A 144,179-nucleotide genomic window follows, 5' to 3' on the forward strand; every position below is an offset into this window, starting at 1 on the left:
GCGGAGTGCCTGGATACAGCCTTTAGCCGTGGTATATTGGCCATATATCACAAACCCCCGAGGTGCCTTATTGCTAATATAACCTGGTTACCAACTTAATTAGAGCTGTAAAAATAAATGTTTTGTCATACCTGTGGTATACGGTCTGATATATCACAGCTGTCAGCGAATCAGCATTCAGGGTTCGAACCACCCAGTTTATAATAATGCTTAATCTTGGGTCACACACCAAATCAACATCCTTGATAACACATGATCTTCTTCCAGGATCGTATGCTCATATGGCACCAGCAGTCTAACCGCTTCAACACAGAGCTGCGGCACTTCAAGAAGCAGACTGCTGATTTTATAAATGGACTAAACCAGGACCATGGTACCTTGTGCCAACACCTGGAGGGGACAGGGGTCTGGGTGGACCATGTGGAGAAAGAAATGGACTTCGTCAAGACCCAGAATCCAGCTAGGGCCTGTGTGAACCAGGCAGACAGAATGGTGGAAGTGGACCAAGAGGTGAAGGAGAGGGTGAAAGAGAGGGTGAAAGAGAGGGTGAAGGACAGGGTGAAGGAGAGGGTGAAGGACAGGGTGAAGGAGGGGTGAAGGAGGGGTGAAGGAGAGGGTGAAAGACAGGGTGAAGGAGGGGCGAAGGAGAGGGTGAAGGACAGGGTGAAGGAGGGGTGAAGGAGGGGGTGAAGGAGAGGGTGAAAGACAGGGTGAAGGACAGGGTGAAGGAGAGGAAGAAAGGGGGAGATGAGAGGATGGGCACTCCAGAGTCTTGGGTGAGTAGAGAGAAGAGCAGTGGGAGGCAGTTGGGGGAGCTCTGACGTCTTGCACAGGATGATTGCCTTTGATCTAGAGCCTTTATTTTCCTGCCTGACAGAGACTTGGCTGAGAGAGACCTGTTGCCTTATGGAGCATGGTTACAGATTTTTTGCCTTACACTAAGCATTATACAGCTATTGACAGTTGGTGTCCTCCCCTGAAAATAGGCAACACACACACATTTATTTCAAGTATTTTATTTGCAGTTGGACCTACGTTTTGAATCAATGGGTAGCTACTAGTTAATTTTGGGCGGGTTGTACCAGTCTCCTATTTGTACCGCATGGACACTTGTCTTCTGTCTTTATTACCTACAACATGACTCACAGCAGGTTGGTACAAATAACGTTGTGATTCAAAGTCCTATTTCACAGACAGTAGGTTAATTTGGTCAACTGTATAACATTGAATGTAAAACACAGAGAAAAGAGTTTCAGCATCATAAAGAGTTTCAGCATCACTAGGAGTTTTAGCATCACTAAGAGTTTCAGCATCAATAAGAGTTTCAGCATCATAAAGAGTTTCAGCATCACTAAGAGTCAGCATCACAAAGAATTTCAGCATCACAACGAGTTTCAGCATCACTAAGTTTCAGCATCACAAAGTGTTTCAGCTTCACAAAGAGTTTCAGCATCACTAAGCGTTTCAGCATCACTAAGCTTTTCAGCATCTGCATGCCCTCCTGAGTGATCAGGGGGTTCGGTAGCACATCAACATTAAATAAAGGTTTATAAAAGGTTAAGAAGTAGTTTATAAACCAGGAATTATTAGTTTATACATTAGTTTATAATAAAAAACAGTTATAACATTAATGTAAAGCGTTTACCAGGGGTTCTTAAGGTGTCCGCAAACATAGGTGTCACGTCCTGACCAGTATAGGGGTTATTTGTTATTGTAGTTTGGTCAGGACGTGGCAGGGGGTATTTGGTTTATGTGGTTCGGGGTGTTGTGTGTCTATGTAGAAGGGTGTTTGATTTATGTATTCCGGGGTTTTTGGGCACTGTTCTATGTTAGTGTATGTCTATGTTCTGTCTAGTCTAGTCTATTTCTATGTTTAGTTTATTGGGGTTGGACCTTCAGTTGGAAGCAGCTGGTTATCGTTGCTTCTGATTGAAGGTCCTATAATTAGGAGTTTGTTTTCATGGGTTTTTTGTGGGAGATTGTGCTGTGTATAGCTTTGTGCCTTACCGACCTGTTATTCGTCGTTGTGTTCATCTGCTAAATATGTGTATGTGACCAATAAAATGTTTCTTGATTGGGTGACAGACAGTGCTGTGTTTCCAGTGGAGGTGGCGGACCATAGACCCGTTATATATATATATATATATATATATATATATAAAACAACAGATACAATTATAGTTTTTTGATCAGTTTATTACACATTGGACCTCATATTATGAGTCATAACGATTCAGGATTTAAAAGCAACCAAAAATAAAACCCCTTATCTGAACTAACAACATTTGGCTTCAATTACAAGAACAGTTGTCAAACAGTTATATTACAAGTACAAATCTTCAATAGAAAATTGGAAAGTCAGAGCTATCCATGAGGAATGGCAGGGATACGACATCATATTGAGGAACATAACGATAACAATAATAGCCAAAGCAATAAGGTCTTTAAAACAGTCCATAAACTGAGGCTAAATCGATTTAGTATGATAGCTACTATGGAAACAAACACACTAGGCTATATTATCAGAACATAAGATCATCATCATTATTAAACGCACGTTACTGAAACAGAGGAAGAACAAAATCTACAGTCAGTTATTTCAACAATTTTTGTCAAATAGAAACAAACTTGGGAGTCAGATATCGGTACAGAAATGTCATGAATCTAATCAGGAATATAACCAGCAAGTATATACCTAGAGACTGTATGTGAGAACAACTGAAGAATCACACTGAGCAGAAAAATAGAAGAAAAAAACCAGTAATGCAATGTGCAGGTGCCTCCTGTCTAAAGCCTCACTATTGTTATTTTACTGCTGCTCTTTAACTATTTCTTACTTTAGTTCATATTTTTTGGGGGTATTTTTCTTAAAACTGCATTGTTGGTTAAGGGCTTGTAAGTAAGCATTTCACTGTTGTATTCGGCGCATGTGAACATTTTAATTTGATTTGATTTTAGTGGTGTGAGGGAATCCAACAATCCAACAAACTGTAGTGAATCAGATATCAGGAGTCTGCCAGTAATGACAGGAGGAATCTTAGCAGGATTGTAACCATTACTGTAACTATACATACTATGTGAGGAAACCCAATTAATCACATTGTGCAGAAAGAAACAATACTGGTGTGAGGGAATCCAACAAGTGACACATTGAATTGTGTCTCACCAACTGCCAATTAGAGAAATGTCACTGACTCACTGCAAGACATCGGCCTTTCACTATCTATTGGCTAGTTTCCCCCACACTGTCTGTCTGTCTGTCTGTCTGTCTGTCTGTCTGTCTGTCTGTCTGTCTGTCTGTCTGTCTGTCTGTCTGTCTGTCTGTCTGTCTGTCTGTCTGTCTGTCTGTCTGTCTGTCTGTCTGTCTGTCTGTCTGTCTGTCTCTCTGTCTGTCTGTCTGTCTGTCTGTCTGTCTGTCTGTCTGTCTGTCTGTCTGTCTGTCTGTCTGTCTGTCTGTCTGTCTGTCTGTCTGTCTGTCTCTCTGTCTGTCTGTCTGTCTGTCTGTCTGTCTGTCTGTCTGTCTGTCTGTCTGTCTGTCTGTCTGTCTGTCTGTCTGTTAGACAGTGTAGACAAAGTAAACAAGGTTAACTCCTGCTCTCTCTAGGAGGAATAGCTAAAACAGTGATCTATTGTGTGTCTATTTAGTTCATTCACTTTAACCATTTTCCTTGTTCACTTTTCCCATGGTTCTTCCATATCCTCTCTGTTTGATTTATACCATCTTAAAACATGCTTCTGCTCTGCAGCTGTGGTCAGGCAGAAGCCACCTTGTCATGACCATTTTAGATTTTACTATCACTGAGTTACAATTACCTCTTTGATTCACAAACAACTACTACCATACGATCTGTGCCAAAGTTCTGTAGACAGAATGCATGGAAAACGGAGCTTCAGTTTAGAGCACTCAAGCGATAAACGTAGAGAAGAATGCTACTCAGAAATGCTCCTCATGTACTACAAACAACACCAATTTCCTGATACCCACATTATAGGCAGACCTGCTTTCAAACATGTGCTTGCCAATGTCAAATCAAAACACTGTCACGGTCAACATAAAACAACATTGATAAAGATTCCTGATTTGTATTACATCTTACTGGGATAAACAAGAATCCTTCTAATCAAATTGAAGATATTACTAAAATACCTCTCAAATGGTAGCCTACTTTCAGTTGCACATTTTATTATTAAAAAACATTTGTAATCCATGATGTATTTGTTCTAATAATTGAAACAATACATTCACTACATAGCACAGAAAATAATAAGTCTCACTGGAAAGAAAATATACATTTTGATGATTGACATTACTTTCCTTATTTTTGTCACAGAGCAAATTATAGTCTACCTTTGCTACAAGCACCAAAACACTATACACCAATTAGTTTGTTTTCTTTTGTCTGTTTAATACATATTTGGCTATTGAGAGGGTATCAAATATTAGGTTGTTCTGCACTCATCATAGTACCACAATGTAGAAAGAAATATAAATATTACATAACCATCATAATCAAACCAGGATTCCTTTAACCTTTTTAAATATTCATCCATTAGGTCCGATAGTACACATGTATGGCATACAATAGAAGTAGCTACATACATGACTGCCTACATGTAAAGGCCGACTAATTGGATTTTGTCGCAGCATTGGGAAAAGGGTTCAATAATGCAAATCATTTGTTTGGATTCAGATCAAGCTCCTCAACAATATCCAATAAACTGGTCCTTGTATGAAGGGCAGATTCAAAGTCAGCTCATTACAAACCACTAGTTTCCATGGTGCCTCATGATAGAAAATAAATATAAAATGAATAGTTGATTATTGGTCCCCCGGTGGGTGATGTTCTCCTCTTTTGGAGGAGAGTTCTGAACACTTAAGGATAAGGAAAACTCCCACAACACAACAATACTAGATTTACAGTGCCTTGCAGAAGTATTCATCCCCTTGGCATTTTTCCTATTTTGTTGCATTACAGTCTGTAATTTAAATGGATTTTTATTTGGATTTCATGTAATGGACATACACAAAATAGTCCAAATTGGTGAAGTGAAATGGAAAACATTACTTGTTTCAAAAAATTAAAAAAAATGTAAAACGGAAAAGTGGTGCGTGAATATGTATTCACCCCTTTGCTATGAAGCCCCTAAATAAGATCTGGTGCCACCAATTACCTTCAGAAGTCACAAAATTAGTTAAATAAAGTCCACCTTTGTGCAATCTAAGTGTCAAATGATCTGTCACATGATCTCAGTATATATACACCTGTTCTGAAAGGCCCCACAGTCTGCAACACCACTAAGCAAGGGGCACCACCAAGCAAGCGGCACCATGAAGACCAAGGACCTCTCCAAACAGGTCAGGGACAAAGTTGTGGAGAAGTACAGATCAGTGTTGGGTTATAAAAAAATATCCAAAACTTTGAACATCCCACGGAGCACCATTAAATCCATTATTAAAACATTGAAAGAATATGGCACCATAACAAACCTGCCAAGAGATGGCCGCCCACCAAAACTCACCGACCATGCAAGGAGGGCATTAATCAGAGAGGCAACAAAGAGACCAAAGATAATGACTTAAAGATTGCTCTACACCAGCGGAAAAATGGGAAGGAGCTGGAGCAGTTTTGCCTTGAAGAATGGCCAAAAATCTCAGTGGCTAGATGTGCCAAGCTTATAGAGACATACCCTAAGAGACTTGCAGCTGTAAGTGCTGCAAAAGGTGGCTCTACAAAGTATTTGGGGGGGGGGTGAATAGTTATGCACGCTCAATTGTTGTGTTTTTTTTGTCTTATTTCTTGTTTGTTTCACGATAAAAAATATTTTGCATCTTCAAAGTGGTTGGCATGTTGTGTAAATCAAACGATACAAACCGCCCAAAAATCAATTTTATTCCATGTTGTAAGGCAACAAAATAGGAAAAATGCCAAGGGGGGTGAATACTTTCGCAAGCCAATGTATATCTACTTTGTATTCTGGTGGGAAATACAAACTTTACATTAGCAGAAAGAGGACTGTGCTGTACAGTTCAAACCAACCCCAGGGACAGAATACAATAAGAAGGTGCTGAAGATGTGCAATATGTTCAGCTGAGAGGGAAAACTATGGGAGCAGGAGTAATGAGAATACACTCTGCGATGGAATAGGCAAGGGCACCAAGACTAACAAGGAAAAAAACAGGAGAGAGGTACGGGTGGTTCGGAGTCTGTGTGCTATTTAACCCTTTTTCGTTCCATAAAAGTCTCTCTCTCTCTCTCTCTCTCTCTCTCTCTCTCTCTCTCTCTCTCTCTCTCTCTCTCTCTCTCTCTCTCTCTCTCTCTCTCTCTCTCTCTCTCTCTCTCTCTCTCTCTCTCTCTCTCTCTCTCTCTCTCTCTCTCTCTCTCTCTCTCTCTCTCTCTCTCTCTCTCTCTCTCTCTAGTGTGTTGGACCAAGTCCCTGTGAGAGAACTGTGATCACATTCATTTGGACTCAACCCATAGATAGATACACTCGGAACCGGCAGTCTGTCGTTCCACTCAGACAACAAGCTCCCCCTTTGGGGACTCACTTGATGAGAGAAGCCCAGGATAAAACCAAACCAAAGCACCCCAATTACTGGGATTGACTCCAGATCAGTAAACCTAACTTCAACACTTCATGTTGATTCAAAAAAACCATTGTTACGTCACAAACAACTGACAGCGATGCTGATCCAGGATCAGTTCTTGGGAACGGGATCACTTTGCTGCTACACTTGAGGGAGAGTGAAGACTGAGAAAGGGACTGAGTGGGGTTATGTTTCTCCTCAGGCGCAGGCAGACAGACCAGACAGGATGTAGGATTAGTAGGAGAGAGAGGAGACCATTTCACTAGGGTCAAAGGTGCTTCTGCTCAGGGGCTAGAAGGAGGCCTGGGGGAGGGGCAAGAGCCCTGGCTGTCTAAACTGGCCGTCCGCGTTTTCCACTGCAGTACACAGACACACACACACACACACACACACACACACACACACACACACACACACACACACACACACACACTTCAGTTAGAAGATAGATATTACACTGTTACAATATCTGACATTGACTATTTATCCTACATGTGATCCTTGAAAAAAAGTCTATATTTTTTACTATATGCAATATTCATGCCTACGAATTCTTCACACAATGCAGCGTGCTGTATGAACTAACCTCTTTCTCTGATTTCTTGGCCTCCAGTAGGGGGTGCCAGTGTGCAATGGGCTTGCGTGGGTACGCCAGCATCTCGTTCCAGTGGCCCTTGCCAAGCCCCTCAGCACTGCACCCCACACGGTTCACACCAATGATCTCATTGTGACCTACCCTGCAGGGGCCAGACAACACACACAACGTCAACACAACAGTACAGCTAATCCTGCTCTTCAGAGACACTACATTACAAAATGCAGGATTGATTTCATAGCTGAATTTGTTTTACAAAATAGAATAAAAAAATACTCTGGGAACACACCAATGTAAGATCTTTGCACTCATATTAAAAAAGCTAATTTGGCAAAAATTATTTCACCCCATCTCCAACCCTTATAACAAGTATACATTTAGTTATCAGAGGATACGGCTGCAAGATGTAAAGTTAAAAGGGAGTGGTGATAATTAGCAGTTGCAGTTCATGTGAAGATAAAGTTATGGTTAAAAGGAGACATTTCCATATCTCTTGGAGAGATAATGTCTGAAATGTAAATGTGATGAAGAAACAACTACAAATGGTAATGGCACCAACAAAGTCCAGACCAGAAGGGATCTAAGTTCTTCCACATCATAATCCTGGATCTAATGGACGGACTGGTACAAAACAAGGATGACCTGGCTGATACCCTCAAATTAGAGTCAGTTCGAGAGTCGGCAGCTGCCACGTTAGTTGATAAAGACTACCCTCAGTGCTTCCATTCAACCAGTGAAGTGAATGTTCTGACTCCTGATCTATTCTTTCTATTTGTTGTGTTTATTTTTATTTTTTAAATAGACATCATACGCCGTGTTCTATTCTAGGGGGCGTATTGTGCAAACTACACAGATGCTGAATATTCTGATAGAACCATCTGAGTTGAATTTTTTGACAGTGCTTGACAGACTGTTACCAAGTTGCTGGCCAAGTGCATGCCAGATTTGTCTTATGGATGCCAAGATTAAATCAAAGTGTTATACGCACAAGTCATAGTCCATGACAGAGATGTGCAGGCTGACGTGGTCCATGCTGTCTGGGGGGATGTCGAAGATGATGGCCTCGTTGTACGTGGGGTTCAGAGTGTTCTTCTTGATGGTCGTCTTCTTCTTTTTCAAACGCCTCCCGTCACAGATGAGGGACACTTTGACGTAGGGATCTGAAGTGGAAAAGAGAAAAAGCTATAAGATATAAATCAGGATGTAAATTCTATATTCTATAGGCGCATTATCTTGAGATTAATCGTGGCGCCCAGAAATCTCCTTGTGTTTTCATCCTTGATTTGAAAAAGAGATTCTGTACATTTACCACCAGAACACTTGACATGCAGCATTATCAAGGACCCCACATGGAGCATGAGGTTTGATACCAACAGGCTCAGAGATAGTTTCTATCTACAAGCCATCAGACTACTGAACACTTGAACTGGACTGACCACCTGCACTGACTCTTTGCACCTTAGCACACATGCACTCGCTCACCTACGCATACACCCACACAGACATACACTCATCCACTGATCCACATACACAGACACATGCCACACACACACACGCACGAACACACACACAGATATACAGTGAGGGAAAAAAGTATTTGTTCCCCTGCTGATTTTGTATGTTTGCCCACTGACAAAGAAATGATCCGTTTATAATTTGAATGGTAGGTTTATTTGAACAGTGAGAGACAGAATAACAACAAAAAAATCCAGAAAAATGCATGTTAAAAATGTTCTAAATTGATTTGCATTTTAATGAGGGAAATAAATATTTGACCCCTCTGCAAAACATGACTTAGTACTTGGTGACAAAACCCTTGTTGGCAATCACAGAGGTCAGACGTTTCTTGTAGTTGGCCACCAGGTTTGCACACATCTCAGAAGGGATTTTGTCCCACTCCTCTTTGCAGATCTTCTGCAAGTCATTAAGGTTTCGAGGCTGACGTTTGGCCACTCGAACCTTCAGCTCCCTCCACAGATTTTCTATGGGACTAAGGTCTGGAGACTGGCTAGGCCACTCCAGGACCTCAATGTGCTTCTTCTTGAGCCACTCCTTTGTTGCCTTGGTCGTGTGTTTTGGGTCATTGTCATGCTGGAATACCCATCCACGACCCATTTTCAATGCCCTGGCTGAGGGAAGGAGGTTCTCACCCAAGATTTGACGGTACATGGCCCTGTCCATCGTCCCTTTGATGCGGTGAAGTTGTCCTGTCCCCTTAGCAGAAAAACACCTCCAAAGCATAATGTTTCCACCTCCATGTTTGACGGTGGGGATGGTGTTCTTGGGGTCATAAGCAGCATTCCTCCTCCTCCAAACATGGCGAGTTGAGTTGATGCCAAAGAGCTCCATTTTGGTCTCATCTGACCACAACACTTTCACCAGTTGTCCTCTGAATCATTCAGATGTTCATTGGCAAACTTCAGACTGGCATGTATATGTGCTTTCTTGAGCAGGGGGACCTTGCGGGCGCTGCAGGATTTCAGTCCTTCACGGCGTAGTGTGTTACCAATTGTTTTCTTGGTGACTATGGTCCCAGCTGCCTTGAGATCATTGACAAGATCCTCACGTGTAGTTCTGGGCTGATTCCTCACCGTTCTCATGATCATTGCAACTCCACGAGGTGAGATCTTACATGGAGCCCCAGGCTGAGGGAGATTGACAGTTCTTTTGTGTTTCTTCCATTTGCGAATAATCGCACCAACTGTTGTCACCTTCTCACCAAGCTGCTTGGCGATGGTCTTGTAGCCCATTCCAGCCTTGTGTAGGTCTACAATCTTGTCCCTGACATCCTTGGAGAGCTCTTTGGTCTTGGCCATGGTGGAGAGTTTGGAATCTGATTGATTGATTGCTTCTGTGGACAGGTGTCTTTTATACAGGTAACAAACTGAGATTAGGAGCACTCCCTTTAAGAGTGTGCTCCTAATCTCAGCTCGTTACCTGTATAAAAGACACCTGGGAGCCAGAAATCTTTCTGATTGAGAGGGGGTCAAATACTTATTTCCCTCATTAAAATGCAAAAGAATTTCTAACATTTTTGACATGCGTTTTTCTGTATAAAAGACACCTGGGAGCCAGAAATCTTTCTGATTGAGAAGGGGTCAAATACTTATTTCCCTCATTAAAATGCAAATCAATTTATAACATTTTTGACATGCGTTTTTCTGGATTTTTTTGTTGTTATTCTGTCTCTCACTGTTCAAATAAACCTGCCATTAAAGTTATCGACTGATCATTTCTTTGTCAGCGGGCAAACGTACAAAATCAGCAGGGGATCAAATACTTTTTTCCCTCACTGTACACCCATAAACACACACACACACACGCACAGACACACACATGGAAAGACACACGCACACACACACACACACACACACACACACACACACACACACACACACACACACACGTTTGTTTTACTATTCTTGTGGTGACCAAACAATTGATTCCCATTCAAAACCCTATTTCTCTAACCCCTAACCCTAAACCTAACCCTAACCCTAAACCCTAACCTCAAAACCCTAACTCCTAACCCTAAACATAAACTCTAACCCTAATTGTAACCCTAAACCTAACCCATAAACCTAGACTTTTTCCTTGTGGGGACTGGCAAAATGTCTGGTCCCCACAAGGGTACTAAAACCAAAAACACACAGAGACACACATTTATGCTAGACACACATCCCATCTGCTGATGCTAGACTCGTATTATTATTGCTAAATAATGCACAATTTAAACACTTGCCCCCCAATCCCCCCTTTGCAAAACACGTGTAAATATTGAACTATAAATTGTGCCTTCCTGCTAAAATGTTTATTCTATTCTAATGAGCCATTTACTTAATGTTCATATTCTTATCTTGTATTATTTATTATTGTTGTTGCATTGTCGAGAAGGAACCTGGAAATAAGCATTTCGTTGGATGATGTATACCATGTGTATACTGTACATACGACTAATAACACTTGAAACTTGAAGCATGCAGGTATTGTTTCAGTATGTGAGAACATAATGTTTTTCTTATTAAGCCTGCAGTGACCTCAACATAACTCAACACATACATTTTGATGCTGCAGCGATCAATTTCATTTCCCATAAAGTAAATTTCCCATGTGTATTATACTCCTACGCTACCTTAAACCTAAATATAACAATAACATCCTTGGAAAGGTCCGGAAAAAATCTCTGTACATTTGAAATTGATGAGTAAACACCTCATGTATTGAAAGCGGAGGAAGCGAAAGCTGCTGAAATAGTGTTTTAATGGAATAAAGGGAAACATATTGGCGTGGTGAATACTGATTTCAATCTTCATCCGTCAACTCCTATAATCCATTATGCCAGTAAACTAGTCAGATGTAAACTGCCTTAGATCCATAAACAACAATACAAAGAGTGCTTGCTTTGCAACCAAATATGCTTCAGGGTACAATTTACTAGCCATGGTTTACTGCACACAGATCCAATTCAATCCAGCAACAATTGGTAGACATTTAAATCCTCAACTGAGAAGGGATGTTAAACTTGTAAAATGTTGTTAACAATGAGCGGAAAAATAATAACAAATAATAAAATAATTGTTTGAAATACATACTACAAGATTCACGACATTTAACACACAGGGAATGTCACTTCAATTCGCAAGCAAACATATTTCCTCAAATTAAATTTGGTTTTTGATAATATAAACTGAATATGGAACAGCAGATTGTTATCCTACATCCCAAATGGCACCCTATTTCCTACATAGTGCACTACTTTTAGCCCTTTGTAGTGCACTATATGGGAATGGGTACCACCTGGGACACACCTAGATTAGAATAAAAACATTGACTGAAACCTCAGAGAAATGAGTAGTTGTAGGTGACATCTTCATATTGCCAGTGGTGAATATGAAAAGATTCTCACAGAAACAGAGCTCAGCGCTAGAGAGGACTTCCCTTCGTTTGCTCTTTTTATTCAACATTTGATAACATCTATAATTTGATATGTTACAGCCGGGGTTTATTTTCACTTTGACTTATGAAAAACAATGAGCGCACCATCACAATGCACGAGTGCCCACACACACACACACACACACACACACACACACACACACACACACACACACACACACACACACACACACACACACACACACACACACACACACACACACACACACACACACACACACACACACACACATAAAGCTTGCCTACCTGAGTATCCAGTGATATCCATGGCCTTGAGGTTCCTGCACTTGATGACGGTGAGAGTGAGTCGTCCTGCGGTTGGCAGGTAGCATAGTGAGAACATGATCTCTCCCAAGTCTACACTCTCCTGTGGGAACAAACAGAGAAACAAACTGATGTGACACACATCACTGGAAGGATGCCTTCAAGCCCTACTGGCGCAAGGGCAATAACATTACGATGGAAATGGATTGTGAAGCCAATGCTATTCCAAAATCCCTCAAGAGATATTGGTGTGAAGCCTGTCATCACAAACAGGACTGAGTATCAGGCTCACACTGAGGAAGTTGTAGAGACAAATCTGCAGAACAGTGAAAAATGTCTACTTTATGGCCACCTGTGGAGTGTTAAGCATTTCAAATGAAATGTTAGTATTTAATGTGGAGTGTTAAGCATTTAAACTGTAGTGTTAGTATTTAATGTGGAGTGTTAAGCATTTAAACTGTAGTGTTAGTATTTAATGTGGAGTGTTAAGCATTTAAACTGTAGTGTTAGTATTTCATGTGGAGTGTTAAGCATTTAAACTGTAGTGTTAGTATTTCATGTGGAGTGTTAAAAGTTTTAAATGTAATGTTAGTATTTAATGTGGAGTGTTAAGCATTTAAACTGTAGTGTTAGTATTTAATGTGGAGTGTTAAGCATTTAAACTGTAGTGTTAGTATTTCATGTGGAGTGTTAAGCATTTAAACTGTAGTGTTAGTATTTCATGTGGAGTGTTAAGCATTTAAACTGTAGTGTTAGTATTTCATGTGGAGTGTTAAAAGTTTTAAATGTAATGTTAGTATTTCATGTGGAGTGAAAGTTTCGCTCTCAGTCTGTCCCGGGGTGTTCTGACTAAGCTTCATCCCATGAACATGCATCAAGGTTGGTGAGGTTCTAATCACTTTAAATGGGCTATGGTGAGACCCCCCTGACTGAGAATCCCATGACTTGGGATGGGATGTGGACTTAATGTCTCAAGCACTTAAAGCTGATTTAGCTAAAGCACTCCAATGGGAGAGGGATGGGAGAGGGAAAGCTAAAGCACTCCAATGGGAGAGGGAATTTGGTTGACGAAGACAAAGTTGGATTCTGTGCAGTAATATGAGCGCACAGCAAATGTGTCATAAAATACTTTCTAGTCCAGAGCATCTTAGAAGTCTAATGTGGTACGTGAACTGTATGCAATATTGACATTTACAGTTATGAAATGGAGCTAATGAATCATTGTGAAGACTTCAGCAATGTCAGAACAGTTAGCTTACGCACTGCTCCCTTGTCCTCTCTGTCTAGAGACAGTATTACCTGTTATTAATGCCTCCTCTTTGTAAAACAGTATTGCTTTTCACGGCACCAGTGCAGGTTTTCAGTAGTCAAAGGGCCAGGATTAAAACTGGGGTGTGGTGCGAAGGCAAGGGATGCAAGTGTCAGTGTTATGAGGGAAAATGCTACATTTAGGGTTTGAGCCAGGATTAGAGTTTAGATTTAAGCTGATTCTCAAGCAATACGGCCCCAACCATTCACTTCCTCTGAGTTTGTGATCAGCCACTATCATTTATCACTTTATCACCACAGGATGAAACAGTGGATACAGTAGGCCTACCTATAGATGTAGAAATCAGGCTTACCTAAACATTTATGCATCATGCGGCCCATGATTAGTGAGAAACCCCTCTCAAAATAGTTCTTATGTATCATGCTCTAAGACACTGCCTGAAGTCAATAAGTCTTCCACCCTGCCCTCCCCCCAGCCCTCGGCCCCCTCTACACTCTTGATGTTCCTGATGCCAGTGGGTTGGTGTTATTGATGCATCCCACATTTGTAAACAGTACTTTCATTCAGTCCAAGGCTCATATAAAAGGTAGGCCTAGTACATGCACCTCAACCCCTTTATGCCTGCTATTACATCCTCAAAGCAACAATCACATTTAGAACCGTCCTGGTCGGTCTACTATATACATTACTTTATATAAGATGGTGGTTGAGGGAGTTTTGGCTGGGAGTCCTTGTTCAATAATATGTGTTTGTGAAGCAACGAGCCAACTGCTTTCTGCCACTTTAGCAATAACTGCTGGATTATTGAACTGCCCTCCAAAAGCAGCTGAAGTCCAACAATACAGGCCAAATAAAATAATCTGACAGAGGTACCCCTCAGACCAGAGAGCTGCCAGAGTGATGCCAGAATGATGCCAGAGTGATGTAGACTCCAATAGAATCCAAACTGATGCCAACAGCATAGTGCACTATTCATCAAGACATCCTCAGGACACCATCCAAATAGAATTACTGTCAAATATAATGACCACTTCAGTATCTCGTTGGAGGGCTCCATTTTTTTTGCCGAGACAGTTTTATGACCTTTGTGATGATTACAAGTACTTTTTATGCCTTTAGCTTATAATTACTGTAATTTCATATGACTTGAATAAATTCTTACTTCAACAAAAGATTTATGACATGCTGAACTCACATTTGTTCATAATTTTTTGTTCTGGTGGGAGGGGGGCATATGATTTGAATGAGATTATTATAACTGGTTTCAAATATAAGTAATGTTAACTCTAGGCTGGTCAGCACGAACAGATCTGGGATCAGGCTATGTCGACTCTGCTTTGACTCAAAGACAAACAGACAGACGTTCTTACAGTTGTGGCGTACTGAATGTCCCTCCAAATGTCTGTCTCCCTGGAGAGGTCTGACGTCTCAACAAGGTTATCCACCACCACCTCCCCGATCATATCATGTCTGGAGAACCTGTCAAAGTCAAACACACTCATGTGGAGCTTCCTAACAGCCAGCTCATCATAAGGCACGGGGAACTGGAAGGACTCGTCAAACGTGGGGTTGAGCGTCTTCCGGTGGACGCGCGTCTGGAACTTCTTGCGATCTGGGAGAAGATAGATTTTGACGTATGGGTCGGAACTGCCGCACAGGTCCTTGGCGGGCAGGTCGAAGGCCTTGAGGATGTTGACCAGGAGGGCCTCATTGTCATAGTCGTACTTCAGGGAGAAGTTGATCTTCCCACAGTTCTTGGCGTTGCTGTTCTTGGCAGACTCGTCTGTATCCAAGGTCTTCTGTCTGTAGAGTTCTGGTTTGATGCGTCCGATGCTGGTGGGCTGCTCGTCCTCATCCGCATAGTCGTTGCCCAGGTCCAGGCTGATGGACTGCATCTGCCTGGGCAGGTGCCTTTTGAATGAGCTGTGTCTGCAGAGACAGAAGAGAGGAGGGAGAAATATGAGAACCCCACTAAACCATTCAGCCTGTAGTAGCGACAGGCGGTGTGTAAAAAGGCAGAGAGAGAGGAGAAGAGGGAGAATATGAACAGCTTCATTGTGGCGTCTGGAAAGGTCAGTGTTTTGAAAAATTGCTTGAGTGCCCAGCAGGTGAATTCAATTCCAAGTGGTTTCTCAAATCTTAATAGTGTTTCTGCAACCAAGAACTACATGGTCCCCAATTCAATTTATCTTAGTCAGTAGTATAAATTGTCCTACTCTTAGGGGGCTGTTATTCAGGATGGGTATGGGTATTTCAAGACAACAGAGCACAGAGATTATGTTATTGAAAAATAATTTGAGGTACATCCAATAATTAGACCCCCCGTTATAGTTGTGGCCATGTGGAATAATGTCTGTGGGGTTGTTACTGGTGATTTTACGCTTTTAAGTGTATTGCATTACTCATCATGAAGTGGTCTGGAGATATTAACCTTATATTAAATGAACAGCACCAAATGGCTCACAGGCAAACAGTAATACAAGGGCTTGGGAGGACCGAAACAAATTGAAACATAATTGTCTTTTTCACTATGATAATCATGTAAAAAAGAAATGTTTAAACAGCTGTGGAATAACAAATTGAATTCAGATAAAAGTTCATTCCTAACTTTGTTAGTGTTGTTATTTGTGCCGTTATTTGTGAGGTCCCTATGAAGTTTCTTTATAACTGACTAAAGATATTTCTGCTGACTTCCTGACCCATTCAGTTTTTCTGACATGCCTCTGTGTATGTGTGTACTGTACTGTATGTGTGTGTGTGTGTGTGTGTGTGCGTGCGCGCGCGTGCGTGCGCATGTGTGTGTATGTGTATGCGTATGTGCGTGTGTGCATACGTGTGTGTTGTGTGCATGTGTATGTGTGTGTGGCAGTGGAATACTGAAGAGGATTCAGGTAGATTAAATGTTGGATTTTCTATCTTTGTTGCCATTATGTAGAGATGTGGCCTGTACTGTCCCTGTGTTCACGTCAGGTTCTTTAAACTTTAATGTTTTTATTATTACCAGAGCCATTCAATTTTTCTGACCATGCCTCTGTGTGTGTGTGTGTGTGTGTGTGTGTGTGTGTGTGTGTGTGTGTGTGTGTGTGTGTGTGTGTGTGTGTGTGTGTGTGTGTGTGTGTGTGTGTGTGTGTGTGTGTGTCTATGGCTGTGGGTGCTGACCTGGTGGAGGAAGCGGGCTCAGTGGCTTGCCGCTGCATGCGTTGCGTGCGCCTCAAAAAGTGCTCCCTCATTGAGAGCTGCACCTCGGCAGGGATGTCAGGCGATGTGTGGCTTATCTTCACAGCAGCCTCTAGGAATCCCATGGAACCCATCGGGTCTTTCACCTTATCCGTAGCCATGGTGACCGGTGACTTTTGCTGGTTGGGGCTGGGGAGGAATTTGTGCTGGTTGTGGTGGAGGGGGTGAGGAGGGTGGAGGTGGAGGTGGAAGGGAGGGCAGTCGTCTGGGGGACCACAGGCCGGAGTGAGGGCTGCAGAGTTGGAGGAGAGGGCCGCTGCCTCTTTATTCCGCAAATAAGGCACCCAGCACAGCTTCCAGGAGGCGAAGGCACAAAGAGTCAGCAGGACCAAGCCACACACCACAAACACACCGAGGAGGAGGCCAAAAGTGACGTCTGGAGCAGAGCCGCAAGGACCAAATGCAGGATCACACAATATGGACAAACAGATGGTGGTAACAGTGAGAGAGAAACAGAGAGAATCAGAGTCAATTAGATTGAAATACAAAATATGGCACAGTAGATTGGTATGGTGCAGTGCTGCAACACAGTATATTGATATCGCAGTATCAGTGGCAATGAAACACTGGCGGTCTGACAGCCATATGTTTACTGTCAAACCTGTTTTCGTAAGATTGATGATCATATTATACATTTATCTGCAGTCATTGATGTATACATGTGGATGCTGAATACATAAAGCTCATCCTTAAAGCAGTAAAAAGATACGTAACACACACGCTTAGTTAGCCTTGCAACTGAGTTAAAAAGTCATTACAGTTAACTCTGATAAATGATAAATAATCTATTTCAATAGCAACGAAGCCTATTGGGAGATGTGCTACAGTGTCAAATGCTCTCTCTGGAGATAGTTGCATTAATGAATGCCCGTCTCTGGTGTGTGGATCTGTATGTGTGTGGATATGAAAATGGGTAGGGGGTGTGGTGGGCTTGCAACAGCCTCTCAAACTAATTTATTTGTCAATATTATGAATATGTTTTCTGGAAGAACAAATGGGATCTAAAGACCTAGAGAGCCACCAAGAATGCTAGCAGGCAGCACCAAGGACAAACATTCATCTTTTTTTTGTTGAGAAGATGAAGAAAAAACACCACATTGTTGGCTTGGTTCACCCGGGGGGATACTTGCCAAAGCGTTATAAATATATTTTTGATGCAATGTAATTATTTTTCTCCACCTGATACTTACCAATGTTTCCATACTGTGGAAAATTTACTTTTATTTATTTGGGTTTCACTGTAGCGTTCATCCAATGCTGCTGAACTCTTGATTACCCTGATTTATCTGCAATAATTCACACTGAAGAGTTTCTGAGCATCTTGGTGCTTTCTGTTTGTATTCTGACTCCAATCTCAACATACTGTCATTCCCTGCTAACCATTAGACCTGCTTCAAGGCAGATTCAATTTGTTCCTTTTAGAAATTCAGCTGGCTCAACTGTTACTCATTTTAATGTACAAATATGAGCATATGTTCAAAAAGAACACTGGAGGTTAGATTCTATTTGTTCAACAGTTACATTATAGCCTTCAATATGTATATGATATCATATTTATACAGGGAGATTTGTAAATGGTTCTAATGAAACATGGGTTGAATGTCCAGTTTTTGACAATCATCAATATGGATCATTACTTTAAAAAAAAAATAGATTTAATCCTTTCCAAGTCCTTTCACACTCTACATCAAACTCTAAGACAGTGGTATTGCAGTATTATTAGGTATAATGAAGATCTCTTTACGCATGCCTTATGGTTTCTATAATACAGTTATAGCTTTCAAATGGCCCCAGATACCTCCAAGTTTGAAGATGTACATTTTTACTCAAATGAAAAACTCTCATGTTCAGAACTCTCCATCAAAGCATTTTGTAAATTGGGTCCAGTTTGGAGAGCTTTGGGCTTATCCAAGATGGAGCCCGGATTTCCTAGACATGGGGATTTGTGCCTCTACTCTGAGGGGATTTCAACATCATCCCCAGCCATGACTCCTCCTTGTCATCTCCCATTTCTCCCAGTTCTTCACAAAGGACAGTGTTAACTGACCTGTCACTGGCACATTTCTCGTTAACTGTGACAAAAAATGCGAAGATTGTAGATTGATGGTTTATGTAGGCTATCTGACCAGAGCATAGAATGGAAGTTTTATGTAGCTGAAATGGTATATGATGGCTTTGGAATGTATGATGTAGCTGTTTCATGATATGTAACCATATGTAACCATATGTAACCCTATGTAACCACTCATGATATTTAACTCATTATCAATTTGTTGTTATTATACAAAGTACTTAATTTCCCAATAATGACAACATAATCGCACATTTGATCATTGGAACCTGGAAGCAAATCTGAGTGTGCTGACGGTCTGTCACGAGAGACTATAGCGCAGTAGATCACTGGCATACAGTAAGCAGAGCTCTATTTGATGGGTAATGTAATGTTCACAATAGAGACAATGGAGTAGGCAACAGATATAGACAGTGAGCAGTGAATTTCCATTTTCTCTGTGTGTGTTGTAATGTCCACACTAGAGACACTCAGCATTGGGGAGTAACGGTTTATAAAAAACTCTAACTGTAATCCGTTATGTTACCAGCAAAAATATTGTAATCAGATTAAAAGTAGATGATTACGTCTATGAATAATTTGGAATTCAGAAAGGATGTTTGAGAAAAAAATCTTTGACACCTTTCTGTTTTCTCAATGACATTCAAATAAGCATTGAAAAAAGTGTAAATTGATCATGACACAATAAATGTGTTTGATGGATCATGGGAACAGAGCAGGAATAGCAGTGACGTGTACTGATTGATGACAAGGGAAGCCAGGCTTCCCAAAAATTTTTACAGATGAAAAAAGATAGCAACTAATGTATCTTTAGTTTCTCTGTTTTTCATAATTTTCCTTCAATTCGCAAGAGGCTGAATGTATCTCACCGGAGAAAGCATCTGAGCGAGCGAAATAGCTCCCCTCTTTTTCAGTATGTGTAGCCCATCTATCAGATGCTGTCTGGTCAAAAAGAGTATGACATTGTAGTTTCGGCTATTTCAGCCACCGACAGGTGTATAAAATCGAGCGCACCGCCATGCAATCTCCATAGACAAACATTGGCAGTAGAATCACCTTACTGAAGAGCTCAGTGACACTCAACGTGACACCGTCATAGGATGCCACCTTTCCAACAAGTCAGTTTGTCAAATTTCTGCCCTGCTAGAGCTGTCCCAGTCAAGTGTAAGTGCTGTTATTGTGAAGTGGAAACGTCTAGGAGCAACAATGGCTCTGCCGCAAAGTGGTAGGCCACACAAACACAAACAGGACCGTTGAGTGCTGAAGCTCGTAGTGCGTAAAAATCATCAGTCCTCGGTTACAACACTCAACCCTCAGTTCCAAATTGCCTCTGGAAGCAAAGTCAGCACAAGAACTGTTAGTTGAGAGCTTCATGAAATGGGTTTCCATGGCCGAGCAGCCACACACACACAAACCTAAGATCACCATGTGCAATGCCAAGCGTTGGCTGGAGTGAAGTAAAGCTGGCCACCATTGGACTCTGGAACAGTGGAAATGTGTTCTCTGGAGTGATGAATCACACGTTTCACCATCTGGCAGTCCGACGGACGCATCTGGGTTTGGCGGATGCCAGGAGAACGCTACCTGCTCCAATGCATAGTGCCAACTGTAAAGTTTGGTAGAGGAGGAATAATGGTCTGGGGCTGTTTTTCATGGTGCAGGCTAGGCCCCTTAGTTGCAGTGAAGGGAAATCTTAATGCTACAGCATACAATGACATTCTAGATGATTCTGTGCTACCAACTTTGTGGCAAAAGTTTGGGGAAGGCCCTTTCCTGTTTCAGCATGACAATGCCCCCGTGCACAAAGTGAGGTCCATACAGAAATGGTTTTTCGAGATCGGTGTGAAAGAATTTGACTGGCCTGCACTGACCTAACCTGGCCGTGACCTCAACCCCGTTGAACACCTTTGGAAAGAATTGGAACGCCGACAGCGACCCAGGCCTAATCTCCCAACATCTGTGCCCGACCTTATTAATGCTCTTGTGGCTGAATGGAAGCAAGTCCCCTCAGCAATGTTCCAACATCTAGTTGAAAGCCTTCCCAGAAGAGTGGAGGCTGTTAAAGCAGCAAAGGGGGATCAACTCTATATCAAGGCCCATGATTTTGGAAAGAGATGTTCGACAAGCTGGTGTCCACATACTTTTGGTTATGTAGTGTATAATGGATTTATACACCAGTTCAGTTGGCCAATGGCCATAAAACCTAATTGAAGAAGAAAAAGTAGGAAGGTAGGGTTAATGTAGCACAGGTGACAGGAGAGGGTATACAGTTCTTACCATCCCACAGGGCCATGCTTATAGATTACACCTTTTGTATGGTAAATAATGTTTTGATTACACTATTATGCAAATTAGAAAGGTCAAACCACAGTAAAGACCAAGGACAGCTAGTGCAGTAGTGGTACATGTAGCTGTGATTCCACCCTTATATTTACACAAAATCAAATCACGTGTTCAAGCCTACAAAGTCTTTATATCAAAATACCATATGAAAGAATATGTTACATTGTTGGATGTATATATTTTTTAAGGATTCATAATACAAATGTATTAATATTGTTTTGTCTGGAAAGCTCAGAAGCTCCAACATACAATTATATCATCATCATCAAGCTCAACACCGGCACCAGTAGACCCAGTAAAAGCCTATATTGTTAAGTCTTTCAATGGAAGAACGATGAAAGATGAAAAGGGCTGGCTGAGAACTGCTTCCATCCCAATAGAGAGTTCTACCAAGCTGGGCCTTGGCTGAAGCCTATGTAGCCTTTCAGAACGGCCCACAAATTGAATTAAACTTTGTTTTGAAGCAGAGTCAGAGCAAACTCAAGCCCGGGGGTTTTTCACTTCAAGTGCCTTCAAAATCTAACCTGGTTTCCATAGAAACCTTGTCATTAGACAGACGCAGTCTCTACTGGCTGTTATGAATCGACTGATCTCCAGAAAAAACTCAAAAGGAGGACCACTTTTGCATAGAGCTAATGGCACAATGCGAGATATACACTGCCCGCTGTGCACAGCATGAGTTGTATTGTATTGGTAATGTTGTATTACATATTGTATTACACGTGTTGCTGTCCACAATGCAACAAGGAGAGTGTTCAATGATAAGCCAAGGTTGACCTTTTGGATTTAAATCTTTCAAGAGCCTTAACGATCCACTGTCATCAATTGAATAAAAATGATTGGCGTGTACTGCTCAGCTCATTTTCTGCAAAGGGCAATCTCTGAGGAAGGCGGGGAGCGGTCGTGCTATCCCTGCCCTGTATCCCTCAATTACTCACAGGCTCTCCCTCCAACACATCGCCATGACAGTTGATATTTCCCTGGGAACGAGAGGGGAGCCACAGCAATGGAGAGTGGCTCAGAGTCACGCTGCTATCGAAGATGAGGGATTTCAGAGTAAAATAAAGTAAAATAGGCTTTGGATAGCAATTTCACTTCCAAACTTCCAAAGTAAAATTGTATTTGAAACCCTCAGTCATTTCCAGTGGTGAATCTCATGTTCACACAATTTCACTGTTCACAAGAAATGCAAATGTTCACAGTAGAATGATTCATTGAAGAGCAATACAACAGGCCAACTACAAGGAGATTAAAGGCAGGTTTCCCATCTCTCTTATTTTTTGATAGCTGCATTTCGTGGCTCACTTTCTATCTTTCTCTCTTCCTCACTGCAATCTGAAATCCTCTAATCCCCCACATCCCCAAATCCTTAAAACTCCACAGCATGTCAGGAAGAGAAGGGTTAGACTCTAGCATTATCTGCCTGCCTGCCTGCCTGCCAGAGGGGGGGGGGGGTGTGTGTGTGTGTGTGTGTGTGTGTGTGTGTGTGTGTGTGTGTGTGTGTGTGTGTGGTGTGTGTGTGTGTGTGTGTGTGTGTGTGTGTGTGTGTGTGTGTGTGTGTGTGTGTGTGTGTGTGTCCAGTATATCTGCCTGCCTGCCAGAGGTGTGGGAAGAAAATGGGAATGGATTATGGGAAAGACTGTTAGACACCCTCACAGTAGAATTCACACACTGATCTGGGGTGAGGTCTACTATTAGAGCATGGTGTTATTTAGGGTTGGGGTTGGATGGAGTCCATAGTAGTAGTAGCCCTGATTTTGATGGGATTATGGCAAGGGAATGTAAGACATCCTACCTCACAGTACCATTCACATACTGGGTTGGGGTGAGGTGTACTGTTGTACTGATGTACTGTGTTTCGGATATGAATTGGAGTCGGTTGGATGGAGTTCATTAAAGCAGTATCCCTGATTTTGTGTCTTTGCTTGTCATTTTAGCCACCCTTTTTTAATTAGTGGAAATAATGTTATAATTATTTGGGTCTTGTAAACAGCTTTCAAGGATGAGCCAAGCTATTGAAATGGTACAGTATTGGGTAGGGGTTGGATGGAGTGCATTCTAGCAGTATACCTGCTTTTGCTTGCTTTCCTACTAATCGTTTTAGCCACCCTTTTTTAATAAGAGTGGAGAGATGATTTTGTAATTATTAGGTATCTTGTAAACAGATTTGTCAAGGGGTGGTGAAGCTATTTAAATGTTGTGGGGATGGATGGATGGTGTATCAGGGGTTAGGGATAGTGACTCATATAGATGCTGTGGTGAAAGTATATTAAAAACTTCCAGCTTGCTACAAGGTTGAATTTTTTACTGTGATTCATTGACTTTAGCAGGCCTTCATTTACAGCAGTATCAATTTCCCAAACTGCACTCGTATATGAAATATAGGACTATTCTCTAAGAGGAATAAACAGACAAAGTCACTTAACATTCATCAACATTGTTGAGGGTAGTAGAACAGGTAATGAATATTGCATTTGAAGACCAAGATCTTTCCTGTTAAAGGTATTTTTATATGTTATGTAAACAGATTACTTGTACAGTATAAATTGAGATCAAAGCAGTAGACTATTTAACCTTTATTTAACCAGGAAGTTCTACAAAGGATATTGATAAAGACTGTATGTCTCCTTAATTATGTACAGTGGGGCAAAAAAGTATTTAGTCAGCCACCAATTGTGCAAGTTCTCCCACTTAAAAAGATGAGAGAGGCCTGTAATTTTCATCATAGGTACACGTCAACTATGACAGACAAAATGAGAAAAAAACACATTGGAGGATTTTTTATGAATTTATTTGCAAATTATGGTGGAAAATAAGTATTTGGTCACCTACAAACAAGCAAGATATCTGGCTCTCACAGACCTGTAACTTCTTCTTTAAGAGGCTCCTCTGTCCTCCACTCGTTACCTGTATTAATGGCACCTGTTTGAACTTGTTATCAGTATAAAAGACACCTGTCCACAACCTCAAACAGTCACACTCCAAACTCCACTATGGCCAAGACCAAAGAGCTGTCAAAGGACACCAGAAACAAAATTGTAGACCTGCACCAGGCTGGGAAGACTGAATCTGCAATAGGTAAGCAGCTTGGTTTGAAGAAATCAACTGTGGGAGCAATTATTAGGAAATGGAAGACATACAAGACCACTGATAATCTCCCTCGATCTGGTGCTCCACGCAAGATCTCACCCCGTGGGGTCAAAATGATCACAAGAACGGTGAGCAAAAATCCCAGAACCACACGGGGGGGACCTAGTGAATGACCTGCAGAGAGCTGGGACCAAAGTAACAAAGCCTACCATCAGTAACACACTACGCCGCCAGGGACTCAAATCTTGCAGTGCCAGATGTGTCCCCCTGCTTAAGCCAGTACATGTCCAGGCCCGTCTGAAGTTTGCTAGAGAGCATTTGGATGATCCAGAAGAGGATTGGGAGAATGTCATATGGTCAGATGAAACCAAAATAGAACTTTTTGGTAAAAACTCAACTCGTCGTGTTTGGAGGACAAAGAATGCTGAGTTGCATCCAAAGAACACCATACCTACTGTGAAGCATGGGGGTGGAAACATCATGCTTTGGGGCTGTTTTTCTGCAAAGGGACCAGGACGACTGATCCGTGTAAAGGAAAGAATGAATGGGGCCATGTATCGTGAGATTTTGAGTGAAAACCTCCTTCCATCAGCAAGGGCCTTGAAGATGAAACGTGGCTGGGTCTTTCAGCATGACAATGATCCCAAACACACCGCCCGGGCAACGAAGGAGTGGCTTCGTAAGAAGCATTTCAAGGTCCTGGAGTGGCCTAGCCAGTCTCCAGATCTCAACCCCATAGAAAATCTTTGGAGGGAGTTGAAAGTCCGTGTTGCCCAGCAACAGCCCCAAAACATCACTGCTCTAGAGGAGATCTGCATGGAGGAATGGGCCAAAATACCAGCAACAGTGTGTGAAAACCTTGTGAAGACTTACAGAAAACGTTTGACCTGTGTCATTGCTAACAAAGGGTATATAACAAAGTATTGAGATAAACTTTTGTTGACCAAATACTTATTTTCCACCATAATTTGCAAATAAATTCATAAAAAAATCCTACAATGTGATTTTCTGGATTTTTTCTCTTCTCATTTTGTCTGTCATAGTTGACGTGTACCTATGATGAAAATTACAGGCCTCTCTCATCTTTTTAAGTGGGAGAACTTGCACAATTGGTGGCTGACTAAATACTTTTTTGCCCCACTGTATATACTGTGACACTGACAGCACTTTTCTATAGGAAAGGTCATTCAATTTAAGCCCTACTGTATTTTCAGTGTATTCTTAGCAATGTAATACAGATATTTGGTGACGTGAAAATATTGAGTATAGCAGTATTTCCGAGATTTAAAAAAATATATTGTCCATTCTCCTTTACTTCCCTGCAGGAAACTCCACTGGCTGGTTCTTGGCCTTTATCTTATATCATGTGAACATTGACTTCCCTAATCCATTTCCTACTGTGAAGTATATCTATTGATATACTGACCAATTGATGAACTTTTGGAACTCAAGGAAGTGAAGGAATTAACTTATTTTGAAAAATCGATTTTCTCACAGGATATGCATGTCCATTTATATATCAATGCTCCCTCTGTCTCGCTGGCTAATTACTTTATCATGTAATGGACTCCTTGGGGTTCAACAATGTAACTTGCTAGCATTCACACTCAATAGCTGACAGACAGAAGACTCTCAGCTGGCTGTTATCTCACCACACTTGTGATGGTGTGAAGTAAATCATTGTAATCTTTTTCTATAATTTTCTCCACTTAAAATTATCAGATGATATTTCCCATTTCAGATTATGCTCTTATTCTATTGATTAATGATGGTCTTACATGAGTTTTGAGGTTAATATGAATGTTAATTATATTTTCCTTGGTCTGAGAAAACACATTTTGACTGCTGCCAAATGTTATCTGATTTATTTGATTTCCTGGTTCCCGTGTCCAATCAGGGAGCAGGAAGTCTGCCCCCTGGGGGATGTAATTGAGTGGCTTAGTGGTGCATCAACATCTTGTCCTAGCAGCCAATTAGCCTGCCTGGTTACCAGTAGTTTCTATCTCTGACACACAGGCTTTAGTGTGCCAGCCAGGCCCACACCACTGCTACTTTACCTGGCTTCTAAGCCCCTATAACTCTCAGGTTCACACAGAAAGGAAAACACTGAAGTCATTCCATGGATGGATGTTTTGCTATTTAAAGATGCACGCTTGTTTACAGTGCAGTGTTCTTTACACCTTACTCAGTCTACTCCGGGTGTCCTAACCCTCTCCTTAGCTCCCCCAGACACATCACTTTTTGTTTTACCCTAAACCGGCACACCTGATTTTAATTAGTCAAAGGCTTGATGATTAGTTGACCAATTTAATCAGGTGTGCCAGTTTAGGGTTAAAATGAAATTGTGAAACGTCTGGGGGGGCTGAGGAGAGGGTTGGGAAACCCTGGTCTGCTCAGTCTTCAGCCATCAGAGAACACTCCCTACCTGCCCAGCTCAGGCCCAGCTCTGACATTAAACAATTCTTCTGGCCAGCACTAGACACAGCACTGTTGAATAGCTAACAACTACTGCCCTCTCTTTCTTGCAGACTATCCGCACTGACTACCTGTGTAGGGCGACCCAGCCCCGAAGTGACTTATTAACTGTATGCAAGAATTTCCTATGTGTTGTCTACGAATTCAGCATTCTGTGTGTCGATCTTGCCAACCCCATTGTCTCACCACTGAGAAGCAGAGGTTACACCCTGTAGGTCTGATATCGGATTGGAGGTTACCTATACAGTAATACTACTGGTCATCAACTCAGTTTTTGAATCCAAACAACTCAGACGCTTATAAAAGGTCTTAGATTAATTGTATCTCTCTCTTTTTTTTGTTCCTGGACTGCTGCGTTGAGATACTTTCTATCTCTTTCTTTCTCTCTCACATGAGCCATGGTTTCTTTGATTCTCTCTCTCTCTCTGACCATGCTTAGAATCAGTGGTGGAAAAAGTTATTGAGTAAAAGTAAAGATACCTTAGTGGAAAATGACTGAAGTAAAAGTGAAAGTCACCCAGTAAAATACTACTTGAGTGAAAGTCTAAAGTATTTGGTATCAAAAGTATCAAACGTAAATGTAATTTCCATCATTGTAAATAAGAATTTGTTCTTAACTGACTTGCCTAGTTAAATAAAGGTAAAAAAAATATATATATTGTAAGAGTAAAAGTATAAATCATTTCACATTCCTTATATTAAGCAAACCAGATAGCCAGGGGTACACTCCAACCCTCAGACACCATTTACAAATGAAGCACTTGTGTTTAGTGAGTCCGCCAGATCAGTGGAAGTAAGGTTGACCAGGTATGTTCTCTTGATTAGTGTTTGAATTGGAAAATGTTCCTGTCCTGGTAAGCATTCAAAATGTAATGACTACTTTTGGCTGTCAGGGAAATGTTTGGAGTATAAATGTATGGAGTAAAATGTATGGAGTAAAATTATTATTTTCTTTAGGAATGTAGTGAAGTTAAATTAAAAGTTGTCCAAATATGAATAGTAAAGTACAGATACCCCCAAAAAACTACCTACAGTAAGTAGTACTTTAAAGTATTTTTACTTAAGTACTTTAAACCACTGCATATAATAATGCCTTGTAATGCTTGTTAATGCTTTGTAACTTAAGTTTATGTCTTGTATAATGTTATCATTCATTTTACAAAGTAAGTAAATACACCTGTTCTGGGCCAATTGTCTCTCTTTGTGGCACCTGACCACACAACTGGACAGTCGTCCAAGTGCGACAAAACTAGGGCCTGTAGGGCCTGCCTTGTTGATAGCGTTGTTAAGAAGGCTGAGCAATGGTTTATTATGGACAGACCTCTCCCCATCTTAGCTGCTGTTGCATCAATATTTTTTTACCATGACAGTTTACAATCCATGACAGTTTACTCCAAATAGTTTAGTTTCCTCAACTTGCTCAATTTCCACATAATTCATTACAAGATTTAGTTGAGGGTGCTTAGTTGAGGTTCTCTTAGTTTTTGAAATATTTTGTTTTTGAAATAACGTATTATTTATTCTGAATGTGTTGCAGTGATTTCACTTGCTGTGATAGCTGACGTGCATAGTATTGAGTCATCAGCTTACATAGACACACAGAGCCAGTGGCAGGTCATTAGAAAATATTGAAGAAAGCAAGGGGCCTGGACATCTGCCCTGGGGAATGCCTGAATCTACCTGGATTATGTTGGAGAGGCTTCCATTAAAGGCTACCCTCTGTGTTCTGTTAGACAGGTAAACTCTTGATCCACAATATCGCAGGGGATGTATAGCCATAACACATACATTTTTCCAGCAGCAGATAATGTCAAAAGCTGCACTGAAGTCTAACAAAACATCTCCCAGAATCTTTTTGTTTTCAATATCTCTCAGCCAACTCATAAGTCATTTGTATAAGTGCTGTACATGTTGAATGCCCTTCCCTACAAGCGTGTAGAAACTCTGTTGTCAATTTGTTTACAGTGGAATAGCATTGTATCTGGTCAAACGCAATTTTTTCCAAAAGTTTACTAATGGTTGGTAACAGGCTGATTGGTCGGCTGTTTGAGCCAGTAAAGACTGCTTTTATATTCTTGGGTAGTGGAATGACTTTGCTTCCCTCCAGGCCTGAGGGCACACACTTTCATGTAGGCTTAGATTGAAGAGATTGCAAATGGGAGTGGCAATTTCATCCTCTATCATCCTCATTCCTTTTCCATTGAAGTTGTTAGACCCAGGTGGCTTGTCATTGTTGATAGACAACAATAATTGTTTCACCTCTTCCACACGGACTTTACGGAATTCAAAATTACAATGCTTGTCTTTCATAATTTGGTCAGTTATGAATGATGTGTAGGGTAAGAATGTGTTGTTGGCATGTCATGCCTATGTTTGCTAATCTTGTCAAATATAAAATCATTAAAGTAGTTGGCAATATCAGTGGGTTTTGTGATGAATGAGCCACCTGATTCAATGAATGATGGAGCCGAGTTTGCCTTTTTGCCCAGAATTTCATTTAAGGTGCTCCAAAGGTTTTCTACTATTATTCTTTATATCAATTATCTTTGTTTAATAGTACAGTTTCTTCTTCTTTTTATTCAGTTTAGTCACATGATTTCTCAATTTACAGTACGTTTTCCAGTCGGCTGTGCAGCCAGACTAATTTGCCATTCCTTTTACCTTATCCCTCTCAACCATACAATTCTTCTCTTCCTCATGAATTCATGGGGATTTAACAGTTTTTACCGTCATTTTCTTAATGGGTGTATGCTGATTAGTAACTGGAATAAGCAATTTCATAAATGTGTCAAGTGCGCATCTGGTTGCTCCCCATTACACACCACAGACCTGTAAATATTATATATTATCTTCAACATAGGAATCACTACAAAACATATTGTATGACCTCTAATACACTATATTAGGCCCAGCCTTTGGAACTGAAAATTTCCCAGATATCAAATCAAATCAAATTGTATTTGTCACATGCGGCGAATATAACAGGTGTAGACAATACAGCGAAATGCTTACTCACAAGCCCCCAACCAACAATGCAGTTTTAAGAAAATACCTAAAAAAGTAAGAGATAAGAATAACAAATAATTAAAGAGCAGCAGTAAATAACAATAGCAGGGTTACATACAAGGGGTACCTGTGCAGAGTCAATGTGCGGGTGCACCGGTGTCGAGGTAATTGAGGTAATATGTACATGTAGGTAGAGGTACTGAAGTGACTATGCATAGATAATAACAGAGAGTAGCAGCAGAGTAGAAGGGGGGGGGGCAATGCAAATAGTCTGGGTAGCCATTTGATTAGCTGTTCAGGAGTCTTATGGCTTGGGGGTAGAAGCTGTTTAGAAGCCTCTTGGACCTAGACTTGGCGCTCCGGTATCGCTTGCCGTGCGGTAGCAGAGATCTGATGAGCTTTGAGGGCACCATGGTGTTGAATGCTGAGCTGTAGGTGTTCCTTTTGTCCAGGTGGGAAAGGGCAGTGTGGAGTGCAATAGAGATTGCATCATCTGTGTATCTGTTGGGGCGGTAGGCAAATTGGAGTGGGTCTAGGGTTTCTGGAATAATGGTGTTGATGTGAGACATGACCAACCTTTCAAAGCATTTCATGGCTACAGACGAGGGTCAGTAGTCATTTAGGCAGGTTATCTTAGTGTTCTTGGGCACAGGGACTATGGTGGTCTACTTGAAACATGTTGGTATTGCAGACTCAAAGAGAGGTTGAAAATGTCAGTGAAGATACTTGCCAGTTGGTTAGCGCATGCTCGGAGTATACGTCCTGGTAGTCCGTCTGGCCCAGCGGCCTTGTGCATGTTGACCTGTTTAAAGGTCTTACTCACATCGGCTGCAGAGAGCGTGATCACACAGTCATCCGGAACAGCTGATGCTCTCATGTGTGTTTCAGTGTTACATGCCTTGAAGCGAGCATAGAAGTTATTTAGCTCGTCTGGTAGGCTCATGTTGGTAGGCTCACCCGGATAAAGCACTAAACAAACTTCAGTCAGTGCTAAATACGGCTGCTAGAATCCTGACTAGAACCAAAAAATTTGATCATATTATTCCAGTGCTAGCCTCCCTACACTGGCTTCCTGTTAAGGCAAGGGCTGATTTCAAGGTTTTACTGCTAACCTACAAAGCATTACATGGGCTTGCTCCTACCTATCTTTCCGATTTGGTCCTGCCGTACATACCTACACGTACGCTACGGTCACAAGACGCAGGCCTCCTAATTGTCCCTAGAATTTCTAAGCAAACGGCTGGAGGTAGGGCTTTCTCCTATAGAGCTCCATTTTTATGGAATGGTCTGCCTACCAATGTGAGAGACGCAGACTCAGTCTCAACCTTTAAGTCTTTACTGAAGACTTATCTCTTCAGTAGGTCCTATGATTAAGTATAGTCTGGCCCAGGAGTGTGAAGGTGAACGGAAAGGCTGGAGCAACGAACCGCCCTTGCTGTCTCTGCCTTGCCGGTTCCCCTCTTTCCACTGGGATTCTCTGCCTCTAACCCTTTTACAGGGGCTGAGTCACTGGCTTACTGGTGTTCTTCCATGCCGTCCATGGGAGGGGTGCGTCACTTGAGTGGGTTGAGTCACTGACGTGGTCTTCCTGTCTGGGTTGGCCCCCCCTTGGGTTGTGCCATGGCGGAGATCGTTGTGGGCTATACTCGGCCTTGTCTTAGGACGGTAAGTTGGTGGTTGGAGACATCCCTCTAGTGGTGTGGGGGCTGTGCTTTGGCAAAGTGGGTGGGGTTATATCCTGCCTGTTTGGCCCTGTCCGGGGGTATCATCGGATGGGGCCACAGTGTCTTCTGATCCCTCCTGTCTCAGCCTCCAGTATTTATGCTGCAGTAGTTTATGTGTCGGGGGGCTAGGGTCAGTCTGTTACATCTGGAGTATTTCTCTTGTCTTATCCGGTGTCCTGTGTGAATTTAAATATGCTCTCTCTAATTCTCTCTTTCTCTCTTTCTGTCTTTCTCTCGGAGGACCTGAGCCCTAGGACCATGCCTCAGGACTACCTGGTATGATGACTCCTTGCTGTCCCCAGTCCACCTGGTCGTGCTGCTGCTCCAGTTTCAACTGTTCTGCCTGCGGCTATGGAACCCTGACCTGTTCACCGGACGTGCTTGTTGCACCCTCGACAACTACTATGATTATTATTATTTGACCATGCTGGTCATTTATGAACCTTTTAACATCTTGCACATGTTCTGTTATAATTTCCACCCTGCACAGCCAGAAGAGGACTGGCCACCCCTCATAGCCTGGTTCCTCTCTAGGTTTCTTCCTAGGTTTTTGGCCTTTCTAGGGAGTTTTTCCTAGGGAGTTTTTCCTAGCCACCGTGCTTCTTTCACATGCATTGCTTGCTGTTTGGGGTTTTAGGCTGGGTTTCTGTACAGCACTTTGAGATATCAGCTGATGTACGAAGGGCTATATAAATAAATTTGATTTGATTTTGATTTTGATGTTACTGGGCAGCTCTTGGCTGTGCTTCCCTTTGTAGTCTGTAATAGTTTGCAAGCCCTGCCACATCCGGCGAGCATTGGAGCCGGTGTAGTAGTATTCAATGTGCCTGTAATCCATGGCTTCTGGTTAGGGTACGTATGTACAGTCACTGTGGGGACAACATCCTCGAAGCACTTATTGATAAAGCCAGTGACTGATGTGGTGTACTCCTCAATGCAATTTGAAAAATCCCAGAACATATTCCAGTCTGTGCTAGCAAAACATTCCTGTAGTTTAGCATCTGCTTCATCTGACCACTTTTTTATAGACAGAGTTACTGGTGCTTCCTGCTTTAATTTTTGCTTGTTAGCAGGATTCAGGAGGATATAATTATGGTCAGATTTGCCAAATGGAGGGCGAGGGAGAACTTTGTACGCGTCTCTGTGTGTGGAGTAGTGGTCAGAATATATTTCCCTCTGGTTGCACATTTAACATGCTGATAGAAATTCAGTAAAACTAATTTAAGTTTCCCTGCATTAAAGTCCCCAGCCACCTCTGAATGAGCGTTTTCCTGTTTGCTTATGGTGGTCTACAGATCATTGAGTGCAGTTTTAGTGCCAGCATTGGTCTGTGGTGGTATATAGACAGGTATGAAAAATACAGATGACCCAGGAGATAGTGTGTGGTCTACAGCTTATCATGAGATACTCTACCTCAGGCAAGCAAAACCTTGAGACTTCCTTAGATATCGAGCACCAGCTGTTGTTTACATATATGCATAGGCCCCCGCCCCGTGTCTTACCAGAGGCCTCTGTTCTATCCTGCCGATGGAGTGTATAACCCGCCAGCTGTATGTTCTTGATGTCGTCGTTCAGCCACGACTCGGTGAAACATAAGATATTACAGTTTTTAATGTTTTTTTTGTCCCATTTATTTTCCAGCGATTGAACGTTAGCTAGCAGGACAGAAAGCAAAGGCAGATTAGCCACTCGTCGCCTGATACTCACAAGGGACCCTGATCCTTTTCCGCGAAATCTCAGTTTCCTTCTCCAACAAATGCCGAGGATCTGTAGTCTGTAGTCACTTCCTCCTGTCCGATTCATTGAAGAAAAACTATTTTTCTAATCTGAGGTGAGTAATCGCAGTTCAGATGTCCAGAAGCGCTTTTCGGTCATAAGAAACGGTAGCAGCAACATTATGTACAAAACAAGTTACGAACAACGCGAAAAAACAAACAAAATAGCATGGTTGGTTAAGAGCCGATAAGACGGCAGCCATCCCCTCTGGTGCCATCTTCTTCTTTGGCTACGATACTATTATTTGGTATTTTGGTATTTTATTAGGATCCCCATTAACTGTTGCAAAAGCAGCAGCTACTCTTCCTGGGGTCCACACAAAACATGAAACAAAAAAACATTATCACTCCATCCAGTGGATTTGGATACTGCTTTATAGCAGATTTCTACAACATTAGTAAAGCTGTGATTAATACATGTAGATGATTTAATTCCTGTGCTGTTTGTAAATACTCTGGTAGGTTGTCTGATAATCTGAACCAGATTGCAGGCACTGATTACAGTTTGAAGCTATTCTTGAGTCGGCAGCCTGATGAAAGCCAGTGAATATTTAGGTCACCCAGAATAAATACAACCCTGTTGATATCATATACACTATCAACAGGGTTGGGTAGGTTACTTTTTAAATGTAATCCGTTACAGTTACTAGATGCCTGTCTAAAATTGTAATCAGTAACGTAACTTTTGGAGTACCTAAACTCAGTAACGTAATCTGATGAACTTCAGTAACTTTTGGATTACTTCACCCAAAAAACACATAAGAAGAAAAAAAAGATTATTACCAATTTAACAACATTTATTGTAGTATGTTTGAGCCACTAAGCATAGCCACATTAGAACACATCACAAAACATTGTGACAAAAATGTATTTATTCACTGTATACCTGCCTCTAACATGCGTTCTTCATTCTGATCTTGTCCATTTACACCTGTAAGATCTGATCACAGTCAGACCACATTTTAATCATGTACACCGGTCTAAAAATGTGGGCACAAACACAATGTGCAGGACAAAGGATACCTGTTAAAACCAGGTATAAGTAAGGGCTTAAGTAACACAGAAACATGGATGGTGCTAAACACTTATCACATGGGACATAAGTGATAAGAACGTCTGCTAAATGAGTAAAATGAGAAATAGAAAAGTTTAAGCAAAAAAAGTGCAGCTAGTTGCAATAAACCAATATTTCAGGACCTGTGTGCTTTGTTCCAAATGCTGGAACATTTTGACATTGCTCTTTTGTACAATTTTCATGATGGACCTTAGGATGCAGATTTGTCCACCTCATTAGTGGCAATGAGGTTGAGGGTGTGTGCAACACAACGTTGATGTGGAGGGAGAAAAAATTCAGTTCTTGCTCAATCTCCTCAAGAATCGCACCCACATTATCAAACCTCACTCCATCATTCGTCTCCTCTTGCTCCTCTTCATTTCCACTGATCTCCCGGAATGCCTTTACAAAGTTGCTTCCATTGTCTGTCACTGTGGATCTCACTGTGCTGAATTTTAAAATCTGCATGTATATCACTTAACTTGGCAGCAATCACATCATAGGTATGACGTCCTCACAGTCTCACACAAGCCAAAGTAGCTGACTTCCTCTCCAAGGTGTCCTCCTCGATCCAGTGGCATGTCATGCCAAAGAAGCTTATTTTATGGGCAGACCAGATGTCTGCTGTGGTGCTGACTGACTTAACGCTCTGGAATTTGGTGGAGAGAGCGTCTTTCACGGACTCAATTCCCTTTCAATTTGTTGCATAATGACCTTTCTCCCATCACTGATTCCTTCTACTAGCTTGCGGAATGAAGGCACCTCTACTAGTGAAAATGGTTGCACATCCTCCATGATTAAGTCAAATACCTGGTGATTAACCCCACTTTGTGAGGTGTGTGGTCCTCCTCAATGGTGTACAAGATGTCCCTTTTTGGCCATCTGTAGATGGCTGTGAATCTCTGCACCCCTCCATGTCATCTGGCTGCCTTTTCCTGCTCGGGGTCTTCCATTAACTGTTATGCATCCTCTGAAAAAGCAAAATGTAATTACTTAACTATGACACTACAGTATAAGTGAAATAACAGTGGAGTGAGAACCTTGTTATTGTTTCAATTAAGGATCGTAGCTATACCCAACTTTTGTCCATCCTTTTGAAACATATGTTTCACTTTCTATGCCCCTGTCTCATAAACACAGGGCTGGGGTTGGAACATGTAACCACTCACACATGGACAAAGCTGTGGATGCAAGGATATCTATGGTGGTATATATTGTTTGTCCAGAAATACTCAAATTTAAAACTAATGACAGCAGGAAAACTGCAGTATGGCTTTTTTGATTTGGGTAGCATGTTACTCTGAAACCAAGTTAGCAACAATCCTGACAGTTATATCTTGTTATGTTGGGTTACAGAGTGCAACTAGCTTTCAAAATTATTTTTTACTTTTGATTTAGCTAGCTAGCTAGGTTATGTAGCCCAGTGAATCTCACCCAACTATCTACAACTGATTTATGTTAGTTAAAATAGATTTAAATTGTTAACACATTTGCACAAAAGCATACTTGCTATGATATTTTGCTAACTACAGTAGCTAGCAACCGACAGAACAACCTTAAGTGAGCAGTATGCCACATACAGTTGAAGTCGGAAGTTTACATACACTTAGGTTGGAGTCATTAAAACTCATTTTCAACCACTCCACAAATTTCTTGTTAACAAACTATAGTTTTGACAAGTCAGTTAAAAAACAATTTCTGTCTCACTCACTGACTCACGCAGGGACCAAGGCATAATTAGGAGTTTATATATAGATATGGGTCCCATGTGGCTCAGTTGGTAGAGCATGGCGTTTGCAACACCAGGGTTGTGGTTTCGATTCCCACGGCGGACCAGTACGAAGAAATATTTTTTTCAATGAAATGTATGCACTCACTACTGTAAGTCGCTCTGGATAAGAGCGTCTGCTAAATGACTAAAATGTAAATGTAGTTAGGACATCTACTTTGTGCATGACACAAGTAATTTTTCCAACAATTGTTTACATACAGATTATTTCACTTATAATTCACTGTATCACAATTCCAGTGGCTCAGATATTTACATACACTAAGTTGACTGTGACTTTAAACAGCTTGGACATTTCCAGAAAATGATGTCATGGCTTTAGAAGCTTCTGATAGGCTAATTGACATCATTTCAGTCAATTGGAGGTGTACCTGTGGATGTATTTCAAGGCCTACCTTCAGACTCAGTGCCTCTTTGTTTGACATCATGGGAAAATCAAAAGAAATCAGCCAAGACCTCAGAAAAATAATTGTAGACCTCCATAAGTCTGGTTCATACTTGGGAGAAATTTCCAAATGCCTGAAGGTACCACGTTCATCTGTACAAACAATAGTACGCAAGTATAAACACCATGGGACCACACAGCCGTCATACCGCTCAGGAAGGAGACGCCTTCTGTCTCCTAGAGATGAAGGTACTTTGTCGCGAAAAGTGCAAATCAATCCCAGAACAACAGCAAAGGACCTTGTGAAGATGCTGGAGGATACAGGTACAAAAATATCTATATCCACAGTAATATCGACATAACCTGAAAGGCCGCTCAGCAAGGAAGAAGCCACTGCTCCAAAACTGCCATAAAAAAGCCAGACTACGGTTTACAACTGGACATGGGGACAAAGATTGTACTTTTTGGAGATATGTCCTCTGGTCTGATGAAACAAAAATAGAACTTTTTGGTCATAATGACCATCGTTATGTTTGGAGGAAAAAGGGGGAGGCTTGCAAGCAGACAAACACCATCCCAACCGTGAAGCAAGGGGGTGGCAGCATCATGTTGTGGGGGTGCTTTGCTGCAGGAGGGACTGGTGCACCTCACAAAATAGATGGCATCATGAGGGAGGAAAATGATGTTGATATATTGAAGCAACATCTCAAGACATCAGTCAGGAAGTTAAAGCTTGGTCGCAAATGGGTCTTCCAAATGGACAATGACCCCAAGCATACTTCCAAAGTTGTGGCAAAATGGCTTAAGAACAACAAAATCAAGGTATTGGAGTGGCCATCACAAAGCCGTGACCTCAATCCTATAGAACATTTGTGGGCAGAATAGAAAAAGCGTATGTGAGCAAGGAGGCCTACAAACCTGACTCAGTTACACCAGCTCTGTCAGGAGGAATGGGCCAAAATTCCCCCAATTTATTGTGTGAAGCTTGTCGAGGGCTACCCAAAACGTTTGACCCAAGGTTAACAATTTAAAGGCAATGCTACCAAATACTAATTGAGTGTATGTAAATTCTGACCCACTGGGAATATGATGAAAGAAATAAAAGCTGAAATAAATCGTTCTCTCTACTATTATTCTTACATTTCACATTCTTAAACTAAAGTGGTGATCCTAACTGGCCTAAGCCTAGAATTTTTAACAAGGATTAAATGTCAGGAATTGTGAAACTGAGTTTAAATGTATTTGGCTAATGTGTATGTAAACTTCTGACTTCAGCTGTAGTGTATGAGAGTTGCCAAGCAAATTAGTAAACTAAACAGGCTAGCTAGCTAGAAATCGGACTAACTAGCTAGCTAGTCTCTGAAATCTCTGCCCTATGCTGGAACATTGTGGATGCAAGACAACCTGTCTGTCTATGGAGCCTAGCTAGCTAAGCAAGCTAACGCGTCACACCTGCCAATCGTCATCCTTACCTCCAGGTGTTTCTTCAGGTTCGAAGTCGAGTCTCCTGATGTTGACAGCAGCTTTATCGTGGGCAAGCATAGTTTGCATTTAACTGTTACATTCCTGCCCTTTTCTTCTTTGACACAAATTGTTATTTGAAACGGCATCCAAAAAATGCACTGTGTTGGCGCACAATACCTTTTTATTTTGTGACCGTGTATGTTGCTCAGGCGGGAAGATCAAAGTAGCACTTTTTCGGTTAATTACTGACCTTAATATGAATGGTAATTAACAAAACAGGCAATTGCTTCATGGAGAAAAAAATCCTGTAAACATCCCTTCTAAAATGTGAAAGTAATCTTAAAGTAATTATCGACTTTTACAGTAGGGGAACCCTGCTGTAGAGCATCTTCTGTTTCCAAAAGTTGTTAAAGTTATCTATAAACGTTATGCCAACAGATTTAGAGTAGTATTTTGTATTGGGCCTGAAATAATTGGCCTTTATTAGAACTTGAATCAGTTATTTAAGATCAGTTTTCAGCAGTTCCGAGCTAGCCCTCCTAATGTCGTTTGACCCCACATGCACTACAACAGTGTCAGCCCCCGGCAGCTGTCTTAGAATGGTAGGAAGCAGCCTTGTAATGTCCTGTACACATGCTCCAGGATAGCACAAGGTTTTTGACCTGTGAACCAAGATGTTTCTCACCATAGAACTGCCGATGATGACAGCTGGTAAAATGGCTGAGGAGGTTTGGCCATTCTGTGTTTTGGAAGACCCCTCGAGGACCGATGAGAGGTGGTGCCCGATGGATCCGAGCCAGCCATAGAATCCATCGTGGCTGATGAAGGGGCCGGAGTCTTAGACATCCTCACGGTCCGATGAGGGGGAGCTCTGAAGATCTGAATCCGAAGTAGAAGCCACCGGAGAGGGAGACAGAACAGAGGACAAAGATGCAAGTACCTCCGGATCTGATCTCGAAGCGGAAGCCCCCAGTGATGAAGGTGCCAGAACCTCTGGATCCAGGGCAGCGAAGCTGTTTGACGTCTGTATCTGGTCCGGGCTTCCCACCGCCAAGGAGGCCCCTATTGCCAAAGGCCGTAGCCTCCGTGGCTGGTTGGTAGGGTCAAGAATAGGAACATCCACTAAGTCATCCAGAAGCATCCTACTAACTCCATTCTGCAGGGAAGGGGGAGACCCCTTTGGGGAGGGATCCCTGCAGAGCTCCGGCCAGTCGGCTCTGGAGAGACGACACGACGGCGACACTCCCACCAGGCCAGAGCGATGTCCAGCTACTGGAGTAGAAGAGAAAGAGAAAGTAGGTGTGTAGGCTTGTGTAAGATCACTACTTGTTTGCCAAGAGTAGCCATATTTGCCCCTGTAGTCTTCTGCAATCAAACAGTTGCTACATTGAAAGTCCAGACGATCCACATTGTCCTGGAATAGAGCAAAATAAACATAGCTCCTGCAGCATTGAAAACATTTATTAGCAACCTCTATTTGAAACTATAGGCTAGCTAGGCTATCTGGGCTTCTGTGTCTCTCTCTTGACATTAATTTACTGAAGGTTTGCTATGAGCTACAGTGGGTTTGCAAATACAGGCCACACCCCGCCTCCCAAAACAAGCCCAGCAGGTGATAAGGCAAAAACACAGAAGCAACGCACACCCGAGTCACACACCAGTACAGAAAACAGAGAAAAGTGGAGGACTTGCTCGCTGTATGGATCCTGACTGCACATACACTATACAAGTGGGAGATGACCAACTCGCAAGTTGGTGCTGTAGAAACAAGCAGTAAATTGCGTGGCAGTGAGCCAAAACACCAGTCAACAAGTTAGGGAGAGAGCATTCGCTTACCAATGAGTAGCATGAATGCACATTGATGGGAAAGAACTTGCAAGTAAGCATTTCACTGTGCTGTTTTACACCTGCTGTATTCTGTGCACGTGACAAATAAATGTTGAAATTTGAAACTACGCCAGTTTTTCTTTTAAATCTCGTTGTGTGTTAGGAAAAATGCTGCTTATTCCATACTCCTATTTTTCTTCTCACCACTGCTGAAATCAACCCACCTATTCATCCCAGTCTCCAGCTTGCAGATAACACTCCCTACCTGCCGAGCTCAGACCCAACTTTGACCTTGGACCACCCACTCGTCCTCTCTGGCAGCATTAGTCCAAGCTCCTACAGCGCTTAACGCCTGCCCAGCCCTTACAGCCATTACAGTCTGTTGGCTTTCCCCCTGCCTGCCTCCTGCCTCTCTGCTTCCTGTTCTGCCTCCAGCCTCCAGCCCTACCCTGTCTCCAGCCTTGTCAACTAGTGGGCTGCTTTAAATAGATGTCAGTTCAACCTTGTTGGTAGCACTCTGCCATGTTAGTAGCATGAGCTGAACTCACTCCCCCATGCTATGGTCTACACCCCAATGCCATTCCACGCCCTGCTTTCACTAGAGAACAATAGACTGGACATGACAGCCCTCTGGTCATGTCTACTTCATATTGAATTAATAATGAATATTATTCAGAGGCGTCATGGAAGGAGTATTTTTGAAGGGGCATTAATGGCCAAATTTGTATATATAAAAAAAGATATTACATGAAAAGGCAACAGTCTCTTCTGCATTTTCAGTATTCAAATGGGAAGTAAATGAGAGGCCTGGGCCAATCATCATGCCAACCCTGCTATTATTCCTCCCTTTTATCTCCAGTTCTCTGTGAGGAAACATGAAATCCTGACACATTCTGCATAACTTCAACATATGAGAGGACCACCTCTCTTATCCACTAATTTTCATAACTAATTGTATGTTCCTCATAAAAATGCCCGACATTAAAAAATATATTTTATAAGCTGAAGTGTATAGGTAAGACCAGACCAGGAGAATACAGCACCTGAATGATTTATGACAGGGTGGTGAAGTCTTATCTATTTGGCCCACGCATTCAGCCATGACACATTCTAGGGTGTTTTAGTTTCCAAAGGTATCATAATAAAACTGCCAAGTTTCATTCCTTATGCTGTAAAAATAGATTAAGCCCATTTTCCGTCTCAGTTCTTGTCTCAGTTGTTTTCATTGCCCGGGAGTTTAAATGGATATGCTTTACCCATCACAGATAAAAAGCTTGCTGTTGCACACAGCAATCCTTCACTCCCACAAAATGCTTTATTGACCAAAAAACAATCAATTCATCTGCAATGAATAATCGCTAGCTACCAGTTACTGTCATATAAATGTATAAAGATATACGTGCTTGTATATAGAGGTGGCAGGCAGATAAGTTCTTATTGGCTTTGATTGGGTATGAAAAAATGTGGATGAACATAATTGAAATGGAGATACCTTTTTGTTCCCTATTAGCAGGTTATTAACACATCTTGATTGTTTATCAGAGCTCTCAGCTAAATGGACATTTAATGGAGTTTAAGAACAAACCCTTAAGACCTGCAGGGACATCATCACAGAGGGATGCTGCAAATGACAGCTTGAGGATGCATTAAAGACACGCTCCAGAAATTTGGCGACTACTTAGTATTTTTTTAATCTCCCGGTTAGGCTGGATGTGTCAGTGTGTAGTTCATACATGCATAATCTATGAGTAGAATTACTGTTGATATTCTGTATTGATATTCTAGTTTAGGCCACCTGTAACATGCTTATGTACGTTTTACATTTTAGTCATTTAGCAGACACTCTTATCCAGAGCAACTTACAGTAGTGAATACATACATTTCATAAATTTCATTTCATGCATTTCTTTTTTTTGTACTGGCCCCCTGTGGGAATCAAACCCACAACCCTGGCGTTGCACACACCATGCTGGCGTTGCAAACACCATGCTCTACCAACTGAGCCACAGGGGAGACGAATGCTGGAATGCTTGGATGCGACATTGGAATGCTTGGAATGTTTTGTCCTGTGAAACGTATTAAACAATGCCCACGTTAGCTTCTACTCCCATCTCATGTCCTGTTCTTATATTAGTTGTATAAGTAATACAGTATGTTATACAATAATTACTGTTTTACCTCAATTAGCCACAACATCCCTAGTTTTGTCACGTCCTGACCAGTAAAGGGGTTATTTGTTATTGTAGTTTGGTCAGGACGTGGCAGGGGGTGTTTGTTTTATGTGGTTCGGGGTTTGTTGGGCTATGTGTTTATGTAGAGGGGTGTTTGTTTAGAGTGTTCCGGGGTTTTGGTTCATGTTCTATGTTAGTATATTTCTATGTCTAGTCTTTCTAGTTCTATGTTTAGTTTATTGATTTGGCCTTCAATTGGAGGCAGCTGTTCCTCGTTGCCTCTGATTGATGTTCCTATGTATAGGGGTGTTTTGGTAATGGGAATTGTGGGTAGTTATTTCCTGTTTAGTGTATGTAGCACCTGACGGGACTGTTTAGTGTCGTTCGTTTTTGTATACGTTTTTCCTTCTTTTATAATAAATAAGGAGATGAGTATACATTTTCCCGCTGCACCTTGGTCTACTCAATACGACGGTCGTTACAAGTTTGAAAGTCACTATTTTTCTAGAAGCTGTGCTACACCATTTCCCCTTCATTTACGCCACGTGGGTCAGCCCCCTAGGAATTCAATTTAAACCAATGAGCTCCAGCCCCGCACCTTTTCAGTGACAGCTAGCAAGATGCACACACAGCAGAGCGAGAGAGAGAGCAATGACGTGGTGCACATATCTGCACATATGTGGTATAGTACGCAATTTTTGGGGACCACTTTTGGCTTGTGAGCGCTGCTTTCAGAACTACTGGCTAAAAACTATATAAATGTACTGGAGAATCTCTTGAAGAGAGCATGTGGTGCACTAGACTAGTTGAAAGGTTCTCAGATTAGTCTTGCAATGACAAAACATTTCATTCAATGATTATGGATGAGGCTATTCAGAGTTAAGTTCATGTCATTGGCTTTCTGCCTTCTCTCTCTTTCTCTTTGGGTTTAACCTCCAACACTGCATACCAGTCCAATCTGGAGTTTAAAATAGGATGAGTAGCCTACCTACTTATTTTGATCAAGAGAGTTTCATGTTGAGTCTAAATGTATTCAACAGCACCAGTCATGGTCAGTTCTTGTTTCGGACATTTTACAGCATTCATGTGTTTCGGCCTTGACAGCTCACCTACTACTTGCTCACTTTTATTCAAGGTCACAAGAGAAGTTCACAGAACTCCTTAAGGGTTTAAAAACTCATAATGGGTGTTGAATAAGCCATGGCCAAGCCACTTGCCACTACTCCAATCTGTTGATAAAAATTATTTATCAGCAGAGTGGCTCAGGCATTGATGTAATCTGACCTTTGGCCTTGGCCATGAAACAGAGCGTCCAGTCAGCATACGGAGATAATGATGATGTATCATCACTATGAGTCTCTGAACCGATGCTTGAAAATGAGAGGCCACGGGGCTCCGAGTCAGAGGGCAACTCTCGCTGCGTTATGGGTAGTAATGAGCTGGAGGTTTGACAGCTTCAGCGCTGCATCCACACACCAGTCACAATTCTCCTCTATATTTCCGTTTTGTCTTAATACATAACATATTGATGAGTTGTTATTGATCCAGTACAATGATGCAGGTCGCCTTAAAGCCCATTCATGTATGATGAGGAGGTAAATCAGAGAATTATGAAATGACTTGACACTATTTCTCTTGGTTGGTCACTTTTTATATGCACAGTGGGTATGTAGAAAATGTATGGTGAAGCAACATTAATTAGATCATACAATAGCATCACAGCTTTGTTGAAATCACGCAACTGTTCACTATGTTTTAATCTATGTCAGTCCAATAGGGGAATTGTCATAATGCGTTTCAGTACCACTGCAAGAATGCCCCAAAGGTGTTTTCCCTTCAAATAAAATATCCATTCCAGGATGCAACCTGCATAATTGCTGTCCACATACCAACAGCTTTCTCTTATGTAGGCTCAACCCTAATTTATGTGCTCTCTGACAACTGGAGTTGCATGGCAAATGGTCCAGGAACAAAGGACAATACCAAAGGACCAGTCAGCCCTTCCCCTCTGAGGGGCTAAAATGTACTGTATCTCTGCTATAGTATCCAGAGGACTGACTATAGAATGAGTGACAGAATAATACTATATTATATATCTGAAACTTGTTCAGCAAGGATAACTCTGATGCTATCTATATGTATCAGTGCATTCAGAAAGTATTCAGACCCCTTGACTTTTTCCACAGTTTGTTACATTACAGCCTTATTCTATAATTGATAAAATTATTTTACACACAATCTACACACAATACCCCATAATGACAAAGCAAAAACAGGTTTTTAGACATTTTTGCAAATTTATAAAAAAAAAAAATAATAATAATAATACCTTATTTACATAAGTATTCTGACCCTTTGCTATGTGCATCCTGTTTCCATTGATCATCCTTGAGATGTTTCTACAACTTGATTAGAGTCCACCTGTGGTAAGGATTTGGAAAGGCACACACCTGTCTATATAAGGTCCCACAATTGACAGTGCATGTCAGAGCAAAAACCAAGCCATGAGGTCTAAGGAATTGTTCATAGAGCTCCGAGACAGGATTGTGACGAGGCACAGATCTGGGGAAGGGTACCAAAATATGTCTGCCGCATTGAAGGTCCCCAAGAACAAAGTGGCCTCCATCAATCTTAAGTGGAAGAAGTTTGGAACCAGCAAGACTCTTCCTAGAGCTTGTCCCCCTGGCCAAACTGAGCAATCAGGTCAGGGCCTAGGTCAGGGAGGTGACCAAGAACCTGATGGACACTCTGACAGATCTCTAGAGTTCCCATGTGGAGATGGTAGAACCTTCCAGAAGGTCAAATCAGGCCTTTATGGTAGAGTGGCCAGACGGAAGCCACTCCTCAGTAAAAGGCAGATGACAACCCGCTTGGAGTTTGCCAGATTCTCTGGTCTGATGAAACCAAGATTTAACTTTTGGCCTGAATGCCAAGCGTCACGTCTGGAGGAAACCTGGCACCATCCCTTTCGTGAAGCATGGTGGTGGCAGTATCATGCTGTGGGGATGTTTTTCAGTGGCAGGAAGCCACTCTGGGAGACTAGTTAGGATCGAGGGAAAAATGAAAGGAGCTAAGTACAGAGAGATCCTTGATGAAAACCTGCTCCAGAGCGCATAGGACCTCTGACTGGGGTGAAGGTTCACCTTCCAACAGGACAACGACTCTAAGGACACAGCCAAGACAATGCAGGAGTGGCTTCAGGACAAGTCTCTGAATGTCCTTAAGTGGCCCAGCCAGAACCCGGACTTGAATCCGATCAAACGCTCCCCATCCGACCAGTGGCGGTTCTAGACCATTTCAACTGGGGGGGCCAAGCTGGGGCCAGTTGTACTGTTTGAGGGGCCAGTTACATTAGATGTTATTGTTGTCATATTGTTTTCTTCACTGCATTGCAGGCATTAGCAGGCAAAAGACCATGTTCATAATCATTAGTGTTCCGTGTTGCCACTGTCTAATAACGGATGTAAAAAAGAACAATAGCAAAAATGTGTTATGTAAAAATTATTTCATACTCCACATTTAGGGGGGCCACAAGGGGGTCCAAAATTGTTGTCACAGGGGCACTGCCCGCCCTGCCCCCCCCCCCCCCCCAGAACCGCCCCTGCATCCGACGCTCTCCATCCAACCTGACAGAGTTTGAGAGGACTTGCAGAGAAGAATGGGAGAACCTCCCCAAATACAGGTGTGCCTAGCTTGTAGCGTCATGCCCAAAAAGACTCGAGGCTGTAATCGCTGCCAAAGGTGCTTCAACAATGTACTGAATACTTATGTAAATGTAATATTATACATTTGAAAAAATGTTTAAAAACCTCTTTTTGTTTTGTCATTATGGGGTATTGTGTGTAGATTGATGAGGGGGGAAAAACAATTGAATCAATTTTAGAATAAGGCTGTAATGTAACAAAATGTGGAAAAAGTCAAGAGGTCTGAATACTTTCCAAATGCACTGTATGCATTATCTCTGTGGTTCCTTGTATCTGAATAGGGTGAACTCTGAATTACTATATGCAAAAAGGTTTTATCGTCCTCTCAGGATTTATGTCTTATTTACATTGGTCTCATCCCCCACACAAGCCTTTAAATGCTGTGACACCCTATAGAGATTAGGCCTGGCAGTGTTTAGGTTACTGTAAACTTGATATTGTTTGATTGGGCAATGGTGGTTGGTTTGGGCTGAAAGGTTACACCTTCAGATGTTATAAATGGAATTTAATGCCTTTGTTCTCTCATCATATATCTAGTGAATGGAGGAAGGTTGTATGATCAATTCTCATTTTCTAGGCTTCTAGTTCTGGCCTAGTATGCATACCTTTGTTCATGCTTTGTCCAGTAAGTTAACCTTTGGATCTATATTCTTGGAATAATGCCTTGTAATGCTTGTTAACGCTTTGTAACTTAAGCTTTATGCCTTGTACAGTATGTGAATCCATTCATTGTACAATGTTAATTAAATATCTTCCTTTGATATAGACAACTCAGAACAATTCTTGCTAGTCATGGTCAACTCATTGCCTAATGCTTGCTTGTATATTTAGTAATGGCGCCGGAGGGTAGGGCTGCCGTCTTATCGGCTCTCAATCAACCATGCTATTTTGTTTGTTTTTTCGCGTTGTTCGTAACTTGTTTTGTATATAATGTTGCTGCTACCGTCTCTTATGACCGAAAAGAGTTTATAGACATCAGAACTGGGATTATTCTAGTCAAATTGGACGAGGAGTTCTTCTTCAATTAGTCGGATGCAAGGGATATACTGCAGACACCCAACCAGGCCCAGATCCCCGTGATTTACTGGAGAAGGAAACAGATATTTAGAGGCAAAAGACTAGGGTGCCTTCTGAGGATCAGGAGACGAGTGGCTAATCTGCCCTTGCCTTCCATTCTGCTAACTAATGTTCAATCGCTGGAAAATAAATGGGAGGAACTGACAGCACGTATATCCTATTAACTGGACATTAAAATCTGTAATATCATATGTTTCACCGAGTTGTGGCTGAATGACGACATTAAGAACATTCAGCTGGCGGGTTATACACTCTATCGGCAGGATAGAACAGCAGCCTTGGGTAAGACACGGGGAGGGGGCCCAGAGGGGCAGGGACCCACAAGGGGCGGGAGCCCAGCTGGTGCACGATATCTAAGGAAGTCTCAAGGTTTTCCTCCAAAATTTTTGAAAAAGCTGTTGCGCAGCAACTCACTGCTTCAGTCTGGTTTTAGACCCCATCATAGCACTGAGACTGCACTTGTGAAGGTGGTAAATGACCTTTTAATGACGTCAGACCGAGGCTCTGCATCTGTCCTCGTGCTCCTAGATCTTAGTGCTGCTTTTGATACCATCGATCACCACATTCTTTTGGAGAGATTGGAAACCCAAATTGGTCTACATGGACAAGTTCTGGCCTGGTTTAGATCTTATCTGTCGGAAAGATATCAGTTTGTCTCTGTGAATGGTTTGTCCTCTGACAAATCAATTGTAAATTTCGGTGTTCCTCAAGGTTCCGTTTTAGGACCACTATTATTTTCACTATCTATTTTACCTCTTGGGGATGTCATTCGAAAACATAATGTTAAATTTCACTGCTATGCGGACGACACACATCTGTACATTTCAATGAAACATGGTGAAGCCCCAAAATTGCCCTCGCTAGAAGCCTGTGTTTCAGACATAAAGAAGTGGATGGCTGCAAACTTTCTACTTTTAAACTCGGACAAAACAGAGATGCTTGTTCTAGGTCCCAAGAAACAAAGAGATCTTCTGTTGAATCTGACAATTAATCTGGATGGTTGTACAGTCGTCTCAAATAAAACTGTGAAGGACCTCGGCGTTACTCTGGACCCTGATCTCTCTTTTGAAGAACATATCAAGACTGTTTCAAGGACAGCTTTTTTCCATCTACGTAACATTGCAAAAATCACAAACTTTCTGTCCAAAAATGATGCAGAAAAATGTATCCATGCTTTTGTTACTTCTAGGCTGGACTACTGCAATGCTCTACTTTCCGGCTACCCGGATAAAGCACTAAACAAACTTCAGTTAGTGCTAAATACGGCTGCTAGAATCCTGACTAGAACCAAAAAAATTTATCATATTACTCCAGTGCTAGCCTCCCTACACTGGCTTCCTGTTAAGGCAAGGGCTGATTTCAAGGTTTTACTGCTAACCTACAAAGCATTACATGGGCTTGCTTCTACCCATCTTTCCGATTTGGTCCTGCCGTACATACCTACACGTACGCTACGGTCACAAGACGCAGGCCTCCTAATTGTCCCTAGAATTTCTAAGCAAACGGCTGGAGGTAGGGCTTTCTCCTATAGAGCTCCGTTTTTATGGAATGGTCTGCCTACCCATGTGAGAGACGCAGACTCAGTCTCAACCTTTAATTCTTTACTGAAGACTTATCTCTTCAGTAGGTCCTATGATTAAGTATAGTCTGGCCCAGGAGTGTGAAGGTGAACGGAAAGGCTGGAGCAACGAACCGCCCTTGCTGTCTCTGCCTTGCCGGTTCCCCTCTCTCCACTGGGATTCTCTGCCTCTACCCCTATTACAGGGGCTGAGTCACTGGCTTACTGGTGTTCTTCCATGCCGTCCATGGGAGGGGTGTGTCACTTGAGTGGGTTGAGTCACTGACGTGGTCCTCCTGTCTGGGTTGGCCCCCCCCCCTTGGGTTGTGCCGTGGCGGAGATCTTTGTGGGCTATACTCGGCCTTGTCTTAGGACGGTAAGTTGGTGGTTGGAGACTTCCCTCTAGTGGTGTGGGGGCTGTGCTTTGGCAAGGTGGGTGGGGTGTCGTGTCTTTGGGGGTACCATTAAACTGAAGATATGTTTATCAATTAGCTCCCTGTAATTATTATCACGCGATTAAACTGATTAATCGTTTAATTGTAATTAACTAGGAGGTCGGGGCACCAAGGAGAATATTCAGATTATAAAGCTATAATTTTCCTAATATAACTTTCCTATACTATAATATTATATTCTATTATAGTATTGGCCGATTATCTCCTAGTTTAAATGGTGTATTTACCTCTAGTCCAGTCTCATTCCAAACGTCGTAAATTGTTGTATCTGCATGAACCCAGTCTTTACTAAAATCATCCATACATCAATTGTCTTAAAATCATTTATTTACTACACTAAGTAATTAACAGAAAAACATACAAACAGTAATTATTGTCACAAAGGATTGGTATCGGAATGTGTCCTACTGGCTAAACAGTCAGGTCGGCCTGTTGAACAATGGGTCATAAAAGGTCGGCTGAGAAGTTACACAGGGTGATTTAATATTAACAATTGACAATTGAAGGCTCACTCATTCGGGAACAATTGCAATCAATATATATTTACGCTCAGTGTGTCGTTCTGATTCTTGTTGGAGAGTAGTTCTGTTGGGGAGTTTTGTCCGCGTTCTCTCTCTCTCTCTCTCTCGGTTAGAATGGATCTTTCAGAGCGACCTTCATTAATGTCGTCAGCGAATGGTTGCTTCGTTGGTCTTCGCGTTCAATGATATAATTTACTTAGCTGCAGACTAAGAATTAACATCAAAGACTTGTTCTTATTCTGTCAGTATCGATAGTCTAAAAGTTAACCACGTGGTATGGTTCACTTTCAGTAGAGGAATTAGATGGTAGAACCTATTTGGCCACGGAGTGTAGGCCTGGTCTCTAGAAATGTAAATCAGGGAGTGTTTTATAGTGCCCATAGAACAGCTTGTCAAATGACGCCTGGTCCTGTATGGGTGTTGGGGGCATGCCTATGACTGAGTTAGATTTGGTTACAGAAATACAATTTTATCACATTACATCAGTACATAGCATCTCAATGTCTTACAAAAGCTTTATCCTTATTAATACATTCCATACACCCATATGAGGCAAGTCTTAAACTGAGTCTATTATATAAACAGTTTTATGGTAATATGGCTATATTGTCTCTTCTGAGTATCACAAAATGGTACAGAGCGGATCAGTTCGTAGCTGGATTCTTCACCAATCTTCCATACCTTCTCCAGCACACACATGTCGCTCGGTTCTCCAATTCTATGAGTTGGAAGAATTTCCTTTGTCTCTCTATGAAACATGGGGTAGGAGATTCTCCTCAGAGGGTTTTTTACAACCCTGGGTTGGGGGGAAGGTAGGTTGGGTGATGGTACAAAGGGGAGGGGGTCAACTGTCCTTCCTGTACCCAAAGAGGCCAACGTCATGACAGGGGTTATATCCTGCCTGTTTGGCCCTGTGTCTTCTGATCCCTCCTGTCTCAGCCTCCAGTATTTATGCTGCAGTAGTTTATGTGTCGGGGGGCTAGGGTCAGTCTGTTACATCTGGAGTATTTCTCTTGTCTTATCCGGTGTCCTGTGTGAATTTAAATATGCTCTCTCTAATTCTCTCTTTCTCTCTTTCTTTCTTTCTCTCAGAGGACCTGAGCCCTAGGACCATGCCTCAGGACTACCTGGCATGATGACTCCTTGCTGTCCCCAGGCCACCTGGCCGTGCTGCTGCTCCAGTTTCAACTATTCTGCCTGCGGCTATGGAACCCTGACCTGTTCACCGGACGTGCTTGTTGCACCCTCGACAACTACTATGATTATTATTATTTGACCATGCTGGTCATTTATGAACATTTTAACATCTTGACCATGTTCTGTTATAATATCCACCCGGCACAGCCAGAAGAGGACTGGCCACCCCTCATAGCCTGGTTCCTCTCTAGGTTTCTTCCTAGGTTTTTGGCCTTTCTAGGGAGTTTTTCCTAGGGAGTTTTTCCTAGCCACCGTTCTTCTTTCACATGCATTGCTTGCTGTTTGGGGTTTTAGGCTGGGTTTCTGTACAGCACTTTGAGATATCAGCTGATGTACGAAGGGCTATATAAATAAATTTGATTTGATTTTTGATTTTCCTCACCTGAGGTAGTGTATCTCATGGTAAGCTGTAGACCACACTATTTACCTAGAGAGTTTCCATCTGTATTTTTCGTAACTGTCTACATTCCACCACAGAGCGAGGTTGGCACTAAAACCACACTAAATGAGCTGTATTCCGCCATAAGCAAACAGGAAAACAATCATCCAGAGGCAGCGCTCCTAGTGGCTGGTGACTTTAATGCAGGGAAACTTAAATTAGTTTTACTGAATTTCTATCAGCATGTTAAATGTGCAACCAGAGGGAAATAAATTCTAGACCACCTTTACTCCACACACAGAGACGCATACAAAGTTCTCCCTTGCCCTCCATTTGGCAAATCTGACCATAACTCTATCCTCCTGATTCCTGCTTACAAGCAAAAATGAAAGCAGGAAGCACCAGTGAGTCAGGCTACAAAAAAAGTGGTCAGATGAAGCAGATGCTAAACTACAGGACTGTTTTGCTTGCACGGAATGGAATACGTTCCGGGATTCCTCCGATGGCATTGAGGAGCACACCACATCAGTCACTGGCTTTATCAACAAGTGCATCGAGGACTTTGTCCCTACAGTGACCGTACGTACATACCCCAACCAGAAGCCATGGATTACAGGCAACATTCGCAGTGAGCTAAATGGTAGAGCTGCCGCTTTCAAGGAGCGGGACGCTAAACCGGAAGCTTATAAGAAATCCCGTTACGCCCTCCAACGAACCATCAAACAGGCAAAGCGTCAATACAGGACTAAGTCTGAATCCTACTACACTGGCTCTGACGCTCGTCGGATGTGGCAGGGCTTGCAAACTATTACAGACTACAAAGGGAAGCACAGCCGAGAGCTGCCCAGTGACACGAGCCTACCAGACAAGCAAAATAACTTCTATGCTCGCTTCAAGTTAAGTAACACTGAAACATGCATGAGAGCATCAGCTGTTCCGGATGACTGTGTGATCACGCTCTGTGAGTAAGACCTTTAAACAGGTCAGCATTCCCATGGCCGCAGGGCCAGACGGATTACCAGGAATGTGTGTACTCTGAGAATGCACTGACCAACTGGCAAGTGTCTTCACTGACATTTTCAACCTCTCCCTGTTTGAGTCTGTAATACCAACATGTTTCAAGCAGACCTCCATAGTCCCTGTGCCCAAGAACACTAAGGTACCCATAGCACACGTCTGTAGCCATGAAATGCATTGAAAGGCTGGTCATGGCTCACATCAACACCATTATCCCAGAAACCCTAGACCCACTCCAATTTGCATACCGCCCCAACAGATACACAGATGATGCAATCTCTATTGCACTCCACACTGCCCTTTCCCACCTGGACAAAAGGAACACCTATGTGAGAGTGCTATTCAGCGCCAAGTCTAGGTCCAAGAGGCTTCTGAACAGCTACTACCCCCAAGCCATAAGACTCCTTACTCCTTAACAGCTAATCAAATGGCTTCCCAGACTATTTGCACCCCCCGCTGCTGCTCCTCTCTGTTATTATCCATGAATAGCCACTTTAACAACCCTACCTGCGTGTACGTCATTACCTAAATTACCTCGACACCGGTGCCCCCGCATATTGACACATTGACACCGGTACCCCCGCTAATGTGATTTACTGCTGCTCTTTAATTATTTGTTTTTCTTATCTCTTACTTTTCTTGGGGTTATTTTCTTGAAACTGCATTGTTGGTTAAGGGCTTGTAAGTAAGCATTTCACTGTAAGGTTTACACCTGTTGTAGTCGGCGCATGTTACAAATAAAATTTGATTTGATATTTGAATTATCTTTATGGAGTCATATAAACATTTTAATAGGCTAATCGCTAAGTCTTATTACGAGTCACATGTGAGGTATTTATAATATCCTATATACTGTATTTGCACGTCAATTATTACTGTCCACTACACTCACACTTGATCTCTGAACAAGAGCAATCATTTATTCTTTTTTATTTTTTATTTCACCTTTATTTAACCAGGTAGGCTAGTTGAGAACAAGTTCTCATTTGCAACTGCAACCTGGCCAAGATAAAGCAAAGCAGTTCGACACATACAACAACACAGAGTTACACATGGAATAAACAAACATACAATCAATAATACAGTAGAAAAGTCTATATACAGCATGTGCAAATGAGGTAGGATAAGGGAGGTAAGGCAATAAATAGGCCATGGTGGCAAATTAATTATAATATAGCAATTAAACACTGGAATGGTAGAATGTGCAGAAGATGAACGTGCAAGTAGAGATACTGGGGTGTAAAGGAGCAAGATAAATAAATAAATACAGTATGGGGATGAGGTACATTGGATGGGCTATTTACAGGTGCAGTGATCTGTGAGCTGCTCTGACAGCTGGTGCTTAAAGCTATTGAGGGAGATATGAGTCTCCAGCTTCAGTGATTTTTGCAGTTTGTTCCAGTCATTGGCAGCAGAGAACTGGAAGGAGAGGCGGCCAAAGGAAGAATTGGCTTTGGGGGTGACCAGTGAGATATACCTGCTGGAGCGCGTGCTACGGGTGGGTGCTGCTATGGTGACCAGTGAGCTGAGATTTAGCGGGGCATTACCTAGCAGAGACTTGTAGATGACCTGGAGCCAGTGGGTTTGGCGACGAGTCTGAAGCGAGGGCCAGCCAACGAGAGCGAACAGGTCGCCGTGGTCGGTAGTATATGGGGCTTTGGTGACAAAACGGATGGCACTGTGATAGACTGCATCCATTTGTTAAGTAGAGTGTTGGAGGCTATTTTGTAAATGACATCACCGAAGTCGAGGATCGGTAGGATGGTCGGTTTTACGAGGGTATGTTTGGCAGCATGAGTGAAGGATGCTTTGTTGCGAAATAGGAAGCCGATTCTAGATTTAATTTTGGATTGGAGATGTTTATTGTGAGTCTGGAAGGAGAGTTTACAGTCAAACCAGACACCTAGGTATTTGTAGTTGTCCACATATTCTAAGTCAGAACCGTCCAGAGTAGTGATGCTGGACGGGCGGGCAGGCACGGGCAGCGATCGGTTGAAGAGCATGCATTTAGTTTTACTTGCATTTAAGAGCAGTTGGAGGCCACGGAAGGAGAGTTGTATGGCATTGAAGCTCGTCTGGAGGTTAGTTAACACAGTGTCCAAAGAAGGGCCAGATGTATACAGAATGGTGTTGTCTGCGTAGAGGTGGATCAAAGAATCACCAGCAGCAAGAGCGACATCATTGATGTATACAGAGAAAATATTGTGGATACATTGTGGATACACCATGCCTTATAAAGGACAAGAACACTATTCCCCTTTCACAGATGGTCAGGTTATTGATCCTATGTGCCAAACACCTGTCAAATACTAAAACATTCTGTATTTTATGTCTGCGTCCAAGAGGCCAATGGAAACTGTGGAAAACCTTACCACAAGCATCTCACACATCCCTCACTCTCTTCCTCGCTACCCTGGCTGTGTGTTTTATGACATTTATCTCTCCATTGTGCATCACTTTTTACACATTGAGCTGCTTCACTGGGTTTTTTTTTAACAGGCAACCCTTAGCGAGTGACATTTTGACAAGGAGTCTTAAATCGATTTCCGGTATGGCGACCGTGAGGTAGTCAGGTGAAGGTGATCCGTTTGGTATTCCGTTTCTTTACCAAAAATATGCCTCTTAAATTGAAAATAACTTGACTCTAAAGTCAGTAAATGACTGAAAAGTTATGTCGGCAACTGCATGTTATGGCAAATACTAGATCTAGAAATAGAGACAAACAAACACAGCAAAACAAAGTGACCATGGACCAATTAGCTGATGACTCGGCTAAAGTGAGACACCACTAATAGAATGGCAATGTATAGACTGAACAGACAATGTAGGACAGATGGGGAAATAAGAAAGGTATGCGTTAATGCCTTCACTCACACGCCTATTAACAAGACAATCACAGCACCACTCAGGCCAACTGTCTAAATTAATAACACTTTAATGGGTGTTGGATATGCAGCCTAAATGACAACCCATCCATTGGTAGGCCATAGCCATGATCTATTTGTTTACATAACAAACTGACAAGTGAGCTAGACAACATGATTGCTATGATCTGGACAATTATTTTGAATGACCCCCAGCCGATAGGCTATAAAGGCCTGAGTGGGTAGGAAGAATTTAAGTGGCCCATATATAAAAAAGAGATCAAATGTCATACAGCGTAAGACGCTGAATTTGTAAGCACACTGCCATTACCCTACAGCCACCAAAGGGCACTCTGTTCACAACGTTGACATCAGCTATGGTGGACATTCCTGCAGTCAGCATGCCAATTGCACGCTCCCTCAAAAGTTGAGACATCTGTGGCGTTGTGTTGTGTGACAAAACTGCACATTTTAGAGAGGCCTTGTATTGTCCCCAGCACAAGGTGCCCCTGTGTAATGACCATCTCAGTGCAAGAGGTGTCACTGCAGTCCCTGGTTCAAATCCAGGCTGCATCACATCCGGCTGTGATTGGGGGTCCCATAGGGCGGCGCACAATTGGCCCAGCGTTGTCCGGGTTTGGCCGGAATAGGCCGTCATTGTAAATAGAATGTGTTCTTTACTGACTTGCCTAGTTAAATAAAGGTTTGATTTATTGTGCAGCCAGCTAAAATAATTAAGGCATTTTCTTATTTTAAAAAGAATAACGACAACATCTGTTTTTTGTTTTTTTTACAAGAAACTCACGTCAGCAGTAGAATTTGAAAGGTTTGGGTGAGCTTGGGATGGGTACTCCACTTAGATCAAACAGGGTACATACAGAATAAGATGTCTTCAGACAGTCTCCGTCGATTTTTCTATAATCCATCATACCAAGAACTTGAACGTTCACAAAGTGGTAGTATCATTGGATGCCGAAAAAGCGTTGTATGGGGTGGAATGGGCCTATTTGGTGTCCGTCTTAAACAAAAATTGGTTTTGGTCTGGTATTTATTTCCTGAATGGAGCTATTGTATAAATCCCTCAAAGCAGCTATAAGAGCAAATGGACAAATCTCTGATTCAGACATCTGTTTCCTACAGTCAATGACAAGAAGCACCCTCTTTGTCCTCATGGCTGGAATGTTATTCATATTTGTCAAAATGTCCAAATAAAATAAAAGATAAACGACAAATCCGATGTTTCTTTGTTAAACTGTTTTGTTATATTTCAGTCTTCGTTGATGTATATAAAGTTTAATATTGGGATTCAAACTCATAATTGAATACAATTCAACTTTATATCTGACATGGTACAGGTGTCTTCTTTTTTTTAAGCCCATAACCATGTGTGTGAGGTGTATACTTTTGTTTCAAAGTAGATTTGTTTAAGACTACCAAGTATCACTCTATGTGACCCTGATTTAGGTTAAGTTAAAGAGGAACAAGACAGGGGGGGGGGGCCTCTGTCCAGTTATTTATTTGCTTTAGCCACGTAACCCCAAGCATCAATAATCAGAACCCACGGCTCAATCCAGGGAAAGCAGCTACTCTTCCTGGGGTTCAGCAAAATTAAGGCAGTTTATACAATTTGAAAAACATTACAATACAGTCACACATTTCACAACACACTGTGTGCCCTCAGGCCCGTACTCCACCACTACCACATACCTACAGTACTCAGTCCATGTGTATGTATAGTGTGTATGTTATCGTGTGTGTGTGTGTGTGTGTGTGTGTGTGTGTGTGTGTGTGTGTGTGTGTGTGTGTGTGTGTATCCATGTGTCTGTGTTGCTTCACAGTCCCTGCTGTTCCATAAGGTGTTTTTTTAATCTGTTTTTTAAATCTAATTTTACTGCTTGCGTCAGTTACTTGATGTGGAATAGAGTTCCATGTAGTCATGCCTCTATGTAGTACTGTGTGCCTCCCATAGTCTGTTCTGGACTTGGGGACTGTGAAGAGACCTCTTGTGGCATGTCTTGTGGGGTATGCATGGGTGTCCGAGCTGTGTGCCAGTAGTTTAGACAGACAGCTCGGTGCGCTCAACATGTCAATACCTCTCACAAATACAAGTAATGATGAAGTCAATCTCTCCTCCACTTTCAGCCAGGAGAGATTGACATGCATATTATTAGTATTAGCTCTCTGTGTACATCCAAGGGCCAGCCGTGCTGCCCTGTTCTGAGCCAATTGCAATTTTCATAAGTCCTTTTTTGTGGCACCTGACCACACGACTGAACAGTAGTCAAGGTGCGACAAAACTAGGGACTATAGGACCTGCCTTGTTGATAATGTTGTTAAGGCAGAGCATCGCTTTATTACAGACAGACTTCTCCCCATCTCAGCTACTACTGCGTCAATATGTTTTGACCATGACAGTTTACAATCTAGCGTTACTCCAAGCAGATTAGACATCTCAATTTGCTCAATTTCCACATTATTTATTACAAGATTTAGTTGAGGTTTAGGGTTTAGTGAGTGTTTTGTTCCAAATACAATGCTTGTTGCTGGCATGTCATCCCTAAGTTTGCTTATCTTGCCAATTAAAAAGTCATTAAAGTAGTTTGCAATATCAGTGGCCGTTGTGATGAATGAGCCATCTGATTCAGTGAATGAAGGAGCCGAAAATGTCATTTAAGGTGCCCCAAAGCTTTTTACTATCATTCTTTATATAATTTATATTTGATTCATATTGTAGTTAACTTAAATTTTTATTTAGTTTAGTCACATGATTTCTTATGTTTGCCAATCAGTTGGGCTGCCAGACCTAAGTGAAATACCTTTTGCCTCATCCCTCTCAACCATACCATTTTTCTCTTCCTCATCAATCCAAGGGGGATTTAACAGTTTTTACAGTCATTTTCTTAATTAGTAACTGGAATAAGTAGTTTCATAAATGTCTGGTTGCTCCTCATTACACACCACAGACCAGCAAATATTATTTACATCATCAACATATGAATCACTACAAAACTTCTTGTATGACCTCTTATACACTATATTAGGCCCAGCCTTTGGAACTTTGGTTTTCCTAGATATGGCTATTATATTGTGATCACTACATCCTATGGATTTGGATACTGCTTTAAAGCAAATATCTGCAGTGTTAGTAAAGATGTGATCAATACATGTTGATGATTTAATTCCTGTGCTGTTTGTAACTACCCTAGTAGGTTGACTGACAACCTGATCCAGGTTGTAGACACTGGTTACAGTTTGACGTTTTTTCCTTAGTGGGCAGCTTGATGATAGCCAGTCAACATTTAAATGACCCAGAAAATATACTTCTCTGTTGATATCACTTACTGTACATTATCAAGCATTTCACACATATTATCCAGATACTGACTGTTAGCACTTTGTGGTCTATAGCAGCTTCCCACAAGAATGGGCTTTAGGTTAGGCAGATGAACCTGTAACCATATTACTTCAATAGTATTTAACATGAGATCGTCTCTAAGCTTTACAGGAATGTGGTTCTGAATATAGACTGCAAAACCGCCTCCGCCTCCGTTGGCATTTCTGTCTTTTCGGTAGATGTTATAACCATCTGTTGCTACCACTGTATAATCAAAGGCATTATCTAAGTGAGTTTCAGAGATAGTCAGAATATGAATGTCATCTGTTACAAGCAAGTTATTGACTTCATGGACCTTGTTTCTTAGGCTACATATGTTAATATGGGCTATTTTTAGCACTTTTCTGGGTTGCTTGATTGTACACTGCTCAAAAAAATAAAGGGAACACTTAAACAACACAATGTAACTCCAAGTCAATCACACTTCTGTGAAATCAAGGAAGCAACACTGATTGACAATACATTTCACATGCTGTTGTGCAAATGGAATAGTCAACAGGTGGAAATGATAGGCAATTAGCAAGACACCCCCAATAAAGGAGTGGTTCTGCAGGTGGGGACCACAGACCACTTCTCAGTTCCTATGCTTCCTGGCTGATGTTTTGGTCACTTTTGAATGCTGGCGGTGCTTTCACTCTAGTGGTAGCATGAGACGGAGTCTACAACCCACACAAGTGGCTCAGGTAGTGCAGCTCATCCAGGATGGCACATCAATGCGAGCTGTGGCAAGAAGGTTTGCTGTGTCTGTCAGCGTAGTGTCCAGAGCATGGAGGCGCTACCAGGAGACAGGCCAGTACATCAGGAGACGTGGAGGAGGCCGTAGGAGGGCAACAACCCAGCAGCAGGACCGCTACCTCCGCCTTTGTGCAAGGAGGAGCAGGAGAAGCACTGCCAGAGCCCTGCAAAATGACCTCCAGCAGGCCACAAATGTGCATGTGTCTGCTCAAACGGTCAGAAACAGACTCCATGAGGGTGGTATGAGGGCCCGACGTCTGCAGATGGGGGTTGTGCTTACAGCCCAACACCGTGCAGGACGTTTGGCATTTGCCAGAGAACACCAAGATTGGCAAATTTGCCACTGGCGCCCTGTGCTCTTCACAGATGAAAGCAGGTTCACACTGAGCACGTGACAGACGTGACAGAGTCTGGAGACGCCGTGGAGAACGTTCTGCTGCCTGCAGCATCCTCCAGCATGACCCGTTTGGCGGTGGGTCAGTCATGGTGTGGGGTGGCATTTCTTTGGGGGGCCGCACAGCCCTCCATGTGCTCGCCAGAGGTAGCCTGACTGCCATTAGGTACCGAGATGAGATCCTCAGACCCCTTGTGAGACCATATGCTGGTGCGGTTGGCCCTGGGTTCCTCCTAATGCAAGACAATGCTAGACCTCATGTGGCTGGAGTGTGTCAGCAGTTCCTGCAAGAGGAAGGCATTGATGCTATGGACTGGCCCGCCCGTTCCCCAGACCTGAGTCCAATTGAGCACATCTGGGACATCATGTCTCGCTCCATCCACCAACGCCACGTTGCACCACATACTGTCCAGGAGTTGGCGGATGCTTTAGTCCAGGTCTGGAAGGAGATCCCTCAGAAGACCATTAGCCACCGCATCAGGAGCATGCCCAGGCGTTGTAGGGAGGTCATACAGGCATGTGGAGGCCACACACACTACGGAGCCTCATTTTGACTTGTTTTAAGGACATTACATCAAAGTTGGATCAGCCTGTAGTGTGGTTTTCCACTTTAATTTTGAGTGTGACTCCAAATCCAGACCTCCATGGGTTGATAAATTGGATTTCCACTGATTATTTTGGGGTGATTTTGTTGTCAGCACATTCAACTATGTAAACAAAAAAGTATTTAATAAGATTATTTCTTTCATTCAGATCTAGGATGTGTTGTTTAAGTGTTCCCTTTATTTTTTTGAGCAGTATATTTAATCCTTTACTGGGAAGCTTATCAGAGGTAGACTTACTCATGTTATTTACATTGGAGCTGATGGATGGTCTTCCTACTATTGCACACCACCTCAGTGCTAACAGTGTAACTCTGGTTTATAGGCTCATGATTACTGCTTGTAATAGCTTTAGGATAAACAGATGTATTCGGTGCAATTAGGGGTACATAAATTAAATTACTAACATTGTGTTTGCCAATACCCCTAAGATCATGTACATTTGATGCAACATTATGACGACTCATTGTCACAATGGTAGGGATTAACTGAGCTGGTCTTGGATCATTTACCAGTCGCTGTTTCAATGCAGCCTTGAAATGAGAGTCCAGGAGCCAAGATGATTTGGTGGAGAACAACATGCGATAGCATTGTATGCAGACATTTGAATGCATTTAGCTGAACCAGCACATTCTTTTGCAACTGTTATGGTGCTCTATCAGGAGTCAGAATGAATTGGGAGAAAACAGAAATAATGCCCATTTCTAATTATGAATTTTCAAGGGGGGGACAGCAGGTAGCCTAGTGGTTAGAGCGTTGGACTAGTAACTGAAAGGTTGCAAGATCAAATCCCTGAGCTGACAAGGTAAAAATCTGTCGTTCTGCTGCTGAACATGGCAGTTAACCCACTGTTCCTAGGCCGCCATTGAAAATAAGAATTTGTTCTTAACTGACTTGCCTAGCTAAATGAAGGTAAAATAAAAAAAAGCTTGAAAAGTAGATTTAAGTTTAGAAATGGACAAAGATACATGGGTTTCTTGATACAGTACAATTTGGAGGAGGCCTATAAAATCAACTCCAGTGCCCTCCACTAATATTGGCACCCTAGGTAAATATGAGCAAAACGGGCTGTGAAAAAAATGTCTTTGCTGTTTATCGTCTTGGTCTTTCATTCAAAAATATTCACAAAAATCGAACCTTTAATTGATGTAAAATGATTGAAAAAAATATATGTGAAATAAATGCGATAAATATTTTTCCACAAAACATGTTTGCCACAATTATTGGCACCCCTAAAAATGCTTATGAGTCAATTCTAACTGAAGTATATTCCCATTCAGATTTTATTTTTTTAAGTTCACCTGAGTGATTAGGAACACTTAAGTGGTAAGCCATGACTTCCTGTTTCACTGGGGTATAAATATCAGGTGAAACAGGCCAAGTTCCCATAGTCATCCATCACTATGGGAAAGACCTGAGACTACAGTAATGATATGTGCCAAAAGGTTGTTGAGCTGCACAAATCAGGAAATGGCTATAAGAAAATAGCTCAACGGTTGAAAATGCCCATTTCCACAATCAAGTTTAAAGCAACTAGAGATGTTAACAATCAGCCTGGAAGAGGACGTGTGTCTATATTGACCCCACACACAGTGAGGAGGATAGTTAGAGTGGCCAAAACATCTCCAATAATCACAGCTGGAGAATTGCAGACAGTAGTCTTGTGGTCAGAAAGTCTCCAAAACTACGATCAGACATAACAGTACATAACCATAAGTTGTATAGGAGTGTTGCCATAAAAAAAGCATTTGCTGTCATCAAACAACAAACTCAAGCACCTACAGTTTGCCAAACGTTACTGGAACTTTCAATGGGATCGGGTTCTATGGTCAGATGAGACCAAAATAGAGCTTTTTGGAAACAAACACCAGAGGTGGGTTTGGCATAGACAGAAAGATATCCATGCAGAAAAGTACCTCATCCCCACTGTGAAGTATCGTGGTGGATCTTTGATGTTGTGGGGCTGTTTATCTTCCAAAGGCCCTGGACAACTTGTTAGAATACATGGTGTCATGGACTCCATCAAATACCAGCAGATATTACATCGAAACCTGACTGCCTCTGTTAGGAAGCTTAAACTGGGCTGTGGCTGGATCTTTCAGCAAGACAATGATCCTAAGCACAACTCAAAATCAACACAAAAATGGTTCACTGACCACAGAATCAAGGTTTAGCCATGGCCATCCCAGTCCCCTGAACTAAACCCCATAAAAAACCTGTGGGATGAGCTGAAGAGGAGAGTCCACAAGTGTGGACCTGGGAATCTGAAGGATCTGGAGAGATTCTGGATGGAGGAATGGTCTCAGATCCCTTGCCATGTGTTCTCCAACCTCATTACGCATTATAGGAGAAGACTCAGCTGTTATCTTGGCAAAGGGAGGTTGCACAAAGTATTGAATGAAGGGGGGCCAGTAATTGTGGCACACATATATTTTAGAAAAATATTTGTTTTATGATAAGAATTAATTTTACTTTAATTAAAGGTTTGATTTTTGTGAATATTTGAATGAAAGACCATGAGGATAAACATAGCCCGTTTTGCTCTTATTTACCAAGGGTGCCAATATTAGTGCAGGGCACTGTACCCTCATTTACTAGATAAGATTGAATCAAATGTTCAGAGATGGAGAACTCTACCTATTTCTATGTTAGTTAGGGTCAACATAATCAAATGAATATATTACGATGGTTTATGTATTTATTCCAAACCTTAACTGTTTCAATTCCATCTAACTTCTTTAAGAAAATAGATGGTCTACTCTTCAACTTTAATTGGAATAGAAAGACCTCAAGAGTCAAATTGAATGTTTTACACTTCCCTTATAAAGCTGGAGGTATTGGACTACATCATATGAAAATGTATTACTGGGCCGCACAACTGCGTTCACTTAAACAATGGACAGCAGACTATCCTTGTGCTTGGAGGAGTATTGAAGCCATACATATAATACCCTATGGTTTAAAATATATTCACTACTTTGGGTCCGATGCTTTAAATAAAAAAACAGCCAATCCAATGATTTTCAATTAAATTCGTATTTGGGAAAATGTACATAAATTCATGAAATGAAATAAACCCATATCATTAGGTACCCCTATATGGAACAACCTGACATTACCTCCAGTGTTTAATGATAATACCTTAAAGTCCTGGTTCCAAAGTTGGCATCATTCAATTTTAGCATATGTATTGTAATGACTCCCTACTGTCATTCGATCAATCACAAGAAAAATGTATCTTATTCAAGACCAATTTCTTTAAATGATTACAACTAAGAAATTGTATTCAATCACTTCAACAGAATCATTGAAAAAAATGCTGAAAAAAGCTGCAACGCCAAAGAAGTTGATTGCCAAGTTATATCAAGGCTTGATTAAATCTCTACCTGATAGCTCAGAACCTATAAGGAAAAAATGGGAAATGGATCTCAAAGAAGAAATTGATGAGACCTATTGGTCACAGATATGTGAAAATATTCATATTTGCTCCTACAACCTTAGACATAAATTACTGTAATTCAAAATAATCCATAGGATTTACTAAACTCCTGCTAGAATGCATTTAAAGCACCCAGAATAGTCACATCTCTGTTGGAGATGCAGAAAACAAAAAGGAACCATATTACATGTGCTGTGGTCCTGTGACAAACTGACACCATTTTGGGATAATGTCTGTACTAACATGTCATTGTGTCTAGGACTTTATATCCATCCATATCCACTATTAAGTCTGTTGGGAAATATAAATATTGGGGACCAATATCAAACAAAGTTTTGGTGTAGGTGTAATTGCTGCAAAAAAATGGATAGCTTTCAATTGGAAAGCATCATACTCACTGTCAGTAATGAACTGGAGGGCTGAACTATGGGCTGAACTACATTCCATTAGATTCAGTGTTAAATCAAATTAAGCAAAATAAAATACATATTTGATCAAATCTGGAAACCTTACACTGACCATCTTGAGATGTGTGACATTTCCCTACAGACAGAATCGTGTTTGAATTTGATATGTATATTTGATACGTTCAAGGACCGGTGTGGGCATGTTGTGGTGTGTATCGGGTAGAGTGGTAGTGGTGTGTATCGGGTAGAGTGGTTGTGGTGTGTATCGGGTAGAGTGGTTGTGGTGTGTATCGGGTAGAGTGGTAGTGGTGTGTATCGGGTAGAGTGGTTGTGGTGTGTATCGGGTAGAGTGGTAGTGGTGTGTATCGGGTAGAGTGGTTGTGTTGTGTATCGGGTAGAGTGGTTGTGGTGTGTATCGGGTAGAGTGGTTGTGGTGTGTATCGGGTAGAGTGGTTGTGGTGTGTATCAGGTAGAGTGGTTGTGGTGTGTATCTTGTAGAGTGGTTGTGGTGTGTATCGGGTAAAGTGGTTGTGGTGTGTATCGGGTAGAGTGGTTGTGGTGTGTATCGGGTAGAGTGGTTGTGGTGTGTATCGGGTAGAGTGGTAGTAGTGTGTATCGGGTAGAGTGGTAGTGGTGTGTATCGGGTAGAGTGGTTGTGGTGTGTATCGGGTAGAGTGGTTGTGGTGTGTATCGGGTAGAGTGGTTGTGGTGTGTATCGGGTAGAGTGGTTGTGGTGTGTATCGGGTAGAGTGGTTGTGGTGTGTATCGGGTAGAGTGGTTGTGGTGTGTATCGGGTAGAGTGGTAGTAGTGTGTATCGGGTAGAGTGGTTGTGGTGTGTATCGGGTAGAGTGGTTGTGGTGTGTATCGGGTAGAGTGGTTGTGGTGTGTATCGGGTAGAGTGGTTGTGGTGTGTATCGGGTAGAGTGGTAGTGGTGTGTATCGGGTAGAGTGGTTGTGGTGTGTATCGGGTAGAGTGGTTGTGGTGTGTATCGGGTAGAGTGGTTGTGGTGTGTATCGGGTAGAGTGGTTGTGGTGTGTATCGGGTAGAGTGGTTGTGGTGTGTATCGGGTAGAGTGGTTGTGGTGTGTATCGGGTAGAGTGGTTGTGGTGTGTATCGGGTAGAGTGGTTGTGGTGTGTATCGGGTAGAGTGGTTGTGGTGTGTATCGGGTAGAGTGGTTGTGGTGTGTATCGGGTAGAGTGGTTGTGGTGTGTATCGGGTAGAGTGGTTGTGGTGTGTATCGGGTAGAGTGGTTGCGGTGTGTATCGGGTAGAGTGGTTGCGGTGTGTATCGGGTAGAGTGGTTGCGGTGTGTATCGGGTAGAGTGGTTGTGGTGTGTATCGGGTAGAGTGGTTGTGGTGTGTATCGGGTAGAGTGGTTGTGGTGTGTATCGGGTAGAGTGGTTGTGGTGTGTATCGGGTAGAGTGGTTGTGGTGTGTATCGGGTAGAGTGGTTGTGGTGTGTATCGGGTAGAGTGGTTGTGGTGTGTATCGGGTAGAGTGGTTGTGGTGTGTATCGGGTAGAGTGGTTGTGGTGTGTATCGGGTAGAGTGGTTGTGGTGTGTATCGGGTAGAGTGGTTGTGGTGTGTATCGGGTAGAGTGGTTGTGGTGTGTATCGGGTAGAGTGGTTGTGGTGTGTATCGGGTAGAGTGGTTGTGGTGTGTATCGGGTAGAGTGGTTGTGGTGTGTATCGGGTAGAGTGGTTGTGGTGTGTATCGGGTAGAGTGGTTGTGGTGTGTATCGGGTAGAGTGGTTGTGGTGTGTATCGGGTAGAGTGGTTGTGGTGTGTATCGGGTAGAGTGGTTGCGGTGTGTATCGGGTAGAGTGGTTGTGGTGTGTATCGGGTAGAGTGGTTGTGGTGTGTATCGGGTAGAGTGGTTGTGGTGTGTATCGGGTAGAGTGGTTGCGGTGTGTATCGGGTAGAGTGGTTGTGGTGTGTATCGGGTAGAGTGGTAGTGGTGTGTATCGGGTAGAGTGGTTGTGGTGTGTATCGGGTAGAGTGGTTGTGGTGTGTATCGGGTAGAGTGGTTGTGGTGTGTATCGGGTAGAGTGGTTGCGGTGTGTATCGGGTAGAGTGGTTGTGGTGTGTATCGGGTAGAGTGGTTGTGTTGTTTTTGTGTGATGTTGTTTCTGTTTGTTCATGTTTATATATTTTTTAAAGTGAACAAATTAGTCATAAAACATGCTGCATGAAGAAAATCATACCATCCATCCCCTGTTTTCTTCTTCAGGAGTGAGAGAGAGAGAGTGTGAAACAGAGAGACAGAGACACAGAGAGAGAGAAGAGACCCCTGAGGTCATCCTAATCAACCTCAATCATGTCACGGCTGCTGCCTGCCTGCACACACGCCGCCCGCCTCCTGCTTGCCTCGTAGGGTCTAGTCTTTGGCAGAAAACTGATAAGGCTGGAAAGGATTTGTTCAGTTTAGCCTCCCTCCTACTGCTGTATACTGCTGGGGACAGAGTGACAGACAGCCTGGAACAGCACCATAGGAACAGGTGAAGGGATGCAGGGGACCCAGAGATAGAACAGTCTAATCTCCATGGGGGGGACCAACATCTACCACAGAGATGCATTCAATCATCATCACTCATCACTGAATGCTCAGCCAGCCACAAACAATGCAAAGTGATTTGATGTTGGCTGAAAAAATATTTATGAACCCAATCCACTGCAACACCAGATCCTCTGCCAATGCAAATACAATTCATGTAAGTTTCAGTTATGAATACCTTACTCCTATAACTACCACTGTATATCCTAATGCACATTGAACTATTGAATGGTTTTCTGTCTGATTCGTGTTGTACAGTACAGATGAAAGGAAACATGGCTCCCTGGTGTGTCTCACATTAGCTTGGCAGCAGACAGGGAGCGTTAATCAAAGTGACAGACAGAGCCGTGATCCATCCACTGAGGATTGATGATGAAACCCATGTGAGCTGTCCATAGAGAACATGAGGTAACTACCTACCTGATTGGACTGGGAGGTAACGCTCTGGAGACACCTGGGACTCACCTGACTCTGTGCTGCACATTTAATACACAAGTTACAAACGGTACCAGTCAAAAGTTTGGACACATCTACTGAGTCAAGGGTTTTTCTGTATTTTTACTATTTTCTATATTGTAGAATAATAGTGAAGACATCAAAACTATGAAAGAACACATATGGAATCATGTAGTAACCAAAACATTTATTTTAGATTTTAGATTCTTCAAAGTAGCCACCCTTTGCCTTGGTGACAGCTTTGCACACTCTTGGCATTCTCTCAACCAGCTTCACCTGGAATGCTTTTCCAACAGTCTTGAAGGAGTTCCCACAAATGCTGAGCACTTTTTGGCTGCCTTGTCTTCACTCTGCGGTCCAATTCATCCCAAATCATCTCAATTGGGTTGAGGTCGGGTGATTGGGGAGGCCAGATCATCTGATGCAGCACTCCATTAATCTCATTCTGTGTAAGGGCTATTTGACCAAGAATGAGAGTAATGGAGTGCTGCATCAGATGATCTGGCCTCCACAATCACCCGACCTCAACCCAATATGGATGGTTTGGGATGAGTTGGACCGCATAGTGAAGGAAAAGCAAGGAACAAGTGCTCAACATATGTGGGAACTGTTGGAAAAACTGTTGGAAAAACATTCCAGGTGAAGCTGGTTGAGAGAATGCCAAGAGTGTGCAAAGCTGTCACCAAGGCAAAGGGTGGCTACTTTGAAGAATCAAAAAATATATTTTGATTTGTTTAACACTTTTTTGGTTACTACATGATTCCATATGTGTTATTTCATAGTTTGATGTCTTCACTATTATTCTACAATGTAGAAAATAGTAAAAATAAAGAAGAACACTTGAATGAGTAGGCATGTCCAAACTTTTGACTGGTACTGTGCAGTATATACAAGAGGCATAAAACAAAGTCAAGATTTTGACAAATTGACTAGAGCTGCAAAGATTCACACTGCAATCGACTGAGGCAGAAGTGAGAAAATCATTCTTATCAAATATTTACACAGTGCTTCATAAATGATACAGAAGAGTATGTGTAATCCAGCAACAGACACTATTAGAAAGAGAAACTCAGACACTGATTTGACTCTGGTGAGATAGAAATAGTGGCAAAACATAATCAACACTTGAGCAGAGAGGAGTCTGTCACTGCTTAAAAAGATCAGAGGATCATCTCCACTTTGATGACGCACACACACACACACACACACACAAGCACATGCACGCAGGCACGCACAAACAGACGCTCACACACCACCACCACACACACACGTGTGCACACACACACACGCACACAGCCACACGCATACACAATTTAATTATGCAACAATAATGAACTTGAACCATTCAGCAAACAAAAGCCAGAGGTGTGCCAGCCGTCTGCCTGCCTCTGAGACCAAAGCATCACACAAACAAGACAGGGCTCTCTCTCTTCTCATCCCCCACAAACTAACAACCTGTTTCCCACACAGCCACATCATGAGAGAAAATAACCTGGAGAAATCAATGATCAAAGGAAAGAAAGAGCTCAAAGCAACAGATTTTCACCAACTGATCCAATATAAAGTGACAGCTTGTACTCACCGGTGACTGGCTCTCTCACTATGTTTCCCTGTTCCCTCTCTCTCTCGCGCTCTCTCTCTCTCTCTCTCTCTCTCTCTCTTTCTTGCACTCTCTCTCTCTCTCTCTCTTCTTCACTTACTCCCTCTCTCTAACTCTTACTCTCGATCCTCTACCTCGCTAGCTCTTAGACAGAATGAGCTTCCACTGCACTCAGGAATTCTGTTTCTATGGCACTGCGAGACGAGAGCAAGCCAGCCAGCAGGATACTGTACTGTAGCAAATGTTTAGGGGCAGATACATCCTCACTCAGTTCCAGAGCAGTTACAACCGCTTCACAAATAGCCTCTCCGCTAATCCCCGTTGTGGTGAAACACCCCCAAACCACTTCACTTTGCTATCACATACAGATGTAGGATCTTCATTTGATCACCCTGTGATGAAGGAAATGTAATACTTGTAGTGTGTTTGAGGTTTAAAAAGGCTTCTGAAGTTTGTAATTTCCACTTTGAAATTGCAGGCTTGATGTAACAACCCATACAAAAATATCCATTAATTATAATCCACATGATAATTCACATTTCCTGTTGCTGCAGGATTACTTTCCTGCTGTAGCAAACTGGCTCAAATTAAGATCTGCACCTGTAGTGGTGTGTATGTAAGTGGAGACTAGATGTGGATGTGCATGCAGCGGGGGACAGAGAGGGAGAAAACATAACATAATATACACTCTGTAAATACTGTAATACTGTAAATACTGTAAATACTATAATACTGTAATAATGTAATACTGTAATACTTTAATACTGTACTACGTAATACTGTAATACTGTATATACAGTAACACTGTAAATACTGTAAATACTCTAAGTACTCTGTATGTTCTGCACCGAAAAAAAAGAGAGGAAGACATGCATTAGTTTAGAAGGCATGAATATTAATAAAGCAGACGTTCCTCCTCATTAATATTTTTTTTAAAGGTGAATAGATGCCCAGATAACAGATCCACCAAAGGTTTGTTTTAGATTTTTCAGATTGAATGAGATTAAGCAAATTTGTTAGACGGAAGATAAAATGTATTCTTTATGATGCTGCGAATACAAAACTATGGCTTTGTTTCCCTAGGGTGTTCTAAAGCCTAGATGATCTACTGCAAGGAACACAATCAAAATGCATACAACATTGATGCAATATGCTTGGGAGAAATTGTGCCTCAGTCTGCAGCTATAGCTATGTCTGAGGCCAGGCGATATTGCAGCACAATCTTGCACAGACAGAGAGAGAAAGAGAGAAAGAGAGAAAGAGAGAGAGAGAGAGAGAGAGAGAGAGAGCGAGAGAGAGAGAGAATGGCAAAACCTCCTAGCCTCCCCCTCTCTGTCTAGATTAGCATCAGTTTATATCCTCATCTGCCTTCAGCAGCCTAGATGCAGTCATCTCTGTTCACAGAGAAGCACCCTGACCAGCCATCAGCCTAGATGCAGTCATCTCTGCATACAGAGAAGCACCCTGACTAGTCCAGATGCAGTCCTCTCTGCAAGCAGAGAATCACCCTGACCAGCCAACAGCCTGGATGCAGTCCTCTCTGCACACAGAGAAGCAACCTGACCAGCCAACAGCCACAGTGAAGACGGCTTGAAATCAATTAAATACCCAACTACATACCGAAGATGTGTAAAGATTCATCTGATTTTAAGATTTATCATGTTGATATGCAAAATGATACAGTTGGCAGGTGCTCAATGGGAGTCTGAAATATACATATACATTGCCTAAGAAAATATTCCTACCCCTTGTCTTTTTCCACATTTTGTTGTGTTACAGCCTGAATTCAAAATTGATGAAATATATATTTTTCTGACGTATCTACACACAATACCTCAGAATGACAAAGTGAAAACATGTTTTCAGACATTTTTGCAAATGTACTGAAAATGAAATACAGAAATATCAAATGCACGTAAGTGTTCACACCCCTGAGTCAAAACCTTTTAGAAGCACCATTGACAGCAATTACAGCTTTGAGTATTTCTGGGTAAGTATCAAAGAACTTTCCACACCTGGAACGTGCAACATTTGCCCATTATTCTTTTCAAAATTATTCAAGGTCTGTCCAATTGATTGTTGATCATTGCTAGACAAACACTTTCAGGTCTTGCCATATATATTCAAGTAGATTTAAGTCAAAACTGTAACTCGGCCACTATTATCTTGGTAAGCAACTCCCCAGTCCCTAACTATTACAAGCAGACCCATAACATGATTCAGCCACAACTATACTTGAAAATATGGATAGTAGTACTCAGTAATGTGTTGTATTGGATTTGCCCAAAACATAACATTTTACATTTACATTTTAGTCATTTAGCAGACGCTCTTATCCAGAGCGACTTACAGTAGTGAATGCATACATTTCATTTCATGCATTTTTTTTTTGTACTGGCCTCCCATGGGAATCGAACCCACAACCCTGGCGTTGCACACACCATGCTGGCGTTGCAAACACCATGCACTACTAACACTTTGTATTCAGGACAAAGAGTGAAGAGGTTTGCCAAATGTTATTACCTTAGTGCCTTGTTGCTAACAGGATGCATGTTTTGGAATATTTTTATTCTGTACAGGCTTCCTTCTTTTCACTCTGTCAATTAGGTTGATATTGTGGAGTAGCTACAATGTAGTTGATCCATCCTCAGTTTTCTCCTATCACAGCCATTAAACTCTGTAATTGCTTTAAAGTCACCATTGGCCTCATTGTGAAATTTGAGCGGATTCCTTCCTCTCCGGCAATTGAGTTAGGAAGAACACCTGTATCTTTAGTGACTGGGTGTATTGATACACCATCCAAAGTGTAATCAATAACTTCACAATGCTCAAAAAGTTATTCAATGTCTGCTTTTTATTATTATTATTAAAGTGACCAGTGTTCAATGACTATGTGCATAGGGCAGCAGTCTCAGGGTATAGTACTGGGTGGTAGCCGGCTAATAACAGTGACTAAAGTTCAGGGCAGGGTACTGGGCGGAGGCCGGCTAGTAGTGACTATTTAACAGTCTAATGGCCTGGAGATAGAAGCTGCTTTTCAGTCTCTCGGTCCCAGCTTTGATGCATCTGTTCTGTCTCCACCTTGTAGATGGTAGTGGGGTGAACAGGCCGTGGCTGGAGTGGCTGAGGTCCTTGATGATCTTCTTGGCCTTGCTGTGTCACCAGGTGCTGTAGATGTCCTGGAGGGCAGGCAGTGTGCCCCCGGTGATGCGTTGGGTTGACCACATCACTCTTTGTAGAGCCCTGCTGTTGCAGACGGTGCAGTTGCTGTATCAAGCTGTGATGCTCTCAATAGTGCATCTATAGAAGTTTGTGAGGGTCTTAGGGGCCAAGACAGATAAATACTACCTCAGGGCTACAATAAGTGCAACCTCAGGATATGCGGTCGCAGTGTCGGCTTGAGGGGAAATATACATGGTCATGACGATGACCGAAGAGAATTCTCTCGGGTGGTAATGCAGTCGGCATTTGATAGTGAGGTATTCCAGATCGGGAGAACAAAAGGACTTGAGTTCCTGTACGTTACTACAGTCACACCATGAGTAGTTAATCATGAAACATAATGCACAATGCATCTCTAATTGAGACAGCTCAATGCAAATCGAAGAAATATGTTATACTGTGTTACAAAGTAATATGTGTGTCAAATGTGCTATTGTATTACAAATGTATTGTATTACAAATGTATTGTATTACAAAAACTATTAATGACAGAGAAGTTCAGAAGAGCAGGGACCTTATGACAGCGAGCTGATAGCAGCTGGACAGACACTTGACAGGGCAGCGAGGGCACGACAGTATGTTTGAAGTGATAGGTCAACATGAAAGCTGAGTCAGTCCAAAGGTAGAATATTCTAGAATGTTGTAGGTTTGGTACACTCTTGTAGAGTGTACCAAATCTATGTATATCCAAAAATGGTTATATCGCTTGCTTCCTATATGGCACCCAAATGGTTCTATATAGAGCCCTTGAAGGCTACAGTATATAGGACTTTTTCTGAAAAAGGTTCTTACATTTAAGCTAAAGAACCACATGGGTCTAAATAGCCTACAAAAGGGTTTTATGTAACCTTTCAGGGTGCCATTGTCACGTCCTGACCAATATTTAGGTATTATTTCTATTATATTTGGTCAGGACGTGGCAGAGGTATATTTGTTTTGTATTATGGGGTTTTGTGTGGGGTGTGTTAGTTTGGTATAGGTTCAAGGTTTGTTTTTCTATGTGTAGTTTTGGGTGCTGGACTCTCAATTGGAGGCAGGTGTTTCTAGTTGCCTCTGATTGGGAGTCCCATAAGTAGGTGTGTGTTTGTTTGGTTTTCGTGGGTAGTTGTTTTTGCACTGCGTGTTGTGTGCCTGCAAAACTGTTCCTGTCGTGTATATTGTTTTCCAGTGGATGCGTTACTCCTTTTTTGAATTAAAACATGAGCATCCATATTCCTGCTGCAGTTTGGTCTATTCAACACGGCTCTTTTTGTGACAGCCATATATGAAGCATTCGCCCGATATTGAAAGAACGTTCCTAGAAAACATTTAATCTGTTCATTAAAGGTTAAAGGTTCCCAGAATGTTTCATTTGGTTGTGGGAACATTCTGGCGAGAACATTGTGGGGACATCACAAAAGATATGTTCCCAAACCACAAAAACTGTCAAGCTGTGCAGATGACTCTACAATGTTTGTTTAAGGGTGCAAAAAACATTCAACCGGTTGTTACAAGAATGTTCCTAGTCTGTTCTTGAGAGGTTCCTATAAAAAATGTAAAAAAATTGTGGGAATATTGTGGGGATTTGACAAGGGATTAAAATTGTCCAGTTGTGCTGATATTCAGATAATGTCTGCATCATGGTGCACAAAACATTCCTTTGATGTTGCAAGAATGTTCACAGAACAGCCTTTCTGAGTTTTTTAAAGGTTCCCAGAACATTGCATTAGGTTGTGGGAACAGTGTGGGAACATTGCAAGAGAAGTTGTGATGACATTCATACAATGTTCAAGTTAGGTTACACAGGACATTCCTATAATGCTTGAAGAATGTTGACAGAACACCTGGTCTAAGTTCTTTAAAGGGTCCCAGAACATTTCATTTAGTTATGGGAGTTGTCTGGGATGTTGCAAGAATATCCTTGTGATATTCACGAAGGTTGCAAAGAACGTTCCCACAAAACTGCATAATGGTCCACAATTTCCAAATATGTCTGTTTTTATGACATTCATAGTATATTTGTTTTATGTTTAACATAATATTCCATTGATGTTCACACAACATACATTTTACCTTGTCTGGAGGTCCTCAGAACATTTCAAGAACATTTACAAAATGTTATATTTAAGTTTTACCTAATATTACCGCAACATTCTCACCATGCACATTTGTAGCTCCTTAAAGCTTAAGAAAAAAATATTGGAATACATCCCCATTACATTTCTCTCCAGATACATATGGCATTTATATTTTATTCATAGGACATTTGAACAGCATTTAATCAAACAAACACAGCTAAATGTTTTTACTCTTATGTTGTCAATGTGCACATTATTTCAATCATAGGATATTCGAGCAGCATTTAATGATACGGACACAACAATATTTTTCAAATTTCATTTGTTAACAATCTGTACATTATTTCATTCATAAGACATTTGAACAGCATTTAATCATACAAACACATTCATATTTTTTACACTTCATATATTGACAATGTGCACATGGTGGGGTTTAAACCTACAATGTTTGGTTCCCGAGCCAGGTCTTTAATCCTCTGCACCACCAGGGAAACTCTCTTACATCTTCTTTTTTCACTATATGCCCATGACAGTATGGCCAATCAGATATTCCACACTTGCTTTTCAGCATTACACATAACTAACCCAGGGAAATACTGTTAACTGGGTTATTCACCATCACTCCACCCATCCTCTTTATATGCTGCATACTTCTGGGCACACATTTACAAGGTATCCAAGACTATGAGTGCTGATCTAGAATAATTTTTGCTTTTCAGATCATGAAAAATAAGACAGGTGGAACCAACACAAATGTCTCAAAGCAGGAATTACAGTTGAAGTCGGAAGTTTACATACACTTAGGTTGGAGTCATTAAAACTCGTTTTTCAACCACTCCACACATTTTTTGTTAATTAACAAACTATAGTTTTGGCAAGTCGGTTAGGACATCTACTTTGTGCATGACACAAGTCATTTTTCCAACAATTGTATACAGATAGATTATTTCACGTATAATTCACTGTATCACAATTCCAGTGGGTCAGAAGTTTACATACACTAAGTTGACTGTGCCTTTAAACAGCGTGGAAAATCCCAGAAAATTATGTCATGGCTTTAGAAGCTTCTGATAGGCTAATTGACATAATTTGAGTCAATCGGAGGTGTACCTGTGGATGTATTTCAAGGCCTACCTTCAAACTCAGTTGTCATAAATGTTGAAGCCGTGTTGAGACCAAACTGCATGCGGAATGTGGATACTCATCTTTTTAATATATATAAGTAAAGTATACACAGAAAAACAATAAACACTCACGACAGGCTACTTACGAACAAACGAATAGCAGTGTTAACTCAACCACCCACAAACCCAAGTGACAAACATACTCCTAATTATATGACTCCCAATCAGGAACAACGATAACCAGCTGTCCCTGATCGGGAGCCACACAGACCCACATAGAAACACACCTACACAGACATACTCTGCCACGTCCTGACCAAAAACTACACAACAACACCCTCTGCTGGTCAGGACGTGACAGTACCCCCCCCCCCCTAAAGGTGCATACCCCGAATGCACCTAAAAAAAGAAACCACAAAATCCCCCAAAACCACAACAAAAACAAATACAAATACCCCCTAAACAATAAGGGAGGGAAGGGAGGGTGGCTGCCGTCAAAGACGGCACTGTGCTACACCCCCCCTCCCTAACCCACCTATCCTGGAGGTGGCTCTGGTTCCGGCCTCCTGCCCTCCAGGTTGTATGCAGACTCATTGGGGTCCGGGTCGTAGACAGACTCACTCCATTGTGGCACATGGGCAGACTCTTTCCGCTGTAGGCTGTAGGCAGACTCATTGGGTTCTGGGTCATAGGCAGACTCCTTTAGTTCACTGTTAATTATATTTATTTCCGGATCGTAGGCAGACTCACCCGGTTCTGGGTCATAGGCAGACTCCCTCGGTTCCGGGTCACAAGCAGACTCACCCGGTTCCGGGTCGCAGGCAGACCTCTTAGGTTCCGGGTCGCAGGCAGACTCCCTCGGTTCCGGGTCATAGGCAGACTCCGTCGGTTCCGGGTCACAAGCAGACTCCTTCGGTTCCGGGTCACAAGCAGACTCACCCGGTTCTGGGTCACAGGCAGACTCCCTCAGTTCCGGGTCACAGGCAGACCCCTTCGGTTTCGGGTCACAGGCGGACTCCCTCGGTTCCGGGTCACAGGCAGACACTGTTGCCAGATACTCTGGACTGCACACTGGTGCCGGATACTCTGGACTGCACACTGGTGCCGGAAACTCTGGAATGCACACTGGTGCCGGATACTCTGGACTGCACACTGGTGCCGAGCTCTCGAGGCTGGGCTGACGCACTGGACGCCTGATGCGTGGGGCTGGTAGTGGAGGTACCAGGCTGGATACACGCACCCCAGGACTAGTGCGAGGAGCGGGAACAGGCTGAATAGGACTAGGCCGACTAATGGGAAGCTTGGTCCGGGTTGCTGGTACTGGTCGTGCCAGACTGGAGGTACCCACTTCCGGGTTAGCACGAGAGGCGGGAACCGGAAAGACTGGGCCATGGAGGAGCACAGGTGGCCTTGACCGCACCGCCTGCACAACCCGTCCTCGCTGGATGGAAGTAGCAGCCCTGTACGAGCGGGGTGCTGGTATAGGGCGAACTGGGCTGTGCAGGGGCCTGATGGTTGCCGTGCGTAGAGCGGGTGTAGGGTAGCCTGGTCCTAGGAGGCGTACCAGCGACCAGACGCGCTGCGCAGGCATCCTCCTACCAGGCTGGATGCCCACTCTAGCACGGCATCTGCGAGGGGCTGGAATGGCGCGCACCGGACTGTGCGTGCGTATGGGCGAGATAGTGCACACCTCAGCGAAACACGGCGCCCTCCACCTCATACGCTCCTCCATATACTCACGGGTAGCTGGCTTATGGCTCTTCTTAGGCCTCGCCAAACTACTCGTATGCCACCCCCAAACGTTTTTCTTGGGGGTGCCTCTCCGGCTTCCTCGCCAGTCGTGTACCCCGGTAGCGTTCCCGGTCCTCACCAGCCTTTCGCCGTTCCTCCCTCTCTCTTTCCACCTGTCCCCATGGAAGGCGATCCTTTCCAGCCTGGATCTCCTCCCAAGTGTAGGAGCCTTTTCCCTCCAAGATCTCCTCCCAAGTCCACTTCTCGCAATTGTCCATGTCAAAGTCCATTTTCTCAGCATAGTCCATATACTCAGCGTTCCTCTTCTCCTTCTTCCGCTGCTTGGTCTTGTTTTGGTGGGTGGTTCTGTCATAAATGTTGAAGCCATGTTGAAGAGACCAAACTGCATGCGGAATGTGGATACTCATCTTTTTAGTATATATAAGTAAAGTATACACAGAAAAACAATAAACACTCACGACAGGCTAACAGGCTACTTACAAACAAACGAATAGCAGTGTTAACTCAACCACCCACAAACCCAAGTGACAAACATACTCCTAATTATATGACTCCCAATCAGAAACAACAATAACCAGCTGTCCCTGATCGGGAGCCACACAGACCCACATAGAAACACACCTACACAGACATACTCTGCCACATCCTGACCAAAAACTACACAACAACACCCTCTGCTGGTCAGGACGTGACATCAGTGCCTCTATGCTTGATATCATGGGAAAATCAAAAGAAATCAGCCAAGACCTCAGAAAAAAATGATAGACCTCCAAAAGTCTGGTTTATCCTTCGGAGCAATTTCTAAACGCCTGAAGGTACCACGTTCATCTGTACAAACAATAGTACGCAAGTATAAACACCATGGGACCACGCAGCCATCATACCGCTCAGGAAGGAGACGCGTTCTGTCTCCTAGAGATGAATGTACTTTGGTGCGAAAAGTGCAAATCAATCCCAGAACAACAGCAAAGGACCTTGTGAAGATGCTGGAGGATACAGGTACAAAAGTATCTATATCCACAGTGAAACGAGTCCTATATCGACAGAACCTGAAAGGCCGCTCAGCAAGGAAGAAGCCACTGCTCCAAAACCGCCATGAAAATGAGGACAAAGATCGTACTTTTTGGAGAAATGTCCTCTGGTCTGATGAAACAAAAATAGAACTGTTTGGCCATAATGACCATTGTTATGTTTGGAGGAAAAAGGGGGAGGCTTGCAAGCTGAAGAATACTATCCCAACCATGAAGCACGGGGGTGGCAGCATCATGTTGTGGGGGTGCTTTGCTGCAGGAGGGACTGGTGAGTAATCATGAGGAAGGAAAATTATGTGGATATATTGAAGCAACATCTCAAGACATCAGTCAGGAAGTTAAAGCTTGGTCGCAAATGGGTCTTCCAAATGGACAATGACCCCAAGCATACTTCCAAAGTTGTGGTGGCAAAATTGCTTAAGGACAACAAAGTCAAGGTATTGGAGTGGCCATCACAAAGCCCTGAACTCAAGCCTATAGAAAATTTGTGGGCAGAACTGAAAAAGCATGTGCGAGCAAGGAGGCCTACAAACCTGACTCAGTTACACCAGCTCTGTCAGGAGGAATGGGCCAAAATCCACCCAACTTATTGTGGGAAGCTTGTGGAAGGCTACTCGAAACGTTTGACCCAAGTTAAACAATTTAAAGGCAATGATACCAAATACTAATTGAGAACATGTAAACTTCTGACCCACTGGGAATGTGATGAAAGATAATAAAAGGTTAAATAAATCTATTATTATTCTGACATTTCACATTCTTAAAATAAAGTGGTGATCCTAACTGACCTAAGACAGGGAATTTTTACTAGGATTAAATGTCAGGAATTGTGAAAAACTGAGTTTAAATGTATTTGGCTAAGGTAAACGTTTGACTTCAACTGTATATTGAATGCGTTTTTTTAAAGTTAAACAGTCAATTGTAACACAATATAAAGATGTATTTTTTTACGGTTAGTCTAAATACTAAATTCATGACTGGATTTATACATCTGGACGAAATAAAGACAACCTCTTTTTTAGTAGAGTATATCATTTTTTTAGGGATATGTGTCATTGAAATCTGCTATTTTTGCATATGCAAACAGCTAATTAACCCTATGCGCCAATAGAGGATAGCTGTGGCCTTTTTTTCTTTCTCTAATATGGCCAATCAGGACACAGAACCATTTTCTTAAAGTTAAAGAGTTCTTGAAATGTTCCTATCCTCTCCTTGCTCTGCACTTGTGACACTGTAATTTATGATTTAGATCTTTGGTATTGCGTTTTGAAGAGGATGAGAACATTTTAATAACTCTGAAATGGTGTTCTGTGTCCTGATTGACGATAATTAGACTGATAAAAAAGCACAATACCACAGATATTCCCAGGTGGCACAAAGGTTTAATGATCTTCAGCTCTGTAATCAAATCATTAACCCGTTGCGCCACCAGTCTAATATGGCCGATCAGGACACAGAACACAATTTCTGAGTTACAAAATGTTCCCATCCATGCCTCTACCCGCATCAGTCCTCTGCTCCTGTACAGGGCTACTTCACCAGCTGGGCATCAGTCCATGTCCTCGACACCTGTGCCTGGCTGGGCCTCTGTCCTTCTCATAAACATTTATGCCTGGCTGGGCCTCTGTCCGTGCCCTCAACACCCATGCCCAGCTGGGCGTCTGTCTGTGATCCTCACACTTGTGCCCGGCTGAGCTTCTGTTAATGACCAAACCTGTGCCCAGCTGGGCCTCTGTTAAGGATCACACCTTTACCAAGCTGGCCCTCTGTCCATCCTCTACATCTATGCTCTGTTGTTCCTCAGTCAGTCTCCTGTCCTCTGCTTTCTGATGGAGCCAGCGATCAGTCCCTCCCCATTTTCACTTAATTATATATTGTAATTATTAGTGTGGTGTTTATTTAACTGTACAGTATTACTATTTTTCAAGCTTATACAGCATTGTATTTCATTGACTTATTAATCAACAGTATTCTCCCCTTCCTCTTAACCTTTTACTGTAGTGGGCTAAATCAGGGTCACACAGAGAGTTTCTTGGTAGTTTTAAATAAAATCTACTTTGAAACAAAAGTATACACCTACACACATGGTTTTGGGCTTGTACCATGTCCTGACCTGTACCATGTCAGATATATACTGAATACTACACTTTAAATACATCACAGAAGACTGAAATTGAACAAAACCGCATGACATAGAAACACCGGATTTTCGGCAGGTTTTTAAAAATAATGTTTATTAATAAGGAAATGTGAAAAATATTAATAACATTCCACCCATGAGACCACTAGGTCATTTGACCGCAGGAAAGGGCTACAGGGCAACTCCACTTTTCATCCTAATTGTCACTATCTTCAGCACAGTATCAGTATCTATATACAGTTGAAGTCGGAAGTTTACATACACCTTAGCCAAATACATTTAAACTCAGTTTTTCACAATTCTGGACATTTAATCCTGATAAAAATTCCCTGCTTAAGTCAGTTAGGATCACCACTTTATTTTAAGAATGTGAAATGTCAGAATAATAGTAGAAAGAATGATTTATTTCAGCTTTTATTATGTTTCATCACATTCCCAGTGGGTCAGAAGTTCACATGTTCTCAATTAGTATTTGGTATCATTGCCTTTAAATTGTTTAACTTGGGTCAAAGGTTTCGGGTAGCCTTCCACAAGCTTCCCACAATAAGTTGGGTGAATTTTGGCCCATTCCTCCTGACAGAGCTGGTGTAACTTATACAGGTTCGTAGGCCTCCTTGCTCGCACACGCTTTTTCAGTTCTGCCCACAAATCTTTTATAGGATTGAGTTCAGGGCTTTGTGATGGCCAATCCAATACCTTGACTTCGTTGTCCTTAAGCCATTTTGCCACCACAACATTGTCCATTTGGACGACCTATTTGCAGCCAAGCTTTAACTTCCTGACTGATGTCTTGAGATGTTTCTTCAATATATCCACATAATTTTCCCTCCCTCATGATGCCATCTATTTTGTGAGATGCACCAGTCCCTCCTACAGAAAAGCACCCCCACAACATGATGCTGCCACACCTGTGCTTCACGGTTGAGATGGTATTCTTCGGCTTGCAAGCCTCCCCCTTTTTCATCCAAACATAACGATGGTCATTATGGCCAAACAGTTCTATTTTTGTTTCATCAGACCAGAGGACATTTCTCAAAAAAGTACGATCTTTGTCCCCATGTGCAGTTGCAAACCATAGTCTGACTTTTTTATGGTGATTTTGGAGCAGTGGCTTCTTCCTTGCTGAGCGGCCTTTCAGGTTCTGTCGATATAGGACTAGTTTTACTGTGGATATAGATACTTTTGTACCCGTTTCCTCCAGCATCTTCACAGGGTCCTTTGCTGTTGTTCTGGGATTGATTTGCACTTTCGCACCAAAGTACGTTCATCTCTAGGAGACAGAACGCGTCTCCTTCCTGAGCGGTATGACGGCTGAGTGGTCCCATGGTGTTTATACTTGCGTACTATTGTTTGTACAGATGAACGTGGTACCTTCAGGCGTTTGGAAATTGATCCCAAGGATGAACCAGGCTTGTCATTTTTTTCTGAGGTCTTGGCTGATTTCTTTTGATTTTCCCATGATGTCAAGCAAAGAGGCGCTGAGTTTGAAGGTAGGCCTTGAAATACATCCACAGGTACACCTTCAATTGACTGAAATTATGTCAATTAGCCTATCAGAAGCTTCTAAAGCCATGACGTAATTTTCTGGAATTTTACAAGCAGTTTAAAAGCACAGTCAACTTGGTGTATGTAAACTTCTGACCCACTGGAATTGTGATACAGTGAATTATAAGTGAAATAATCTGTCTGTAAATAATTGTTAGAAAAATGACTTGTGTCATGCACAAAGTAGATGTCCTAACCGACTTGCCAAAACTATAGCTTGTTAACAAGAAATGTGTGGATTGGTTGAAAAATGAGTTTTAATGACTCCAACCTAAGTGTATGTAAACTTCCGACTTCAACTGTTTGTGAAAACGGCAGATTTCTAAGTTTTGTTGAAACATTTATAAAGTAAAAAAATTCTACCCGATAACATCATCAAAAGTTAAACATTTTAAAAACAGTGATTTTCAAAGACTATGAGATTCACGGTGATGTGCGGAGCAAGAAAATACCTTCCCTTTGGCTAGAAACTCGTTGCAAGTTTTGAAAATCACTTTGCTTTTTTACTTTTAATACTACTCTGTGATGTCACAGAGAAGCATTTTTTCGGGTCCTTTCTTCTCATCCTTTTAACCACAGACCATAGAAACGCGTTGTTTTCACATATGTAGACACTGGTTTGGTGCTGGAGATGATGAATATGAGGTTGAAAAGTGGTGGAATTGCCCATGAATTCTCTCTAAGCACAAACCCCCTTAGCTGAATGCTCTAATTATGTTTTGATCAATTCATGTTAGTCGTTGAATGCTCCATTGTATAAATTATAAAACGTTCCTACATGTGTGCTATGTGCACTGATTTCATACAATGACAGTATATTTGTCATTCTTATGTCTTCCTCCAAGTCTGTGTCTTCAATTACTTCCTTGATTTACAATCAAAATAATTTAGCTAACGTTACGTTTTCGATGTGAACATGATCATACATTTATAGATTAAGCCCTTTCTCTTAATTGGGATAAAGCAGATTTAACTCTTGTGGTGTTTAGGCTTAACCCCTTTACCCTTCTACAAGTTCGAATCCTGATGAGGGTGTGTGGTTTGACAAAAATAAACAGGTTTTCATATAAAAAAATGATGGATAATGATGACAGATTTACGGGGTAAGAGGAACGAGGATTGTCGGAAGAAACCAGATTTTCACGGTAAGGAAAATAAAGCATAAAAAACAAAGACTCTAGACTGAGTACATCAGCCGTGTTAGGATTCCATACAAGGTCGGCGTTGTTGAGTATGTTCATTTTTGGTAGAAAGTTCCCCCCTGAATTCGTTACAATTATTAATGACAGGTTGTGCAACCTCAACTGACGAGCGTTATCCTTGGCGCAGAGGATTAAAGATCTGGCTTGGAAAGCAAACATTGCCGTTTTAAACTCATGTTCAGACTGTCAACGTATGATGTGTAAAGAAATATGGTTGTGTTTGTATGATTAAATGCTGTTCAAGAGTCTTATGAATGAAATTAAAATGACGTGTCTATATCGTGAATATCAAGATTATTCTTGCAATGTTAAGGGAATGTCCTGAGCAACCTAACTTAAACATTGTATGAATGTTATTACAACTGAGCATATTTTGTCTTTTGGGAACCTATCTCTTGTCACATCCACAAATGTTCCCACGACCTAAAGAAATATTCTGGGAACCTTTAAAGAACAGACAACATGTCTTCTGGGAACGTTCTTGCAACATCAAGTGAATGTTTTTTGCACCCTAATAGAAACATCATCCACACAACTGGACAGTTTTTGTGTTTTTTGTGTTTTTTGTTATGAGCCGATACTTGTGATGAAAGGTAAAGTTTCAGTCAAACCCACTTTGAGCTTTTAATTGCTTACAAGATGGTTGCTGCTGTCAGGGGAGGTTAGATTTATTCAAATGTTGTTTCCAGGAATAGTCACGCAAGGGGAACTGGGGAGGCTATATAAGCTACAGGATGTCTTAGACACTTTGCAGAACCTGGGGAGAGCTATCATATACTGTACTCTGTACTAACTTCTGCCTACAATTGTATTACTAAAGGAGAATCTTAATACTTAAACAGAGTCTGTGTTTCCTTTCTACTACCAATATATACTGCTCAAAAAAATAAAGGGAACACTTAAACAACACATCCTAGATCTGAATGAAAGAAATAATCTTATTAAATACTTTTTTCTTTACATAGTTGAATGTGCTGACAACAAAATCACACAAAAATAATCAATGGAAATCCAATTTATCAACCCATGGAGGTCTGGATTTGGAGTCACACTCAAAATTAAAGTGGAAAACCACACTACAGGCTGATCCAACTTTGATGTAATGTCCTTAAAACAAGTCAAAATGAGGCTCAGTAGTGTGTGTGGCCTCCACGTGCCTATATGACCTCCCTACAATCCCTGGGCATGCTCCTGATGAGGTGGCGGATGGTCTCCTGAGGGATCTCCTCCCAGACCTGGACTAAAGCATCCGCCAACTCCTGGACAGTCTGTGGTGCAACGTGGCATTGGTGGATGGAGCGAGACATGATGTCCCAGATGTGCTCAATTGGATTCAGGTCTGGGGAACGGGTGGGCCAGTCCATAGCATCAATGCCTTCCTCTTGCAGGAACTGCTGACACACTCCAGCCACATGAGGTCTAGCATTGTCTTGCATTAAGAGGAACCCAGGGCCAACTGCACCAGCATATGGTCTCACAAGGGGTCTGAGGATCTCATCTCGGTACCTAATGGCAGTCAGGCTACCTCTGGCAAGCACATGGAGGGCTGTGCGGCCCCCCAAAGAAATGCCACCCCACACCATGACTGACCCACTGCCAAACCGGTCATGCTGGAGGATGTTGCAGGCAGCAGAACGTTCTCCACGGCGTCTCCAGACTCTGTCATGTCTGTCACGTGCTCAGTGTGAACCTGCTTTCATCTGTGAAGAGCACAGGGCGCCAGTGGCGAATTTGCCAATCTTGGTGTTCTCTGGCAAATGCCAAACATCCTGCACGGTGTTGGGCTGTAAGCACAACCCCCACCTGTGGACGTCGGGCCCTCATACCACCCTCATGGAGTCTGTTTCTGACCGTTTGAGCAGACACATGCACATTTGTGGCCTGCTGGAGGTCATTTTGCAGGGCTCTGGCAGTGCTCCTCCTGCTCCTCCTTGCACAAAGGTGGAGGTAGCGGTCCTGCTGCTGGGTTGTTGCCCTCCTACGGCCTCCTCCACGTCTCCTGATGTACTGGCCTGTCTCCTGGTAGCGCCTCCATGCTCTGGACACTACGCTGACAGACACAGCAAACCTTCTTGCCACAGCTCGCATTGATGTGCCATCCTGGATGAGCTGCACTACCTGAGCCACTTGTGTGGGTTGTAGACTCTGTCTCATGCTACCACTAGAGTGAAAGCACCGCCAGCATTCAAAAGTGACCAAAACATCAGCCAGGAAGCATAGGAACTGAGAATTGGTCTGTGGTCCCCACCTGCAGAACCACTCCTTTATTGGGAGTGTCTTGCTAATTGCCTATAATTTCCACCTGTTGTCTATTCCATTTGCACAACAGCATGTGAAATGTATTGTCAATCAGGGTTGCTTCCTAAGTGGACAGTTTGATTTCACAGAAGTGTGATTGACTTGGAGTTACATTGTGTTGTTTAAGTGTTCCCTTTATTTTTTTGAGCAGTGTATATATAAGTTTGATAATTATATAGACCTGATCATCTGTTGAAGAAATTGACCAACACCACTCAAGGACATTCAGAGACTTGTCCCGAAGCCACTCCTGCGTTGTCTTGACTGTGTATTTAGGGACATTGTCCTGTTGGAAGGTAAACTTTCGCCCCAGTCTGAGGTCCTGAGCGGTCTGGAGCAGGTTTTCATCATTGAGCTCTTTGTACTTTGCTCAGTTCATCTTTCTCTCGATCCTTACTAGTCTCACAGTCCCTGCCACTGAAAAAACACCACCACAGCATGATGCTGCCACAACCATGCTTCGCCGTACCAACCATGCTTCGCCGTACCAACCATGCCAGGTTTCCTCCAGACGTGACGCTTGGTATTCAGTCCAAAGCGTTAAATCTTGGTTTCATCAGACCAGAGAATCATGTTTCACATGGTCTGAGAGTCTGTAGGTGTTTTTTGGCGAACTCCAGGTGGGCTGTCATGTGCCTTTACTGAGGACAGGCTTCCGTCTGGCCACTCGAACATAAAGGTATGATTGGTGGAGTGCTGCAGAGATGGTTGTCGTTCTCCCCCGATTGCTTAGTTTGGCCGGGTGGCCAGCTCTAGGAAGAGTCTTGGTGGTTCCAAACTTCTTCCATCTAAGAATGATGGAGGCCAATGTGGTCTTGGGGACCTTCAATGCTGAAGACATTTATTGGTACCCCTTCCCCATGTCTGCGCCTCGACACAATCCTGTCTCTACGGACAATTCCTTCAACCTCATGGCTTTGTTTTTGCGCTGTCAACTGTGGGACCTTAAATAGACAGGTGTGTACCTTTCTAAATCATGTCCAATCAATTGAGTTGCCCACAGGTGGACTCCAATCAAGTTGTAGAAACATCTCAAGGATGGTCAATGAAAAGAGGATGCACCTGAGTTCAATTTCTCATAGCAAAGCGTCTGAATACTTTAGTAAATAAAGTATATATATATTTTCTTATTCATTTTCAAAAACATCTGACAAGCTGTTTTCACTTCGTCATTATGGGGTATTGTATGTAGACTGAGCATTTTTTATTGAATCCATTTTAAACTGTAACGTAACAAAATGTGGAAAAAGTCAAGGAGTCTGAATACTTTCCGAAGACACTCTAATTATGCACCATAGCGGTATTTTTGTGAATTTCCGTGCCGAGAAAGTTCAACCAATAAGGACATTGGTTGAATGAGCCTGCTGTCTGATCTAAACATGAATGGAGTCATGTTTTTTAGCAATTATTGTCTTTGTGTTTCGCCGATTGCACGATCACGCTAGCAGCGAGTAGATATTGTTATCCTTGTTCAATAGAGCCATTGGTCTCAAAAATGTTCCTGTCTGCCACGACATTGCAGGATATATAGGTTGACTAATTTTCTCTGGCTTTGTAAAGACTACAGCCTGACGGAAGCCCTATTTATCGACCCTCGAAAGCAAAATGGGCTCGTTACTAGTTTCTACAGGTTCACTGGGAGCTAAGTTACTATGCACTGTCTATCTGAGATGGATAGCAAAATAATTACAATGGCTGCTTCTGATGATTCCTCTTTCCATGAAGAGCTGGACAATGAAACAGGTTTTGATGTTCTTTTACATACAAACATATGACAAACAAGTAAGTTGTTTTGCTGTTGGTAGCTAGCTAGCAGTATAGCTTTCTTTTCACACAAGGCAGTGTTGTTCAGTACAGTATAATTTTGTGTATGATTCGGCCATAACGGTGCTTGCTAATGCCACTACAAATTGAGCTCGCTAGCTTTGTTGCTATACCCAAAATGTACTCTACCTGAAAGTTATAGCTAACCAGCTAGCTAACGTTACTAGCTAGCCTCACAGCGCATCTCATTAGGACTAGGAGCAAAACTGGAGAAAAGTTGATGATGATGACGAAGAGTCAATGAATGATTTTGTCTTTATGACTCGTCTTTGAATACCTACTGTATACCTGTGCGTTGTAGTTAGCGAATGTGTGTCTTTGAGATGTGTAATATTCTGCATCGTGCTGCTACAGTAGGAATACAGACAGTACACAACGATTACCCATGAAAGTCTAATAGCGTTTTTGCATTCTCTTACAGACAATACTGCTTGGTGGTCTACAGTTTGTTTGGGGAGTTTATTCTACCTGGGGAGAATTTAGGCACATGACATTGAATCCCCTTGCCTGCATGTGTGGTTGGGACCATGTGTGACCTGTTTCAGGAAACTAGGTGTATGTCGCGGGTCACTACTTCACATGAGAGTCATTTGAATGTTATCTTTTTTTTAATCAAAATTCTTTCATGTGAACTTTCATGTGCCTTAATAACAAACTTGAATGCCATCTGTAAATACAAATAATATTTTTAAATTACGAGCCTAGTTGGTGTAGCCACAGAAAAAGGGGGGCAACCTTCCCGCTAGCCATGATTTGTTGAGATAATGAGTGGGCTGGACATGCCAAGAGATGAGTTCTGATTGGTCTGCCATATAGCACGCTTTTGTCTATTTGAGCTGGTTAGTATGTGTAGGTAATACTGTCTAACACAGCTTTTTTTTTATATATACTGCTCAAAAAAATAAAGGGAACACTAAAATAACACATCCTACATCTGAATGAATTAAATCATCTTATTAAATACTTTTTTCTTTACATAGTTGAATGTGCTGACAACAAAATCACACCAAAAAAATAAATGGAAATCCAATTTATCAACCCATGGAGGTCTGGATTTGGAGTCACACTCAAAATTAAAGTGGAAAACCACACTACAGGCTGATCCAACTTTGATGTAATGTCCTTAAAACAAGTCAAAATGAGGCTCAGTAGTGTGTGTGGCCTCCACGTGCCTGTATGACCTCCCTACAACGCCTGGGCATGCTCTTGATGAGGTGGCGGATGGTCTCCTGAGGGATCTCCTCCCAGAACTGGACTAAAGCATCCGCCAACTCCTGGACAGTCTGTGGTGCAACGTGGCGTTGGTGGATGGAGCGAGACATGATGTCCCAGATGTGCTCAATTGGATTCAGGTCTGGGGAACGGGCGGGCCAGTCCATAGCATCAATGCCTTCCTCTTGCAGGAACTGCTGACACACTCCAGCCACATGAGGTCTTGCATTAGGAGGAACCCAGGGCCAACAGCACCAGCATATGGTCTCACAAGGGGTCTGAGGATCTCATCTCGGTACCTAATGGCAGTCAGGCTACCTCTGGCGAGCACATGGAGGGCTGTGCGGCCCCCCAAAGAAATGCCACCCCACACCATGACTGACCCACCGCCAAACCGGTCATGCTGGAGGATGTTGCAGGCAGCAGAACATTCTCCACGGCGTCTCCAGACTCTGTCACATCTGTCACGTGCTCAGTGTGAACCTGCTTTCATCTGTGAAGAGCACAGGGCGCCAGTGGCGAATTTGCCAATCTTGGTGTTCTCTGGCAAATGCCAAACGTCCTACACGGTGTTGGGCTGTAAGCACAACCCCCACCTGTGGACGTTGGGCCCTCATACCACCCTCATGGAGTCTGTTTCTGACCGTTTGAGCAGACACATGCACATTTGTGGCCTGCTGGAGGTCATTTTGCAGGGCTCTGGCAGTGCTCCTCCTGCTCCTCCTTGCACAAAGGTGGAGGTAGCGGTCCTGCTGCTGGGTTGTTGCCCTCCTACGGCCTCCTCCACGTCTCCTGATGTACTGGCCTGTCTCCTGGTAGCGCCTCCATGCTCTGGACACTACGCTGACAGACACAGCAAACCTTCTTGCCACAGCTCGCATTGATGTGCCATCCTGGATGAGCTGCACTACCTGAGCCACTTGTGTGGGTTGTAGACTCCGTCTCATGCTACCACTAGAGTGAAAGCACCGCCAGCATTCAAAAGTGACCAAAACATCAGCCAGGAAGCATAGGAACTGAGAAGTGGTCTGTGGTACAACCTGCAGAACCACTCCTTTATTGGGGGGGTCTTGCTAATTGCCTATAATTTCCACCTGTTGTCTATACCATTTGCACAACAGTGTGAAATGTGTGAAATGTATTGTCAATCAGTGTTGCTTCCTAAGTGGACAGTTTGATTTCACAGAAGTGTGATTGACTTGGAGTTACATTGTGTTGTTTAAGTGTTCCCTTCATTTTTTTTGAGCAGTCTATATTGCTTAGTAGAACTGGATAAATGTTGCTCTCCACTTTCTGGAGGGTTGAGTTTTGAAATCAGTGGAATTATAGCATGATAGCTAAGGTGATGGAGAAAACACCTGTCTCCAGATTACATCTTCAAGCTAAGGGCAACCATGGCATCCGTGACTGGGAGAAGCCTCCAACCATGATGTATTCGGGTAAGATGGTCAAGCTAGCTACATTTTTAGATATTACACGTTTCTAATTTTTACAAAGAAGTTTTCATTTCAAGTTAAAGTGTACTGTTAGCTAGCTAGCTAACATTAGCTGGCTGGCTCACTAGCTAACGTTACGTGTATGATCTTATTATTTGTATCTCAGAGCCATTTACTTGGCTACTTATGGGATTATGAACCTGGTTCGCTAGCTACCTGCAGATTCATGCAGGGTAGTAATGTCATGATTGTTAGCTAGCTAACATCGAACCTGGTTCTCTAGCTCCCTGCAGATTCATGCAAGGTAGTAACGTCATGAGATTATGGTTCATTGTTTAGCTAGCTAGCTAGCTACATGTCTTAACATAAGACTTGACTATGCAAGTATACCTTTCAATAGAATGTCACTGTGTCAACTGTTGATAGACGAAGCTGGTAAATTCGCTCTGGCTATCTACTCTGATTTCAGACCACGGGTAAGATAGTCTAGCTCGCTACATTTTCAGATATTATATGTTTTTAATTTTGACCTGAAGTCTTTTCATTTCAAGTTAAAGTGTACTGTTAGCTAGCTAGCTAACATTAGCTTTCTGGCTCGCTAGCTAACGTTATGTGTATGATCTTAGAATGTCAACGTGACAACTGTTAGCCAGTTATCTTGGGATCAACCTTTAAAGAGATTGGTGGTGCTTAAGCTTAAGAGGGTGTGAACGATGCTGAATGGGTGTAGACAAAGAAGAGCTCTCCAGTAGGTACCAAAACATTTAAAGACCATTTTCTCAAAAGTGAGGTTACAAGTTTATCAACTTTCAAACCTTTATTTATTTAACTAGGCAAGTCAGTTAAGAACTTACAATGACAGCCTACCCCAGCCAAACCCTAATGACGCTGGGCCAATTGTGCGCCGCCCTATGGGACTCCCAATCACAGCCGGTTGTGATACAGCCTGGAATCAAACCAGGGTCTGTAGTCACACCTCTAGCACTGAGATGCAGTGCCTTAGACCACTCCACCACTCTGGAGCAGAATTACTTTCCCATTGTTCCTCAAATGCATTGTATGATATACATTTTTTTTAACTCTGTGTCTCTGCTTTTATCCAATGTAAAAAACACCATTTCAAATTTTGCTACATAATCAAGGTGGTCGGTCACATTTGAGCAATTCAAGAGGAGATGTAAAAGGTCCATAATAACAATACCCTGTTGTATCAAAGTGACTCTGAACACCTCACTGCACCCCCAAAACACACCATATGCATGCATTCCTTTTGTAGAGCTGTAGTATTTATCATAGACGTAAGTAGTATATTTTTGTTCTACTGTATATATACGTCATACATTGCCATAACTTTTCCTGCGTACTGCTGTGTAAACTCACCTCTGTCTTCAGAGCAAATAAATGTTGCCTTGAATAAAAGCCATGTCTACCTATTTGCTACATTGACAGACCAATCAACTGTTATTTTGAAGCATGTTTACTTGCCAACAAATTAAATTTGAAATGACGCACCAACTCCCTGCATCATTTGTTTTAGCAGTAAGATTGTAGCTAGTTACTTCCAAATACATTTAATGAATATCACAATTGATCCAGAAGTTGAAGTCAATACTTTATTGTTTTCTGATGCAGCTGCAATCATTTAGTCACTTGTCAGTACACTTGTAAAATATATTATATAAAACATTTGATATGAAACTTCATTAAAAACATATGTACAAGAGCTAGCAATATCTATACGACAATGCAGCTGTGAGCATAGTAGCCATTCTATATTATACTACAACAACTGAATATGGGTGTTGTGCTGGCTGAATGTTCCAGGCAGGGTCCTGAATAAGTCTACAGTATCTGAACTACTAAAGCTGGTGTCAACCTCATCTTGTGTTGGGCAATGGCAACTGGTCTGGCAGAACTTCATGAGCTCCATGACCTTGGACATAGACTATACACTTTGGCTCTTGCCTGCGCTGTGCAGTCTTTTCCTCTTCCCAGTCAGATGATGTTGAGCTTGTTCTCGTCTGAAAACTTTCATCCAATGGGTCTACAGGATCTGTACTACTAAAGTTGGTGTCCAGGTCATCAGCAGCAGGATGAGTCTGTAGGACATACACTAGTCAGTGATTAGCCAACATGTTACTACTTTGTCCCCATCAATAGACACTCAGAAAGGTAATATACACACCCATCCCCCCCCCCCCATGTCAATAGATCAAGCTGACTAACTTTCACAAACACAATACCTACCCCAATAGACACCAGTCAGTCACCCACACCATCCCCTCCTTACTAATAACTCTACAGATACTGTAACTACGCTAGAAGTTGTAGGCTACTTATAAACACACCAACTATGACAACAAAACACAAACCATGTTTATGCCTAGCTCCAGTATATTTATTTGCTCATTATAGAGTCATGGAAAGATTTTGCAAATGTGACTTACCCTAGTTCCTGGTGCTGAGCTTGATGTTGCTGCCACTACAGATGTTGATGGGATCAGACTCTGTAAATACAACACATAGGCCAGTCACATTAGCCTCTGCGGTAGTTAGTTAGCTAGTTAAAGGTTAGATACGGTCCAGTAGGTTGTAGCTAACGTAACCTAACGTAGCTAAAGTTAGCTTGCAAAATTACAAATCACACCGCCAGATAGCAGCTGGCTATCGCTATGAATTTTGGATATTGTGGTTTGCTTACAATCAGGAAATGTAGATGTCTCGTTTCTACCGGTGAGATGCAGAAACTGTCATATTTGTGTGTAGTGAGGAGATTCTCGATTTTTATTACACATATTATATGATAATAACATTAATGGACAGTGAAAGAGCAGCAGTGAAGTTTCCCTTTAATGGGAACCTTAGCTAATGTCCTGGGAATAGGCAATGGCACTTCATGAGCTCCATGACCTTGGACATAGACAAAATTCACTCTGTGGCTGAATACCATGAATGACAAAGCTTTACGACAAGCCAGAATATAATCCTATTAACAATGTCTCACTTAGCAGCAGGTATTATAATTTCTTCTTCTATCGTACTTCCTATCAACTTGAAATGACTCATAGGGACAGTTATAGATGTAACGTACCCTTGCCTGCCATGTGCTAGTGCTGTGCTGCTTGACTCATGATCTGCACCTGTACATGCATTTAATTGCCTCTTTTACTGAGCCTTTGAATAGATTTGACATTGTACCTGTCATTGAACATGGAGGAAGCATGATGCCTTCCAGTGGAGGGAGGGAGCTCGACCTAGTAGAACTAAAGGCACAGCTCAACGTCAGGCCTCACTACGGATATAGCTCCACACCATTCATCTTTCTAATGAACCAAACATCAACAGCCCTCTGTCAAGTTAAGCATAAATGGCTCGTGGATCACTCTATACCTGAAACCCCAGCGTGGCAATCTTAAGAACAGAGGATCAAAGAGAAAGCTCTGCTCAGTTGAGATGTGTCCTTCAGGGAACTGATGGGGGGTCTCTGAGAATACGAATCTAAATTGAAATCCACTCAGTTATTCAAAGACGCCTTTCGGGAGATTTAATATAGCACCCTCAAAATCCTTCCAATCCATTGACAAAGCCCAAGCCCGGACCACTGTGTTAACTTAAAAAAAAGAGAAGAAGTCAGGGGACAGACCCAAGTAGGAAATGGACTGGAGAGGGCTGATGTGTCGCAGAGATTAAAGAAAGAAGGGCATGATAAGAGGAAGTTCATATAAAATGGAGGATAGTGGTGGCTTTAATGTCTAGTCCTTTCCTTTCAGGGGATTTAGAGCTACCCTACATAACCAAAAGTATGTGGACGCCTGCTCGTTAAACATCTCATTCCAAAATCATGCCCATTAATATGGAGTTGGTCACCCCTTTGCTGCTATAACAGCTTCCACTCTTCTGGGAAGGCTTTCCACTTGATGTTGGAACATTGCTGCGGGGACTTGCTTCCATTCAGCCACAAGAGCATTAATGAGGTCAGGTACTGATGTTGGGCGATTAGGCCTGACTCGCAGCCGGCGTTCCAATTCATCCCAAAGGTGAATAATGGGGTTGAAGTCAGGGTCCCGTGCAGGCCAGTCAAGTTAATCCACACCGATCTCAACAAACCATTTCTGTATGGACCTCGCTTTGTGCACGGGGGCATGCTGAAACAGGAAAGGGCCTTCCCCAAACTGTTGCCACAAAGTTGGAAGCACAGAATTGTCTAGAATGTCATTGTATGCTGTAGCATTAAGATTTCCCTTCACTGATTACTACATGTGATTCCATATGTGTTATTTCATAGCGTTGATGTCTTCACTGTTATTTTACAATGTAGAAAATAGTAAAAAGAAAGAAAAACTCTGCAATGAGTAGCTGTGTCCAAACGTTTTACTGGTACTGTATATTGTGTATAATATCTCTCAAATGTTTTTTTCTAAACAGCGTTTGGAACAAACAGTGAATTTCAGAATCAAACCGATCGACAATAGACAAACAAAATGGTTTCCAGGGGGGGTCTATTGCTTATAAATGTATTGGGTAAACCCTCATGGAAAAAAACCTACAGTTTACTAGATAATACTACAGTACTTACTTTAGAATTCTGTCGTAAACTGTAGTATACTGTAGAATAATATACTACCACTGTAGTACCCTCAATCATGTGTAGCACTTACTATAGAATGGTGTATTATGCTGTAGAATACTATAGTAAATATTATAATAGTGTCCACAAAAACACTACAGTCCACAAAAACACTACAGTCTGCAAATGCACTACCCTTTGTGCCACCAATAAGTGAGAAACCTACATGCCAAGTATAAACCATATATTGTGTTACCTACAGGTTATAGAAATGATTAGAACCTCTGAACTATCCGTTCAGACCCCAGCCCTACCTAGCTACAAGTAATAGAAAATGTACTATTTTAGTATTTCTCAGGTAGGTTCCCTCAAGGAGAAAGCCTGCACTTCTATGTTAATGAGAATAAAACAAAAACACTGTAGTAAATATTACAGTAATGTCCTCAAAAACATTACAGTAAATACTACAATAAACTACAGTGAATAATACAGTATACTACAGTCCACAAACACCACAGTATATACTACATTATTCTACAATCCACAAAAACACTATTTAATTACTATAGTATATACTACAGTTTTCTTTTACTACAATATTTATAGTATAATTAAATGTAAATACTAAAATACACTACAGTAAATACTACAGTATTCACTACAGTGTTTTTGCTAACTTTATTCTGCAAAATTACTACAGTGAATACTATAGTATTTATACCATAGTATTTTTTCATGTGGGAAAGCCCTGTGATGTGTCACACTAGCCTGTATTATAGTACAAATCTGCAATGAATTCAATTTTGCAATGAATTCAATTTTGCTCACAGGTGAAGGTAATCTGTGATATGAATCACTAGGGAGTCCTACAAAACTACTGAAGTGGACACTAGATCAGGGATCATCAACTCTTGAGCGGATGGTTGGGGGACCAGAACATAATTACAAATAATTTGTAGACTGCAATTGACCGCAAGAAGCCCAAACAGATATAATATTTGACAAAAATATATAATAATTTGAAACCTTGCTTACATTTGTATATGATCACGTCTCTCTATTATGCGTGGGAATACTTGGGAACATATTTCCAAAATTAAAATCACTTAGAGCTGATTTCCTGGTGTTTTTACAGTCTTTTATTTCCAACAATAAAAATATAAAAATTAAACTTGGAGGGTCTAATAAAACCAATCTTAGTCCAAATTGGTCCCGTGGGCCACCAGTTGGGGAACTCTGCTGTAGATTGTAACTACAGCAATGCTGTGGTCCCAGACATTAACCCTACTCGTCTTCTCTACCAAGAGGGCTATTTTCAGAGGATACGAAAAGACACTTAAATCTATGTTACAGGAACATCCTAGTACTAGAAACATCCTGAGAACCAAATGTTGAACTTAAATTATTTGGTTGAGCAAAGATACTTACTATCCTCATCCTCTTCTAATCTCTCTGTCATAATCTGAAGGGTTTGAGAGAATCATTCGTTTTCCATGAGTTTAGATAGTTACAGCCTGAGCTAAGATGCACACATTATGGAGTGTATCACCTCTGGCATGTCATAGATGCACCATTCTTATCATGTTCTTAATTACACAGATTACCCTGTGTGGCTCAGTTGGTAGAGCATGGTGCTTGCAATGCCAGGGCTGTGGGTTCCATTCTCATTGGGGGAAAGTACGGAAAACTATGCACTCACTACTAGGAAACACTTTACTTCAAATCAAAGTTTATTTGTCATGTGCGCTGAGTACAACAGGTGTAGACCTTACAGTGAAATGATTACTTACAGGCTCCAGCCAATAGTGCAAAAAAGGTATTAGGTAAACAATAGGTAGGTAAAGAAATAAAAACAACAGTAAAAAGACAGGCTATATACAGTAGCGAGGCTATAAAAGCAGCGAGGCTACATACAGACACTGTTTAGTCAGGTTGATTGAGGTAGTATGTACATGTAGATATGGTTAAAGTGACTATGCATATATGATTAACAGAGAGTAGCAGTAGCGTAAAAGAGGGGTGGGCAGGTGGTGGGTGGGACACAATGCAGATAGCCTGGTTAGCCAAATAGTAGAGTGTTTTATTTCCAGGGTCCAAACCACCAATAACAGGCATGAATAAGGAAAACCCAAGCAGACAAAAATGTCCACCCCAAAAAGGGCCGGAACGCAGTCCAGAATAAAGCGCCAGAGAAATACGTAACCCCCAAACCCACGACAGGTAACACGAAACAATCCCACACAAAACCCAACCTAGAACAGCAAGACTAAATAACCCACTAATGAACTCAACTCAAAACAGGTGCAACACAAGACAGACACAACCAAATGAAAAGGGAAAAGGGGATCGGTGGCAGCTAGTAGGCCGGCGACAACGACCGCCGAGCGCCGCCCGAACAGGGAGAGGAGCCACCTTCGGTAGAAGTCGGGACATTACTTTAACCTCTCTAGGGTCGGCGGGAAAAAAACATTAGATTATGTCAGCAGAGTACCCAGCCAGAAATAATCAGACACCCATTTTTCAAGCTAGCATATAATGTCACATAAACCCAAACCACAGCTAAATGCAGCACTAACCTTTGATGATCTTCATCAGATGACAACCCTAGGACATTATGTTATACAATACATGCATGTTTTGTTCAATCAAGTTCATATTTATATCAAAAACCAGCTTTTTACATTAGCATGTGACGTTCAGAACTAGCATACCCCCCGCAAACTTCCGGTGAATTTACTAAATTACTCACGATAAACGTTCACAAAAAACATAACAATTATTTAAAGAATTATAGATACAGAACTCCTCTATGCACTCGCTATGTCCGATTTTAAAATAGCTTTTCGGTGAAAGCACATTTTGCAATATTCTAAGTAGATAGCCCGGCATCACAGGGCTAGCTATTTAGACACCCACCAAGTTTAGCCCTCACCAAAGTCAGATTTACTATAAGAAAAATGTTATTACCTTTGCTGTTCTTCGTCAGAATGCACTCCCAGGACTTCTACTTCAATAACAAATGTTGGTTTGGTTCAAAATAATCCATAGTTATGTTCAAATATCCTCTGTTTTGTTCGTGCGTTCAAGACACTATCCGAATGGTAAAGAAGGGTTTCGTGACAAAAAATGTCTAAATATTCCATTACCGTACTTCGAAGCATGTCAACCGCTGTTTAAAATCATTTTTTATGCCATTTTTATCGTAAAAAAGCGATAATATTCCGACCGGGAAAGCGTGTTTAGGTTCAAAGAGAGAGAAAATAAAAACATGGGGTCGACTCGTGCACGCGCCTCAGTCCCATTGTCCTCTGATAGAGCACTTACCAAAAGCGCTAATGTTTTTCAGCCAGTGGCTGGAATTACATCATTCAGCTTTTTCCCGCCTTCTGAGAGCCTATGGGAGCCGTAGGAAGTGTCACGTTACAGCAAAGATCCTCAGTTTTCATTAAAGAGAGCCAAGAAGAACAAGAACTTATCAGACAGGTCACTTCCTGTAAGGAATCTTCTCAGGTTTTTGCCTGCCATATGAGTTCTGTTATACTCACAGACACCATTCAAACAGTTTTAGAAACTTTAGGGTGTTTTCTATCCAAAGCCAATAATTATATGCATATTCTAGTTTCTGGGCAGTAGTAATAACCAGATTAAATCGGGTACGTTTTTTATCCGGCCGTGCAAATACTGCCCCCTACCCCCAACAGGTTAAGACATGAAGGTCAGTCAATGCAGGAACATTTCAAGAAGGCTACCAAAATAGTTGATCAACTTCCAAATATTGTTTTACAAAGTAAAACAAGAGAGATAGGCTTTTGGCATGAGCGCATTGGCCATCACCAGCGAGTGGGCTGCGCATCATTGGGTGAGTCAGTGAAACAGGAAAGCATTTTTAGGACTATAATTTCCTCCTCTACAGCAGTCTTCTCTTTTCAGCAGGAGCCATTTGCTTTCCAACCTGTGTTTCCCTTCATTGTATTTGAAATATTGCACAAGGCCTGTTGTGTCTGCATGCTGTTTTTTCTGCATGCTGTTTTTTCACTGACAGATTTGCAGCGTGTTTACGACTATAGGCTATAGTCCTTGTTTTTGGGCTACAATCCACAGCTAGGCTATTTAAGAATAGTATCTATGGCGTTGTAGCTAAATTATAGGCCTTCTCATGGTGTAGTAGGCTATTCTGAATGATTTCATTTATAGTAGACTACTCTGAATGATTTCAACAGACATCAGTAATTCTATAACTTTGGCAAATGTATTTCAATGTATAAGGGGTGCTGCAGTTCCTTCAGAACCCTTAGCGCGATTCTATAAGGAAATAAATGATGAAGTGCTGCGGCTGGAGAGATGAGAGTTGCAGGCTCATGTCTTTCAGAGCAGAGAGGGAGAGAGTTCATAGAAAGGGAATCTCATTCCAGTTATGTGAGAGATACTGGAGCGATTTTCACACAGCCACACTTTGGTCTCAAACATAGGTTACAATGTTGTGCAAATCATAAAGCCGAATCAACTCTTAGAATATTAGGTCCAGGCTGAAAATCTACTTCTTCACACTACGTTTTTTTGTGGGGCCAGGAGAATTAACAAAGAGGCATCCCGAATGAACACTGATCACTTTTGTTCGAATTTTTACATTGCAAAGAGTGATAATAATTTTTCATGCAATGCGAGGTTCTCGATCCGGCCAAATAGGTTCCGGAACAAAACAGTCCAAAACTGAGAGGTGCAGGATCTTGTTACGGAAAGATCTGGCTCAAATTAAGCACTGGTGGTGATACTTCACAGACCTTCAACCACACATCTGTTACACAAACCTGTGTTCTGTGGGTTAGAGAGAACATTTCCCAAAGTACCCTTCCTTCAGTATGCTTGTCAACCTTGGTGTTGTTTTGTAGGTAGAACATAAGTGAAAAATGCATCATAGAGGCACGACTGTCTCTTTCCCTGTGTTTCTCAGTGTCCCATGGAGAGGTTTTCAGCAGTTGGGCAAGCTGGAAGGTCATTCCATCAATTCCTGTCAGTTTGGGTAACATCACTTCAGGCTGTAGCCGGTTGGCACAGAGCTCTAATACAATCAAGGAATGAAATGTCACAACAAACCTCAAGTTGCCCCTACCCTTTGTCTTAGTGCAAGTGAGACAGAAATGTAATTTTGTCATTTTGTCATTAATGTAACACCATCCCCTTCAAATCCTCTCGCTGATTCATAGACATAAACACGCTTCTTTGCACGCACAGGCACAGAAGCATATATGCACACGCTCGAACGGACGCACACCCACACACAATCACACACACAACAGCACACACACTGACTTCAGAGGCCTTCCAGTTGTATTTCATGAGGTTGTTATTCAATTTCCACTCATTCTCGTCTCCTCTGTTGTCCCTCTTTTTGGGTAACATTTCCTCAGGGGACAGTTAATTGGACCATAAGTAAAAACAAAGAATAGGAACCAAGAAATATTCCAGGAAATTGGAATAATAAAGTCTGTACCAATAAAGGGCCAACAGCGTCAGATATACAAGGTGGACTGAGAAACCCAGTTTCAGTTAATACAACAGAAAATACTGGGCATGAATATGATGGAATATGAGTAAGAGTAATATACGTATATATAAATTGCATTGAATTTATAACTATTTATTATACATGAATGAATAATAACACTCAGACCATCCAGAAAAATGTAATACAGTATACCCTTGGCTTGCCCCTGAAAAAGCTGTGGTATTTTGTAAGTAATTATGGTCTTTCATGCATGCAACACAATCATCCAATTAGTGAATAAGGTGTTGACAGGGCTCTAACGTAGTGCATGTAAATATCAACATCTCTCTCACTTCCCTGTGCCCACAGCCATAACACCCTACCACTTTAATGTTAACAAACCAAGGTAAGAAGAAGGGGCTAGTTTTGACTATAGCATCTTACTGAAGTCTCACTAAAATACTAATAAGAATAGGTTAGATTTGGCTATAGCAACTTACTGAAGTCTCACTAAAATACTAATAAGAATAGGTTAGATTTGGCTATAGCAACTTACTGAAGTCTCACTAAAAAACGAATAAGACGGGGCTAGATTTGGCTATAGCATCTTACTCGCGTCTCACTGAAATACTAATAAGACGGGGCTAGATTTGGCTATAGCACCTTACTTACGTCTCACTAAAATACTAATAAGAAAGGGCTAGATTTGGCTATAGCATCTTACTCAAGTCTTATTAAAATACTAATAAGACGGGGCTAGATTTGGCTATAGCATCTTACTCAAGTCTTATTAAAATACTAATAAGACGGGGCTAGATTTGGCTATAGCATTTTACTCAAGTCTCACTAAAATACTAATAAGACGGGGCTAGATTTGGCTATAGCATTTTACTCAAGTCTCACTAAAATACTAATAAGACGGGGCTAGATTTGGCTATAGCATCTTACTCAAGTCTCACTAAAATACTAATAAGACGGGGCTAGATTTGGCTATAGCATTTTACTCAAGTCTCACTAAAATACTAATAAGACGGGGCTAGATTTGGCTATAGCACCTTACGTCTCACTAAAATACTAATAAGAAAGGGCTAGATTTGGCTATAGCATCTTACTCAAGTCTTATTAAAATACTAATAAGACGGGGCTAGATTTGGCTATAGCATCTTACTCACGTCTCACTAAAATACTAATAAGACAGGGCTAGATTTGGCTATAGCATCTTACTCACGTCTCAACAAAATGTTGCCTACTCCAGGATCAAATCCAGGTCGATTGGATACATGAGCATTTTAAGACAGAATTAAGCATTTCTAATGTCTCACATCAGTGTGGTTGATGAAGTGTGTGGGGACACATGTCTGGTTGTAAGTGTTTCTACATCACCAACTCAGTGAGAATGGCAGTAGTTTTACCCCCAGAGGGTAGCTGGAACTACACTACAGCTTTCAGCATGACAGGCTGCATAGAGTAGTCCTGATGATGGGGGAACAGAACAGAATGACTGTATATATCCCAAATTGCACCCTATACCCTATATTGTGCACTATGTTTGACCAGAGCCCCATGGGCTGTAACGGGAATAGGGTGCCTTTTGAGACGCAAACTCTGTCTGCATGCAGCTAAATCAACAATGCCAACCTCTCTCGTGAACATAATCCATGTAGGAGTTGTCTAATCTACATCTCTGGGTAAATGAGTTGTGTTCAAAGCACTGATGTGAGTGGTAAATGAGAGAAATGAGGGCATGATGCAATTCTTGTAGTAGAGATACAGGCAGTGGCGATTTTAGCACGAAAAGCTTGGTGCGGCAAACTCCCCCTAAAATGTTTAGATGCATGCCAGCAAAGCCACTACACAACACAAAACAACACTAAACAATACATTATTTGCAATATAACAGTGACAAATGGTGCCCACAAACTGTTAGCGCCTACATAAAGCTGTCCCAACAACAGCGTCCCAACAGCAGTCCCAACACCTTACACAGAGCCTTGTCTGGCAGCGAAACAGTTCCTTCAGCCTCATTAACTGGCTTTAAAAAAAACATAGATGATATGGCTGACATGCTTAAACATATGTGGTTTCTACTGACAATTGAGATGTACAAACTATGGCATAAGGGGACGACGAGCAGATGAGACGCAATCCGTAATTTCGATTAATACATTAATGAGCGAGCTAGGATGGACGTAGTCAATATAACTATTTGTTCAGCACTTTTGAAATGTACAGCGACATAATTCAGAACATGGGCTGTTCTTACAGTATTCTCCCTATACACCAAGTCAGAACCGTAGGATAAATTAAGGGGGTATATAAGCAGATAATGAAAGCTCTTACAATATTCGATGATGACATTTCTCTAAAACAGGCTATAGGCTACATGTGCACCACCAAGTCAGAACAGTAGGCCAAGTTATGAGGGGAAAAGGGACCAAATGAATAGGGTGAGGCACATGGGCTACTATCAGCTTCCTGTTAGTAGGAGTACAATTAGTATAACTTTCTTAACTACAGTATACATATCTCCCTGGCATATTACATAATTTATGCAGCAGCATACAATACATTTTTTGACTCACCTTGTTGTGCTGTGCTCACTTGAACAGGAAGGTGGCGCAGCAGCCCTTCGTGGGCAAATCTTGTCTTCAAACTTTGTCATCAAATTCTGACATTCTCTGAATTTATGGTGTTTTCGAGACAACTGGGATCCCGAAAAAAAAAGAAAAATTGAATCATGATGTCTGTGATCTTCAGGTCAGAACTCTAGAAAGAGGCCCGAGTTCACGACTTGGAATTCTGAGTTGGATGACCGTTCAAAATTTATTTTCCCAGCAGGAGCAAATTTTTTTCTGAGTTCCCAGTTCTTGAACTCACTGAGGTCTGAAATTTCCCAGTTCCGAGTTTCCAGTTGTTTTGAACGCGGCAGAAGTCATGCTGGATTGACAGCATGGCCAATGTTGAATGTTTATCCTTCTAAGCTTGGAAAAGAGACCCTTAATTAAACCCACACTTGGACCACACACTCACTCCACTGAATAGCAGGCTTGTGATTGCTTTGCAATGGTTGCAGTTAGCCACTGATTCTTCCAAACCACAAATTGTTGAATTTGTGATTTCCAACATGTTGTGTAATGTTTGTGTCCAATGGCCGATGAGCACCAATACATTTTATCTATAATTTCTCTTCATAATTTCTCTTCATATGACAACGACTGAAAAGGATTTGCTAGTAGATTGTTGACTTGATTCATGATGATGACTACTAGCTTGCTAGCTAAGATTTTGAAAGTATGATGTTTGACATGATCAGACCAATCAAAGTTACGGTAGATATAACGTGATTTGACGTCATTTTATCTGTGGCCAATGACCTTGAGCCTTCTTGGATGGGCACTTCTAATGTAACTCTATGGCAGCACCCAAGGGGCTTGAATTTTCGAGCTCTCCTCGTAGATTTCGCGGTAACGTAGTGTTTCCACGAGTGACAGAACACTGAGCCAATCACGGCTCAACTAGAGAACATTACCAAGCCCTACTCTCTGTATTTTCCGCTGGCTGCGATACCACCACAGAAAGCACTGAGCTAGGCTGAAACACTTGCATTTTGGAGCTGCCTTACTCAAGAAAGCAAAAAAAGATACCATGTTTGTAGAGTATGCGGCTTTATTAAGTCAATGAATTTTTTTTTTCATTGTTTGCAAAATTATATGTGACACGTATTAATGCCAAAATAACATGCAAAACAGGGCAGCTATGCCCCACCTGCCCTGAATAATGGGTCGCCACTATCAGGCATGCATGTAATTCTATACAGGCCATGTAATTCTTCTATGTTGTGGCTGAGACACAAGCATGCATGTAATCCTATACAGGCCAGTTAATTATTCTATGTTGTGGCTGAGATATAGGCATGCATGTAATTCCTCTATATGCTGTGATCCAGTTCTAGGGCTTCACAAAATGTCCATGTGTTTCAATGTGCATTCTGTAGCTATATTTGCAACAGGCCAGGATGAATAATATGGTCTGGTTTGCTAGATCTCTTTCTGAGTTGTCATGTTGGCTGGATGCCCTTTGGGTGGTGGACCATTTTTGATACACACGGGAAACTGTTGAGTGTTGAAAACCCAGCAGCGTTTAATTTCTTGACACAAACCATTGCGCCTGGCACCTACTGTACTATCAAACCCTGTTCAAAGGCATTAAATCTTTTGTCTTGCACATTCACCCTCTGAATGGTACACATACACTATCCATGTCTCATCTGTCTCAAGGCTTTAAACCCCTTCTCCTCCCCTTCATCTACACTGATTGCAATGGATTTAACAAGTGACATCAATAAGGGATCATAGCTTTCATCTGGATTAACCTGGTCAGTATATTGAGGGAGAAAACCAACTGTGCCTCTGGTTCATGCAAGGTGGTGGGTTATTCATGCAGGGTGGTGGGTTATTCATGCAGGGTGGTGGGTTATTCATGCAGGGTGGTGGATTTACATCGATGATACAGCACAGAGCATCACAGTGCATGGTGGGAAATAGCCCTGTACGGTTCTACTGAGAGATAGATAACACCCCAACAAGCAACACCATCAGGGATGTCCCAAAAGCTAGTGATCTTCAAAAAGTTAATGGTTAAAAAAAGAACATAAGAAAATAACACAGTGGAAAAAGCTAAATAATTCCAATTGGAGTGCTGCTCATATTCTCAGAACAGAGGCGTGATTGGTATTCTGGACTGCTCCTTTTGTCTTTAGTGCATTGTAATGAAAAATGTGTTCCACTTGGTTGGCCATTATTTCAGCCACCTCTTCACCCAACTGGGCTAACTGAGAGACGGGATCCGTTTGAATTTAACCTATGGCTTTTATCAGCCACTCTCAGGGAGGATAACCTTAGTCCTCTGCGTGTCGGTGGGTCTAAGGCAGGGAATAGAGATAGAACTAGATGGGTTATAATGCTTGCGGTGATGTGCATACACTGTTAGAAAAAAGGTGCTATCTAGAACCTTAAAGGGTTCTTCGGCTGTAGCCATAGGAGAACCCTTCAATTAACAATTTTTGGCTGCAAGTAGAACCCTTTTGGGTTCCATGTAGAACCCGTTCTACTAAGGCTTCTACATGGAATCCAATAGGGTTCTACATGGAACCAGAAATGGTTTTACCTTGAACCAAAAAGGGTTTTCCTATGGGGACAGCCAAAGAATCCTTTTGGAACCCTTTTTGCTGTACAGTACTCTCAAAGAACTAGAATTTCTATTATTTCCTCTTTATTCCCTCTCGAATAAGCTTGAATTTACACTGAAATGCAAAATGTAAATGTTTCATGAGCTGAAATAAAAGATCCCAGATATTTTCTATACACACAAAAATCTTATTTCTCTCAAATTATGGGCGCAAATTAGTTTACATCCCTGTTAGTGAGCATTTCTCCTTGGCAAGATAATCCCTCCACCTGACAGGTGTGGCATATCAAGAAGATGATTAAACAGCATGACCATTAAACAGGTGCACTTTGTGCTAGGGACAATAAAAGGCCACTCTAAAATCTGCAGTTTTGTCACACAACACAATGCCACAGATGTCTGAAGTGATGGAGGGATGGTGCAATTGGCATGCTGACTGCAGGAATGTCCACCAGAGCTGTTGCCAAATAATGTAATGTTACTTTCTCTATCATAAGCCACCTCCAACGAGCAGGGGTACTCAACTCTTACACTACGAAGTCCGGAGCCTGCTGGTTATCTGTTCTACCTGATAATTAATTGTACACACCTTGTGTCCCATGTCTAAATTAGTCCCTGATTAGAGGGACGTTCAACCGGCCTCACAACCACAGACCACGTGTATTGCGTCATGTGTGCGAGTGGTTTGCTGATGTCAACATTGTGAACAAAGCGCCCCATGGTGGTCGTGGGGTTATGGTGTGGGCAGCCGTAAGCTACGTAAAAACGAACACAGTTTGAATGACAATTGTCGTGCCATTCATCCGCCGCCATCACCTCATGTTTCAGCATGATAATGCACGGCCCCATGTCGCAAGGCTCTGTACAAAATCCTGGAATCTGAAAATGTCCCAGTTCTTCCATGGCCTGCATACTCACCAGACATCCCACCAACTGAGCATGCTTGAGACTCTCTGGATCGACGTGTACGACAGCATGTTCCAGTTCCCGCCAATATCCAGCAACTTCACACAGCCATTGAAGAGGATTGGGACAACATTTCACAGGCCACAATCAACAGCCTGATCAACTCTATGTGATGGAGATGTGTCGAGCTAAATTAGGCAAATGGTGGTCATACCAGATACTGACTGGTTTTCTGGTCCACGGCCCTATCTTTTTTTAAAGGTATCTGTGACCAAGAGATGCATATCTGTATTCACAGTCATGAAATCCATAGATTAGGATCTAATTCTAATTGGTTGTTCCACTGGATATCATAAGGTGAATGCACCATTTTGTAAGTCGCTCTGGATAAGAGCGTCTGCTAAATGACTTAAATGTAAATGTAAATGTAAATGTAATTCATTCATTTCAATTGACTGATTTCCTGATATGAACTGTATTTCAGTAAAATCTTAGAAATTGTTTCATGTTGCGTTTATATTTTTGTTCTGTATACATAAAAAAGTCAGTCGGTTTTCAAACCTGTTATGTGCTGTCACATATCAGACTGTATTCGTTAATCCAAATGTGCACAGCCGGAAGCGCTACCACAACAGCCTTCATGTCGTGATAATGAGACATAGGCATCTCACAGGGAAATGGACCGTTTTCCAATGTTCTTTTGGAAATGTTTGTACTCACTGTGAAGTGCTGTGTCTGTAGAACACAGAGTCAGTGTGACTGTGTGAATATTAATTATTAAAGGGAGGTTTGTAAGGGTTCTACAGTAATCTCTACAGCCTAGTTAATTTGATGTTTTTGTCCTGTTGTTTTGGATTTCACCTGCACTGCGTCATCCTTCCTGGCCTGCAAATAGAGGACTAAGGAGCGACCAGTTCCCTGTTCTGGATGGAACTTACCTACATTTCTAATAATTTGTCATTTTCTCCTTACAGAATTTGAATAAGTGAGGAAAGACAAACATTACATTATAGCCTGAACTAGCAGCATAGTGCTCTGTGAGAAATTCCCCTGGAGATACTGCAGTATTGTTTCTTCCCAGAACCGTATTGCTCTAGTTTAATCACAAAGGAGAACATAACTTCATTCACCAACATGAAATGCAGCAGAAAAATTCCTAAACATTCCCCCCTCTTATCTCTCCAAAGGCATCAGCAAAAATGTAAACACAACACAATAAGGTTATTGTAAAATACATTTCCTGAGATGGATGAATAACAATAATGAGTTGAATTAAGACTTCCCGTTGGCATTTTCCTTTCACATAATACCTGATCCTTGTGTCACTGTCAAACATTTTCAAGACATTGCAACAGTGAAGAGTTCCTACACTACAATGATGGATCCAGAAGGTACACGTCACATGTCAGGTGCCAGGCCATGGCCATGTTCTAAGTTCTGTCCAAATCTCCCCTCCACATCTCTACCAAGTCCCAACAATAAGAAAGTAAAGCGCCTTGCGTTTATCCTTCATGTGGCAGAAGAGATTCACAGTGATGGGTGGATAACATGCAATGGCATTTAATGCCCCCACAGCTTAGTGGCGGATGCCCATGGCATGGTGAAGTACATTTGATTCCATCGCTGAGGATAATGCGGAGTGACATAGGATTTTGTCAGAAATGGTGTGATGCGTACCCTCTGACATGGGGATCCATCCTAGCAGAAACATCGCTGAATGACATTTGTTATGTACCTGCCTTCAGTCCAAATTCTCTGGCTGGCTCTTCAATCATGTCACATACTGTAGCTATATGTTTCCCTGATGTATTGGTCTATGTATAAGCAGTTACAAAATCATCCAAATGTAAAAATCGTATTCAGTTTATATGTACACTACCGTTCAAAAGTTTAGGGTCACTTAGAAATGTCCTTGTTTTTGAAAGAAAAGCACATTTTTTGTCCATTAAAATAACATAAAATTGATCAGAAATAAAGTGTAGACATTGTTAATGTTGTAAATGACTATTGTAGCTGGAAATGGCAGATTTTTTTATGGAATATCTACATAGGCGTACAGAGGCCCATTATCAGCAACCATCACTCCTGTTTTCCAATGGCACGTTGTGTTGGCTAATCCAAATTTATAATTTTAAAAGGCTAATTGATCATTGGCAGGAACTGGAACACGCTGTTGTACACATCAATCCAGAGCATCCCAAACATGCTCAATGGGTGACAAGTCTGGTGAATATGCAGGCCATGGAAGAACTGGGACATTTTCAGCTTCCAGGAATTGTGTACAGATCCTTGCAACATGGGGCCGTGCATTATCATGCTGAAAGACGAGGTGATGGTGGCGGATGAATGGCACGACAATGGTTCTCATGAACTCATCACAGTATCTATGTGCATTCAAATGGCCATCGATAAATTGCAATTGTGTTCGTTGTCCGTAGCTTATGCCTGCCCATACCATAACCCCACCGCCACCATGGGACACTCTGTTCACAATGATGACTTCAGCAAACCGCTCGCCCACACGACGCTATACACGCAGTGTGCCATCTGCCTGGTACAGATGAAACCAGGATTAATCCGTGAAGAGCAGCACACTTCTCCAGCGTACCAGTTGCAATTGAAGGTGAGCATTTGCCCGCTGAAGTTGGTTACTGCAGTCAAGTCAAGACCCTGGTGAGGACGACGAGCATGCAGATGAGCTTCCCTGAGATGGTTTCTGACAATTCTTCAGTTGTGCAAACCCACAGTTTCTTCAGCTGTCTGGGTGGCTGGTATCTGACGATCCCGCAGGTAAAAAGGTCGGATGTGGAGGTCCTGTGTTGGCGTGGTTACACATGGTCTGGGGTTGTGAGGCCGGTTGGACGTACTGCCAAGTTCTATAAAACGACGTTGGAGGCGACTTATGTTAGAGAAATTAACATTCAATTCTATGGCAACAGCTCCTGCAGTCAGCATGCCAATTTCCCACTCCTTCAACACTTAAGACATCTGTGCCATTGTGTTGTGTGACAAAACAGAACATTTTAGAGTGGCCTTTTATTGTCCCCAGCACAAGGTGCACCTGTGTACTGATAATGCTGTTTAATCAGCTTCTTGATATGCCATACCTGTCCGGTGGATGGATTATCTTGGCAAAGGAGAAATGCTCACTAACAGGGACGTAAACAAATTTCTGTACAAAATTTGAGAGAAATACGCATTTTGCGCTTATAGAACATTTCTGGGATCTTTTATTTCAGCTCAGACATTGGACTAACACTTTACATGTTACATTTATATTTTTGTTCAGTATATGAGAAGAACTCTTCCCAGCCATTTCAATATCCATTACTGTAGAGACAGCTATACTGTAGGATGAGTTGTCTTTTCCATTATGATAGGCAACTCAATTCAGACACGCAATAAATGTCAATGGAAGAAAAAAAAGACATTGTGTGTACTTAACAATTGGATATATTTAACAACATAATTAATCACAGTGGGACTATCTGCAACATTAAAGAACTTTGAAAGTACACTACAACGCCAAAAGTATATCAACACCTGCTCGTCAAACATCTCATTCCAAAAGCATGAGCATTAATATGGAGCTGGTCCCTCCTTTGCTGCTATAACACCCTCCACTATTCTGGGAAGGCTTTCCACTAGATATTGTAACATTGCTGCGCGGACTTGCTTCCATTCAGCCACAAGCGCATTAGTGAGGGCGGGTACTGACGTTGGGTGATTAGGCCTAGCTCGCAGTCGGCGTTCCAATTAATCCCAAAGGTGTTCGATGGAGTTGAGGTCAGGGCTCTGTGCAGACCAGTCAAGTTCTTCCACACCGATCTCGACAAACAATTTCTGTATGGACCTCGCTTTGTGTACGGTGGCATTGTCATGTTGAAACAGGAAAGGTACGTCAGCAAACTGTTTCCACAAATTTGGAAGCACGGAATCGTCTAGAATGTCATTGTATGCTGTAGCGTTAAGATTTCCCTTCACTGGAACTAACGGGCCTAGCCCAAATCATGAAAAACAGCCTCAGACCATTATTCCTCCTCCACCAAACTTTACAGTTGGCACTGTGCATTCGGGCAGGTGGCGTTCTCCTGGCATCCGCCAAACCCAGATTCTTCCGTTGGACTGCCAGATGGGGAAGCATGATTCATCACGCTAGAGAACGCGTTTCCACTGATCCAAAGTTTAATGGAGGCTCGCTTTACACCACTCCAGCCAACAATTGGCATTGCACATGGTGATCTTAGGCTTGTGTGTGGCTGCTCGGCCATGGAAACCCACTTCATGAAGCTCCAGATGAAGCGTTCTTGTGCTGACATTGCTTCCAGAGGCAGTTTGGAACTACATAGTGAGTGTTGCAATCTAGGACAGACAATTTTTACGCACTATGTGTTGCACTAGCCGTTGTGAGCCGTTGTTGCTCCTTGAAGTTTCCACTTCACAATAACAGCACTTACAGTTGATCGGGGAAGCTCTCGCAGCGCAGAATTGTGACGAACTGACTTGTTGGAAAGGTGGCATCCTAGGACGGTGCCACGTTGAAAGTCACTGAGCTCTGCAGTACGGGTCATTCTACTGCCAATGTTTGTCTCAATGGCGATTTCATGTCTGTGTGCTTGATCTTATACACAGGTGTGGCTGAAATAGCCAAATCCACTAATTTGAAGGGGTGTCCACATACTTTTGGCAATTTAATGTCCCTCTAATAATGCATTAACTTTGGTGCAGTAAATATACCAGGCTAATAGCACTGACTGAGATTCTTCACGAAAGTAAAGTGCGCCTTCTTAGACTCTCATGAGTCCTCTCATTAATCCATGCAACAATATTATCAGTTTCAGTTGCAGGGAGCTGTGTGCTCCAATCTGCTATAATGCTAATGTTAAGGTTGAGCGATCAGGACAGCATCAGCAGAAATTAAGCTAAAGGCTGATTTATTTGTTTTATAGGAGCTCTGCTCCCCCAGACTAACTAAAAAGTCACTCTGAGTTTGGTTTATAGGCTATACCTATGGTTGCTCTGCCCTGAGGTCACAAAAACTAATTAGAGATATGTCCAAGGCCCAGCCTGACCCTACCATGGACAGTGAGGAAAACAAAAGGAGAAGAAAATAAGTAATACAGAGTGATAGTGCATGTGCGTGTGTGCGTGTGAATTCTTTCTTCCAAAAAATAAATTTGTTCTGGAAAAATGCACCTACTTATACAATTGTTGTTAATACCATGTGGCATCCAGTCATCAATAGTCCCATCACATGCACAGATAGGGCTCTACCTGATATACAGTACCAGTCAAAAGTTTGGACACACCTACTTATTCAAGGGTTTTTCTTTATTTTTACTATTTTCTACATTGTAGAATAATAGTGAAGACATCCCAACGTATGAAATAACACATATGGAATCATGTAGTAACCAAAAAAGTGTTAAACAAATCAAATATATATTTTATATTTGAGATTCTTCAAAGTAGCCACTCTTTGCCTTGATGACAGCTTTGCACACTCTTGACATCCTCTCAGCCAGCTTCGTGAGGTAGTCACCTGGAATGCATTTCAGATGTGAAATGATGTGCCTTGTATAAAGGTAATTTGTGAATTTCTTTCCTTCTTAATTAATGCGTTTGAGCCAATCAGTTGTGCCGTGACAAGGTAGGGTGGTATACAGAAGATAGCCCTTTTGGTAAAAGACCAAGTCCATATTATTGCAAGAACAGCTCAAATAAGCAAAGGGAAACGACAGTCCATCATTACTTTAAGACATGAAGGTCAGTCAATACGGAACATTTCAAGAACTTAAGTTTCTTCAAGTGCAGTCACAAAAACCATCAAGCGCTATGATGAAACTTTCTCTAATGAGGACCGCCACAGGAAAGGAAGACACAGAGTTTATCTCTTCTGCAGAAGATAAATTCACTAGAGTTAACTGCACCTCAGATTGCAGCCCAAATAAATGCTTCACAGAGTTCAAGTAACAGACACATCTCAACATCAACTGTTCAGAGGAGACTGTGAATCAGGCCCTCGTGGGCAAATTGCTGCAAAGAAACCACTACTAAAGGACACCAATAAGAAGAAGAGACTTGCTTGGGCCAAGAAACACGAGCAATGGACATTAGACCGGTGGAAATCTATCCTTTGGTCTGATGAGTCCAAATTTGAGATTTTTGGTTCCAAGCACCTTGTCTTTGTGAGACGCAGAGTAGGTGAACGGATGATCTCTGCATGTGTGGTTTCCACCGTGAAGCATGGAGGAGGAGGTGTGATGGTGTGGGGGTGCTTTGCTGGTGACACTGTGGGATTTATTTAGAATTCAAGGCACATTTAACCAGCATGGCTACCACAGCATTCTGCAGCGATACGCCATCCCATCTGGTTTGTGCTTAGTGGGACTATCATTTGTTTTTCAACAGGACAATGACCCAAAACACACCTCCAGGCTGTGTAAGGGCTATTTGACCAAGAAGAAGAGTGATGGTGCTGCATCAGATGACCTGGCCTCCACAATCACCTGACCTCAACCCAATTGAGATGGTTTTGGATGAGTTGGACTGCAGAGTGAAGGAAAAGCAGCAAACAAGTGCTCAATATATATGGGAACACCTCAAGACTGTTGGAAAAACATTCCTCATGAAGCTGGTTGAGAGAATGCCAAGAGTGTGCAAAGCTGTCATCAAGGCAAAGGGTGTCTACTTTGAAGAATCTAAAATCTTAAATCTATTTTGATTTGTTTAACACTTTTTGGTTACTACTTGATTCCATATGTGTTATTTCATAGTTTTGATGTCTTCACTGTTATTCTACAATGTAGAAAATAGTAAAAATAAGGAGTAAGTGTGTCCAACCTTTGACTGATAGTGTATATATCTTTTTTCTTCACAAAAGTAGTGCACTGGGCCTTTAGTAGTCCTGTATTAGTTGATGATATAGCGGTTGACAAAACACTGTCTGCCCGCCCGCCCCCCACTGTTTCGGAACCCACTGCCCGCAAGTCGTGGTCAAGTTCCCCACCACCCACCCTGTCCGTTGGTTGTGCCTGTAATTTGATGCAAGCTGTATTCTATCAAGACATAACCATGTTGATCTGTATGGAGCTTGCGCTTGCCCAGTTGTGCCTTTTCCCCAGTCTGCCCTGCAAGGAGATTGTGCAAGCGCCCGCTGGTATCCAAACATGCATGGCTTGAGAGATGCAGTTTAAATACATCAACAGTATTGCCCCAGCAGCATAACATTGATTAACACTTGCTAGCACTTGATTTAGCACACATTATCATCAATATTCGGTATGGTTGGCAGATGCATTCCAGAAAGATAGAGAGACAAATCACAATCAGTAAAATAAATTGAGCTAGCTAACTAGCAGATTTACATAAATCATCAACATCAATGATCAGCTGATAGCCCATCCTCTTTTCTCAATGTCAATCATGTCTTTAGGAGGCAGTGTAGCCTAAAAAACTTGCTTACAATTTCTGATGACGAGTGATTGTGTTGTGCAGAAATAAATAGGCCTTTGATAAAAATATAAATAATTTTTCGTTACAGAGGGATTTAGTATGTTATTACTTTCGAGATATAAATTATTATTATTATTCTTTCAAGCGGGGTTGCCCTTTTTTCATTTTGAGCACCTTACCCCTGAAAGGTCTGTGCATGGCCCTAATAAGTCCTAATCTACTGTACTGTATATAAAAGTTGTTACTGCAAGAAAGGCAAATTTAGCACAAATGTCACAAATGCTAGCTCACTGTTTGAGAAACAAAAAGGAGTGACAGCAGGGAAAACCAATTCCACAGTGCAAAAACACAGTGCATATTCTGGAATATAGACACTGTTATAAAACATGCTCAAGATTCTATGTACATGTTCTAAATGTTCTTACCTGGTTCCTTGTGGTCCGAGTTTTGGTTGGACAGTAGAAACAGGAAGTCCTGGCAGGTGTCCTGGTCCAATAGCTGCTTGTTCTGGAGGCAGAGGTCAACAATCAGGGTCACAGCTTTCTGACAGAACATGTCATACTCCTCTCCGTCAGGACTCATGCTCCCAGCTGCATCCTCTGTCTCTCAGAGCTGTGTCTCAGCAACGTGCTCATCCAAGGAGACTCATGCCACGTAACGCATGCACTGTACAGCACCCACACAAACAGACACACAGCCGCCCGGCTTAGACAGAAGATAAATGAGACTGGTCTCTGTCCGTACGGCTGATTCTTGTTGTTCTGTCTTGTACTGTCTCTCAAGGGTGTGTGTATATTTCAGTGTGTGGAGGTTAGCGTGTATGTGCATTTGTAAATGTGAGTTTGTATCTGATCTGGGCCACGTTTGTGTGTATGTGTGTATATGTATTAAGTTTGTGTGTGTGTGCATGTCCACGTGTAGCTACGGTTGGGGACTGTGTGTGTACAAGTGTGTAGGCTTGATGAATCACTTATGCCCCCAGGTATTCTAGGAACAATAATTATTGCATCACATTTATTCTGAAGCTCTGACAAATTAAAATGAAGAACACTCAATAACAACTGAATATGGATACTACAGCCCCTCCCTCTCACCTCCCCTTACTCTCCTGTTCTCCCCCCACTCTCCCATCCCTCCCCTTACTCTCCTGTTCTCCCCCCACTCTCCCATCCCTCCCCTTTACTCTCCTGTTCTCCCCCCACTCCCCACTCCCTCATCCCTCCCCTTTACTCTCCTGTTCTCCCCCCACTCCCCACTCCCTCATCCCTCCCCTTTACTCTCCTGTTCTCCCCCCACTCCCCACTCCCTCATCCCTCCCCTTTACTCTCCTGTTCTCCCCCCACTCCCCACTCCCTCATCCCTCCCCTTTACTCTCCTGTTCTCCCCCCACTGCCCACTCCCTCATCCCTCCCCTTTACTCTCCTGTTCTCCCCCCACTCCCCACTCCCTCATCCCTCCCCTTACTCTCCTGTTCTCCCCCCACTCCCCACTCCCTCATCCCTCCCCTTACTCTCCTGTTCTCCCCCCACTCTCCCATCCCTCCCCTTACTCTCCTGTTCTCCCCCCACTCCCCACTCTCCCATTCCTCCCCTTTACTCTCCTGTTCTCCCCTCACTCCCCACTCCCTCATCCCTCCCCTTTACTCTCCTGTTCTCCCCCCACTCCCCACTCCCTCATCCCTCCCTTTACTCTCCTGTTCTCCCCCCACTCCCCACTCCCTCATCCCTCCCCTTTACTCTCCTGTTCTCCCCCCACTCCCCACTCCCTCATCCCTCCCCTTTACTCTCCTGTTCTCCCCCCACTCTCCCATCCCTCCCCTTACTCTCCTGTTCTCCCCCCACTCCCCACTCCCTCATCCCTCCCCTTACTCTCCTGTTCTCCCCCCACTCCCCACTCCCTCATCCCTCCCCTTACTCTCCTGTTCTCCCCTCACTCCCCACTCCCTCATCCCTCCCCTTTACTCTCCTGTTCTCCCCCCACTCCCCACTCCCTCATCCCTCCCCTTTACTCTCCTGTTCTCCCCCCACTCCCCACTCCCTCATCCCTCCCCTTTACTCTCCTGTTCTCCCCCCACTCTCCCATCCCTCCCCTTTACTCTCCTGTTCTCCCCCCACTCCCTCATCCCTCCCCTTTACTCTCCTGTTCTCCCCCCACTCCCTCATCCCTCCCCTTTACTCTCCTGTTCTCCCCCCACTCCCTCATCCCTCCCCTTTACTCTCCTGTTCTCCCCCCACTCCCTCATCCCTCCCCTTTACTCTCCTGTTCTCCCCCCACTCTCCCATCCCTCCCCTTACTCTCCTGTTCTCCCCCCACTCCCCACTCCCTCATCCCTCCCCTTTACTCTCCTGTTCTCCCCCCACTCCCCACTCCCTCATCCCTCCCCTTTACTCTCCTGTTCTCCCCCCACTCTCCCACACCTCCCCTTACTCTCCTGTTCTCCCCTCACTCCCTCATCCCTCCCCCTTATTCACCTGTTTTTCCCCCACTCTCCCACCCCTCCCCCATTCTAACCCCTCCACCAAGCAACAGATGAGTTCACCCTGCAACAACTGAATATAGATACTTGAGCCCATGTCCTCAGCACTTCCCCTATTCTCCCCCATTCTAACCCCCACCCAAACAAAACGCAACAGATTAATTCACTGGGCAGTAACTAAATATGGATATTGAAGCCTATCTCCCATCTTCCCCCACCTCCCTCTTTTTCCCCCCATCCTCCCAACCCCCTCCTCCCACGCCAGTACCTCTGTCTGTGTGTAGTAATGAAAAGCCTCTCGTTTGGACCAGTGGGCTGCTTGTTTTTCTCAGGTCAGCTGATCCCTCAGCTCCGGGTCTCCCCTCTGGTATCACTCCCCCCTGGTATCACTCCCCTCTGGTATCACTCCCCATTGGTATCACTCCTCTCTGGTATCACTCCTCTCTGGTATCACTCTCCTCTGGTATCACTCCTCTCTGGTATCACTATCCTCTGGTATCACTCCACTTTGGTATCACTCTCCTCTGGTATCACTCCACTCTGGTATCACACTCCTCTGGTATCACTGTCCTCTGGTATAACGCTCCTCTGGTATTACTCCCCTCTGGTATCACTCCCCTCCGGTATCACTGCCTCCCTGGGCTAAGATAAACCCCCTGTGTCTTGTACCTTTCACTTCTCCTCTACCTCCTCCTCCTTTCCTCTCCCTCTTCCTCCTCTCCCTCCTCCTCCTTTCCTCTCCTTCCTCCACAACGTGATTGCCTGTGCTTTGCGTGCTGAATGTTTACAACAGTCTGATTAGGAGGAGAAGGGAGGAGGAGGAGGGCACGGAGGGAGGGACTGACTGTGTATGGGAGACATATCCTCCGACCGGACCTAATCACGGTCTGTATCGACTTTGGAGTGATTTTTGCACATGGCTGCATCCTAATAGCCTTTTGAGTGTTCTTGGCTGCACATGTGTGTATCTGCATCTAGATGACCTTGCGAGTGTGTTTGTGTGTGCAGGTGTACATTCAAATGCTTGATAATATTTTGTTCAACTGTTGAGTGAACACAATACTGAATTTAGTTTCTGATCATCATTATTTCAAGGGTTGAACCCTGAGATACATTTGATATTAATTCATTAATTTACTTGAATCTGCAGTCTCTTCAGGACTGTTGCATGCACTGGGAAAACTGCCAGGAGAAACTTGTTTAATTGACGTGACTTGGTCTCCACACAAAACTCTGCATTAACTTCCCTGACCCTGAGCCTTAATTACATTCTTACTGACTTTAACATTATTCAACTTAATTTAATCAACCTAATAAAGATAAAGATGTAGGAATAATGACTTCATGCCTCTCTTCCCTACATACAAAATTATATTCCCGATTGATTCCCTAACTTAATTGAGCCGAGACAGAGATGACCGCGTTGAAAGAGGAGCCGTGTCCATTTTGGTGGGGGAGGAGTTTCTTCAGATGGTTGCTGAGATAATTGGGTGCTAATCTTGGTCTGTGTTCGCCCCCTCATCTCCTCTGGTCCTGGTTGGATCCCCTCTCAGGTCCTCTGGTCCTCTGTTGATCCCAGGTAATGAGGATTGGATCTGCTCAGGCGGACAACAAATTCTTTCTGGCTGCACCTCTTCAAAGGAGTCAATTACTTTCTCCATCTGCTCTAGCTGATCCAGTCTTCTTTATTTACCTGTGGAGTGTCTGGCTAATACTGGAGGGTCAATCAACAGCCACCTGTTGCCCCAAGCCATAAGGTTGTATGTACTGTGGGGAAAGCACTGGAAATTGCTTCATGGTGCAATACATCTAACTGTTGTTAGAAAAATGTGATGGTGCAATGCATCCAACTGTTGTTTACTCAGTGCATCAATGGGGAGACAGTAGTCTGTCACTACTTAATTAAAGGATTAACATTTAGTAAATAAATATTATTACACTATGACTATGGGGACAGAGCAGCATGATTTCCGCCACTTCTGCCAACACTCAGTAGGCATGGTGATAGACCGGTGTGACGGCACTGTATTTTGCTGATGCACTTGAGAGAAAAATAGTTTTGTGGACGTGACAGTTCAGCCTGCCCTACAGCCTTGCACTTCATCATAAGAGCATTTGCGTGGCAGACTGGCAGTAGGGGAAATCAGCAGTTGAAACAATAACAAAGTGTTTTCCCGCCATTGTTTCGGGAAACAGCTGAGGGATGGGACTGGAGTAATGTAACCACTCTCAAATGCAAGGACTGACCATCCATGGTATCAACATTTGTTTTAACCATTATTTGAGGCTATACAGTGGTTTTTTTTACATTTATGTAGTTTACAAATATCAGAGTAAAGCAAGCTTATATTTGGGTTCTGATGGGGTATGACAGTTGAACTAAACTCATGAGGCATTTATAAGTAATATTTTTCAAGAATATAGTCTAAAACAATATAATAGCTGTGAGTTATTTAAGATATTCTTCAAAGAGGTAGGGTTTCAGACGTTTTCTGAAGATGAGGCAGGGACTCCGCTGTCCTGACTTTAGGGGGAAGCTGGTTCCACCTTTGGGGTGCAAGAACAGAGAAGAGCTTTAATTAGCCTAAGCGGGAACTGTAGTGGAGGGAGGGCCAAGAGACCAGAGGTGTTGGAACGGAGTGCTCGGGTTGGGATGTAGGGTTTGAGCATACCATGAAGGTAAGGAGGGGTAGTTCCTTTAATAAGTATAGTATAATTAAGCAATAAGGCCTGAGGGAATGTGGTATATGGCCAATATACCACGGCTAAGGGCTGTTCTTAAGCACGACGCAACGCTTTTCAACCACCCAGTTTATAATTTAGCATAATACAATTGAAGTATAACTTACCTGTATGCATTTCATACCATTTTATCCCCATTTCCTCTCCATCTCCTGTGAACCACCAGCCCTGGGATGGCCATCCACCCACCACCTGTTAAGTAGAATCCAACATTTATTAAACAGCACAGGTTTAATTGTATAACACCAGCTTCTTCATTATTCATCCATCTTTAAGATCAAACATAGCATCAAAGTCGTATAGCAGCTGACTGGACTGTAGATACTGTACTCTAGTCTCTGAATAACTTAGAAATACTTAGCGTCAGAAGTGCATTACGGGAAATAGACGTAAATATGAAGTATGCTTATGTAGAATTAAGGTTTTAATCAAGTTTGCACTGCTAAGAGCACTCACAGCTAATTCAGTATCAAACAATCCAATCTTAAGCGTGTCTTGGTCCTTGAAAAGTGCTATATAAAACCCATGTATTAGGCCTATCATTGTCATTATACCAGCTAATCTCACATACACCATATTTTACGTTAACAGCCAAGATGCTATCTATAGAGTGTAGATGCTATCTATAAATAATGAGAATGGGTGGGGGTGTTACTAATATTGACTATAGCAGGTGTGCATGGGAATTATTTATTCCTAGTAAATAAGGAAAGCTGTTGCACATGAGGTGGCCAAGAGAGGGGAGGGTTTTGTGTCAACATCATCTTTAGTGAATCTGTGTGCTCTGACAGGCCTGTGGCTGCAGGTGTTGAACTTGATTCAGAGTGGCAAATGCATGACAAAGGGACCGCTCAGTCAAAGCTATGCTAATCAACATCAGCACTCCTATGAACTTGACCTGAGGGACAGCGAAGTGACAATTTCTGTATATAGAGTGAAATGTGTGTGTGTTTGTTGTGTGTTTGCACGTTCTTGTCACTCTATGTCACAGTATGTTAATCATAGGTTTTGAACTTTATCTTCAGGGGAAGCAGAAAATACTTCAATTTTGACTCACAGTTAAGCTCATTAGTGACACCCTCAGACTGTGTGTGTTAAAGTTCTCTGGTTATTAGCTACTCTCAAAGAGGGCAAATGGGAGGGAGAAAGAATCTATCTAAGTATGTCAGTTGAATACTGACATACTGTTTCAGCGAACTGCTCAGGGCGACTAAAATATTAATAAAGTAAAATGACATGTAGGCCTGAGACTGTATACAGTGATGTACAGTATGGGGGATGCATTACCTCCTGGTGTCCAGAGAGACATGACATTAGTCACAGTCCATGAGGCGTTCCAACCTGGACTCAGGGGTAGACATAACATAGTAAACGTAAATCCAGGACACTCCAGTTAGTATGATATGTTACGTTTCGTATGGTATGTATTAATCTGTGGATGGCCATCATCCATTTCATCCATTAGCTAGTCTAAGGGTTAGGGATAGAAGGTTAAGGTTAGGGTTAAGAGTTCAATTAAAGGGTTAAGGTTATCGTTAGGGGAAAGTTTAGCTAACATGCTAAGTAGTTGCAAAGTAGCTAAAAAGTAGTAAGTTGTTGAAAAGTTGGTAATTACCTAAAATTGTCCCTTTGGGTTGCTAGATGTTCGCGTTACACCCTTTCACCGCGACCAATCACTCTACTTTCATTGTTGTCTTGAGTAACCTTCTGTCTTATGTAACCATACCTAACATATCATACTCATTTGAGTGTCCCAGATTTACACTACTGTTCAAAAGTTTGGGGTCACAAATGTCCTTGTTTTTGAAAGAAAATCAATTGTTTTTGCCAATTAAAATAACATCAAATTGATCAGAAATACAGTTTTATTGCTTCTTTAATCAGAACAACAGTTTTCAGCTGTGCTAACATAATTGCAAAAGGGTTTTCTAATGATCAATTAGCCTTTTAAAATGATAAACTTGGATTAGCTAACACGACGTGACATTGGAACACAGGAGTGATGGTTGCTGATAATGGGCCTCCGTACACCTCTGCAGATATTCCATTAAAAAAAGCAGTTTCCAGCTAGTCATTTAGAACATTAACAATGTCTACACTGTATTTCTGATCAATTTGATATTATTGTAATGGACGGAAAAGTGACCCCAAACTTTTGAACTGTAGTGCATGTTTATTATGTTATGTCTAATCTATGAAACCATGATGGGCATTCACAGCATTACTTCAAATACAGAAATCAGTCAATTGAAATAAATTCAATAGGCCCTAATCTATGGATTTCACATGACTGGGCAGGGGCAAAGCCATGAGTGGGCCTCGGAGGGCATAGGACCACCCACTTGGGAGCTAGGTCTACCCACTGGGGAGCCAGCCCCACAAAAGGGCTTTATTACAGACAGAAATACTCCTCAGATTCATCAACTGTCTGGGTGCCTGGTCTCAGATGATCCCGCAGTTGAAGAAGCCGGATGTTGAGGTCCTGGGCTGGTGTCGTTACACGTGGTCTGCAGTTGTGAGGCCGGTTGGACCTACTGCCAAATTCTCTAAAACAACGTTGGGGACAGCTTATTGTAGGGAAATTAACATTGGCCTTTTATTGCCTTTTATTGTCCCCAGCACAAGGAGCACCTGTGTAATGATCATGCTGTTTAATCAGCTTCTTGATATGCCACACCTGTCAGGTGGATGAATTATCTTGGCAAATGAGAAATGCTCACTGACTGGGATGTAAATTTGTGCAAAATATTTTTGCGAAAAAAGCTTGTGCATATGGAACATTTCTGGGATCTTTTATTTCAGCTCACGAAACATGGGACCAATCACTTTACATATTGTGTTTATATTATTGTTCAGTATACACTAGTGCATTCATCTTAAGATAGCTAGGTGAGAAAACAACATATCACAATTGTAGCATAAGTACATGGTATTTTTACAAGATACTCTTTAAAGAGGTAGGGTTTCCGTCACGACTTCGGCTGAAGTTGATGCCTCTCCTTGTTCGGGTGGAGTTCGGCGGTCGACGTCACCGGTCTTCTAGCCATCGCCGATCCATTTGTCATTTTCCATTTGTTTTGTCTTGTTTTCCAACACACCTGGTTTTCATTTCCCAATTACTGGTCATGTATTTAACCCTCTGTTTCCCCCATGTCTTTGTGTGTGATTGTTATTTGTTCAGGTCAGTATGTTCCGGCTGGTTTGTACCGGGTGTTGTTTATCACTCATGCTTTGTGGCAACTGTTCTTTTTGCACTTTGTAAATTGTTTACTTTGTGCTGTCGAGTAAAGTGAGTTGTTTCGCTCATCTTTGCTCTCCTGTGCCTGACTTTATACACCAGCTACATCCACCAACCTGACAGTATCAGATGTTTCTTGAAGATTGACAGGGACTCGGCTGTCCTGACATTAGGGGGAAGCTTGTTCCACAATATGGGGGTGTCATGTCAGAAAACAGCATCATGGTGTAAGAACAACGGTAGTGGCAGTATTGTTTATGTTTTAAAATTAATCTTTCTCAACACTGATAATATCTCGCTGCAGGCAGTAAGTATTTATCATCAGATTGCAGTAACAGCAGATTTGCAGTGATTAGAATTATTATGAACCTTGTTTCCGTATTAGTCGAGGACAAAGACTCATGATCTGTCTGGTAAGTAGCTATTGCCTATTCCCGCTAAATGTCAACTCATTAGGAACATTAGGAGCCATATTACAATACAAAGTCCCTATTACAGGATTTAACAATCTATTTCTCATTCTAACCCTTATCGCGGACGTATTGAAAGCAGGAAGCTGAAGTTAATAACAAAAACACAAGGCTGTATACAGATAGAATACCCTATATAATATTCATAAACACTAAATACATGAATCAATTCAGTGGTTTGATGACTATCGTCCTTGAACAACTGTAAAGTGCAGACAGGCAAATACACAAAAAGTAGGCCTACAAAACATTGTACAGTATATGCCTATGCATTGTCAACAGCCATATGCACGTAAACATTATGTAATAACTATAATTAACAATGAAAGTACTCCAGTGAGCAACCCCAGTCAGCCAGCATCCTGACTCTAGCAGAGCATGGACAGGATCAATACAGGGGCTGAGGCTTAGCTCTCATATAAATTAATCTTTAGGAGAGAGCTTCTCTACCTAGTCTCCTCCCCTCTCTTGGCCACCTCGGGCGACCGACAGATGGCCAGATAGTCCTGTGTTTGCTCAGGTGATTTGAGATGTATGGGGCCTAATACCAATGACTACTTCCAGCAGCCCTTCCTGGAAATGAGAGGCTAAATGAGCTTCTTTTCCATTCATCAGGATGAACTGTGTTGAAGTTGTCACCACGGCAACAGATCCAACAGGGAAAGGAGAGAGGGGGATGAGAAGTTCAAGAATTTAAAAAAGATATGTATAATTCACTACGATAACAGCAAAGACTAGATAATAAAGATGATCACATGGAAAAATAAGATTCATACCCTCTTCCTAAAAAAAGGATAAATATTTTTATTCTAAATGTGCTGTTTTGTTTTAATTACTCATGATATACACTACCATTCAAAAGTTTGGGGTCACTTAGAAATGTCCTGGTTTTTGAAAGAAAAGCAATTTTTTTTGTCCATTAAAATAACATAAAATTGATCAGAAATACAGAGTAGACATTGTTAATGTTGTAAATTACTATTGTAGCTGGAAATGGCTGATTTTTTATGGAATATCTACATAGGCATACAGAGGTCCATTATCAGCAACCATCACTCCTGTGTTCCAATGGCACGTTGTATTAGCTAATCCAAGCTTATCATTTTAAAAGGCTAATTGATCATTAGAAAACCCTTTTGCAATTATGTTAGCACAGATAAAAACTGTTGTTCTGATTAAAGAAGCAATAAAACTGGCCTTCATTAGACAAGCTGAGTATCTGGAGCATCAGCATTTGTGGGTTCGATTACAGGCTCAAAAGGGCCAGAAACAAAGACCTTTCTTCTGAAACTCATCAGTCTATTCTTGTTCTGAGAAATTAAGGCTATTCCATACGAGAAATTGCCAAGAAACTGAAGATCTCGTACAAGGCTGTGTACTACTCCCTTCACAGAACAGCTCAAACTGGCACTAACCAGATTAGAAAGAGGAGTGGGAGGCCCCGGTAAACAACTGAGCAAGAGGACAAGTACATTAGAGTGTCTAGTTTGAGAAACAGATGCCTCACAAGTCCTCAACTGGCAGCTTCATTAAATAGTACCCGCAAAACACCAGTGTCAACGTCAACAGTGAAGAGGCGACTCCGGGATGCTGGCCTTCTAGGCAGAGTTGCAAAGAATAAGCCATATCTCAGACTGGCCAATAAAAAGAAAAGTTGAAGATGGGCAAAAGAACACAGACAATGGACAGAGGAAAATTGGAAAAAAGTGTTATGGACAGACGAATCTAAGTTTGAGGTGTTCGGATCACAAAGAACATTCATGAGACGTAGAAAAAATGAAAAGATGCTGGAGTAGTGCTTGACGCCATCTGTCAAGCATGGTGGAGGCAATGTGATGGTCGGACGGTGCTTTGGTGGTGGTAAAGTGGGAGATTTTGGGATCTGCAACACCATGCCATACCCCGTGGACAGCGTTTAATTGGTACCAATTTCCTCCTACAACAGGACAATGACCCAAAGCACAGCTCCAGACTATGCAATAACTATTTAGGGAAGAAGCCGTCAGCTGGTATCCTGTCTATAATGGAGTGGCCAGTACAGTCACCGGATCTCAACCCTACTGAGCTGTTGTGGGAGCAGCTTGACCTTATCGTACGTAAGAAGTGCCCATCAAACCAATCCAACTTGTGGGAGGTGCTTCAGGAAGCATGGGGTGAAATCTCTTCAGATTTCCTCAACAAACTGACAACTAGAATGCCAAAGGTCTGCAAGGCTGTAATTGCTGCAAATGGAGGATTATTTGATGAAAGCAAAGCCACCCTTTGCCTTGATGACAGCTTTGCAAACTCTTGGCATTCTCTCAACCAGCTTCACGAGCTAGTCACCTGGAATGCATTTCAATTAACAGGTGTGCCTTGTTAAAAGTTAATTTGTGGAATTTCTTTCCTTCTGAATGTGTTTGAGCCAATCAGTTGTGTTATGACAAGGTAGGGTTGGTATACTCAAGTTAGCCCTATTTGCTAACAGACTAAGTCCATATTATGGCAAGAACAGCTCAATTAAGCAAAGAGAAAGTCCATCAAGTGTTCAGAGGAGACTGTGTGAACCAGGCCTTCATGGTCGATTTGCTGCAAAGAAACCACTACTAAAGCACACCAATAATAAGAAGAGACTTGCTTGGGCCAAGAAACACGAGCAATGGACTTTAGACTGGTGGAAATCTGTCCTTTGGTCTGATGAGTCCAAATTTTAGATTTTTGGTTCCAACCGCCGTGTCTTTGTGAGACGCAGAGTAGGTCAACTGATGATCTCTGCATGTGTGGTTCCCACCGTGAACCATGGAGGAGGAGGTGTGATGGTGTGGAGGTGCTTTGCTGGTGACACTGTCTGAGATTTATTTAGAATTCAAGGCACATTTAACCAGCATGGCTACCACAGCATTCTGCAGTCATACGCCATCCGATCTGGTCTGCGCTTAGTGGGACTATCATTTGTTTTTCAACAGGACAATGACCCAACACACCTCCAGGTTGTGTAAGGGCTATTTGACCAAGAAGGAGAGTGATAGAGTGCTGCATCAGACTACCTGGTTCCACAATCACCTGACCTCAACCCAACTGAGATGGTTTTGGATGAGTTGGACTGCAGAGTGAAGGAAAAGCAGCCAACAAGTGCTCAACATATTAACTCCTTCAAGACTGTTGGAAAATCATTCCAGGTAAAGCTGGTTGAGAGAATGCCATGAGTGTGCAAAGCTGTCATCAAGGCAACGGGTGGCTACTTTGAAGAATCTCAATTCTATATATTTTGTTTTCACTTTTTTTGGTTACTACCTGATTCCATATGTGTTATTTCATAGTTTTGATGCCTTCACTACTTTACTACAATGTAGAAAATATTACCAATAAAGAAAAACCCTTGAATGAGAAGGTGTGTCCAAACTTTGGACTGGTACTGTATATTTCCACACGATGAGGTTGGAATAATACTGTGAAATTGTGAAAATTATGATAATTTCAGCCTGAAAAACAACTCCAACCCTGGGTTATGGCCCTGGTTCCTAACCTCTCTGCCAATAACAGATAGTTTTCAGTTTTCCTCTCTCCACTACATGACAGTCCTAGCAAAAAAATACTTTAAAAATTGCTTTGCTAAGAATCTATTTTTGTTTATTTTTGACAATTTTAATTTAAAACAATCACAGTAAGGTACTTAATTGTTACCCAGTAATAATTTGATATTGAGATAAATAATGGCTGCATTGGACCTTGACGTAAGTGAGTCAAATAGAAATTGGATTCATTCAAGTTTCCAATAGGAAGTGTTATGACAACATTGTAGAAAACTAAGCAGCACTGAAATCCAGAATGTGCAAATAGTTAGGCTTTAGGCTATTTCACGAGGGTTTTACAGACACTGCAAGTCCTTCTATACATGGGAGGGAGGTGAGTACACTCTTGGGGGAAAAAAAGGGTCTTCCACAGGGACAAGGATCATACAAAAAGGTTCTAAATGCATGTCTTTGCTGGGAGAAAAGATTATACTGTACCTAGAACCATAAAAGGTTCTTCAGAGTTAAGCTGAATAAACTTTTATGGTTGGTTCTAGGAATAACCTTTTTTTTTTTTAAGTGTAGACCCTGCTTGCCCTAGCTCTACCTGATGCACCATTTGTAATCTCTGATTTTCGGTGTGTGAAATCGCTCTGGCAGAATGATTTGATGGTTGGCTCTGAAGCAGAAGTGTGAGATTTGTTTCTGTGTTGATAAACACAACCCTCACTGTTGTCTGACACTGTGGCAAACACTTTCATTTCAATTTTGGCAGGAAATAATCACATCTTCCACAGGCAGGAAAACAACTCACCTAGTCATTGTGATGTTGTTTTGCAACTTTTTCATTTGAATATTAAATGATGTGTCTTTTGGGCCTAGCCAGTTGGCCTCTTAGTCATCCCTTAATATTGTTTTATTATGAATCTGCTCCACATGTACTAACAAAATATGCAATGTTTTGCCATGAGCAACATTTTACAATACTGCAGTACTAAGAATGTATAAGCACCTACCCAAAGGGTACAAAAAGGGAGAAACTATTCAATATCCTAATGTTGGCCTACTAATTATTGACTTGCTTATAAAACAAACAGTCATACATTTTTCATGACATAATAGTCTATTGTCAGTTGTAATTTTGTCATCTAGTCACATGTTTGACACCAGTTGTAAAATATCTACATTGTAATCTCCAACGGTACACTCTTAGAAAAAAGCTGCTATCAAGAACCTAAAAGGGTTCTTTGAAGAATCCTTTTGGTTCCAGGTAGAACACTTTTGGGTTTCACGTAGAACCCTTACCCAAGAGGGTTCTACATGAAACCCAAAAGAGTTCTACCTGGAACCAAAAATGGTTATCCTATCGGGACAGCCAAAGAACCATTTTGGAACCCTTTTTTCTAAGAGTGTATAAGAGCTCTTATGAGAGCCCTTGAAAGCTAATTGTACCCATGCAGCACCTCGTCACAAAACACACCAGTACTTAGATAAGCAGTGTTATTTTGTTCCTTGTTAATGACCAGTTTAGTCTGTCTCCAGCCCACCAAGACTCAATCAGCTCCATCCACCATCCTAATAACACAGCTGCCTCTGCAATGTGGCAGGAGCCACAATGGTAAGTGTCTTTAGGGGGGGGGGGGGGGGGGGGGGGGGGGGGGGGGGGGTGTGTGTGTGTGTGTGTGTGTGTGTGTGTGTGTGTGTGTGTGTGGTGTGTGTGTGTGTGTGTGTGTGTGTGTGTGTGTGTCTGGTGATAAGAGGTGAAGCTGCAGTCTATAGACAGGCTGTGAAGCAGAAACATATGGCTCTTGACGCCTCCCGGGGTTTAATGTCTTGGTTTTTTCCACAGACTGAACCAAAAATGAACTCTTCGGCAGCAGGGCCACTGTCAGGTTGCCGTCATTTCCTTTCACACGCAGGGAGTTAATCTGTTAGGAGGAACGCAGGGAACACATTTGCCTCGTGATTATGAGCTGCTCATATGGTTGACGTCGCATAACGAGGTCCAGCAGAGTTGTGGTTTTGCATAAAAATCTGGGATATTTGTTGTGAACTAATGACTTATGAACCTTTGTCAAATAGTTAGCCACTGAGAACACACACTACATTCCATCAACATTGTAGCTTTCATCCAATGACTCTAAAGTTTAATACAGTGTACCATGGTAGTGTCTAATGCCCCTTTTCCACTGTGGAGATTTACACCAGTACTTGGCCAATGTCAGAATGACATACAGTATAATGACACCCCTCTGTCTGTTGACCTTTACTGATGCCCTGTGTTTGGCCGGGTCATTGGCCGGGTCAGAGTACGTCAGTCAGTCAGCGTCCTTTGTAGTGGACGTTCGTTATTCTGCATCAGGTGAGTCATGGCAGAGGCTGGAGCTCAGCCCCATGCATCACTGCACCTTACTAAGTGGGTTTAACATGGTGAGTATTAGAAGCTCACATATCTCCCAGCGATTCCTTTCATTTTCCTTTGTTTCAGTCAACTTCCTTCTCATTATACAGTCGCTTGACTTCTTCATGGAGTTTGATGTAAAAAAATTGACTTTCTTTCACCTTGACTGTTGAGTGTTCCGTGTTCTGAATTCTGTAAATTCCACATTCTGAGGTGGGTCAGAGACAGAGTCTCCATTTATTAATCTCCTCAGTCATTATCTCTCATTAAAGCGTCAATCAGCCTCTGTTTCGGTAAAAAGCTGAGGGATAGGGCTGGAGAAATGTAACCAGTCTCAAATTCATAGACAGAGCTATGGATGCAAGTACTGACCATCCGTGATATCAAAATTATAGTTTTAACCATGTTTTGAAGGATTTATAGTGTTTGTTTACATTTACTTTGTTTACAAACATTGGAGTGAAACAAGCTTATATTTTGGGTACAGCAGTTGAATTAAACTCATGAGGCATTTAAAAGTTATATTCTTCAAGAATAAATGGGTACATTTCATTAATTCAGAAATCCTAAAATGTATCAATCATCTGTGAATTGCCCCTTTAAGGCAAAATGTATAAATATGAATACATTGGAAGTAATTATGAAAATGATGATGACTGACTTCATAAACTGCATACAACTATACAAGACTGTATTAGATTGTAACTCTTAAAAGGGCAATCTGCAGTTAGAACAATAACAAACCCCCACCCCACCATTGATTTGGTAAACTGTTGAGGGATGGGGCTGGAGAAATGTAACCCCTCTCAAACTCATGGACAGAGCTATGGATACAAGGCCTGACCATTCATGATATCAATATTAGAGATGTAACCATGTTTTGAGGTTATACAGTCTTTGATTACATTTACATTGTTTACAAACAAAGGAGTAAAACAAGCTTACATTTGGAGTTCTGATGGGGTATGACCTAAGCTTATGGGGCTTATAAGTTATATTCTTCACGAATCAATGGGTAAATATCTTTAATTTAAATGTCTAAAAATGGATGTAGCAACTTCAGATTGCCCCTTTAAAGTCACAGTCACTACACTAAATTCCACTTAAGGGTATAGTCACTATAGTGGTTGACCTCCCTTCACTATGTTGTAGGATGTGTCACTCTGAGCTAGGTTACCCTGGGCCATCCACTACAGTTGCATTAATTATGTGACATGGATGATTAATTGTGCAGTGTTGTGGGAGAGGAGATAATGTAAGTGATGGATGTCTGTTGAGTCTCTGTAGTGGGTGGGAGGCGCGACGGGAGCAGCAGTTACTCTTTAATCCCCATGTATAGATGATGGCTATTATGATAAATGTGTCTTTAAAACAAGAGAAAAGATTTTGGTGAGGTTTCAGAATAAAGGGATTGGGACGGGAGATAATGTAAAAAATATATATGGTACCAGTCAAAAGTGTGGACACACCTACACATTCAAGTTTATTATTATTAATATTTTACTATTCTCTACATTGTAGAATAATAGTGAAGACATCAAAACTATGAAATAACACATATGAAATCATGTAGTAACCAAGTGTTAAACAATTTCAAATATATTTTATATTTGAGAGCTTTGCCTGGAATGCATTTCAATTAACAGGGGTGCCTTGTTAAAAGTTCATTTGTGAAATTTCTTTCCTTCTTAATGCGTTTGAGCCAGTCAGTTGTGTTGTGACAAGGTAGGGTTGGTATACAGAAGATAGTCCTATTTGGACATGAAGCACAGTCAATACGGAAAATGTCAAGAACTTTGAAGGTTTCCTCAAATGCAGTCGCAAAAAACATCAATCGCTATGATGAAACTGGCTCTCATGAGGACTGCCACACGAAAGTAAGACCCAGAGTTACCTCTGCTGCAGAGGGTAAGTTCATTAGAGTTACCAGCCTCAGAAATTGCAGCCCAAATAAATGCTTCACAGAGTTCAAGTAACAGACACATCTCAACATCAATTGTTCAGAGACGTGTGAATCAGGCATTCATGGTCAAATAGCTGCAAAGAAACCTGTACTAAAGGACACCAATAAGAAGAAAATATTTGCTTGGGCCAAGAATCATGAACAATGAACATCAGACCGGTCCTTTGGTCTGATGAGTCCAAATTTGAGGTTTTTGGTTCCAACCGCCATGTCTTTGTGAGATGCAGAGTAGGTGAATCCGTATGTGTGGTTCCCACCATGAAGCATAGAGAAGGAGGTGTGATGGTGCTCTGCTGGTGACACTGTCCGTGATTTATTTAGAATTCAAGGCACACTTAACATGGCTATCACAGCATTCTGCAGCGATACGCCATCCTATCTGGTTTGCGCTTAGTGGGACTATCATTTGTTTTTCAACAGTACAATGACCCAAGACCCAAACTGTTACAGACCTATATCCATCCTGCCCTGCCTTTCTAAAGTCTTTTAAAGCCAAGTGAACAAACAAATCACCGACCATTTTGAATCCCACCGTACCTTCTCCGCTATGCAATCTGGTTTCTGAGCTGGTCACAGGTGCACCTCAGCCACGCTCAAGGTACTAAACGATATCATAACCGCCATCGATAAAAGACAGTACTGTGCAGCCATCTTCATCGACCTGGCCAAGGCTTTTGACTCTGTCAATCACCGTATTCTTATCGGAAGACTCAACAGCCTTGGTTTCTCTAATGACTTCACTAACTACTCCTCAGATAGAGTTCAGTGTGTCAAATCGGAGGGCCTGGTGTCCGGACCTCTGGCAGTCTCTATGGGGGTGCCACAGGGTTCAATTCTCGGCCCGACTCTTTTCTCGGTATATATCAATAATGACCAAGAGTCCAGCAATGCAGACGACACTTTGTGTTGATCCTGTATTGCTGTTCCACTGGCGATAGCCCAGCTCTACCTAGTTGCATAGGCTCGGGAAGCGGTGACTCAGCCGTCTTTTGGCGACTCTCGGGGAAGGTCGGGAAGCCTCGGGTCTCTCAGCAACGGGACTATCAGGGACTTCCGGGATCCCTGGGCGTGCGAGCGAAATCCAATTTCCTCTCCCTCCGTCGTTTCTGTAATCACCCATCGATATGGATGGTTAAAGCAATGAGGGAATCGAGCTCCATAGGTAACTCCCGGGCTGCAAGCTCGTCCTTGACCTCCTCCGAGACGCCGTGCAGGAACATATCAAACAGTGCCTCTTGATTCCAAGCACTCTCTGATGCAAATGTAAGGAAATCCACCGCATAATCAGCTACACTGCGGGAGTCTTGCCGAAGCTGGATTAGCTTCCGGGAAGCCTCTCGCCCAGAGAACGGGGCATTAAAAACCTTCCTCACTTTTCCCACGAACCCCTTGCATATGGCTGGCTGTTGTTCCCACACGGCAGTAGCCCAGGTGAGAGCCCTCCCGGACATCAGCGTGATGAGGTAGGCTATCTTGGAGCAATCCGAGGGGAAGGAGGAGGCCTGAAGTTCGAAGACGAGGGCACACAGCTAGGAATGCCCGTCAGGTGCTCGGCTCTCCATTGAAGCGTTCTGGAGGAGGTACGCTGGGCTCCCGAGAAGGTGGAGTGACCGATGAGATGGCGCTGCTAGCAGCTGAGTCGCTGAGGATCTGAGGGGTTACCACCGTGGTAGGCGGCCTCCCAGACAACCCATGGAATTGCTCCAGCAAACTGTCCAACGCCATGGCGTTCAGCCAACATTTGGACCCCCTTCCCAAGGCCACGAAGCAATTCCTCGTGCCTACCGATGAGGCTCCCTGGGTGGAGATGTTGCGCTGCTGGCGTGGGTCTGCTGGGTCAGTCATGGCCAGTTCGTACTATCAGGAATCAAGGTAAGACCCAGATGGAGACACATCAAATTGACAATGGTTTAATATTCCAACAGGGGCAGGCAAAAGACACGTCAAGGCAGGCAGGGGTCAGTAAACCAGAGGTGGGGCAAAGGTACAGGTTGGCAGGCAGGCTCAGGGTCAGGCAAAGTGGTCAGGCAGGCGTGCTCAGAGTCAGGACAGGCAAGGGTCAAAACCAGGATGGCGAGAAAAAGAGAGACTGGGAAAAGCAGGAGCTGATAACAAAAACGCTGGTTGACTTGACTAACAAGACGAACTGCCAACGGACAAACAGAGAACACAGGTATAAATACACAGGGGATAATGGGGAAGATGGGTGACACCTGGAGGGGGGTGGAGACAATCACAAGGACAGGTGAAACAGATCAAGGTGTGACAAAGCTGTCATTTTTTATTTTACCTTTATTTAACCAGGTAGGCAAGTTGAGAACAAGTTCTCATTTACAATTGCGACCTGGCTAAGATAAAGCAAAGCAGTATTACACATACAACAACACAGAGTTACACATGGAGTAAAACAAACATACAGTCAATAATACAGTAGAAAGTAAGTCTATATACAATGTGAGCAAATTAAGTGAGATAAGGGAGGTAAAGGCAAAAAAGAAAAAAGGCCATGGTGGCGAAGTACATACAATATAGCAAGTAAACCGCTGGAATGGTAGATTTGCAGTGGAAGAAAGTGCAAAGTAGAAATAGAAATAATGGGGTGCAAAGGAGAAAAATAAATAAATACAGTAGGGGAAAAGGTAGTTGTTTGGGCTAAATTATAGATGGGCTATGTACAGGTGCAGTAATCTGTGAGCTGCTCTGACAGCTGGTGCTTAAAGCTAGTGAGGGAGATAAGTGTTTCCAGTTTCAGAGATTTTTGTAGTTTGTTCCAGTCATTGGCAGTAGAGAACTGGAAGGAGAGGTGGCCGAAGGACGAATTGGCTTTGGGGGTGACCAGTGAGATATACCTGCTGGAGCACGTGCTACAGGTGGGTGCTGCTATGGTGACCAGCGAGGTGAGATAAGGGGGGACTTTACCTAGCAGGGTCTAGTAGATGACCTGGAGCCAGTGGGTTTGGCGACGAGTATGAAGCGAGGGCCAGCCAATGAGAGCGTACAGGTCGCAGTGGTGGGTAGTGAATGGGGCTTTGGTGACAAAACGGATGGCACTGGGATAGACTGCATCCAAGTTATTGAGTAGGGTATTGGAGGCTATTTTGTAAATGATATTGCCGAAGTCGAGGACCGGTAGGATGGTCAGTTTTACGAGGGTATGTTTGGCAGCATGAGTGAAGGATGCTTTGTTGCGAAATAGGAAGCCAATTCTAGATTTAATTTTGGATTGGAGATGTTTGATGTGAGTCTGGAAGGACAGTTTACAGTCTAACCAGACACCTAGGTATTTGTAGTTGTCCACATATTCTAAGTCAGAACCGTCCAGAGTAGTGATGCTGGACGGGCGGGCAGGTGCAGGCAGCGATCGGTTGAAGAGCATGCATTTAGTTTTACTTGTATTTAAGAGCAGGTGGAGGCCACGGAAGGAGAGTTGTATGGCATTGAAGCTCGTCTGGAACGTTGTTAACACAGTGTCCAAAGAAGGGCCAGAAGTATACAGAATGGTGTCATCTGCATAGAGGTGGATCAGAGACTCACCAGCAGCAAGAGCGACATCATTGATGTATACAGAGAAGAGAGTTGGCCCAAGAATTGAACCCTGTAAAACACTTATTTGGTTACTACATGATTCCATATGTGTTATTCCATAGATTTGATGTCTTCACCATTATTCTACAATGTAGAAAATAGTATTAATATAGAAAAACCCTTGAATAAGTAGGTGTGTCCAAACTTTTGACTGGTACTCTATATTTTCACTAATTCCATCTATTCTTTACTTCCGTGCAGTAGGACTCAGTAATATTAGTGGTATAATATGATATCACAGAGGTGTAATTTGATATTACAGAGGTAATACTAGTAGTGTCATGAAATGCACATCAACTTGTGTGCACCATCAGAGTCCAGAAAATCTGACATAAGATATGATTTATCATGATAATTAAGCAAACTTGTGTCCTTTTTCATGAGAGACAACATTAGACTAGATTGTTCAGGCAAGTGTTGAATGGTTGTACTGAGATAAATAATTTCCATCCCATGTGGATGTGTCTAGTTTGAATTTAAACATGTACAGTCTATTGCCTTTAGGAATAATGGGCAATAAAGGTTTATAACGACTTTAAAACCAAGGGCTGACAGTCAGCAATAGTCCACAAGGGTACAGATCTTTGGCTTATGATTGTCATCCAATGAGGCAACGGGAAACAAAAGCAGTGGCTTTGCCCTCTAAATGAAAGACATCGTTTGTGACATGCTTGACAGCAAGCTAGCAGTATGGGCTAATCCAGCACGGATCAACAAACAACCAATTGAGCACGCAGGTTGCCCACCTGACCCTAAAGTTCAACAGCACATACAGTCATCGTCTTACTCAGGTAAGGTGGTGTCACTCCGACGCAATGCTTGTCCCTCAATCGACGGTTACAAGCGAAATCTTTGCGCTAAGACAATGCACATACACACAAGGCTATCCTGTTATACATACATGGCAACTATGGTAATTGAAGACATTAGGACTATTGTAAAGTATAAACGTAAGTGCCTTATTATTAATAATAATAATAATATTTTGTGGGGTGCTTATATTTGTCCCGTTACAAACAAGTGAGTAATGGAAATGTTTTATCATTTATTTTTGGGCATATCAAAACTCCCCCTGAGACACCCGCAGGGAGTGGGGTCATGGCCAGGGTCATCATCATACAGCGCTCCTGGAGCAATTATGTCATAAATGTCGTAGGGTGTAGACCAAAACGCAGCGGGAAAATGTATACTCATCTTCTTTTTATTAGTGAAGAAGGAAAAACACAAACAACGTATACAAAAAACAAACGAACTAGACAGTCTCGTCAGGCATACAGCAAAACAAGAAACAATCTCCCACAATTCCCCAAACAAACACACTCCTAAATATAGGACCTTCAATCAGAGGCAACGATAGACAGCTGCCTCCAATTGAAGGCCCCAATCCCCATACCTAAACATAGAAATACAATACCCTAGCACAGACATAGAACTAACAACATAGAACTAACCAAAAAACCCCGGACTAATAAATCAAATACCCCTCTACATGAACACATACTCAAACACACCGTGAACCACATAAAACAAATACCCCCTGCCACGTCCTGACCAAACTAATAAGAACAAATAACCCCTTTACTGGTCAGAACGTGACAAATTAGGGTTAAGTGGCTTTCTCAAGGGCACAGCAACACTACCTTGTAGTCTCCGGTATTCGGTTACTAGCCCAATGTTGCAGCCAACACCAACGACTTCTCTTCAAGAGAATGATGTATTTATTCAAATTTTAATGTTATCCTAATAACAGGTTTGCTTAGATGACACTGTAAGGACAAAAGAAGGAACCACTGGTAGGCCTAGCATTTGATGTTAAGTGTTACAATGTCAAAGACAACACAATCATCTGTTCAATCTTCCCCCCAGTGTACATTCAATCTAACCTTTTACACAGATTGTCAATGTGTTTACAGAGGCTGCCATAGCGTTGTGGTGGAAATCCACACACTGCTTATTCCTCTTCTATATTGAACTAAGACACTATGTGCATCTATGATGGCAGGTGTAGCACTTTCCTGCAGTCAATGACCAAATGTGCCCTCTTTAACCTCATGGGTGAAATGTTATTCATATTTTTCCTAATTTCCTAATTCATGAAGATAACAAAATAAATACAAATAAGTGTTTCTATGTCAAACAGTTTTGTTATATTTCAGTCTTCTGTGATGTATATAAAGTGTATTATTGGGATGCAAACTCAAAATTGAATAAATGTAAACTATATCTGACATGGTTCAGGTGTCTTCTTTTTTAAAGCCCATAACCATGTGTGTGATGTGTATACTATTGCTTCAAAGTAAAATCTCTTTAAGACGTTGATTAATATGCACTGTCCCTGTAAAATAAACTTAAACTACCAAGAATCACTCTATGTGACCCTGATTTAGCCCACTACAGTAAAAGTTTAACATGACCAATTGAACAAGGCATTGTTTGGGTGTTTCATGAATAGTGAAAATGATCCATTGATGCTCTACTTGGAACGGTAGCTCATAGAAATACGTTCTTCCTGGATGAGGCTTATGCACGCAAAAATTAACCACTTAAATTCCAGTAGGAGGCCATAAAAATGCACCACACTTGGGATCATACATAATAAGCATTTCTGTGGAAATTCAGAGGAATTCACCCCTTTTTGTCTGCCTGGTAAAGGAAAGTCAAGGTGTGTTATTATTAAATTCCCTAAAGCTTGCACCCCATGGAAGAGCAATACTATAAAACAATTAGCAGGGAATATAATTAAGAAGATGATTATTATTGTCTATAATTAAAGTGTGCTCAGATGAAACATGTATGGCCACATTCTGTGTATACTACTAGCTAAGCAGGCTATGGTTGTCTGTCCCCTGTCCCTACCCCATACTGTGTCTTCTCTAGTTCCTCTCCTCTCCCCTCCCCACCTCTCCTCTCCACTCCCCTCCTGAGGTGTTTATTGATATTCAAAGCCGCACTTGAACCGTCATATCAATAATTTACACATTGAGTGTGCTGAATTCTAAAACGCCTGGACTCAGTGTAAAGTTGTCATGAGGACGGACGTCTAACAAGCCTTACATTAATCAGTCCTGCTGGACCATCCCACTACTTGCAGAGTAATGTGTGGTTTACAGATGTTTATAAAGTAGGTGGTTCGAGCCCTGAATGCTGATTGGGTGACAGACGTGGTATATCAGACGGTATACTACAGGTATGACAAAATCTTTATTTTTACTGCTCTAATTACGATGTTAACCAGTTTATTATAGCATAAAGGCACCTCGGTGTTTGTGATATATGGCCAATATACCACTGCTAAGGGCTGTATCCAGGCACTCCACATTGCATCGTGGATAAGAACAGCCCTTAGCCGTGGTACTCCATCTTTTTCTGACATTTTACTGAATTTTAACTAAATAGGGACTAATATTTTTTCATTAAATGCTCTTTGATCCTTGTCAGGTATTCTGGTACATTTCCATCAAGCAGAGACATATCGCAGTGTCTGGTGATTAGTGAGGAGGACATCAGTCAAAGGTCTTAATGATGGGCTTTTTACCTCTGGTAATATCCTGCTGTCGGAATAAATTATTATAATCTACTCTATGTAGAATGTGACTAATGCATACTAAGAGAAATACATCACTTTACAGATCAAATCTATATAATTGGCAATACACTTATGAGCCATACGTTTGAAAGAAAAATTTAAAGATGTAATTTTAGGGCATGTGAGTTTTGGACACGAAACAACTGCTACAATAAATTGTGAGCCATTGGAAAATAAAATAATATAATCTACTTGGGAATTATTTTAGTTCACTGAACACAGCCTTATATATTTTCTGCTGGAAATAAATACTTATCTTAGAGCTCCTGATTCAAACCTGACCAGTCAAGAGAGACAAAGGTGTTAAAAACCACAAAGTGAAGAATATCTCCATCTAGTGTCCGAAAGGTAACATTTAGAAAATTCATCACATCTACTATTATTACATTTTGTTTATTAATTTACTATATCCCCTGGACAGTGTTTGTCAGTCCAAATCTCTAAAATTCTGTATTTTGGATGATGCAAAGGGTTAGCATAATAGGCAGATAATGAGGTAAGTCTCACAGATAAGAATTACACACATGCTTGAACAAATAGGATTTGGAAAATATTTTCCCAAAGACAAATCTAAACCAGGATTTTAATTAGGAATCTTACAAATTGAAGAACAGCAATAAACAAAAACTACAATCTCTTGTCAGTATCTTGATGTATCATAAGTCATTGATTGAGAACTGCAGTGATAGTGCAATCAATGTTTCTTCTATAAGTAGAGCCTGTATTGTGGTCAGCATTTCCCTGGCCAACACGACCTGAGGAACCCTCAAGTGAGGCCAGAGGAAGTTCATGGAGAGGCTAGTTATAATTGCACTGCAATGGGTAATTTAAAGCTAGAATACTTAATTTAAACAATAACAAAAGGTCCTCCCCGGCTGTTTTTTTTAAAGCGAAAGGATGGGCCTGGGGAATTGTAACCACTCTCAAATTCATAGACAGAGATATGGATGCAAGGACTGACCATCCATAACACCAAAACGTATAGTTTTAATCATGTTTTGAGGCTATACAGTCTTATTTACAAACATTGGAGTAAAACAAGGTTATATGTTAGGTTCTGGTCGGGTACAACAGTTGAACTAAGCTCAAGACGCATTTATTTATAAGTTATATTCTTTAAGAATCAGTGGGTATATATCATTCATTTATAAGTCCAAAAATGGATGTAGCAACTAATTAAGCCTTTTTCTAGATTAAAGAATGCATTTTCTTCGCTCATTATACTATTTTTGCTCACTTATGATTGAGTGGTAGTGGTACAAAGAATGCTCTGAATTTTAAACAGTTCTGTAAATTAAGCATAGAGGTCATGATTATCATATTGTTGTCCTTCATATGCTTAAAAAATCGAACTGAGTGACTAGTGAGGCCTATACACGCTATATTTCCTGATTCCTGAGATGTTTACAAAGAGGATTAGCTTTTGATTGACCATCAACGGTGTCTATCAGTGTCAAAACATTAACCATTCATTAAATTGTGATGTGATCCTAATTGAGGATATGGTAATACAAATTGCTGTACTGATATCGTTCTGTCCACTAAAAACTATTAGGCCTTTGCATCAACCATCATACATCAAGACTAATCAAAAGACAAATCATACACCATACCACTAGCTACAGTAAAAAAATAGACAGCTCATGCATCAGAATTAAGATTAAAATTGGGAAGTGGACAAGCCCGCATATATGCAAAGAAATTCAACCAAAATCAAGATAGGGTTGGATATGCCTTCAAGCAGAGCTTTTATCTGAGTAAATATTTATTTCCAAGCTGGGCCCTGGCTGGGAGAAAGCCATGATAATGAGGCCTGGTTTAGTTGCAGTCCAGGCATTCATTACACAATGTGTGGGGGGGGATTTTATAAGGAAACATTTGTCGAAATACTGTAGTTTCAATATTATTCATTTCCATGTCGGCTCTATGCCTGGAATTGCCCTTGTCTGGAGGAAATGATCCCAATTTCAAACTTTAGAAAAAAGTATTTAAAATTCTAACATATAATAATAATAATAATAATAATAATAGATAACAAATATTAACTGAAAAAAACTATCTTATATAGTTTCTTGTAACAGCCCTCTGTGACTTTAAAGAATATTTCTCTCAAAACTGTGATTCCTAAAAGATTTGGCCAGAGATTTGGCCAACTCTCTCAGATTTGTCTAAAATCCTATATTAATCAGGAATGAGCAGGGTCAGCTATACCATCAGGACCCCTTATTCATGTCCTCACTACATGTAGTGCAACAAGACCACTCATGGTCTGTAAAGTTCTCTACTTTTGACAGATTTAAACAAACAATATTGAAATCACCATGGTCACAACTGTCAGCTCCATCTGCCTGATAGAATATGAACTTTGGTTCAAATATGTTGCATTTTATTAGGTTTTAGAATCATAAAGCAACTGACGAAAACTAAAATTGCTACTGTGTAAAATATATTTAACCTTTATCTAACTTGGAAACAAATTCTTATTTACAATGATGGCCTATCCCCCGGCCAAACCCTCCCCAAACCTGGTCAACGCTGCGCCGCCCTATGGGACTCCCGATCACCAGTGGCGGTTCTAGACCATTTCCACTGGGGGGGCCAAGCTGTGGCCAGTTGTACTGTTAGATGGGCCAGTTACATTAGACGTTATTGTTGTCATATCGTTTTCTTCACTGCATTGCAGGCATTAGCAGGCAAAAGACCATGTTCATAATCATCATCGTTGCCACTGTCTAATAACGGATGTAAAAAAAGAATGATAGCAAAAATTAGTTATGTAAAAATTATTTCATACTCCACATTTAGGGGAGCCACAAGGGGGTCCAAAATTGTTGTCACAGGGGCACCCCCCCAGAACCGCTAGTGCCGATCACAGCCGGCTGTGACACAGCCTGGGAACGAACCAGGGTCTGTAGTGATGCCTCTAGCACTGCAATGCAGTGCCTTAGACTGCTGCGCCACTCAGGAGGCCTATACCACTTGACATTTTTTTTAAAATGCTATTTTTGTCAACTCCGCAAAACATCAGCTTCATCAGAGTACTGAAATATCTGATAGAATGGTTATGTTCTTATTGGGGATTTGGAAATTAATCACTTTACATATTTTACAAATGTTTGTATTGAACTTTTATTTTTAGAGGCAAATGTCTGTTTTGAGTATCTGTCGTCAACTCCGTCACTGGATTATGCATTCCATAAGAATTATAGTGAGACAGTAAGACAAGTATTCTCTCTCTCCTCTCACCTGTGACAACGGTGCTAATGTTACCCTTCCTGGTTCTCAGTGTACCTGTATACACTATAATCCCATAGTGACATAACCCCATGTCAGTGTACCTGTATACACTATAATCCCATAGTGACATAACCCCATGTCAGTGTGCCCCTAGTAAAGTAAGTTGAAACATCCCTAGACAGATAAAATATACACACTTTAATCAAAGCTTGATGATGAGTTGGTTATTTGAATCAGCTGTGTAGTGCTATGCCCCCCCAAAAAACATCCACTCAGGTGGGGCCCCAGGACCGAGTTTGGGAAACCCTGGAATAGAGCAACACGGGATAGCAGCAGGCTGACAAATAGGGCTATCTGTTTATTGTCATGATACCATTACTTTGCCAGAGTGAAGGAGAGCACTCCGATAAAATAAAATATCAACGTTACAAAAGCCTAAGTAAATGTTGACAATTAATGAGTGCAATAGCGTTTAATAAGCAACAGATTTTCTCAATAATAACAAATAGCCCACAATTTCATGATGCGGAATAAAGCAACAGCATGAAGACACAACACTATATAAAAAATAATTGTCAAGGAAACATATGGTAAAATGTTCAAGAACATACTGTTTAGACAGATATTTTTCCAATTCCCAGTGGTTTCAAGTAACAAGTTCTTGCTACATTGTAACTACATTGTAACAAATTGTAGACTGGTCTCATAAACTAGACATAACAAATTAAATGTAAATCTAGGACACTCAAATTAGTATGGTTTCATTATATAGAAGGTTAATTAAGGCAAAAATGAAAGAAGGGGGTTGGTTGGGTTGAGTGGGTGCATAATGGTCTAGCAACCAAAAGGTCACGTGTTCAAATCTCATCACGGATAACTTTAGCATTTTAGCTCATTTGTAACTACGTACTACTTTTTAACTGTTTTGCAACTATTTAGCATGTTAGCTAACCCTTCTCCTAACCCCAGTCCTAACCATTTTAGCTAATCCTTTCCTTAACATTAACCCCTAAAGCTAACATTAGCCCGCTAGCTAGGGTTAGCATTAGACACCTAACCACCTAGCTAATGCTAGCCACAACAAATTTGATTTTGTAACATATCATACGTTTTGCAAATTTTGAACATATTGTACATTTAGCAAATTCGGAACATATCATACAAATTGTAATCCAAATTCATAACATAGTGTAACGACCCTGGGTTTATAAGCGCAGATATCGACTCTGCCGCTTGAGCATGCTTTTGCGGCACAGTCGATAGCGCGCTGGACTTCGGGCTAGAAGGTCGAGAGTTCGAGACCTGCTCCCTGCCTGTTTCATTACATTGGTGTCAGAAGTGATCGGACCTTGCATCCACGACAGTGTGTGTGCTTGGCCGGTGAGCGCATTCCTATAAGACGTTGAGTCGCAAGCTAGCGCGAGGATGCACTCTTTAAAAGGAGGGAGTACTGTAACGACCCTGGGTTTATAAGCGCGGATATCGACTCTGCCACTTGAGCATGTTTTTGCTGCACAGTCAATAGCGCGCTGGACTTTGGGCTAGAAGGTCGAGGGTTCGAGACCTGCTCCCTGCTGTTACATTACAATACCATACGAAATGGATGATGGACATCCACAAATTAACACATACCATATGAAATGTAACATATCATGTTAATTGGAGTATATCGGAGTGCCACAGCGGTCTAAGGCACCGCATCTCAGTGCAAGAGGCTTCACTATGGAACCTGGTTCGAATCCAGGCTGTATCACATCTGGCCGTGATTGGGAGTCCCATAGGGCAGTGCACAATTAGCCCAGGTCGTCGGGTTTGCAAAGCGTAGGCCGTCATTGTAAATAAGAATTTGTTCTTAACCGACTTGGCTAGTTAAAAAAATATAACTGATTTACTTACAGAATAATACGAAATTATCTGAGACCACGTTGAAAGTTGTGAACGTCACACTGTGTCAACTACTGTATCCAATGAGGAGCATTTAGAGGCTATACCGATTCTTCACACGACGCGGAATCATGACGCAGATGACTGGAGAAGAGAATCAAAATCAACGTTTATTTTCAGATACGAAATGTGAACAACTTTTAAGCGTTTAAAACTATAACCCGTTCGTTGACTAGAATACGTTATATTTGGTAAGTATATTTACCTAATGAGGGATCTGTTTTATGTCTGCGAAGATTTTTCGTCGGTGGAAAGGATATGTACAGGATACAGGATATATACAGTTGTGATTGGACAGTAGGCATGTCTGATATAAAATAATAACTGAGTTCTGCATGTTAGTCTCTTTGTTTCTACCAGATATTGCTGCTCGTGTATCTACTTAGACACACCCGTCAATACATAATAGTTTTCCTTGTTGATGATTAACAGAATCTAAAGAAGAATAGACCTACTGTACTGACAGACCAAAAAAAAGATTAATGGTATTTACGATAATGTAGCTATGTGGATTTTTTTCATTATCATAAATTCAAACGATTACAGTGCTCATGGGCACAACTATGTTTTACTGTGGCTTTGGGTTGGTGGACAAGAACGTAAACAATGAAATGAAAGCAGTATGTTTGTTGCAGGTAGTTGTAGATATATGTCCCTAACTATGGACGTTATTCTTATCCATCGGCGTTATGGAAAAGTACATTCAAGTTATACGTTGGTGTGAGCAAAGACAATGTGCCCATCTGTCAGCATACCAGGCTTTGTCCTCCACCTCCAACGGTGTTACTCTTATCTAAGTAGATCCACATGCAGGGATCAAACTCTTCTCTCCAGATGGAATGTGACCAGTGGTTGACTAGCCTGCCTTTTTATGGCCAAACCAGGCTGCATGGGGATCAGCTATGGAGAACCCGGAGCTTTAGCTCACTCCACTCAGTTGGTTCTCATGGCCCCTGGTATGCAGGCCCTGTAGCAGCTGTGTTGTCATGGACATTTGCCTACCAGGTGCAATATTAGCCTGGTCCCAGATTTGTGATGTCTTGCCTAATCATATTTTCATTTATTTTTTAACCATTATTTAACTAGGCATGTCAGTTAAGAACAAATTCTTATTTTCAATGACAGCCTAGGAACAGTGGGGTTAACTGCCTTGTTCAGGGGCAGAACCTCAGATTTTTGCAACCTTTCGGTTACAAGTCCAACGCTCTAACCACCAGGCTATCTGCCGACCATAAGAGTTGGCAAAAGAGATAGTGATGCACCCATATGACATTTTTGGCCGATACCGATGTCTTATATCAAACATTTTAGTGGCCTTTTAAGCATTATAGTACAGTTAAATAGTTAACACACACACATGGATGCAGCGGTCTAAGGCACTGCATCTCAGTGCAAGAGGCGTCACTAGTCCCTGGTTCGAATCCAGGCTGTATCACACCAGGCCGTGATTAGGAGTCCCATAGGGCGGCGCACAATTGGCCCAGCGTCGTCCAGGTTTGGCCGGGGTAGACCGTCATTGTAAATAAGAATTTGTTCTTAACAGACTTGCCTAGTTAAATCAAGTTTACACACACACACCACACTGACCAAAAAGTTATTTTGTTGGCATTTACCAGAGGTGGGACCAAGTCATTGTTTTATAAGTCACAAGTCTTGGCACTCAAGTCCCAAGTCAAGACAGGCAAGTCTGAGTCAAGTCTCAAGTCAAGACCGTCAAGTATCAAGTCAAGTCTCAAGTCCTAAACTTTGAGTCTCGAGTCCTAAACAAGTCATAATGTGCTCTATACCAACTGTAATACCATTTCATATTTTTAACAAGAGTAATAGTTAGTATATTACATTTACGTAAATCATGAATGCTTTTAAAAATATCTATATATTTCTTACTTTCCAAATAAACATATTTCCATGGAAATACATGGGTAGCCATGAGAAAGACCCCCCCCCCCCCCCCCCCCCAATAGTGATCGACGATCGCTATGGGGCGCAATCAGGCGATGTAGGCTTGTACATAATCGCCCAACCTTAACACACACACACTCTCTCTCTCTGTGTGCTTACAGTAGGCTAATGTATGTCAATGGTTTTAGGAACAGCAGTAACATCAGGCAGAATTTAGGCTACTAACTGCCTAGCCAATTGTAGCTCAATCTTGGGTGCAATG

At 42.1% G+C, this 144,179-nt stretch overlaps 2 protein-coding genes across 2 annotated transcripts in view; one reads left to right on the plus strand and one right to left on the minus strand.

The window, feature by feature from the left end:
* Nucleotides 1-6,355: 6,355 nt before the first annotated feature.
* LOC106572565 (synaptotagmin-6) lies at nucleotides 6,356-113,464 on the minus strand. The gene is made up of 10 exons (XM_082961508.1): nucleotides 113,308-113,464; nucleotides 39,231-39,356; nucleotides 39,025-39,174; nucleotides 38,770-38,934; nucleotides 16,831-17,284; nucleotides 15,042-15,600; nucleotides 12,384-12,504; nucleotides 8,170-8,341; nucleotides 7,173-7,323; nucleotides 6,356-6,942 (listed from the first exon to the last, which is right to left on the minus strand). The coding sequence occupies exons 1-10, from the start codon at nucleotides 113,462-113,464 to the stop codon at nucleotides 6,871-6,873; spliced, it is 2,127 nt and encodes a 708-aa protein (XP_082817634.1). The 3' UTR covers nucleotides 6,356-6,870.
* Nucleotides 113,465-142,041: 28,577 nt separating this feature from the next.
* LOC106572566 (kelch-like protein 21) overlaps nucleotides 142,042-144,179 on the plus strand; it is a 17,725-nt gene continuing 15,587 nt past the window's right edge. Inside the window, exon 1 of the mRNA XM_014146860.3 lies at nucleotides 142,042-142,206. The gene's annotated coding sequence lies outside the window, so the exon portion shown is untranslated. The remainder of the gene's footprint in view (nucleotides 142,207-144,179) is intronic.

This window comes from Salmo salar, chromosome 15 (assembly GCF_965601325.2).
Source record: "Salmo salar chromosome 15, fSalSal1, whole genome shotgun sequence".
Taxonomy (NCBI): domain Eukaryota; kingdom Metazoa; phylum Chordata; class Actinopteri; order Salmoniformes; family Salmonidae; genus Salmo; species Salmo salar.

Bases quoted from the DNA above. Each gene is read 5' to 3' on its own strand.
- LOC106572565 (XM_082961508.1), bottom strand. From the start codon at position 113,464: ATGAGTCCTGACGGAGAGGAGTATGACATGTTCTGTCAGAAAGCTGTG. The intron at 39,357-113,307 runs GTAAGAACATTT...CTTCTACTCCAG, and splicing joins CTCGGACCACAAGGAACCAG to TAGCTGGACATCGCTCTGGC. The intron at 12,505-15,041 runs GTAAGAACGTCT...TTGTTCCCACAG, and splicing joins ACATTCAGTACGCCACAACT to GAGAGTGTAGACTTGGGAGA.